This window comes from Girardinichthys multiradiatus, chromosome 1, assembly GCF_021462225.1.
Source record: "Girardinichthys multiradiatus isolate DD_20200921_A chromosome 1, DD_fGirMul_XY1, whole genome shotgun sequence".
In the NCBI taxonomy this organism is placed as follows: Eukaryota; Metazoa; Chordata; class Actinopteri; order Cyprinodontiformes; family Goodeidae; genus Girardinichthys; species Girardinichthys multiradiatus.
Window position 1 is genome coordinate 9,511,834 of NC_061794.1, and position 144,179 is coordinate 9,656,012.

General features: G+C 39.3%; 2 protein-coding genes and 1 long non-coding RNA gene across 6 annotated transcripts; 2 read left to right on the top strand and 1 right to left on the bottom strand.

Moving 5' to 3' along the window:
• The first annotated feature begins 33,682 nt into the window (after nt 1-33,682).
• On the top strand, nt 33,683-38,691 carry LOC124874601. Its single transcript, XR_007039853.1, has 2 exons — nt 33,683-33,963; nt 38,452-38,691. It is a non-coding gene; the product is annotated as an uncharacterized LOC124874601 (long non-coding RNA).
• An 8,452-nt stretch (nt 38,692-47,143) lies between these two features.
• On the top strand, nt 47,144-96,074 carry LOC124856977 (solute carrier family 41 member 3-like). 3 transcript variants are annotated; one of them, XM_047348111.1, is made up of 12 exons: nt 54,082-54,430; nt 54,545-54,584; nt 56,392-56,744; nt 71,422-71,529; nt 73,021-73,092; nt 73,248-73,392; nt 75,906-76,052; nt 76,785-76,929; nt 77,834-77,913; nt 80,914-81,048; nt 83,110-83,258; nt 89,593-96,074. In XM_047348111.1, the coding sequence occupies exons 3-12, from the start codon at nt 56,436-56,438 to the stop codon at nt 89,764-89,766; spliced, it is 1,464 nt and encodes a 487-aa protein (XP_047204067.1). In that variant the 5' UTR covers nt 54,082-54,430; nt 54,545-54,584; nt 56,392-56,435; the 3' UTR covers nt 89,767-96,074. The 3 variants fall into 3 exon arrangements, with proteins under 3 accessions (XP_047203984.1, XP_047204067.1, XP_047204147.1); XM_047348028.1 differs by lacking the exons at nt 54,082-54,430; nt 54,545-54,584 and adding an exon at nt 47,144-47,332; XM_047348191.1 differs by lacking the exons at nt 54,082-54,430; nt 54,545-54,584; nt 56,392-56,744 and adding an exon at nt 64,059-64,344.
• A 2,064-nt stretch (nt 96,075-98,138) lies between these two features.
• Nucleotides 98,139-118,499, bottom strand: LOC124857134 (carbohydrate sulfotransferase 11-like). 2 transcript variants are annotated; one of them, XM_047348297.1, is made up of 5 exons: nt 118,029-118,161; nt 103,777-103,853; nt 103,343-103,387; nt 102,639-102,800; nt 98,139-101,335 (listed from the first exon to the last, which is right to left on the bottom strand). In XM_047348297.1, exons 1-5 carry the CDS (start codon nt 118,123-118,125, stop codon nt 100,652-100,654), a joined length of 1,065 nt encoding a protein of 354 aa, XP_047204253.1. In that variant the 5' UTR covers nt 118,126-118,161; the 3' UTR covers nt 98,139-100,651. The 2 variants fall into 2 exon arrangements, with proteins under 2 accessions (XP_047204253.1, XP_047204326.1); XM_047348370.1 differs by lacking the exon at nt 103,343-103,387 and having other exon boundaries at nt 118,029-118,499.
• Nucleotides 118,500-144,179: the final 25,680 nt, after the last annotated feature.

Sequence of the window (144,179 nt, forward strand, 5' to 3'; positions counted from 1 at the left end):
TTGCTCTGTCCCGTCCCCGTCATATCTGTCCAATGGGAACAATGATTGTCACCCACGTGGCTTTGTTTACAAGTAATAGTTCACTTGCAAAAAGTACAATGTGAAAGCAAACCGCACCAAATGAAAAAAAAAAAGTTTGCTTTTGGTCCAGACCAAACAAGCGGACCAAAGGACTTTCCTGGTGTGAATACACCCTAAGACAAGTTAATGAAATGACCCATATAAAAAACAAAAAGTCTTTATCTTTAATTTAAACACCAGTTGAGTGCCCCTTAAGAGGTTAGGTGGAATCACAAATTCTGTTATGTTACAATAATTTTTTTTTATATTTTGTAAGATTGTAAGTGATGCTTAGCATGATTATTTATTAAATTTGTCTTGCACTGAGAAAACAACATCTAATAACAACCTGAATTATACAATAGAAATATGTGTTTTAGGAGTTTAACATAGGGCTTTGTGATCTTAATCCACCCTCCTGAAGAATATTCCCTTGTATTTCAGAGAAACTGATGACCCTCTGATCCTTTCACAGTACACCCCACATAAAAAGCAACTACAATAATAAGATTAACGGAGCTAGTTTTTAAGAAATGTTTATATTACATTAAAATGAAAATCTGCTCAATTGAATGAATTTTGACCTGGACACTTGCAAGTGATGTTAATTGTTTTTTATTGATGACCAGAAATTGTATTAATAAAGCAATTATGTGTATTTGAGATGATGAAGACATGATAATCTGTGTAACATTATACTGTTACATTTGTTTCCAGGGAACTATAGATTGCCTATGTCACTTGCAGGCTTACTGAAAACTAATTTACCATTCATTATTTTGTCAAGTTCCCAAAATCCCCTGAACTAGTTTTTAAAAGCAATTTTTCAATTAAATTTAAAATGAGTTAAAAACAGTTACTCTGTGACCATCTATTATACCATATAGATGATTCCCTGTAGAAAACACATATCAGCAGATGTCTACCATTAAAACATGCATGCTTTTTTAAAATCAACTTTAATATACTTATTGTTTCAATCTATATTTATCAGAATCAATTTTTTGTTGATTTGCATAACAGCAAAATATGACCACACTTGGTTTACATGACATGACAGGGGTCCACTGATGGCTGGTACATAATAGCACAAGTTCCCACTGAGTTAGCATAAAATGAAATACAAACTCAAGAATGGCTGAATAAAAAAGAAAACAAAAGAAAATAATTATCTAAACATAACCTAATTTGTAGCGTTATTTGTAACAAAGTGGCAATTTTGTCACTGCTTCCTGAAATGTCTGATATATTTGGAAAAAAAACAAGAAATATTTATTGTAAAACTGATTGAAACCATGTGCTAAACAAATTCAAGTAAGAATGGCATATGTTTGATTTGTTTAATAAAGTGTTGCCTCATGTAGTCTCAAATGGAGTTATAAGACACATTTACCAACAACATCAAAAAACTATCTTTCCTGTTGGCATTACCCACCACAAGAGGTACAGAAAAAAAAAATATTTATGAGGTGACCAGGACATTTTTTATTGATCATCAGTTATGTAAATATGGATGTGATGATGAAGAACTATATATTAGTTTTATATGATAAACAACACTTTACCAAATCAACAAATCAATTTAAAATGTTCATTGCAGTCAGTGTCTTTTACACAAAATAATTCAATTTATTCTTTTTAAATGAGATTGTGTTATTGAAGTAATTGTGTGTATATCAAAACCATGAAGACTCAGGGTTTTCTCTAAGATTTCTTTTAAACGGTGGTGGTGGGCTGTCCGGGGGGACACATTTATTTACACTCTACTCAAGTAATCTAATGGCTCATTGTCAACCTAGATGAGAGCATTTTATTTTTTTTGTGTTTCTTGAAAAAGAGCTCTAACTCGTGTTGTATGGGATCGTGCTCACCTGCACAGGAAGATGCATCCTCCTGCTGTGCCTCTCCACTTTTCTCTTCTTCACTCATCTCCTCCTCGACTTCAGCCTGTGTAATTGTCTAATATAATTGGGAAGTGTTACATTTGTTTCAGTCACCAATATCACACAAGGAACGTTAGGAATATTTAGATATTACACATGTCACGGTACATATCACTATCATATCAATCCTGTAGAGACTCACAATAAGAAACACAAAATGTGATTAGAGAAGTTACACAATGGATTTTTATTTTTTTTGGCGCTCAGGCCCCAGTGGAAGACATGAATGGTGACAATGCATGAACGTCTTAGGATTAGAATTAGAATTGTCTTCCCCCGGATCTGGTACTGGTGATGGAGAGGAGGCCTGATGGTAATGGAACTGAGAATCTGATGGAGTCGATGGGGTGGAGGAGGGTCGAAGCTCGACTGACAGCTGAGAGATCCATGGATGGGAGACTTTAAATGTGGAGCCTTGAAGGATCATTGGCTGAGGATTATTGCAGACTTGAAGCTGATTGGTTGGCGCGGAGACGCACAGAGAAGCCATTGGGTGAAGCTGGAGGAGGGGTGAGTTTCCCAGATTGAATTTTCATCTTTACTCCATTTCTGTATTCCTCAGAACTTGAGGGAACTGCGTCATAATAAAGAACATTGAGCATCTCAATCTAATGTTGCCTCACCATCTTCCTCGGGTCTCTTCCTCTTCTTCTGAAAATATTTTAATAAACTCATCTGAAAATGCAACCAGAAATGAGTCTCAACAGAAAAATTACTGTTCAAAATGTAACGCATGAAGGCCAAACTATATTAATATACTACGTTACTGTTGTTCAAATGCATCATACGTTAACATTAGGGTCGTTTTCACAGGCTTGAACTAAAAATGGATTCAACCTTTGAAATTGTTTATTTAATTTGAAGTACCTTCCTTGGGTACCTTCCTTGCACATTTCTCCCTCTCTACTTTGCACTGCTGTCTCTAGTAACAAAAGAAATGGCTCCTTCTTCCTTTCGCCAGTTACTTCTGCCTTTCTTCAGTCTTGGATTTGCTGGCTTAGCGATGTATTTATATAGTATTTATTTTCTCTTTTTTCATCTATTTACATATTTTCATCTTGGCTTTTGTACATGATGTATTTTAAAAATTTTATATTTTAAATTGTGTAATTGTTTCTGCCTTGTTTTGTTATTTTATTAAACAGTGTGAAAAGCAAGCTGATTTATTTTAATTTTAGTTACAGGTACTTCCAATTCCTCAGATAAAAAAAAACAGCATTTCTGAATGCAAGGCAAGTTTATTCCTATTACACATTTCAGTATGAAGTCAATTCAAAATGGTTTACATGATGAAAATGCAACTCTAAAATGTTTTTTTTTTAACATTAATTTAATTTAGGGTTCTGGCCATTTCTTCCAGATTAGTGTAGCATAAAAACAGATTTTTTTTACTGTCTTTACAACAGATTTTTGAAGACGTGTTAGAATTGCTGAGCGCATTGCTAAATTTGGGAGGACAAAACACTAACTTAGATTTCTTTCCTCTTTATGCAACCGATGTTGGCATGTTGTCTTGGCAACATTTTGGGGGACAAAAATCCATCTTAAAATATTGCCTTTTTACCATTGCTTATTTGAGTAAATGTTTTAAGGGTTGACCACTTTGCAACATTTTGGAGGACAGGAAAATTTGAACAACAAGTAAGTTCCACACTTTAACAAATTAATGCTGTGTGTTATACTTAGTCTGTTTGTAAAGCTATGTTGCAAAATACTGATAGATTTGTATCATTTAATGAAGTCACTTGTGTTAACATACTTTTAATTGCCTTTTTGTATAAACAGTCATTTAGAATCAAGATATGTTTCAAGACAGTGTACCATGTCTAATAAAGGACTCTTCTACAACTGCCTTGTGGCAGTGAAATGAATTGTAACATATTTCCGAAAACAAATTCCGAAAACAAAAAAAAAAAAACAAAAAAAAACGTGCAGACCTGTTGTATGACAAGTTCAACATTTCTTCATCTCTTTCTTCTTTGCCATAATGTTGGCTGATAAAGCAAAAATGCCACACGAAATGTCTCAGGTAATGGCGTGATCATCAATACCTTCAACTTCTAACCCTGTTTGTTTGTCAACGGTTTGCTCTACCTGACATCTGTGTGGGAATCAATCTTGCCCTGTTGTCATGTCACTTTGACACATGATTTAATTGAAGCACACAGCCTTCTACTTAGTGCAGATGATGAGTACCACCATTTAAAAACAAATACAATCAATCACTCTTTTGTAGTTTGTAATGTAAGTTCTAATGTTTCCCTAATGTTACAATAGGATAAGAATGCTCATAGACATACAGTACAAGGATAAATGGCCCAAGTATTTTAATAAATGACCTGAAGCTGGAGCACTGGGTTTGATAGTGGACCAGCTGGTATAACTGGGTTGATTAGAAAACTACAGCACACTTAGATTAAGGATGGACACCCGCTACTACACCGTCTAACAGATAGACACCACAATGGTGACACATAGTCTACTGATAATCACTGAGGGAGTGCAAATCCATTGCATTAGAGTGCCAGATATAAAAACTGTATGTGACCTTCTATCGAGGCTCTTCGCCATGCTCTAACAGACTGCGACGGTCCGAGACGGGAGCCTCAGCGCTGATCTCTGTAATCATTCCTCTGCCTTAATTTAGATTTAAAAGAGCTAAAAGTTAGAAACTGGTTGAGAGTCGTTCCTTTAAGAGTCTTTAGATAGTGTGTGATCGCTTCATGGGGACCAAGTACCGGAGGAGCTGCGAGGCATCTGACCGCCAGCAGGGTGCGGTAGCTCGGACAAATTGGTGTTTCCGCCCGTGCCCCGGATGCAAAAACCACTTTTGGATAGGATAGGGTTGCCACGGAAGGAAAACACATCACAGCAGCGGCCGCAACAAGTAAGGAGATTCGTATTGTTGTTGGTCCCGAGTGAGATGTTTTTGTAATTCTTGGAGGCAGAGAAATGGTTCAGAATAATTGTTGCGTTAATAAGTGATAAGATTTGCCAGGATCCTGTTTGTGGATTTCAGCTCTGCCTTCAACACCATCGTCCCAGTTCTGCTACAGGAGAAGCTCTCCCAGCTGAGTGTGCCCGACTCCACCTGCAGGTGGATCACTGACTTCCTGTCTGACAGGAAGCAGCGCGTGAGGCTGGGGAAGCACGTCTCTGACTCCCTGACCATCAGCACCGGTTCCCCCCAAGGCTGTGTTCTCTCTCCTCTGCTCTTCTCCCTGTACACCAACAGCTGCACCTCCAGTCACCAGTCTGTCAAGCTTCTGAAGTTTGCGGACGACACCACCCTGATCGGACTCATCTCTGATGGTGACGAGTCCGCGTACAGATGGGAGGTGGACCATCTGTTGGACTGGTGCAGCCAGAACAACCTTGAGCTCAACGCTCTAAAGACAGTGGAGATGGTTGTGGACTTCAGGCAGAACCCAGCCCCACCTGCCCCCATCACCCTCTGTGACTCCACAATTGACACTGTGGAATCTTTCCGCTTCCTGGGAACCATCATCTCCCAGGATCTCAAGTGGGAGCCAAACATCAGCTCCCTCATCAAGAAAGCCCAGCAGAGGATGTTCTTCCTGCGGCAGCTGAAGAAATTCAACCTGCCAAAGACTATGATGGTGCACTTCTACACAGCCATCATTGAGTCCATCCTCACCTCCTCCATCACCATCTGGTACGCCGCTGCTACAGCCAAGGATAAGGGCAGGCTGCAGCGTGTCATTCGGTCTGCTGAGAAGGTGATTGGCTGCAGTCTACTGTCGCTCCAGGAACTGTACACCTCCAGGACCCTGAAGCGGGCAGGGAAGATTCTGGCTGATCCCTCCCACCCCGGTCACAGACTCTTTGAGACTCTCCCCTCTGGCAGGAGGCTGCGGTCCATCCGGACCAAAACCTCACGCCACAAGAACAGTTTTTTTCCCATCTGCCACCAGCCTGGTTAACAAAGCCCGGAAACCACCCTGACACTCTCCCTTTCCCCCACACCCCCCCCTGTTTTTGCTGACAGGACACCTGTAATCTGCAACTCTATGTGTTACATTAACGCTCAGCATGGACTCCTGCTTTACTTGCACAATGATCACCTGCACTGTTGTATTGCTCTTGCATCTTATACTGCTCTATATTTACTCTCACTCACTTAAAACTGAGCACATATATTTATATTATACTATAGATATGTTTATACTGTTTAATTTGTATTGTATTGCACCGACTATGCCAAAACAAATTCCTTGTATGTCCAAAAACGTACTTGGCAATAAAGCTTTTCTGATTCTGATTCTGATTCTGATTTGTCAATAAGCAGTGCAATTTTAACGGTGACAACCCGGGAAGAACTGTACAATCTTCTAAAAGACAGCTAAAATCTAAGGGTGTAGGCTTTGAGTTCCTTTATAGTACGCAAGGGAAGATCGGTTTCCCTCACACACAATATAAAAGCTACCTCCCTGAATGAGGCACGCTAATACTTGACTAAGGTTTGAACGGGTCCTGAGTTCCGCTTAACGGAATTCGAAAGCGCGGGAAGTATTAGGTTTCGATAGCTTCTTGAACTTCTCAAAAGATTCAAAAAGCCGCTTACGTCCTTGTGAGTAAAACACGCGGAGATAAATGTGCAACCTCGGTTTAGGTTTTGATGGTTCCTGTTAGCTCTCGTAAAGAGCACAAAAGCCACCACCGAGAGGGAGTCTTGAGTTTCGATAGCTCTCTAATTTTTCCATGAGAAAAATTTAAAAGCCGCTGGCTCCTTTTTGAATAAATAGCTGTATAAATATAGAAATGTAACATCAACTGGCCAGTGGGAGTGTGAATGTGTGTGAGTCGGAAGTGAGCAGACGGATTTGAAAAACGGGTTAATAGCAATGTTGAATAATGTTATACTGTAAAAAATTACATTTGAAATGTTTACACTGTAAAAGGTCGTTTGCTGTTTTGTTACTTAAATGACTCTGTAGTTTATTTTTTTTAAATAAAATGCAATAGAGTTTGAAAACAAAATACGTGTGTCTGGTTGGTGGGTCGATGTGTGCTGGGCAGGGGGGCAGCAACATTTCCCTATAAATCAAAGGGGGGCCCAGGAGAAAAAAGTTTGGGAACCACTGGTTTACAAGAAGATGAAAACGAACAAGGAGCTTATCGACAGCAGTTAAAAAATGCACTACATGCTGGTTCCAGGGATGCAATTAATACCTGGGTAAGGAGACATTTTATAGGGTTCCCTACAGCAAATCTAGAAGACTATGTTAATCATGCCCTACATGCAGAAAAAGTAATGAAGGATAAGAAACAGAAAAAGATAGCCGGTACCTTTTTTCAGCAAGAAGAAGAACAGAATTATTATCAGAACAGAGGAAGAGGAGGATTTAGAGGCAGAGGAAAAAATCGCAGGGGTCAGAGAGGAGGAGTAGGCAGAGGAAACTACAGACAATACACCTCAGGATGCTGGCTTTGTTGAAAAGAAGGACATCTGGCCAGAGACTGTCCTGAAAGGAGAAATAATAATTCAGCATGACTAGGACAGAAAACAAGTGAAATTGTTCCTAGTACCTGAGACACCGAATAAAACAAAAAACCAAAAACACAGGGGCAGGATGTCCTCCTAAATTTCCAGGACCTTCTCTCTCTAGATAGCATTAAACCTGAAGTAACCTTACTGTTGAATGGAAAATCAATTACTTTTCTTTGTGATACCGGAGCATACAGGACCACCTGTAGAGAAACAATCCCAAATTCCAGACTTAGTGATCAGCAAATAACAGTAAGGTCAGCTAGTGGGAAATTGACACAAGTCTGTGAGTCTGAACCAGTTTGGATAAGAGATCCCAATGGACCGTCATGTTCCCTGAGTGTCCGGTGAATTTGTTGGGACGAGATGGATTATTACATCTGGGGTTAGCATTAATTCCGACCTCAGAAGGACATATTGTAGTAAAGAGAAAAGCAGAATTCAGCCAAGGAGATTATTTCATGTTAAAAGGAGTGGGACCACCTTATTACCACTACTCACTGGATGTTCTTAACAAGCCACCCCTAGACATAGCGACAGCTTTATTAACAGAAGGAAAAAATGTCATTACTCGACTACAAGATCAGATGACACCAGATGATCTACATATTACCATGTGGTATAAAAATACTCCTGGACCAGATAAAACGTATGGACAAGGATTAACTAAAGTAACCCCTACAAAAGTTATGGTAACTTATGTTTATGCAGATGGGAACAGTACGTCAGTTGCTGAAGTAGTGTTAGCGGAAGACACTAGGAAGCTCTGCAAAATGTGGACACCTCCACACATATCTTTATTCAAGGATAAAGAACTGAAGTGGCAGGACATGGGAAGAATATTGTAGAGGGGAAAAGATGCCACAGACTGGTTTGCTTTCAACAATGAATACAGAAATCAGTGCATCCACAGGTTTTACTAGGAAGCCATTACTCTGGACAGTGACAGTGCAGGAAGGGATACATTTGCATATAAAGCAACAATGAGAAATATACCTTACTGAACAGGAGGAACAGTTCTTGAGTGAAGTCCCTGATAAGTTATGGTCAAAAGACCCTACTGACGTAGACTTAGTAAAAGGAGCGTTACCTGTCCAAATCAGGGCAAAAACAGAATACAGGCCCAGTGTAAAACAATACCCTTTGAAACATGATGCACGTGAAGGAATAAAACCAGTAATAAAGGATTTAATAACTGCAAGGGATACAAAATCAGTAAAAAGAAACTACAGTTGTGCAAAAATGAGGTTAAATACCTAGGCCACAATCTTAGAGCAGGGGGACACACAATTGTAGTAGAAAGAAAGACTGCAATATTACAATTCCAAAACCAGTAACAAAAAAGCAAATGATGTCCTTCCTTGGACTAACTAATTATTGTAGAAACTGGGTGCCAAATTATGCAGAAATAGTAGCTCCATTAAACAAACTAATGTATGAGGAAGAGCTGATAATGACGTCTGAACTGAAATGGAGTGTAGAAGCTGAAGAAGCATTTACCAACATAAAACAAGTTCTAGTTTCCAGTACTGCTTTAGCATTACCAGATTATAGTAAACCGTTTGTTCAGATGGTAGATTGCAAGGGACATTTTATGACTTCAGTTGTGGTTCAACAACATGGAGATGAAATGAAACCAGTAGCCTATTTCTCTTCAAAACTAGACAGTGTTGCGTGTGCGCAACCACATTGTGTGAGAGCTGTAATTGCAGCCTTAATAGCAGTTGAAGTCAGTGCCACAATAGTGTTGTTTCACCCTTTAACTTTAAGAGTTCCCCATGCAGTTTCAGCATTATTACTGCAAACAAATATGACCTTTCTATCACCTGCTAGACATTTGTCTTGCATGTCAACCTTACTTTGACAACCACACTTAATTATAGAAAGGTGCACCGCCTTAAACTCAGCAACATTGTTACCCACGCCTGAAGATGGAATTCAACATGATTGTCAAGAATTAGCAGAAAAAGAAGCAAAAACTAGAAGTGATTCAACCTCTGGTACAGGGAAAAATAGTTTATGTGAATGGTTCCTCTAGAAACATCTGTTCAATCAGCAGGCCTTACTATAATTATGTAACCTATGACCCAGAGTGAGAGACCATTTAAAGGCTCAGGAAACCTTTGGCAGGATGTTTGAGTTATTTAGTTGATGAGGGTGTCCAATATGACCTTTTTCACATTATTAAACTTTTCAGATACACTGAATTTTGTGTTTTCTGTACCTGTAAGCCATAATCATCAAAATTACAAGACGCAAATGCTTGAAATATTTCACTCTATGTTTAACGATTTTATATAATACATGAGTTACACTTTCTGAAATGAGTGGCAAAAAATATTGCATTTTTTGCAATATTAAAATTTTCTAAATATTTTCTGGGATGTACCTGTATTTTGAAATTTTAGGTCTAAGCCATTTCAAACGTGTAGTAAAACTTCATGAAAAATCTTTTTTTCTGCAATTAAAAACACATTAAAACAAAGAATTTTGCTGCTGACCATTTTATTCAAAAATGTTTTTTGAAGTACTTATGAATCCCTGCCTAATGGGCAGCCCTTCATTTTAATGCAGTTTCAATATGACCTACCATAGAACAAGTTCGCTAGAGCATATTTTTACATTTGTACATCCTGTAGAGCCATTTTTGTAGCATTTTAATTTGCTACACATGAATACAACCGTTACATCCTAAATTTTTATATTTTGTATATAATAACTCCATATTAAGTAAGTAAATTGCAAAAAAAAGGGCAATTAACCACCAGAAAAATTTAAATCTTTTTTTTTTTTTTTCTTCACATATATTCCTAAATACACAAATATCACAGCTGTATCCCTCAAATATTTCAATATAAAAAAGTTGCACAAAACCCTTTCAAACCACAGGAAATTTATTTGGAGTGTTTTCATAACTTTATTTCTGAAATACACTAATTTGTATGAACAGAGACAAAAATGAACATAAATGTACATTGTGAACAGTTTGAGAAACGATAATATGTACATCAAAATAAACTATTTACAGAGGTGTAATTAAATCTCTAAGTGTGCCAGATACCTATGAGCACACATATATGTTCATAAGACCATCTTCAAGCAATAAAAAGTGCAAAAAACAACGAAAGTGAAAGTGTGAGCGAAGTTTGCCGCAAAAAAACTACAACTACTGGGAAAAAAAAGACCACTCCCGGGAAAAATCGCCTGGGAAATGACATCACTTCCGGTTGTTACGGGCATTGGTGTGAAAGAAAACCATATGATAGTTCATCTACCAATGTCATCACGCATGTTCCGATGTAGTAAGTACACTTTGGTCTGGATTTTAATATTTGTTTTTTGTGATTTGTTTTTACTGGATTTCTGCATCAGTTTCTGGAAAATAAAAACTGTGCTCTGGGACACGTGGTGAGTAGAATATTTAAGTTGAACTCTTCGGTTTCATTTGCAAAAAAAAAGTATTGTTCTAGCTTATTTGGTCGCAATTCTACAGGCGTTTAAAAATAGACATGTAAATGGAAGCGCCAGCGCTCCCGCCGGTCATAAAGAGTTAATATTTCATTACAAAAAACTAAAACAAATAATCCTGTCCAGAGTGTACCCCGCCTCTTGCCCATAGACTGCTGGAGATAGGCACCAGCTTCCCCGCGACCCACTATGGAATAAGCGGTAGAAAATGACTGACTGACTGACTAAAACAAATAATGCTTGAGGAATAATTGTTAATGTTGGAGTGTTGCTCCATGCTATCTAAGAGGGGTCGTGTTCTGTACCAGCCAACAGTGGACATTTATGTAATGCAAATCAATAAATAAAATGCATACCTATAAATATAAATATAGATTAAAGAAACAAGTACATTGTACAATTGATTAAAATCCTGTGATTGTCATAACTGGTCAATGATGTATTTTGAAAATTTGGGGCTTGGCTATTTCAAAGATCTAGTAAAACTTGATGAAAAACGTTTTTTTTTTCTATAACTAATAACACATTAATAATAACAAAAACAAAAACATTACAAATGTGCTACATGAACAATTCATTATGTTGGAGTGGGACTATTGCTCCATACTTTCTAAGACCTGTTGTTCACTGCCATACAAGTGGTGACCTTCTTTTCTGTATGTCTAATGCAAACCAGGGGGTTAGGGTTGAGCCTAAACAAAGAGTGTTTAAGGTAAACAAAAACTTGTTAGGTGACAATGAGCATAGACAGTTCCACTGCATTACAATGGAGGTCCCCTCTTGGATAGATAGATGTTGTTGTCCCTCTTGGTAATTTCTTTAAAAAAAATGTAAAAAGCACATTTGCAGTAATATTATGGTGCAAGACCTTAAAAGTAAATTTTGTATTATATTTATTTTTACTTAAAAATGACTCGAAACACAAGTCCACACTTGGCAGTTTACACTGACAGTCCACTGTTGGTTAGTTAGACATATGTGTGTGTGTGTGTGTGTGTGTGTGTGTGTGTGTTTTCCAATAATTTCCTTGGCTGTTTTTAAAGTCAGACCAGTCCTGTGCATTTTCAAGAGAAACCATTCAGTCAGTAAAACAATTCCAGATCACCCTAAACAACCACAATGGGTTGAGAAAATCACATCCAGCACATCTCGCAGAGCAGCTTTGTCTGGGAGGAATCGGAGACTCGGTGAATGAAGCATTTACATGCAAGGGAATGTGTGTATCTGCATGTGCCTTTAGGAAAGTTCCCGCCTCATTAAACTGTTAACCCATCAATTTAAAAGTCTTAAGTAACACAGGCTGTTACCTAGACGAAAGTACATTGTTGTGAAAGAGTTTTTGCCCCAATCACAGATTTCTTCTGTTTTTGATTTTTTGTTACACTTAAACGTTTTACATCATCATAAAAATTTCAGTTTACAATGATAATATACCTTATGAGCAGTCTGAGCAAACCCTATGTGAAAAGTGATTTCCCCATAAACCTAAGAAGTGATTGTGCCATCCTTGGCACCAATGATTACCATCAAGTGTTTATTACAACAATCAGTGAGTCTTTTACATCACTGTGTCAGAATTTTGTCCCACTCTTCGTTGCAGAATTATTTTTAATTTAGCCATACAGGAGGGGTTTTAAGCATGGATGATCTGTTGAAGGTGATGCAACAAGTGGAGGCTTCCACAAGGTCACAACTAATGGTTTAACTGATGACCTCATATTTACCTTCAGGATTTTCTGACAGAGAGCAGCATTTATAGTTACAAATTATGACAAGTTGTCCATGTCCTGCAGCAGCCAATTTTGCCCAGTCTATCACCACTATGTTTAATTGTTGATATGATTTTTTTCTTCCTAAAATGTAATCCAGCGAGTTGTGCAGTGCTTTAGATAATGTTCTGGGTTCTTTATGACCTCCTGGATGAGGTTGCATCCAGTTGCAAGAGTAGCAACTCTTGCAACAACTCTTGCAACAAGCCAACCTCTCACAAGAAAGTTTCCCTCTGGCATATTTGTTTCTCCATTTGCGAAGAATAGTTCTCGCTGTGGTTCACTGGAATCTCAAAGCCTTAGAAATGGCATTGTAACATTTTTAAGAATGAAAGTGTCAATTACTTTTTAGTTTTTTCATCTGTTGTAGAATTTCTTTAGATTGAAGCGTGATGTGCTGCTTTTTGAGATCTTTTAGCCTACTTCCTGTTTTCAGACATACTCTATTTAAATTATTTTTGGATTCTACAGATCTGGCTATAATCAGCCCTAGAGTTGGACAGTCAAATTGAACTAAACATTTGGTTAATCAGAGTTCATTTGTAATTTAATAAGGGGGCAAATACTTTTTTTCTAGATTGGTTTGGGAAGCTTTTTTCCTTAATAAATGAAATAATTCGAAAACTACCATTTCTATTTACTCAAGTTATCTTTTTCTAATTAAAATCTTTTTGATGATGTTAAACCCCAGTTTCCTCCCACAGTCTGCGATGGACTGGCGGCTTGTCCTGAGTGTACCCCGCCTCTCGCCTGTAGACTGCTGGAATAGGCACCTGCTCCCCCAGAAATCGTATGGAAGAAGTGGGTATGGAGGACTGATAGATGGATGGCTGGGTGGATGGATTTGTTTTATTATGTGAAACACTTAAATTAGACAAAAAAAAAGGCTAAATCAAGAAAACTGTCTGGAGCAAATACATTTTACACAGCACTGTATGGGCATGACCCATAAAGCAAGGTATCACTTGAACTTTTTGGCATTTTTGAATCAAACCTTTTTCATGCAAATAACCTTTCCAAAAAGATTGTTATTATGGATGTAATTTTCACTCAGAAGAAACTGGAACACATTGTGTTTGACAGTTTAATCGCTAAATAGTGACCCTCCCTACTGAAAACAACTCCAACTTTCTGGGTTTGCATGTGTTTTTTGCAACCCACTCCAAATGCAATCTTACTCTTCGTGTTAAGTCCTGACACAATAAATATATAAGCCATGATTTGCCTCCACTTGGAGTCCTACCTTACCTAAAGACAATAATCTTTTCATTACAAAATGGTTGTCAAAAATAATACTTGTCAATTTTCAAAACTATAACTTTTTTACTTAAATAAAAAAAAAACGTTGTGTGAGTAAGGAAGTACAAAAAAAACCTTCAGTACATTGCTAGATATTCGGACCATGCATGAACTACAAGAATGATGTAGTTGTCCAGCTGCAAAAGTGACAGCAATGATTGGAACTTTGCAAGACCCATTTAAAACTTGTCAGGGTGTGGTTTTGGATCGGACCAAATTGCAGACAAGAGCTCAGCTGGATCATCTTTATGATTCATCGGTTTATTTACAAGATCCAAAAACGTAGCAAAAAACACTGCAGGACTGAACCAGAGTCCAATAACAAAAACTCACAAAATCACTGCAGGTAACAAGGCAAGACGCAGCATAGGTTTTCCAAGGCGAGGCAAGACGTAGCATGAACATGGGCGAGAACGAAGTATGACAAACACAAGGAACCAGCAAAGACACAAAACCAACTTATATACTGTGAGATAACAAAGGCAGATAATCAACGGAACAGGGAACAGGTGCGACAAGGAGGCAGGGAAGCAGAAGGAGCAGGTGAAACAAATACAAAGGCTGAGGAAGAGTGAAAAGACTAATAACAATAAACAGAAAACACAAACTAAGCAAGATAATAAATCAGAGGAGGAAAAAGAACTAGAATAACTATGAACTAAAGTACACAGAGAAACTAGAGGGAAACCATAAAAACAAAAACAATAACCTAAGAATAAACAAAGAGCCCACAAGAAGATAAAATAAAAATAAAAACAAACCAAATGTAAACAATAACTAAAGCTGGGATAAGAACAAATACCTAACCATAAATAAAACACAGAGATACTAACTAAGAATCCAAGGATGAATAATCATAATAATAATAATAATACCACTAAAAGTAATAAGAAAGCAACCACAAAAGAAACTAAGAGCTAGAGGAAGACAAAACATGCACGGAGATGGTAGAGGGAGAAAAAGGAACTAATAAACATGAAGCCAAAACCAAACTAGAAACAACAACAAAAAAGTAAAAACACAAAACAACAAACTAAGTCCAAAATGTCATGTCCTGACAAAACTGATTTAACAACATTATTCTTTTGGAAGTAGTTTTAAAGTCACTTTATACAATGATCTATTGGAACTTTTTTTATGGCCTATACCTGATACATTGCACATATAAGATGAAAATCAGCACTGTGACATAAAAATGTGACAACACCTATAAGGGCGTTTTTACTCTTGTAGTTTGTCTACTTTGGTCTGAATCAGTTGATGAGTTTGTAACTAGTAACAGTTTCAGATGGTATCGGTTCCTTTACACAAAGAGAAAACTCAAAGCGATCCAAAACATTTCATTAGTTTGTTTCTCTGTACTATTTCATGCAAAATTATCCGAGAAGTACACCAAATAATTTCGTGAAGACATCTTGAAAGGTGCATAGTGGTTTATACTTAAAAAAAATAATGCGCCGCTATTGTTTATTTGTTTGTTAACTCTACCACATCTCACGAAGCAACGCAAACCTGGCTATGGAGAGATATTTGGCTCAAGCCTGCATCGTTTACCTGATAGATGTGTGGAATCGAGGTCTGATCACATTCACATCATAAACAAACCTCTAGCGTTCATTGAAACCTGACAGATATAATTTCCTTCAGTCTTGGTACGGTTGTTTTGGTTTGCAACCTTTGTTCCACACCTCACGTGTGGAAAAAGCACCCTAAATCATTAAGCTGGTGCCTTGCTAAACTAAATTTAGCAAAATTTTGTCATGTAATTCCCAGAAACCCCACTGTATTTTATTGGGATTTTACATGATAGACCAACACAAAGTGGCACATGCAAATGCAAGGTGGCACATAATTGTTAAGTGGGCTGAAAACATAGAGATCCACAGGTCATGAAGGAGAATATGCGCACTCCACATATCCGGCCATTAATGAAGAGAGAAGTAAGCCATAGCTGAAAGAAATCATGCATGGTCCTGTTTCCACTTTACCTGGAGCAATGCAGGAACAGCAAACATTTGGAAGAAGGTGCTGTGGTCAAATGACACTAGAATTTAACTGTTTTGTCTATATACCAATGTCTGTGTGGCTGATTGCTAACATTGCACATCACCCTAACCACAACATCTGAATGGTGAAACATTGTGGCAGCATCATGCAGGGGGGTTATATGGGGAGAGGGAAGCTGGTCAGAGTTGATGAAGAAAATTGAGGGCAATTCTAGAAAAAAACCTGTTAGAGGCTGCACAAAACTTGGGACTGGGATGGAGGTTCAACCTTCAAAATAGCCCCCATTGGCTTTGAATACTGCTTTGCTCTCTTAGCATTCTCTCCATGAGCTTCATGAGGTGGTCACCTGAAATGGTTTTTCAAAGAGCCTTGAAAGAACTTCTCAGAAGTTCATTGAGGTTAATATTACAGCCATTACAGCAAACGGCGGCTACTTTAAGGATTCTAAAATATAACATATTTAAAATTATTTTACAAATTTTTGTTTGCTACTTAATTCCATATGTGTTCATTCACAGTTTTGATGCCTTCATTGTAACTCTATGTACAATGGAAATTGTCATAAACATAAAGAAAACCATTAAATGAGAAAGGGGTTCTAAAACTTTTGACCGGTAGTGTATTTGTAAAATTTAACAAATAAAACTGCATATATCTTGCCTTTAACTGGCCTGTTTTATATTATGATAAAGGGGCTTGATATATTTTTGGTATATTTGTGATTGATTACCTCAAGGAAAAGCCTGAGGACTTGGCAGGAGCTCTGAAAGCCACTTGGCAAGAAAGGATTTTGGAACCAAAGCAGTTACATGTCCCATCAAACTTATGGGAAGCATAATTTACTTCTCTTACTCCATAAATCAAATACCTGACTTTCTCAGATTTATTTGTGTTAAATTTAAAAATAATGATTTAGACATGTTTCTGGCAGGTTTGTGTCATTCCTGATTGCTGACCCCTTTTCTTGACATTTTATACTACCTGAAAAATGTAACAAATTATAACTTTCTGCTTACCTGGAAAGTGTGCTTTGTTCTGTCACTTTGTTTCTTAGTAGGAAAGAAAATGTTCTGTTAACATTTTAATAAAAATGTTCCATTAAGTTGTCATAGAGGGAATGTAACACAAAGAACAATGGGACTGAAAAAACAAGGATTGCTACAGAAAGAGGCAGATATTCTTAGCTTGAGTTGTTTTTGTTTGCTTTTTGTTTCCTTTTTTGTTTTTTGGGTGGTGTTAGAGAATATTTTGTCATCTTTATGAAATATGTAGTCCCCTGTTTGTTTTTCTTTTGATTTTTCCAATTTTGTCACAAAAGATAGCACTGTGTTTGAGATGTTGCCATAAATACAGGTCCTTCTCAAAATATTAGCATATTGTGATAAAGTTCATTATTTTCCATAATGTCATGATGAAAATGTAACATTCATATATTTTAGATTCATTGCACACTAACTGAAATATTTCAGGTCTTTTATTGTCTTAATACGGATGATTTTGGCATACAGCTCATGAAAACCCAAAATTCCTATCTCACAAAATTAGCATATTTCATCCGACCAATAAAAGAAAAGTGTTTTTAATACAAAAAACGTCAACCTTCAAATAATCATGTACAGTTATGCACTTGGTCGGGAATCCTTTGGCAGAAATGACTGCTTCAATGCGGCGTGGCATGGAGGCAATCAGCCTGTGGCACTGCTGAGGTCTTATGGAGGCCCAGGATGCTTCGATAGCGGCCTTTAACTCATCCAGAGTGTTGGGTCTTGAGTCTCTCAACGTTCTCTTCACAATATCCCACAGATTCTCTATGGGGTTCAGGTCAGGAGAGTTGGCAGGCCAATTGAGCACAGTGATACCATGGTCAGTAAACCATTTACCAGTGGTTTTGGCACTGTGAGCAGGTGCCAGGTCGTGCTGAAAAATGAAATCTTCATCTCCATAAAGCTTTTCAGCAGATGGAAGCATGAAGTGCTCCAAAATCTCCTGATAGCTAGCTGCATTGACCCTGCCCTTGATAAAACACAGTGGACCAACACCAGCAGCTGACACGGCACCCCAGACCATCACTGACTGTGGGTACTTGACACTGGACTTCTGGCATTTTGGCATTTCCTTCTCCCCAGTCTTCCTCCAGACTCTGGCACCTTGATTTCCAAATGACATGCAGAATTTGCTTTCATCCGAAAAAAGTACTTTGGACCACTGAGCAACAGTCCAGTGATGCTTCTCTGTAGCCCAGGTCAGGCGCTTCTGCCGCTGTTTCTGGTTCAAACGTGGCTTGACCTGGGGAATGCGACACCTGTAGCCCATTTCCTGCACACGCCTGTGCACGGTGGCTCTGGATGTTTCTACTCCAGACTCAGTCCACTGCTTCCGCAGGTCCCCCAAGGTCTGGAATCGGCCCTTCTCCACAATCTTCCTCAGGGTCCGGTCACCTCTTCTCGTTGTGCAGCGTTTTCTGCCACACTTTTTCCTTCCCACAGACTTCCCACTGAGGAGCCTTGATACAGCACTCTGGGAACAGCCTATTCGTTCAGAAATTTCTTTCTGTGTCTTACCCTCTTGCTTGAGGGTGTCAATAGTGGCCTTCTGGACAGCAGTCAGGTCGGCCGTCTTACCCATGATTGGGGTTTTGAGTGATGAACCAGGCTGAGAGTTTTAAAGGCCCCAGGAATCTTTTGCAGGTGTTTAGAGTTAACTCGTTGATTCAGATGATTAGGTTCATAGCTCGTTTAGAGACCCTTTTAATGATATGCTAATTTTGTGAGATAGGAATTTTGGGTTTTCATGAGCTGTATACCAAAATCATCCGTATTAAGACAATAAAAGACCTGAAATATTTCAGTTAGTGTGCAATGAATCTAAAATATATGAATGTTACATTTTCATCATGACATTATGGAAAATAATGAACTTTATCACAATATGCTAATATTTTGAGAAGGACCAGTATATAACAAGACATGTCTCCAGTTAACTCAACTGCTCTGCATTACCCTGTCAGAAAATTGCATCTAGCGTTTCCCAAATTTTTTAAAGGGATAGTAATCCTTTTGTCTGTAATAAACAGAATCTATCCCATTCTTATGGCATTTAGCAAACTGAAATAAATGTTGTAACTGTCGTTTCAATCTGAAAAGACTCGCAAAGAGAGGGATGGCAATTAGAAAAGTTTTAATGATGAGAAATTACATGGTTATTTCTTTAGCGCTCGGACCTGGGAGGAAGACATGAATGCTGAGAATGACATGAGCTAAGATGATCATTTGTAAGGCTTAGATTTAAATATGTCTTCCCCCGATTCGACACAGGTGGTGGATTGGCGGCCAGGGAGCAAGGAAGCCAGGAGTAGTTGTGAAGGAAGATGGTGGAGGTGGGGTGGAGGAGGGATGAGCTCAGCTGACAAGCGAAGATGAACACGGTAGAAGCTCCTTTAAAAGCAAGGCATTGGAAGGTGATTGGATGGAGAATCAGATGGACAGGATGTTGATTGGAAGCCCGGGAAACGCACCGAAGAGTCATTGGAAGGTGGAGGCAGTGAAGGTGAGTCTTTCATTCTGAATTTTTGTCAAAATTCCATAAAACAGGAAATGTTAAGTTGTATTTAATGACAGAAAGTGAAAAAGTCCGTAAAAAATAAAAACAAAATCTGAGGTATTTGATAAAATACTAAGAACCCATGCAATATTTATTTGCTCTGTAGTATGCTATTTGAAATCTGTAAAAATATGCAAACATTTTTAAGTAACAAAATATTTTTTTTACTTTAAAAACTTAGCCATGGCTCTTGAACTCCTAAATAACGCAGCAAGGTTCAGGAGGATATTGATTGATGATAACAGCATCAACAGCCTCTGCGTCAAATTGAATCTGAAAATATTCCTGTCAAACGCTCAATAAATTTCTTTATACCTTCATTCACTTATTAACTGCTGCTCGTTCTCTCCCTTTTCTCACCAGGCGTGTTTACTTTGAAGGTTTTCCAAAGGGTGAGTCACAGCAGAAATTAAAAAGCAGTTCATTGACATTCATTTACGTCACTGGGTGTACTCAGACCCGGAGTCAAACAAGCAGATTACCAAATATACAAAGAACATGTGAGCAGCGAGGCTCTTTTCAAGGTTGCATTTTATTTCTTAATCTAAAGACCTACAAAAGGAAAATGCATGACAATCTTAGTGTTAAGGATTAATTTGTCAATACAAAAATCAACATTCATAGTCATAAAAAACTGAAACTTTTCATACTGTGAAGTGAAACAAAACTAACTAAAACTAGCTCGAAAGAGGATGTTTCTGCCAAAAACAATATGAACAATTGTCTTTCTCTGAACATATTTATTATTTAATTGCAAGGTTATATTTTATCTGTATATATATATATATATATATATATATATATATATATATATATATATATATATATATATATATATATATATATATTATATATATATATTATATATATATATATATATATACAGGGGTTGGACAATGAAACTGAAACACCTGTCATTTTAGTGTGGGAGGTTTCATGGCTAAAGTGGACCAGCCTGGTAGCCAGTGTTTATTGATTGCACATTGCACCAGTAAGAGCAGAGTGTGAAGGTTCAATTAGCAGGGTAAGAGCACAGTTTTGCTCAAAATACTGAAATGCACACAACATTATGGGTGACATACCAGAGTTCAAAAGAGGACAAATTGTTGGTGCACATCTTGCTGGCGCATCTGTGACCAAGACAGCAAGTCTTTGTGATGTATCAAGAGCCACGGTATCCAGGGTAATGTCAGCATACCACCAAGAAGGATGAACCACATCCAACAGGATTAACTGTGGATGCAAGAGGAAGCTGTCTGAAAGGGATGTTCGGGTGCTAACCCAGATTGTATCCAAAAAACATAAAACCACGGCTGCCCAAATCACGGCAGAATTAAATGCGCACCTCAACTCTCTTGTTTCCACCAGAACTGTCCGTTGGGAGCTCCACAGGGTCAAAATACACGGCCGGGCTGCTATAGCCAAACATTTGGTCACTCATGCCAGTGCCAAACGTCGGTTTCAATGGTGCAAGGAGCACAAATCTTGGGCTGTGGACAATGTGAAACATGTATTGTTCTCTGATGAGTCCACCTTTACTGTTTTCCCCACATCCGGGAGAGTTACGGTGTGGAGAAGCCCCAAAGAAGCGTACCACCCAGACTGTTGCATGCCCAGAGTGAAGCATGGGGTGGATCAGTGGTGGTTTGGGCTGTCATATCATGACATTCCCTTGGCTCAATACTTGTGCTAGATGGGCGTGTCACTGCCAAGGACTACCAAACCATTCTTGACGACCATGTGCATCCAATGGTTCAAACATTGTATCCTGAAGGCGGTGCCGTGTATCAGGATGACAATGCAGCAATACACACAGCAAGACTGGTGAAAGATTGGTTTGATGAACATGAAAGTGAAGTTGAACATCTCCCATGGCCTGCACAGTCACCAGATCTAAATATTATTGAGCCACTTTAGGGTGTTTTGGAGGAGCGAGTCAGGAAACATTTTCCTCCACCAGTATCACGTAGTGACCTGGCCACTATCCTGCAAGAAGAATGGCTTAAAATCCCTCTGACCACTGTGCAGGACTTGTATGTCATTCCCAAGACGAATTGACGCTGTATTGGCCGCAAAAGGAGGTTCTACACCATACTAATAAATTATTTTGGTCTAAAACCAGGTGTTTCAGTTTCATTTTCCAACCCCTGTATATATATATATATATATATATATATATATATATATATATATATATATATATATATATATATAGTACAGACCAAAAGTTTGGACACACCTTGTCATTCAAAGAGTTGTCTTTATTTTCATGACTATGAATATTGTAGCTTCACACTGAAGGCATCAAAACTATGAATTAACACGTGGACTTATATACTTAACAAAAAAGTGTGAAACAACTGAAAATATGTCTTGTATTCTAGGTTCTTCAAAGTAGCCACCTTTTGCTTTGATTACTGCTACGCACATTCTGTTGATGAGCTTCAAGAGGTAGTCACCTGAAATGGTAATCCAACAGTCTTGAAGGAGTTCCCAGAGATGCTTAGCACTTGTTGGCCCTTTTGCCTTTACTCTGCGGTCCAGCTCACCCCAAACCATCTCGATTGGGTTCAGGTCCAATGACTGTGGAGGCCAGGTCATCTGGCGCAGCACCCCATCACTCTCCTTCTTGGTCAAATAGCCCTTACACAGTCTGGAGGTGGGTTTGGGGTCATTGTCCTGTTGAAAAATAAATGATGGTCCAACTAAACGCAAACCGGATGGAATAGCATGCTGCTGCAAGATGCTGTGGTAGCCATGCTGGTTCAGTATGCCTTCAATTTTGAATAAATCCCCAACAGTGTCACCAGCAAAGCACCCCCACATCATCACACCTCCTCCTCCATGCTTCACGGTGAGAACCAGGCATGTAGAGTCCATCCGTTCACCTCTTCTGCGCCACACAAAGACACGGTGGTTGGAACCAAAGATCTCAAACTCGGACTCATCAGACCAAAGCACAGATTTCCACTGGTCTAATGTCCATTCCTTGTGTTCTTTAGCCCAAACAAGTCTCTTCTGCTTGTTGCCTGTCCTCAGCAGTGGTTTCCTAGCAGCTATTTTACTATGAAGGCCTGATTCACACATTCTCCTCTTAACAGTTGTTCTAGAGATGTGTCTGCTGCTAGAACTCTGTGTGGCATTGACCTGTTCTCTAAACTGAGCTCCTGTTAACCTGTGATTTCTGAGGCTGGTGACTCGGATTAACTTATTGTCCGCAGCAGAAGTGACTCTTGGTCTTCCTTTCCTGGGGAGGTCCTCATGTGAGCCAGTTTCTTTGTAGCGCTTGATGGTTTTGGCGACTGCACTTGGGGACACTTTCAAAGTTTTCCCAATTGTTCGGACTGACTGACCTTCATTTCTTAAAGTAATGATGGCCACTCGTTTTCCTTTACTTAGCTGCTTTTTTCTTGCCATTATACAAATTCTAACAGTCTATTCAATAGGACTATCAGCTGTGTACTGTATACACCTCCTGCACAACACAACTGATGGTCCCAACCCCATTTATAAGGCTTGAAATCCCACTTATTAAACCTGACAGGGCACACCTGTGAAGTGAAAACCATTTCAGGTGATTACCTCTTGAAGCTCATCAACTGCATGCCAAGAGTGTGCGTAGCAGTAATCAAAGCAGTTGATGGCTTCTTTGAAGAACCTAGAATATAAGACATATTTTCAGTTGTTTCACACTTTTTTGTTCAGTATATAATTGCACATGTGTTAATTCATAGTTTTGATGCCTTCAGTGTGAAGCTACAATATTCATAGTCATGAAAATAAAGACAACTCTTTGAATGAAAAGGTGTGTCCAAACTTTTGGTCTGTAATGTATATATGTATATAAATGTATATATATCCTTGAACCGCCACCTTAACATGGTGGAGGGGTTTGAGTGCCTGAATGATCCCAGAGGCTATGTCGTCTGGGGCTTAAATGCCCCTGGTAGGGTCCCCCATGGCAAACAGGCTCTAGGTGAGAGGTCAGACAAAGAGTCGTTCAAGACACCCTCATGACGACTAAACAAACGAGGCACGTAACATTGCCCAGTACGGCGGAGCCGGGGTCCCACCGTGGAGCCAGGCCTGGGGTCGGGACCCGACAGAGAGCGCCTGGTGGCTGGGTTGCTCCTCGCGGGATCCGGCCGGGCCAAGCCCGAAGGAGAGACGCTAGGCCATCCCCCAGTGGGCCCACCACCTGCAGGGGGAACCGTGAGGGACCAGTGCAAAGAGGATTGGGCAGCAGACGAAGGTGGAGACCTCGGCACCCCGATCCCTGGATGCTTAGCAATCAAAAATATTTCTTCATAAACTTGTTAAAACTTTTCCTGTTTTCCTGAGTGTATTTCTGCATGTGGGTCAAAGAAGCTAGAAAAATGATGACATAAACAGCATCTGAAACTCCAAGAACTTAGATAAGGGAGTAGAATAAAAGTAGCACCTCAGTGAAATTACTCAGTTTTTGGAAAATCATCATTGAAACTGATTGAGCAGCATGAAGCAACAGCCATCTTGTGTTTATGTCCAGTGAAAATAATCCTGTCCCATTAGGTTCTGGGCTCACAACTATTTTCTCACAGATCATGCAAAATAGGTTACGGTCATAATTACAAGGCAAACAAAGTGATGAGCTGATTTCAAATCAGAAGGAAAAGTCTTCACCTTCCCAGAACTCATTAAAACCAAACAGCATGGCATCCTAAAAATGCAGCTAATCCACCAAAGCTGATCCAGTTATCCCCAGTACAGGTAGAAGAGTTAAAAGTATCTTCTTTTCTCTGCCCCAAATTCTCTTCTGTGCTGGGTCGTCTTTAGCCTTATGATCCAACTTTCTCAACTAGGATGACTGGTTGTCCACTTGTCATAAATGCTATAATTACAAAGCCAACATAATTAGAGAAATTATATTATTGGTTGGTTTTACTGTCATTTGTGATAATAGTAATTATTGTAATTATTTTATGTGAAAATATAAAAAGGGAATATTTTTAATGCTATAGCAAGATGACCTGGAAATAGATAAGACTAAAGAATGCAATATATCTATTGAATTTTCTTTTTTTCTTTAAAAGAACTAATGTCTGTCATTTCACTAATTTAAATGTAAAAAGAATACATTTCTTGATGAATTTAATTTGTTTTATCAGTTTTAAGAAACTTTCTGACTTTGTGTTAATTTTTCCATCTTCTGCCTCAATTTTAGGTTGACCCACTGATACAACCTAATACAGTATTTTCAGACATCTAGGTAATCAGCTGCTGCAGAGCTCTGAACATTTAGCCTTCCAGATCAGTGCTCAGTATGTCTATTTAAGTGATACAGCCATGCCACCAGTAAATCCTTCTCACGTATCTAGCCTGACCACACTGACACTTTAAGCCTCACTGTCGAAACCTTGTGACCTCTATGCTCTACATGAACTCGCAAAATGCTGAGCAGCAAACCTTCACTCTGGTGCTTGAACCTCAGTGACCTCAGTTGTGCAGTCATATCATTAAAACCGCATTGCAGCTTGTGGATGGCTAAACTATTTATACTTATAATTTTAATTGATAGTTTTTCAAAGACAAACTCAAACAAACAAAGTAAATGGAGAGGATCTTGAATATCTATACAGAAAAAACAGATGTCATTACATACATATGTATAGAATGAACATAAAGCTCACACATTGGAAGCTGTGGTACTGCCAAAATTGAGAAGCTGGGTCCTGGGTTATTTCTTCAACCCAAATACTGCCTTAGCAGTAGAGGGTAGGTAGTTTTAACCAAACATTTGGCCCTTTCCAGTAGTGGTGGTTTGGCACGGTTGCGTTGATCCGTTACTATTTTTACTAGCTTGTTGGATACGTTGGGTGTCGTGTGAACTTGGTCGGTCACTGATTGGGTATGTGCCGTGTCACTACTCAGCATACATATATAACCAATATATTCAGCCATTAAGTGGTTCATTGGACTCATTGTGTATGTGATGACTATAGCAAGCTAGCATTAGGTAGCATTAGCTTACCCCCACATGTTGTCTAGCTTGCACACTTTGGTTTGATACCGCTCCATGGCTTCCCTCTCTCTCCTGTTCTTATCCAGAGTGCTTCATCCTACCGCCCGCAGTTCTCCCTGGCTCTCTTATTTCACTCTGAGTCTGAGAACAGCCATAGACTGAGCACACACACACGCACAAATCTGCACACAAACCTGCACATTTTGAGGGTTGCCAACATTTTTGCTCTAATCTTTAGGTGAAGGATGTTTTATGGAAAAAAAAAACTAAAGGAGAAGAAAACCTTGAGCTGCTGAAAAGATAATCCATCTAGTTGTGAAATACACAAATAAACAGAGAAAGAGAGAGTTTAGATATTACCCGGGATAATATCCCATTCCCATACAAAAACAGCCCAGTTTCAGGATTTTGAATCTGGGACCTTGTTTCAAGGCTACAGTCCACACCATCCTCCAGCGTTTTCATAGAAACAAGAAATCTAAAATGGGAAAAGTAATTAATCATGCACAGATGTTAAATGAACTTGTTTTAATGAGGTGCAATTGCACTGTAAGGCTCCTTAGGATTATGCAACAAGTTAGTTTACCAACACTAAACCTCGACAGCAACACGTCAACAGATGTCCCATCTGAAGCAATTTTGTGAAAGCTGACACTTGTGCCCACTGTGCTCACACATGCGCATACAGTACATACTGGATGCTCCTGCAGGCATGCAGGCTGGGACTACATCCTGGTAGCCATGTGACTGCTGTATCTTTGACACAGCCTCAGCACAACTTGAGTTATCACTAATCAGATAGTTAATCAGATAGGTAAGAAAATTAAATATATTTGCTTTGGTAATTTTGATATATACAGGGGTTGGACAATGAAACTGAAACACCTGGTTTTAGACCACAATAATTTATTAGTATGGTGTAGGGCCTCCTTTTGCGGCCAATAAAGCGTCAATTCGTCTTGGTAATGACATTTACAAGTCCTGCACAGTGGTCAGAGGGATTTTAAGCCATTCTTCTTGCAGGATATTGGCCAGGTCACTACGTGATACTGATGGAGGAAAGCGTTTCCTGACTCGCTCCTCCAAAACACCCCAAAGTGGCTCAATAATATTTAGATCTGGTGACTGTGCAGGCCATGGGGGTCACTTTCATGTTCATCAAACCAATCTTTCACCAGTCTTGCTGTGTGTATTGGTGCATTGTCATCCTGATACACGGCACCGCCTTCAGGATACAATGTTTGAACCATTGGATGCACATGGCCCAAACCATCACTGATCCACACCCATGCTTCACTCTGGGCATGCAACAGTTTGGGTGGTACGCTTCTTTAGGGCTTCTCCACACCGTAACTCTCCCGGATGTGGGGAAAACAGTAAAGGTGGACTCATCAGAGAACAATACATGTTTCACATTGTCCACAGCCCAAGATTTGTGCTCCTTGCACCATTGAAACCGACGTTTGGCACTGGCATGAGTGACCAAAGGTTTGGCTATAGCAGCCCGGCCGTGTATTTTGACCCTGTGGAGCTTCCAACGGACAGTTCTGGTGGAAACAGGAGAGCTGAGGTGTACATTTAATTCTGCCGTGATTTGGGCAGCTGTGGTTTTATGTTTTTTGGATACAATCTGGGTTAGCACCCAAACATCCCTTTCAGACAGCTTCCTCTTGCATCCACAGTTAATCCTGTTGGATGTGGTTCGTCCTTCTTGGTGGTATGCTGACATTACCCTGGATACCGTGGCTCTTGATACATCACAAAGACTTGCTGTCTTGGTCACAGATGCGCCAGCAAGACGTGCACCAACAATTTGTCTTCTTTTGAACTCTGGTATGTCACCCATAATGTTGTGTGCATTTCAATATTTTGAGCAAAACTGCTCTTACCCTGCTAATTGAACCTTCACACTCTGGTCTTACTGGTGCAATGTGCAATCAATGAAGACTGGCTACCAGGCTGGTCCAATTTATCCATGAAACCTCCCACACTAAAATGACAGGTGTTTCAGTTTCATTGTCCAACTCCTGTAGGTTATGATGAAGCTTTCAGTTTACAGTTCCATCTATAGTATGTTTCAACCCTCATCTTTGGTTCACAAAATATGGATCATGACAAAATCTCTCAGAGTTTCCTCTGCAATGTCGCAATGCTCTAAGAGATCAGGTAAGGATGGTAATAAACGTAGTAAGAGGTGGCTTCAACGTACTCCCAGAATTTCATGTTGGAGGGATTATGTATGTGTTTTAGTCTGAGATTGTCTCTCCTACGGGGACCTAAGGAGTCTCACTGGGGAAAGGGAATGTATGAGTTTACAATCCAGTTTCAAATGGATAGATGGATGGATGGATTGCAGAAAGACATACCACAGGACATTAAGTACAATAATCTCTTATTTAACCATAATCAAACAAATAAAAAGCTAAAGTAGTTTTTGCCCTCGTTTAAAGGAAAAGGGCACCAGCACGCCATCCTGGTCAACACGCAGGAAAAGAACACCCAGTAGGAAGTACCCCCAAACCATAGGACCTTTACCACTGTGTGTTTGAGATTGGATACATCTTTATAGGGCTTTCTACAGAAACATTATAGCACTCCCAAGTACAACATATTACTGGTAGACTCACGAACCATGCATTTAAAATAAATAGAAGGTAAACTTGTTTTCTGACATTTCCTTTTGGAGTGAATGTTGTTGCTGGGGAGGGCAATAAAAGAGTCTTCCAATTAAAATATTTTGTATTTAATCTTTCTGACTAATATGTGAATTGCTCTTTTTAGCCATCCTAATTTTGTACTTTGAGAGTGTTTGTATTGGGTCAGTGGGAGGCTGATAGAGTGGATAAAATGTTAGAGGCACAAGGCCATCAATGTGAGCTGCAACAGGTGCCCCAAAGTAAACCTCACATTGTGTCAACCACATGATCTCTGGTGATTGCTTCATCTGCACTGTATCTCCCCACATGAACTTCCATGTGTCTCACCTGTAAAAGGAATCTAGATGTAAACTGTACAGCCATTTAGCAGTAGAGCCGTGTATTTTCTTGAAAGGCTCACAAACATGCAGACAGACAAGTGGATAGTTAAAATAGGAACTAGAGGGATTAACACTCCACTACACGACTGCCTGAGTAACTGACAGGTTGGCTGGCAACAGAGCGCAGGAATATTTATTTATAGCCACATTACAAATTTCCATCATGATTTCCTGCATGCCACACACACAACCACTGCACTTATCATCACATAAGTACTAACTCACCTCTGTCACCAGGACTCTATAAAGCTATATACAAAGATCCAAGAAACTTTCTTTCTGGAATAAGGGGACATTTTTTTTCCTTCTGATGGACAGATTTTAAAATACATTTGAGCACATATTGAAACCAGATATTTACATAAACTGTGTTAAATACATTTTTCTCACTGTCTCACTTTTTTCTCGATAAGCCAGTTACGATTGCCAAAATTATTTCTACTATTTTTACTTTTTTCAAACTAAAAAGGTAAACTTCCAAAAACTTTCAAATAGGTTTTGGTAGAATTGTCTTTTGAACTGTATGACTCTGGTCAAATGTTTTGGGTTTCCCTACATAAGCTTCTCAAAATAGTTTGCTTTAATTTTAGCTTATTCGGTTTGACAGCACAAGTATACGTTACCTGGCTGCCTTTAGATTTTGGCAATAGTGTCAAATGAGAAAACAGCACGATTGACATGTTGCCTTAAAATAAATCCACAGTTGGGCCTCCAAATAACTCAGATGTTGCAAACTAATCTAACACAAGCTTACAAAGGTATTACATCATCATGTGGGCTTTCCTAAATAGTATTGAAGCATATCTTAGTGTATATAAACTTATAATATTAAGGAAAGTAATAAAAATAATTTTTCTTATTATTTTGGCATTTAGCAAATGGAAATAATTTTGGTTATTCTAACTGAAAGAAACAGTTTAGTATAATTCATACAGAGTATACAGGCCCATTCAATAAATGTATTATTTTCCAAAGACAAACAAGCCTTCTCACAACACATAATATGATTTATTATGATATGGAGGTAACAGTGGCAACATGTTAGGGGTTTGCCTGTAACCAGCAGGTTGCCGTTCGAGCAACCTTCCATCTCAACCGTTGTGTCCTTGGGCAAGACATTAAACCCACCTTGCCTGCTGATGGTGGTCAGATGGCCTGGTGGCAACAATTGTATGGCAGCCTCACTTCTGTCAGTCTGCCCCATGGCAGCTGTGGTTGCAAGGTAGCCTACCACTGTGAATGCGTGTTGAAAAGGGTGGATGACTGATTTTAGTGTACTACGCTTTGGGGTTCCTGGACTTGATAAAGTGCTATACAAGTGCAGGACAATTTATTGAGTATGGCTGTATACAGGGGAGAGTTGAGCCATTTTTTTATTTATGCTGTCCTCTAGGCAAGGGAAAGTGATACACAAGTAAAACCAAAATGTCTGCATTTATTTCAGGATGTTTCCCATTAACCCCTAACCATAACCCTAACCCTAATGCTAAGAATACATCTATAACATAAGGAAAATAAAAAGAAATAAACCAAAATATAATTTTAGTATTTACAAAAACGTATTCATGCCTGAAGGCTGAAAGAAAAGAAAAAGGACACATCAGCTTTCTGAAGTACACGCAAGCAGGTAGCTGTATCTGCTGATCATTTCCCCCAAAACACACAAAACAATACCACCATGAAACTGCGTGTTTGGTTTGGAAATTTATTGATGGTTCTTAAACAAACCAGCATCTGCAGGAGGAGGGGGCAGACAGAGAGCAGATGTCCATAATCAGACTCCCTGCGTCGGATTAAAAGGGAGGAAGACCTAGCTGAATCCACGGAATGCGATTATCCAATATCCAACCTAAAACTATCACCGCGATCAACAGTCCACAGTTTTGTGCTTTAAAGTCCTTGTTCTTTTTATTGCCATGGCTGAGACAAAACCTTCCTCTCAATGCCCAAAATTGTAACTTCTTCAGGCATAATTTGGAGCTTCACCAGTCCAGTCAGCAGCGTCTCTCCTCTCTGCTTCTCCTGCCACACTCCTTCATATTAGAACCCCAAAGCCTTATTTTAAGTTCTGGCTGGACTCTGGTCCATATGATTATCCCAGTGGAACATTTTATACATGAAAAACCATTTATAAGACATTCTTTCATATGCAATAATAAAAACATTTGTATTTCGTTTATGTTTTCATTATTTATTTATTATTTTTATTGTTTCAAGCAGATTACATTATTGTGACAATGTCACACAGTAATGTGTGACATTGCACACTACACTGACCACTGGAGGCGGGGCTTCAAGCCACATCTCCGGCTTGTCAGTGAGTCAGTGGAAACACAACTGGTGCCGTACAGAGTAGAGCGAGACCAAGTGGAGTAGGACCGCGTGACATAAATAGAGCCAGTGGAAAAGGTGCATAACACCCAACCAGCACAACGATTCTCTTAGTTTTTAGGGCCAGGGACCTTGTCTTTGTCTGATAATTCAAATGCCGATTCACAGCATTTCTTTGGACTCAGGCCATGGAATTGGTCAGTAAGTTGTTTGATGTGGTCTGCAAGGTCCTTCTCCTGTGTTGCCTGTGTTGTCCCCCTCTAACCCAGTCTTTTCATCTGTGCAGTGTTGACCTGTCAATCTTTCTGTCATTCTCTCCTGCTGCTCTTCTGGATTTTCCTGCCTTTACCTCAGCGGCTGCTTTCTCCATCTTCTCAAGGTCTGTCAGTCTTTTAGACATAATGTTAGTGGTTTTTTTTTTTGTTGCTGAGGGGGGCATGGTGGGGGACACTGGCCCTGGGTGCCTGCCGCTGGCCGGGGACCTCTTGGTGGATGAGTTTGTCCCGTCATGGTGCGGGGTCGGGGGTCCGGTTGTGGGTGCGGTGCTGGGTGGGGTCTGCCCTGTTGCGCCAGTGGGCGGGGGTGGCGTTGTGTGGGGCCTTTGCAGAAGGCCCTTGCCTTGCCGTTGTGGCACGTTGTGTGGTGGGGGAGCGGGGTGCAGCAGGGGTGCTTAGAGGGGGGTTGAGTGTGGAGCTTACGCTGGGTGGGTGTGGCTTCATCGACTTCTGCCCCACGGAGTTCCACTGTGGGGGTGTGCCCCTGTGGGGGTGGGGATTCGTGGCGTTTGGGTTCGGGGGAATGTGTTCGATATCGGTGTCCTTGTTGGGGGTGGCCCTGTGGGGAGGTTCTTGTTGGGGTTCACTGGGGGTGGGAGACTCATGGGGTTGGGATTGGAGCTCGTTGGGGGGTCGGGACTGCTCCGTCCTGGGGCGGCTCCGGTTGGCGGGTTGCTTTGGGCCATGTGGACCCCTCTTTTGTACATAGCCCCCTCTCCGGAGGTGGATGGGTGTTGTTGCGGACTGGGTTCGGGGCGGGGTGGTGGGAGGTGGGCCGGGGTCACCCGGGTCTGGGCAGTACCGGCGCTGTCTGCCTGCCTCTGCCCCAGGAGGGAAGGGGACCACCTCCTGGGTCCGGGGGCTGGTTGCCCCTAGGGGGGTACCGGCGCCTGGACCTGGGAGTATAGAGTATGCATGAAGAGTGTGAGTGAGTGTATGACGTCCATTGTTGTTTATCCTTACGTTGGGTGTGAGTGATTTTATGTGTATGCATGAGGGTGGGAGTGGGTGATTGTGACTGTGTGTACCTGTTTTTTTGCAACAGGTTGGGTCTTGGACTTGTATTCTCTTCATCCTTCTTTCTCTCCTCCACTCTTTCCTCCTTTTCTCCCCTTTTTTCCCCCATCTCTCTCTTTTTTGAGCTTCTTTTTTCCTTTTCATTTCAGTCTCCGTGTCCGTAACAATTGAAATATTCCCAAAGAAGTTTATAATAAAGTTTCTTTTATAAATATCAAGCTGAGCTTTAAAGCATTAGCTGTGATGCTCTGCTTGTGAAAGTAAATCTGTTGGGCAATTTCTTGGCACTCAGACAACAATTCTGAGCGATACTCTGCCGTATAGGACACAGTAGGAAAAAAAAAAAGAAATGAGAGAATTAATCTGTATACAGTGACCTTCTCTGCTCCACTGCACACAATCAACTCTCAGGAAGATAAAAGGATGTCTAACTTAACATTACAGAGTATCTTATACTATCTAGATCTAGGTGGGGCAGAGACAGGTTTTAGAAGCATTCTGGCCCTTTGCCGTAATCTTTTCCTGGGAATGTGTGTATAGAGCCCACCCCAACCCAAGAGGTACTCGCTAGTACTTCGAAGGAGTGGGGTTTCGATCTTATCCATGTAGGAAGTTCCTCCTGCGCAATGACTGGAAAAAAAAAAAAAAAAGACATAATGTTACTCATGCTTCATGGTGAGGTAAATTGAAGCACTGGCTCAACATACCCCAAGGCATCTGGTTCACTTTACCCCACAGCCACTACTTTAGAAAAAAAACGACCTTGCTTAGCAGTTTAAGCTAATCTTTAGCTAAATGATTTACGTGGTTTAATATGCTAGTAAATCATCAACATGTATAATATACATTTTTCGATCTAGATAAATTAGCTTTCATGTAACAGCCAATATACACTCACCGGCCACTTTATTAGGTACACCTTGCTAGTACCGGGTTGGACCCCCTTTTGCCTTCAGAACTCTGACCTCTGGCATCAACAAGGTATTTATTACCACAGAACTGCCGCTTACTGAATATTTTCTCTTTTTCGGACCATTCTATGTAAAACCTAGATATGGTAGTGCGTGAAAATTCCAGTAGGTCAGCAGTTTCTGAAATACTCAGACCAGCCCGTCTGGCACCAACAACCATGCCACATTCAAAGTCACTTAAATCACGTTTCTTCCCCATTCTGATGCTCGGTTTGAACTGCAGCAGATCGTCTTGATTATGTCTACATGCCTAAATGCATTGAGTTGCTGCCATGTGATTGGCTGACTAGAAATTTGCATTAACGAGTGATTGGACAGGTGTACCTTATAAAGTGGCCGGTGAGTGTAGCTAAAATGTAAAAAAAAAATATTTTGACAAGCAAAAAACAATTTTTAGTAGAGAAAACATACCACATTGCCACATGCTTATATCAATCACAGGAACAGCAAAATTAAGGGTGCTTGTGTGACACACACAAATATGTGGTCACAGTTTTGTTTTATTAGTATTTTGATAGGAGTATAGGGAGAAAGCATGTGAAGTTAGGGTGTAGTATTGGTGTACTCCACCGGGTGGTAGTAGTGAGACGGAGTGTCCTGTTTGCTAGTCTGAAGTGTAGCGTGAAGAAGGACACAAGCAGTAACCATCTCCGTCTCGTTCTTATCTGTTTTACAGGTGAGTAATGTCTATGAAATGCCACAAATACGGTTATAGGGCTTTATCAAATCACATTTGTGTTGTAGTAATCAATATCCCCCGTAAGTTCTGTTGGAACAGAAGAGACAACGATTTATAATGGTAACCAATGAAAGTTGGTATGCTAGCTTAGCCGCTAACTAACGTGCCCGGGCTTGTTTCTATTGTATTTCATATTCGAGATTACTTACCTGTACATTGATAATTAAAGTTAGTGTATTTAGACTCTTAAAGTCGAGTTAGAATGTTCCAGACTGTATTTAGAATGTCCTTGTGTATCATAATGCTGTGGAATGATGACTGAAATGTGCAACATTAGCTATTTGCTAAAGAGAAGTGCAACATTGGCTTTTCGCTAAAGGGATGTGCCACCTTAGTTTTCTATTAAAGGGAGAGAAGCAATGTCTAAATATATTAAAACGGTGATATTGAAGAGGTTATTGGGAAAGTATGTGTTACTGTAGAATTTGGAATGTGTAAATGCACCATAATACCAGACAACTGTAATGTTGAACTGAATTGTTATCTGAATGATAAATAAAGCCAGTCCGAAGTGTAGCATGAAGACGGACACAAGCAGTAACCATCTCCGTCTCGTTCTTATCTGTTTTACAGAGACCCTGATCTTCCCCTGTAAAGAAATTATAAACTGTAATGGTGATTGTACTGGTCCAATACCTGTAACGCTTGCAACATTTATGGTCAAATGACAACAAATGTGTACAATTGCCTAGATACAGGTCAACTTACCCACTGGCTCATCTTACCCCACTCTCACCTATAGTGATGATCATGCTTCATCATAATTTCTGTTAGTCTCTGGCATGCTGGATATCAGTGTGGAGAATACTGTGGTTCACAGTTTGTGAGGTTCTTTCTAATCACCTGGTTTTTAAGAACTGACCACAGGTTCTCAGTGCAATTTAGCTCATGAGAGAACTTTGGTCCAAAGTTTTAATAATCTGATCTTCAGGTCATTTTTTTTATCACCCTTGCCTTGTGACATGTAGATCATTACCAGATTATACCTGGATTGTTGGAGGAAGTTCCTGTTGGAGGACATTTTGATCCAACTTTATTTGTGGCAGTGTTCTTGGGCAGATTTGTGTTAAGTCCAATTTTCTTGAATGAGAGGCATCCTAACACATGGATTTCATTAGGATGCTTAACTCTTGGTACCTTGCTACATTTTTTGTCTTTACTAATCATTTTCCAGGTGGCCCATAAAGTGTAATGAGGATGCACCAATCTTCTACCACCTACATGTTGAATTTAAGTCTGTCCTTGATGTTTTTCTTTTTATACAGAAGTGTCATTGTATCTATGGCTACGTTCACACTGCAGGTCTTAGTGCTCAATTCCGATTTTTTGGTGAAATCTGATTTTTTTTTTTGCGTGGTCGTTCACATTTCCAAATGAATGTGACTTGTAGTGATCTCCTGTGTGAACGCATTCATACAACTCAAGTGTCCCACGTGCGCAGTAGACGACGCAATGATGTCACATGTGGCGAGCCTGCTTAGTGTTTGCGGAAGTAAAAATGGATGGAAAGGTTGGCCTGCATTTAAGTTGTTTTCCAACCAGAGCCTGCATATTAACAACGCAGTATTTTTAAGAAAATCGAAAAGAAAGAGAGCCAGATTTTTGGCCATGGCATTTTGTGGGACAGTGGTAGCAACGTTGGTACAGAGAAACGTGTGGGTTCGGAGTCGAAGGCAGCAGTGGTGGGATAGTGATGTGAGTGACTTTAATGATACAGACTTCATTCATAATTTTTGAAGGACAAAGGAAACCTTTATGTGCTTATGTGCATATTTTTCTTCCCACTTCCGCGTAGCAGAACCCAAGATAGTGACGTTTGTCGAGTATCAATGACGTACAGGTCGGATGAATGCAACCTGGCCATACAGACATAGGTCACATTTGAAGTTTGGATACAGGTCGCATACGGGCAAAAAAATCGGATTTGGGTCACTTCAAGCTGCAGTGTGAACATAGCCTATTATTCATTTCAAAAGACACTTGTTTTAACATTTTCACTTTCTGCATGTACAGTTGTGCCTATACCCACCTGCTATCAATGCTGAACATGTACTGCACACTTTTCTTTGGAGCTAACCCTTGTTAAGAATCTTTTTGAGCTAATCGTTATATTTGGAATCAGATGACTAATTAGATCCACAGAGTGATGTCAGATGGAGAATATCAATGCTGTGCTTATGATGACTCTACAGAAAAAAGAACAGGGCTGAATAGAGGTGCAGACTTTGGTTTTAAGTTAACTGCCAACTGTAAATTGTCCTTAATTGTGAGTGTGTTTGTGAATGTTTTTTTGTCCATTGTGTGTATGTGTTGGCTCTAAGATGGACTGGGGACATGTCCAGGGGGTACTCTGCCTCTTCCACTGACTGGTGAAGATGAGCACCAGCTCGACTGTAATTCTGGAAGGATTAAGCAGAAAATGGATAGATAGAAAAAAGCTAAATGACCATTATTTTATTCCAAGGGTAAAAGTATTGCTATACTTCTTATGTAAAGTTTAAAATTTTAAACCTAATTTCAATTAGTTTGGCACACTGCCACTTTATAAGTTATTTTACAAATTTATGTTTGTGCTTCAATTGAAAAAAACATTCATCATTACTTTTATTTCTGTTGCAATGTTTCTGCTATGATTCTTAGGTGTTTGAGTTTCTTTGATGCCTTTGTTTTCTTCATTTACCTGTGGTTAATGTTCTCTGTGTTGCCATTTTAGTTCATTCCTTTGTGCACTATTCATTCTTGTTTTCCTTGTACATTTAGAATTCCTCAATTAGATTTCCTCAGGGTTTTATTTATCTTCATTTAGCTCCTCTGTGTCAATTAGTATCCTCAACTAAGTTCTTCAGCTTTCTTCTGCCTCAGCTGTTTGGCATCATCGCCTGATTGCTCACACCTGTTTGCCATGCCTCTTCCCACATTTCCCTCTGTATAGAAGTTCTCTGGTTGTTATACTCATTCCTGGTTTCTTCCGTTATACTCTGTTCCACTGTTGTCCACCTATGCTAGATATTAAGTTCTTCTTGTGGCACTACATTTATAAGCTTTTTTATTTTATTATTAAAGTTCTCAGTCGCCACTCATATCTGAACTTGGGTCCTTTCCTTAGCCGACAACCATGACACTTTCACATGGTTATCAGTCTGTGTGGGAAATGACTAAAAAGTGAAATGTTTAAAAGGTGGAAGTACAGCGGATGTAAAAAAAAAATAGATGAGCTGAATATTTCAATCCAAATAAAGAATGATAATCTGTAGACTTGAGTGCTTTTGCATTATTAACAGACCATTGGTAGTAGACTGGTTGGTCTGATTTGAGTTTAACAAATAAATTGGGCACTTATGTAACCTCATTGCATGATTGTAATGAGGTTGTCCTCCATTAACCCTGTAATTTCAACATTGATCTGGGAATGACATCACCTTTTAAAGTAACCGTTCCAATTTCAAACCTGAAATTGAATGTTTTCTTTTTGTTGTGTCAGTTATGAGGCTGGAAACACAACATAAAAAAACATTTCTGTGAATTATATCAAACTGTATTGAAGCTAGTTAACAGGTAGATGGATATTTTAAAACAGGATAGATGTTTTACAAAACACACAAGGTATTATTGTAGCTATCACTGGGTTCTAGAAATAAAGCAGCCATATTGGATTTTGAGGTTAAAGAAGCCACTGCCAAGACAGAATATCAATGGTTAAGCCCAAAATTATTCATACCATAAGGATATTTAGGTGTAAAGTAAATTTTTACTTTACCAATATTTTTATTTTGACTGTTATTTTAAATTTGATGTAATGTAAACATATTGATTAAAAAAACATTTTAAATCAAATTCTGCCAGGGGTATGAGTTTAACTTTCTGCATTTGAACACAGTGTGATATAAATGGGCAAATATGGAGAATATGAATTATACCATTTTAATCCTATTTTTTGCTTCTCATCTGCCTTCTGCCTGTGCTGGCCTTATATATTAGAAGGGTCAGTCTGTTACACTATTTACTGTACTGATAATTAGATGTGATATCCTTGGCTTAGTTAAAGGTTTGTGATTATTCCATAAAGTGAAATTCTCCATCCATGATTTATTTCCTCTACACTCTGGGTTAAAAAATAATTAGATATAGGTCATTTTGCTAAATCAGTACTCAGTCAAAAATGAACTGATCTTGGCCTGAGTTGATTTAACCCAACATAGTTGAGGTTTGGATTTGATCCAACATAATGGGTTAGTTTTTCGATTCAAAAACACATTAAAGTGACTGATGTGTAACGCTAAGTCTAACAGAAAATGCGTTACAAATAACATTTCTTTAACCTGGATTATTAAAACAGTGATGGCGGGTTTCAATGTTTAGTATTATTTTTTTAAGATTTGTTTTTGCAGCACTAAAGGTCTTCTTTTTGTCATTTTTCTTTGAAAGTAGGCAGACAGGAAATGGGGTAAAGAGAGGGGGAAGACATGCGGCACAGGGCGCCATGGCCAGGATTCCAACTAAGGGACAACCGCATCGAAGGCCGAAGCCTCTCTATACATGGACCGTGTGCTCTACTACTGCGCCAGCATCATGCTCAATGATTATTATTTTTAGCTTAAATTAAGAAAACAACCTCATAATGTCTAATAACACTTTCATTAAAGAACAACTGAATAACAAAATGTATACTCATCATAAAATCATTTATTTCTTTTCATTCTTCTCAGTTAATCTTTGCCTAAAACCCCAAATTCAAACTGATTAATAAAATAGCACAGCTAAAAAAAATAATGATGAAACACAATTAGTAGCAAACTACAAATTAAAAGACAATATATAATCAAATACAGTCACCTTTCCCAGTCATTGAATTCAAGTACAAGTCACTTCCAAGTCCACAGGTATATGAAATCCAGCACCTGGGCCAGGCAGAGTGATTCTACAACTATGTGTAAAATGAGTATCTCTCAGGAGTTTCCAGAGTGGTACCATGATAGGATGTTGCCTGTGCATAAGATCCAGTCCTGAAATTTCCTCGATACTAATCATTCAACTCAGCCACAAAGTCTTAGGCCTAACTAAAATGACAGAACGGTATCAACAGATGTCAAAGCGCAGGGTGCACAGAGGTCACCAACTTCTTGCAGAGTTGATAGCCGCAGACCTCCAGATTTCATGTGGTGTTTGAATTAGCTATAGAGCAATATGTAGAGAGCTTCATGAAATGGGTTGTACCAGCCAAACGGTTGCTTTCAAGCCCCACATCACCAAGCACAACACCACTGGAAACTAGAGCATTGGAGAGATGTTCTTGGGATTTATGGACCATTGTCTCTGTCTTGGGCTGGACTGTGGCGCAGTTGGTAGCACTGTTGCCATGCAGCAAGAAAGTCCTGAGTTTGACTCCCGGCCGAGGGTCTTTCTATGTAGTTTGCATGTTCTCCCCGTGCATGCATGGGTTCTCACCGGCTACTTTGGCTTCCTCCTAGGGTCCAAAGATATGCCTGTTAGGTTAATTGGTCTCTCTAAATTGCCCTTGGGTGTGTGAATGAGTGTGTGCGTGGCTGTTTGTGTGTTGTCCTGCGATGGATTGGCGACCTATCCAGGGTGTTCCCCGCCTCCCGCCCATAACCTCATGACCTCAACCTGACAAGGTACAGGGGTTGGACAATGAAACTGAAACACCTGTCATTTTAGTGTGGGAGGTTTCATGGCTAAATTGGACCCGCCTGGTAGCCAGTCTTCATTGATTGCACATTGCACCAGTAAGAGCAGAGTGTGAAGGTTCAATTAGCAGGGTAAGAGCACAATTTTGCTCAAAATATTGAAATGCACACAACATTATGGGTGACATACCAGAGTTCAAAAGAGGACAAATTGTTGGTGCACGTCTTGCTGGCGCATCTGTGATCAAGACAGCAAGTCTTTGTGATGTACCAAGAGCCACGGTATCCAGGGTAATGTCAGCATACCACCAAGAAGGACGAACCACATCCAACAGGATTAACTGTGGACGCAAGAGGAAGCTGTCTGAAAGGGATGTTCGGGTTCTAACCCGGATTGTATCCAAAAAACATAAAACCACGGCTGCCCAAATCATGGCAGAATTAAATGTGCACCTCAACTCTCCTGTTTCCACCAGAACTGTCTGTCGGGAGCTCCACAGGAGAGTTATGGTGTGGAGAAACCCCAAAGAAGCGTACCACCCAGACTGTTGCATGCCCAGAGTGAAGCATGGGGGTGGATCAGTGATGGTTTGGGCTGCCATATCATGGCATTTCCTTGGCCCAATACTTGTGCTAGATGGGTGCGTCACTGAGAAGGACTACCGAACCATTCTTGAGGACCATGTGCATCCAATGGTTCAAACATTGTATCCTGAAGGCGGTGCCGTGTATCAGGATGACAATGCACCAATACACACAGAAAGACTGGTGAAAGATTGGTTTGATGAACATGAAAGTGAAGTTGAACATCTCCCATGGCCTGCACAGTCACCAGATCTAGGCGAGTTAGGCATTATTAAATTATTGTGGTCTAAAACCAGGAGTTTCAGTTTCATTGTCCAACCCTTGTACATTTGCGATGCATTAGAGCAAAGACTGAAAAAGGGCTTGTCATTCAACATCAGTGTCGGACCTCACAAATGCTCCTCTGCAAGAATGTTCCATACTAATAAACCTTGTGAAAAGTGAAGGCTGTTGAGGCTTCTTCTAGTCTCTTCTCTAACCCAACAGTCACAGTTTTTGACCCAATATTTGGTTAAAACTACTCAACCTCTATCTTAAGAGCATAAACCCTGTATTTGGGATAAAGAAAAAAGTCCATCAGTTTCAGAGTGTAAAGAAGCATCTTAAAAGTTCCCCAACAGCCAAAGTGCTATCAAAGTGTTGAAGTGATTCTATGTTAAGACTGATAAGCGTGTTTTGATACAAAACCCTGTAACCATATGGTGATTTTTTTTTTCTAAACACTACTATTTAACTGGCTAGACCTGTCTGTTCATCTACATCTCAGTCTTCCACTGTGTGCCTCTGCAGGTGGCAAGCTGCCATTGAGTGTTTTTGTGCTTTTCAGTTTAACAGTGATACTGTTCTCCAAATGCTGTTTTTCCTTTGTTTTTTTGTGGAAATCTTTTCCTAAGATCAGAGGCTTCCTTGTAATCTCTTTTTAGGTGAAACTTAACACAATTTTCTTGAAACAAGAGATATAAAGGTATTTCCAGCGTGCTTGTCTAAGCATGCCTCTGCATTATGTTTGGAAGAAAAGATGATTTAAAGCTCTGAAAATGTCAAGTCTAACCCTGCCATTATAATCTGAGGCCAAGGAAACCCACAAATTTTATGCTGCGCACATAAAGAAAACCACTTACACTCACACACAATACAGAATCTATAGGCAAAAGGATTCAGTCCTGGTTTTGATTATAGTCGATAGGAGCTGAAAAGTCAACTTTACGGGACTTTATAGCTGATCTTTATAAGCTCCAGGAGCTTTCCAACTTCACAATGACAGATGAAGGATTCACTAACTACAGCATGGCTCATGTTACTGTAAACCTAAAATAAATAGGACCCAGACTTAAAGCCTGTAACAGACAAACCAAACTAGCAGAATGGCACATAGAAGGTATGTTTCAAAGTCTCATAGCACTTGCTTTTTTTTTTATCCCAAATGTCTTGTAAAACTACTTGTCTCATAGACCGTGTCTAACAGCTGTGTATTTCTAAAAGCTTCTTTGTTTTGACTGTGGGAGTGAGCAGCAAGCCTATAAAAGCAAAGATTTTATTTTAGCTCTGGCGTCTTTTGCAGTTACAATTTAATGTTTGTTACTATTTGATCTGTGCTGACATCTAGTGGAGGAGTTGCGCACTGCTAGTAAGTAAAACTAAGACATGCCATCCTAGAATTCTATGGGAAGAAACTTGTGCCATTAGAAACTGAATCTGTATTTGTGTAATTTGAAATTAAATGCATTGATTTGAAACTGAATATAATGGTTTGAAACTGAATTTATTGGTTTGAAACCTGAATTAAATTATTTGAAACTGAATTAATTTGCATTGAAAATGTATTTCGTTGTTTTGAAAATTCAGTTTGCCTACTTTCACTTTCAGTTCTAAAATTCAGTTTTTTGTGTCACACAAAAATGAGGATAGCCATAGATTAATCAAACACAAATTCATCGATTTACGTTTCACATCAGGTTAAACTTCCTTTACAGCATTTTGAGCTGGGGCAGTGCAGCATACATGAGCTTAGCGGATGTCCATCACCTTGTCAAATGACCATCTATAAGAGATCATGTAAACAAATGATGGTCAAACAGCAACACTTATGCTACCTGTAGCTATTAGCTAAACATGCCAGATCAGCATGGTGCCACCAGTGTTACGTTGGTCTGCGTTTCCCCTGCCTTTACCTCAGCGTTATTTCTGTTAACTAGCAACAGTGATAGCGTGAAGCACAGAGCTGTGAAGCCGAACAAATGGAGCCCTAATGGCTTATTTTCTTGTTTTATAATCTTGTTCATTATTCAGTCATTTAAATTGTTAAAGTTTTGTGTTCATAGATTAAAAAATATGTATAAAAATCTATTTGTAAAAATTTAACAATTTAAACACTAACATATTAACTTTAGGAACAACGTTTAAATCAGTTTATTTGTAGAGCATAAAAATGAAAGAACCAAACATCAATATTAGAATTCATCTGACTGAATTATATCTGTTTAACTTCCACCCATTGGGGAAACCCAGCAGGAGCTTGAAAACAACGTGCCGGGAGTCAGCTGTTCTCTCGGGGTTCTTCACACCTCAACCCCCCAGTCAGCTGTGCGCTGGCGAGGCGAGCTGGCTGTGAGCCCGGTGTCAGGGCAGCAGAAGCGGACGTCTCCGAACACGTCGGAGCACGTGTGGAATTAAGCGAAATCTTGATAAACCAAGCAGATATTTCAGGTTTACACAGCTACATTCTAGTCTAAAAACAAGTTCATTTTGTTCCACAGAAAGCGCAAAATATCCAACTTTGTTCACAGCTTTTACCTCTCCTCCAGGCTTTGCTACTTCCGTTAGCACAATCTACTTTGACCCGCAATGAATCATCGGATAGGGTGGCCCACGAAGGATACACCGGACCGATCCTTCATATCTGGGGAAAAGAAGGATGCATTTCTATTTGGAGGACCCTGCGAAGCTGTAGACTTCTTTGCCTGACAAAGACGTAATCGGCCAACAAATGCGTCATTCAAAGAATGCAGCCCCTCAATTTGGACACAGCAATAGAGAATGACATCCATAAACCAGTGAATCTCTGTTTGATTAATCTGTGGCTTCAAGGACCCAGATGTGTGACACAAAAAACTGAATTTTAGAACTGAAATTGATTTTTAGAACTGAAAGTAAAAGTAAAATTTCAGAGCAAATAAATTCACTTTCAAACCAATAAATTCAGTTTCAATTAAGTGAAATTCATTTTCAAACCAATGCATTTAATTTCAAATTACACAAATACAGATTCAGTCTGAGAAATTCAGTTTCTGATGGCACAAGTTTCTTCCCATAGAATTCACTACAAGTATAAGCCTCAGACTAGAAAAGTCTTCATACCCCTTGAATTTTCTTCTCCCTATTTTTGTCACATTACACCAAAATCTTCAGTGTATTTCATTGGGAGTTTTTAAGATCCCAAAACAACATAGTGTTCGTTGTGCAGTGCAAGGAAAAGGATACATAGGTTTCAAAATGTCTTACAAATAAAATTTTGGAATATCTGGCTGGTATTTTTACCCAAAACCTCACCCCTCTACCCTCACACCTCTAAATAAAGTTCAGTAAAACTAATTACCTTCAGAAATCACCAAATTATCTAATAAAGTGTGTAATTTAATCTGGGGACAAATGCTGCTGTTCTGTGAGAGCCTCACAGCTTTGTTAGAAAACATTAGTGAACAAACAGCATCATAAAGACCAAGGAACACAGCAGACAAGTCAGGGAGAAAGTGTAAAGCAAAGTTAGGTTATTAAACAATATCCCAAGCTTTGAGTATTCCTTTGCCTAACTCATTCTCTTCTCTCCAGACACCAGCCAGCCAGAATGCTGCGACCGACCTCGTGTGTGTTTATATGTAAAGTCACATCACCGACTGAAAGACGTTTTAAATAAATCCTTTAAACTTCCTCCTGTGTCTCTTGAATCTGCATGTGAGTCAGGAAACTGAATCAAACCATGACAATAATATTGTTGTGATCTGAAAAATACCGTTTAGTATTAAAAACAAGCCAGTGGCATATTCATAACAACAGTACAATGTTTTGTTTTGTCTTGTGTTCTCTCTGGACATTTTTGAGTGCTTTAAGTTGTATGGCTTGGTTCATTCTCATGTCAAGTAAAATATTGACCTGCCAATGAGGCCGATGTTTCTGACGTTTGGCAGTGTGTCATTATGCCTTGCACAGATTTAAGGTTCCCAGTGTTGAACGCAGCCAAGAAGCCCCGAAACAAAACCATGTTACTTCCATGTTTCATAGGATGTGATGAACCTATCTTTGAGAACATACTTTTCCTCATCTGAACATAGAGGTGATGTGATGAGCCAAAAATCTCCAGTTCTGTCTCATCAGTCTAAAGGTTTTCTCTCAGAAATTTTGTGACTTCTCAACATACAATTTGTTATTTGTGTGTGTTTTTGTCAGTAGTGGAGCCTTCCAATGTCTTCTTCTATGGAGTCCATTATGGTTCAAAAAGCAACAGATGGTCCAATCAGAAAGTGACATGTCTTAACTTTGGAGTTTAGGTTCAAGGATTTTGGTTCTTCTTCTACAATCTGTAATCTTTCTGATCGAACTAAAGTTGTATTTCCTCGTGGGTCCATATGCTGGCAGGCTGACTACAGTCCCATGAATCTGAATACTTTTAACATCAACATCTGTTGTCACATAAATATCGCCTTTAGGATTGATATCTCTAATATTCTTTCCAACAGATTGCACCTTTTCTTTCCATGACCCATGTTAAAACATCACTAGTGGAAGGATGTCTCTTAATTAATTGATCACATATTGAAGTCTTGCAGGTATACATTAGATAATTGCTTTTATCCCAATTCTGCAAAGTGGTACTAAAATGCACATTCAGAATGCATTTCCTTATGAAATGAGTGGGTTTGTGGCTATACAGGTCCTTCTCAAAATATTAGCATATTGTGATAAAGTTCATTATTTTCCATAATGTCATGATGAAAATGTAACATTCATATATTTTAGATTCATTGCACACTAACTGAAATATTTCAGGTCTTTTATTGTCTTAATACGGATGATTTTGGCATACAGCTCATTAAAACCCAAAATTCCTATCTCACAAAATTAGCATATTTCATCCGACCGATAAAAGAAAAGTGTTTTTAATACAAAAAACGTCAACCTTCAAATAATCATGTACAGTTATGCACTCAATACTTGGTCGGGAATCCTTTTGCAGAAATGACTGCTTCAATGCGGCGTGGCATGGAGGCAATCAGCCTGTGGCACTGCTGAGGTCTTATGGAGGCCCAGGATGCTTCGATAGCAGCCTTTAGCTCATCCAGAGTGTTGGGTCTTGAGTCTCTCAACGTTCTCTTCACAATATCCCACAGATTCTCTATGGGGTTCAGGTCAGGAGAGTTGGCAGGCCAATTGAGCACAGTGATACCATGGTCAGTAAACCATTTACCAGTGGTTTTGGCACTGTGAGCAGGTGCCAGGTCGTGCTGAAAAATGAAATCTTCATCTCCATAAAGCTTTTCAGCAGATGGAAGCATGAAGTGCTCCAAAATCTCCTGATAGCTAGCTGCATTGACCCTGCCCTTGATAAAACACAGTGGACCAACACCAGCAGCTGACACGGCACCCCAGACCATCACTGACTGTGGGTACTTGACACTGGACTTCTGGCATTTTGGCATTTCCTTCTCCCCAGTCTTCCTCCAGACTCTGGCACCTTGATTTCTGAATGACATGCAGAATTTGCTTTCATCCAAAAAAAGTACTTTGGACCACTGAGCAACAGTCCAGTGCAGCTTCTCTGTAGCACAGATCTGGGGAATGTGGCACCTGTAGCCCATTTCCTGCACACGCCTGTGCACGGTGGTTCTGGATGTTTCTACTCCAGACTCAGTCCACTGCTTCCGCAGGTCCCCCAGGGTCTGGAATCGGCCCTTCTCCACAATCTTCCTCGGGGTCCGGTCACCTCTTCTCGTTGTGCAGCGTTTTCTGCCACACTTTTTCCTTCCCACAGACTTCCCACTGAGGTGCCTTGATACAGCACTCTGGGAACAGCCTATTCGTTCAGAAATTTCTTTCTGTGTCTTACCCTCTTGCTTGAGGGTGTCAATAGTGGCCTTCTGGACAGCAGTCAGGTCGGCAGTCTTACCCATGATTGGGGTTTTGAGTGATGAACCAGGCTGGGAGTTTTAAAGGCCTCAGGAATCTTTTGCAGGTGTTTAGAGTTAACTCGTTGATTCAGATGATTAGGTTCATAGCTCGTTTAGAGACCCTTTTAATGATATGCTAATTCTGTAATTTTGGGTTTTCATGAGCTGTATGCCAAAATCATCCGTATTAAGACAATAAAAGACCTGAAATATTTCAGTTAGTGTGCAATGAATCTAAAATATATGAATGTTACATTTTCATCATGACATTATGGAAAATAATGAACTTTATCACAATATGCTAATATTTTGAGAAGGACCTGTACTTGCATACAAGCCACAATGCTAGTGCATTACTTTGACACAAACAACTTCTTGAAACAAGCAGATAATCACTTGCCAGTTAGCGGTGTGACAGCCTTATAGGTGCTTGTGTCCTCTAGAAAAGAAACATAATATATGCATGAAAGGGTTAGTTGAATCATACTTTAGGAGAAATAAATATTGTTCCTTTGAGCTTTTAGAGTTTTAACTAACTCCAAATCATACATTTATAATAACGTTTTAATGAATGAAACAGTGAAATGTTCCAGCTGTCTGCTGCCATCAGCCTGCCTACAAGAGATGGAAGGAGACAGCAGGGCAGGGGGATAACCTTATCTGCTAATGCCATGTAATTTAAGAAGGTGCCTCATGATGCATGCACACTAGCTTATACACTGCACATGCACACACAAAGGGCCTACTATACAAACATACATCAGAAAATGGAAATCAGACCATACAGACAACCTTAATTTAGATAAAGAGATATACACACAGAGCATAGCAGGCATACAGAGTTATTTCTGGGAGCTTGGACCCAACCCGACTTAGCACAGACTCAGTTTGACGAGCAAAATCTGAAGACAAAAGGTAGGACTGATCAATGAAACCAGAACTGTTTCAACTAAAGCAAAGCTGTATTAGGAATTTGTGTGTAGACAGTTTTAGCCATGTTTCCTTTTAAGCAGAGACAGAACTAGTGGAAGCTTTAGCAATACGTTGTTGAACGCATGTTGACTGAGCGTTGTGTTACAGTCTAAGAGCAGTGACACTGCAGCAAGCATGGTTAGGTAATATGTAGAATACTACATGCATACATGTCATTGGAGAATTTAGTCATTGCTGTTTCTTCTTATACATTTAATGGTTTTCATGTATTGGATCCACTGATCGACATGGAGCCCAAGGTTGTTAGGTTGTATACAGTCACTATGATTCTTGACATGAATATACGTTGACACATGGGGGCCAAAAGAGTCTATGTGCTTATCATTAGATTACACTATACAATGTCTTAAAATTGTTCCTGATATTTTTCATTGAATATTTAGGTAATATTCCCCACAGCATAATGCTGACAAAACCCTGTTTGACCTTGAGGTTGTGTTTTTTTAGTATGATGTGCAGTGTTAGATTTCCACCACACATAGCATTTTACATGTTGACCAAAGTTACATTTTGACCAGAGCCCCTTCTTCCACGTTTGCTGTGTCCTCTATATGGCGTGTGGAAAACTGCAATGGCACATCCTTTAGCTTTCTTTCAACAATAACTTCCAACTGATTCTCCCACCTGTGCTGTGGAACTCTGCAGCTCCTCTAGAGAATGCTCTCCTTGCCTAGCTTGTCAGTTTAGGTTGATGTCTTAGCCGGTTTGCAGTTTCGCCATATTTTTTCCATTTTTAGACGATGGAGTGAACCTTGCTTTAAACTTTCTTCCTGATCTGTCTGCAGTGTTCCTTGGTCTTCATGATGCTCCTTGTTCTAGAATGTTCTCTAGCAAATGTTGTAAGCCTTCACAGAACAGTTTGATTAATCCTGAAAGTAAATTACACATATCATGTACACTTTTGATCTACTCAACAATGTTGTGCTATATAGTGACTAGCGAAAGCATTACATAAAGGTGCTTTCATTCAAAACAATGTTTTTGTTGGCATTTTAAAAGTTCTGCTGTGTTTGTATCACTCATTGTGGTCAAGGTGCACGTACGTTCTTGGATTTGAGCAAACTAGTCAAAGCCCTCCCTTTGGCAAGCCATTATAGCATATAATAAAAACATTTTTATTGCCTAATGCCTTTTTTGTATATTAGTAGTAGAATTCATCTTGACAAAATAAAAATAAAAAATGACAGACTGTGTCATATTTTATATTCAATCGATCCAATTGATATTTCTTTGATTAACCATTATAGGGCATAGTCAGTTTATGGAGAAACTAAGATACCCTAAAAGTGTCCAACTATTTTAGCATGTAATAGGTAGAGATTAATGATTTTGCAGATATCAATAGTTTAGTTTGTCCTAAATTCCCCCCCCCCCCCCCCCCAAAAAAAAACAAACAAAACTAAATAAGATTAGACACATATGCCACATATCTCTGTCATATGTGTCAAAATGTTTATTTTTTTATTTCATTTACAGCAACCTACACTAGCAGCAAGTCCGACTGCCATCTGCCATCTCAAGGAACGCTGCACAGTAAAATCAGTTTTGTCACTGTTCAATTTCCAAAATCCAGCAAGATGTCTTCTATGTGTTGTAAAGGCCTCATTTGATTTACCACAAACATTAACAATATATACAATATTCTAGAATTGCGCCGCTCAAGGTGGCAGCAGGTTGGAGTAGCTCTGTTACTTTGATTATCATTTATTCTTTTTTGGGAACTATTCCTGTTGTGGTGGATACAGTTGATTTTTTTTGGACGATTGTCCACTCCGTGTCGGATGCTGTGCAGCTTGGAGGATTTTTCTTAATACTTTCTATTTTTGTACATTTGTTATGATGCATTGCCATGGCAACAGGGTTGTTTCTTACAACCGGGAGCAGCTGATTAATATCTCAAAAGCTCAAATAATACTTCAACTACAACCCCAAATCCCTGATGAGTTGAACAGGAGATGCCGTGGATGAAGAGCAGCAGCTAAGAGAAGAGAGAGAAGGAGGAAGTTCAAACCATCTCTTCCGTCAATTATGATGGGCAATGTGAGATCATTGGCAAACAAGTTGGATGAAGTCCAAGCCCTACAAAGGACCCAGCCATAGTACTGGGCATGCAGTATTATGTGTTTTACTGAGACATGGCTGCAGGATGATATCCCAGACTCCAGCGTCTCTCTGCCGGGCTTTTTAATCATACGAGCAGACAGAGATTTAAAGAGGAGCGACAAATGTAAAGGAGGTGGACTGGCAGTACTTGTGAACAACAGATGGTGTAATCCAGGACATGTAACTGTGAAGTGTCATCTCTGCAGTCCAGATATTGAACTGTTGGCAGTAAGTTTTCGTCCATATTATTTACCCAGAGAGTTCACCAGTGTTATTTTGGTAACAGTTTACGTTCCACCTTCCGCTGTTGCCGACACTGCATGTGATGCCATCAGCTCAGTTGTTGCTAAGCTACAGACACAAATCCTAATGCTTTTGTGGCAATTTCTGGTGATTTTAACTACAGGTCCTTCTCAAAATATTAGCATATTGTGATAAAGTTCATTATTTTCCATAATGTCATGATGAAAATTTAACATTCATATATTTTAGATTCATTGCACACTAACTGAAATATTTCAGGTCTTTTATTGTCTTAATACGGATGATTTTGACATACAGCTCATGAAAACCCAAAATTCCTATCTCACAAAATTAGCATATTTCATCCGACCAAAAAAAGAAAAGTGTTTTTAATACAAAAAACGTCAACCTTCAAATAATCATGTACAGTTATGCACTCAATACTTGTTCGGGAATCCTTTTGCAGAAATGACTGCTTCAATGCGGCGTGGCATGGAGGCAATCAGCCTGTGGCACTGCTGAGGTCTTATGGAGGCCCAGGATGCTTCGATAGCGGCCTTTAGCTCATCCAGAGTGTTGGGTCTTGAGTCTCTCAACGTTCTCTTCACAATATCCCACAGATTCTCTATGGGGTTCAGGTCAGGAGAGTTGGCAGGCCAAATGAGCACAGTGATACCATGGTCAGTAAACCATTTACCAGTGGTTTTGACACTGTGAGCAGGTGCCAGATTGTGCTGAAAAATGAAACCTTCATCTCCATAAAGCTTTTCAGCAGGTGGAAGCATGAAGTGCTCCAAAATCTCCTGATAGCTAGCTGCATTGACCCTGCCCTTGATAAAACACAGTGGACCAACACCAGCAGCTGACACGGCACCCCAGACCATCACTGACTGTGGGTACTTGACACTGGACTTCTGGCATTTTGGCATTTCCTTCTCCCCAGTCTTCCTCCAGACTCTGGCACCTTGATTTCCGAATGACATGCAGAATTTGCTTTCATCCGAAAAAAGTACTTTGGATCACTGAGCAACAGTCCAGTGCTGCTTCCCTGTAGCCCGGGTCTGGGGAATGCAGCACCTGTAGCCCATTTCCTGCACACGCCTGTGCACGGTGGCTCTGGATGTTTCTACTCCAGACTCAGTCCACTGCTTCCGCAGGTCCTCCAAGGTCTGGAATCGGCCCTTCTCCACAATCTTCCTCAGGGTCCGGTCACCTCTTCTCGTTGTGCAGCGTTTTCTGCCACATTTTTTCCTTCCCACAGACTTCCAACTGAGATGCCTTGATACAGCACTCTGGGAACAGCCTATTCGTTCAGAAAATTATTTCTGTGTCTTACCCTCTTGCTTGAGGGTGTCAATAGTGGCCTTCTGGACAGCAGTCAGGTCGGCAGTCTTACCCATGATTGGGGTTTTGAGTGATGAACCAGGCTGGGAGTTTTAAAGGCCTCAGGAATCTTTTGCAGGTGTTTAGAGTTAACTCGTTGATTCAGATGATTAGGTTCATAGCTCATTTAGAGACCCTTTTAATGATATGCTAATTTTGTGAGATAGGAATTTTGGGTTTTCATGAGCTGTATGCCAAAATCATCCGTATTAAGACAATAAAAGACCTGAAATATTTCAGTTAGTGTGCAATGAATCTAAAATATATGAATGTTAAATTTTCATCATGACATTATGGAAAATAATGAACTTTATCACAATATGCTAATATTTTGAGAAGGACCTGTATGCTTCACTCTCTGCTACACTTCCAACGTTTCAACAGTTTGTCAGCTGCTCTACCAGAGAAAACAAAACATTGGATTTGTTTTATGCAAATGTCAAGGACTCATACATCTCGACAGCAAGACCTCCTCTAGGCAAATCAGATCACAATCTTGTTTTTCTCTGCTCAAAATATAAGCCCCTTGTTCAGAGGCAACCTGTAATAAAGAGGACTGTGAGAAAATGGTCACAGGCAGCTGAAGAAGCTCTGCAAGGTTGCTTTGAGGCTACAGACTGGGACGCACTGTGCCAGCCACATGGAGAGGACATCAATGCCATGACTGAGTGTGTAACCGACTATATAAACTTCTGTGTGGATAACATCATCCCCACCAGAACTGTGAGATGCTTCCCCAATAACAAACCTTGGATCACCAGTGACCTGAAGAACCTGCTTAACAAGAAAAAAAGAGCCTTCAGAGAGGGAGACAGAGAATTATTGAGGAGTTTACAGAAGCAACTTAAAGTCAAGATAAGAGACAGCAATGAGGTGTACAAGAAGAAACTGGAGAGCAAGCTCCAGCAAAACAATATCAGAGATGTGTGGACAGGGATGAAGATCACGGGCTTCAGGCAGAGGGATGATCGGACTGATGAAGGTCTGGACAGAGCCAATGAACTGAACACATTCTTCAATAGGTTCAGTTCAGAAACAAGCTTTGCATCCTCCTCTCCTGCTCACAGCCAAACAGACATTCCACCTTCCTTTGACCCACAGGACCCACAGCTGTCCAGTAACACCTCAGATTTTTTATCTTCCACCTCAGCCCTAGACCCTTCTGCTTCTACATGTTTGCCTTCAACCATATCAGAAGATGCTGATGCTTCATTTGCTTCCCCCTTCCACCTGTGTTTCTCAAGAAGTCAAGTGAAGATGCAACTGGAGAGACTGAATCGGAATAAGGCTGCAGGTCCAGATCATGTCAGCCCTAGAGTCCTGAAGGCCTGTGCAGAGCAGCTCTGTGGGATTCTGCAGCACCTCTTCAACCTTAGCCTGGCCCAGAAGAAGGTTCCGGTGTTGTGGAAGACCTCCTGTCTTGTTCCGGTACCAAAGAAAACTCACCCATCAGTCCTCAATGACTATAGACCCACTGTCATCTGGACAAAGCCAGCAGCACTGTGAGGATCATGTTCTTTGATTTCTCCAGTGCATTTAATACAATCCAACCTGATTTGCTTTGTCAGAAACTCCAGAAGACTCAGGTGGAAGCCTCAACAATCTCCTGGATCAAAGACTACCTGACAAACAGACCACAGTTTGTGAGACTGAAGGGTTATGAGTCCAACCAGGTAGTCAGCAGCACAGGAGCACCACAGAGGACGGTACTCTCACCATTCCTTTTCACTGTACACCTCAGACTTCCAGTACAAGACAGACTCCTGTCATCTGCAGAAATATTCGGATGATTCTGCAGTTGTGGGGTGGATCAGAGATGGACAAGAAGCTGAGTACAGGAAGGTGGTGGACCGCTTTGTGGCATGGTGTGGAAACAATCATCTAATTTTGAACGTGACTAAAACAAAGGAGATGATTGTAGATTTTAAGAGAAACAGGAATAAGTCAAAAACTATTTCTATCGTGGGAGAAGAAATGGAGGTGGTGGAAGAGTATAAATACCTCGGTGTTCACCTGGACAACAGACTAGAGTGGAGATGCAACTGTGAAGCCATCTACAAGAAGGGACAGAGCAGACTGTACTTCTTGAGGAAGCTTAGGTCCTTTGGTGTTTGCAGCAAGATGCTGCATATCTTCTATAAGTCTGTTGTGGAGAGTGTGATCTCTTCTGCCATCATCTGCTGGGGAAGCAGCATCAAAACCAGGGACTTAAAAAAGCTCATCAAGCTGATAAAAAAGGCTGGTTCTGTTCTGGGGACTCCTCTGGAGATCATTGTGGAAAGACAGATTCTTCATAAAATGAAGAACATTATGGAGAACCCTGAGCATCATCTTCATGTGACTGTCCTACAACAACAGAGTGTCTTCAGTCAGAGGCTTCTTCAGATCTGCTGTAAGACGGAGCGCTACAGGAGATCCTTCCTGCCATCAGCATCTACAACGGTTCTTTGAGGAAACCCTCATAATGAGCTACAACAACATTTAATTTCCCTTTGGGATTAATAAAGTATTTTTGAATTGAATTGAATATAGTTTTTGTTGGCTATAATTTTCATTTCACCTGTTTTGCATTAAAATATATGACACAAGATACTGTATAGAAAACGTTTTTTTAAAATACATATACATATTATTCATTTTGCAGGCATGCCTATGTTTACTAATTACTAATTTTTATAACATTTAAAATCATATTCTAGGTTTTATGAATCTACAATGGACCAAACCTGATTGTAGATTTCTGAAATTGCATTACCAAATAAAAACTAATCTTAACGTTTACAATTGTATTTTATTGTGCAGTTTGTTTGGATGTTGTGCTCACATTTGTGCAAAAGAGGCTTTGTAAAAGAATGTAGACAGAATTTTGTTTGTGAAAAATACAGAAACATACATGCGATGATATGATAAATCAGCTCGCCATACCATAGCTGACACGCTAACTGCACAAGTTGAGGAGCAATTTTTCACTCCAAATCTGCTCCAATCAGAGGGCGCCAGGCTGTGTAACTGTTGTTACCGTGACAGCTGTATTATGGGATGTACATATGGCTGCTTCCAGGGAAGAAATGGACAGGACCAGAAAACATTTACGCTGGGATTTTTGTAAAGATTTGCGGTCTTGTACATGAATTAGGACACCGTGTGAGAATGCTGGGACTCCGTGTGGACATCTCTGTGTACTGCTGTTTTAATTCCGCTGTTTAAACCCATTCTGGCCGTTTTAACGAATCAACGATAAATAAATCTAGCACTGCTAACAGGATCTCGCTTGAACAAATTAATTCAAAGGTTAGGTTCTAAAACAGGCATTTAAAACATTCATATGTAATTAAATTGCGAAGGTCCTGAAACTGTGCCTGATCTCGCCTGATAAACGTCCCTCTTTCTTTGTTAAACCGACAGGGAATAAATTGGGAACTTTTTTTCCCATATGCAAAAACAGGTAACTATATGGATTTTTGATTAAAAACACGAAATGTTTCAATATAAAATGCAATTCAGTATATTATAATCGAATTATCTTCACAAAACCCAAAATAGTGTAGAGAAACGGGGAAAAAACTCAACATTCTCGTCTATGCATTAATGGGAAAAACAAATATCTTATTGAAGCACCTTTAACTGCGACAACTTGAAGTAGGTTTAGTTGTTTCTGCAGACATTGGTTCATGCACAGCCATCATAATGGTCTGCCACAGCATCTCAATCAGGCTGAGACTTTTACTGGGCCGTTACAAAACTTTTCTTATGCAGGTAATCTGATAGAGACGCAACGATCAGCCGTTTTGTTCTGGCCGATTTTTGTTTGATCTAACTTACCCGATTCTGATCAATTATGGTTTTTTTTCAATGGTTTATACTTCATTAAAAAATCAACAGTTATCTTTAATGGAGGTAGTAGTTTTTGAATACAACCAAAACTGAAGGAATTGCAAGAGAAAACCAATTCATGCATCAAAGCATATCTCCCTAAACTTTATCTGAGCCGTTATTAATCTAAAAAAAAGTGTCTGGTATTGGCAGTGTTACCAGGTGAGAAATGTAGGATTATCGTACTAGAGGCATAAAATTATCGTATTTTGAGGGAAATGATCGTACACTCGTCATAACCAAAATAACAAGTCTGTTGATGTGTTGAATAGCGTCTAACAGGCACTTGTAGCGTCGGTATGGAACAGCTGCAGCCCCATAGTGCCGGGCTCTGCTTCTTCTTCTTTTCTTTTTTTCATTCCTCTATCATGGGCGGGCGCAGTGGACTATTCAGCCAATCATGGCCGTTGTTCTGAGGCCAACGCATTCACGTCACTCGTAGGTCTCATTTAGAAATGCACGATTGGCTGTAATTTCCAGCATCTGTTTCCGAATCCGGACACAGATGCCTTCGAGGTTCACAAAAATCTCCGACAGACTTTGGCGATAGGCTGATGACGACTGATTACAACCACGCATTCACGGAATGGTCAAATCATCGTACACCTGGCAACACTGGGTATTGGTTGATGCATTTATAGACCAAAAATGTTGGGAGCTTTTAGGTTTGATGTATTTCAAAAATAAATAAAAAATAAACATCAGTGTTTTTCAGTATTTTACCTGCCAGTCATCAATCAGAGCCACTCAAGGCAAAATTGGCCAATTTCAATCGCTTTTTTTTTTAAATCTAATGTAGAATTTATGCTGTGCTCCTCCTACAGAGGAGTTCATGGGTGACTCATTGACTCCAAAGTCAGAGAGTCGATAGTCATGTCCTGTGACTCCAAAACAAGCTCAAATCATCAACCCTCTACCACCGTGCCTGAAAGTTGGTATATTTGTGCCAATATGCTGTATTTCCATCTTGGCATTATGTTAGTGCAGAACTTTTTACTCAGCAAAACGGCTGCTTTTATAGAGGTGGTCATACTTGCTGAAGAATAATTAATAAGGAGCTTTGAATAGAAACATCAGGCTGCTACCTTTCCCCTCTGGAGGAATGGGGACATGTTGCTGCCACTGGGAAGCTTAAAGAGTAAACCAATGCCGACGGCTTAAAATACAGATATTTGTGTTTAGAACGCAGTAGGAAGTATTGAACTCCAGCATTTGTTAAATACAATTAGAAGACTGATGAACCTTAGTCGTGGTACACTTCGTTAGTTTGTTTTTCCATATTTTCATCACATAGTCATGTAGCATTTGTTGGCATAAAGGAGCTTTTTAAAGTCTTGTATCTTACGCACTGACATCTCATTGTATCTTGTGTCGTTTAGATTAAATCAAACCAACCTGCCTTGTGAAAACCAATACAGCCGCCATGCCCGGTGATGATAAACCACAACAGGCCCGGCACAGGAAGAAGAACAAAAAGTCCCGCTCCAAGGGGAAGGGTCCTGGTGGGAGTCCCAGCGCTCATCTTCAAGACATCTTAGATGCAGATGATGATCTCATATCATCCTGTCTTCAACCGCCTTCTCCTAAAAAGCTGCTTGAGGAGAGGCCTAAAGTGTCCATCGCCGAAGTGGAGGAGGAATCGGCCATAGCGATCGGTCTTCAGGTACTTTTCCCCTATCTGCTGGCCGGGATGGGGATGGTGATGGCTGGCATGGTGCTGGACAACGTACAGGTTAGTTTATCAACCTTAATATTGCCTGTTAATTTTTCCCCTTTTTATTTCCTTTTTTGTTTCTGTCTGTGGTCTGTGCAGGCCATAGTTCGGGTAGTGGCAGGGTCATCATAATGATGGAAAAACAGGAGGGAAATGGAAAATGCGGTTAATCACAATTGATATCATCATCGCAATATTAACCAATATTATTACAGTTTTATGTTCTTCTTGCGGCCCTAGTTTGATATCAGACCACTTTACAAATTCTACTATAATACTCGTTTTCTGTAAAATTAGCCCAAATATCATGGTTTTTACTAGACATGAACTAAAAAACTCTGCTGATAGCTGGAATCTGACAACTTTTAGGCTTGTCCATTATTAGGTCCCACCACTCATACTCTTTTTTTTGGTCCATAAATTCTTTGGTTTTATCACTTGGTGGTCAGATACTCAAAGATCAAACCTTTTCTGATTAGTGAATGCACCATATCGCTACTATATTGCTCTGAGAAAGTTAAGAAAAGTGAAAGCTGTTAGTGAGGTGTTTGAAGGTTTGGACCGAGATCAGGACATGATTTCCTGCTTTTTCAGATCTTGTGGCCTTCTTTATGTCGTGAAACAGGTTCTGTTTAAGTGACGTCTTGATCCCACAGGTTTGGCAGTTATCAAGCCTGGCTGTTACTAGTGAAACTGGTAAAACATGTGCTTCATCACTGTTAATTCATGATTTTGCAAGGGGACCAATCACTTTTTCACATAGGAACAGGTTGGTCTGGATAACTGTTTTCCCTTCATAAATTAAATGATAATTTTCAGCATAACTCAGGTTATCTGATATTAAAACTAAAAGCAAAAGCAGAGGGAGGGGATATTTTGTCTCAGCGCTGTAGCGTTTAGTTTTGCTCTCATCTGCTCATCTGACAGGGTAAACAGTGTACCACTAACAATGGGAAACAAATTAATTGCCATTTTCTGCTTGTTTGTTGGGGGAAAACATGTTTATATTGGTGTGTGAACAGAGTATGAGATGTGGTAGTTGTTCTGATGATCCACGTAAGTCTTTTATTTTACATACAGTAAGCATGAAACTTTTTATCAACTTTTCTATAGCTCATAAATAACTGTAACCATTTATTTCTGTTTATGTATTGTAAAAGCAGTTTTTTCTAAATCAAAATGGAATTATATTTAGTGGTCGTTGGTACATTTCGACTCAGCTAAACAAAGCTAGAGAATTATGGCTACAATGTTTTGTTACAGACTATATGTAGGCAAGCAGGACAGTGGGGTTGGATACAGTAGCGAAGTGCAACCCTTCCCTTTCCAGGCATCACTTTAACTTTGTTATGAACTCACTGCTATAGATGCCAAGTCCTTGTTATTTTGTGTTCAGACTTTCTGGACCGCATGAGGCATCAGAATACAGGCACAGCAGTGCTACCTTGAACAGTCTTTGTCACTGTGTTCTTTGTAAGGTGCTGTTTGTGTCATGAACACCTACAGCACATTTCTAATGTATTCATCTCCATCCATCAACTCTGACCAGCTTCCTTGTCCCTGCTCAGGAAAACCATGAGAATAATATTGTCATTGCAATCCACACAACAGTACAGTTCAACTTGGTAAGGTTTGCAGCTTGATAAACCCCTACCTAACAAATACAATAACACAAAGAGTCATAAGTTGAGGAACAACAAGTAGAATGAAAATGTCAATAATATTGAGGATCTCATATGAAGCTGGAAATGTGGGTGTGGACAGTCTGCATTCAAACAGCACAAAATGGAAGGCAGGGAATTTGTGTTTAGTGGATCTATTTGTTGTGACAATGCTTTTTATCAGTAAATCTTATACCTTTGGAAAGCCTGTTTATTTCCCTTTAAATGGTGCCACAATTGTCAAGAAAATGCATTTATGGGTTGAGCAGCAGACTTGAAGGTGTGGGTTTGTGCCTGTGAAAAATTACCAAAATCCTACGAACATGAACGTTTTGATCGTGAACATTTTGATCTCGCTGGCCAAGCAAAAGAGTGCATCACCAAAGAAACCTTGGATCCAAAGTAAAGTACGGTCAAATGTTTGTGTATGAGTGACCGTACACTGGCCGAGAGCGCATGCAGAAAAAGATCTGAAAAAAATAATAGATTAGCCAAGAGGAGACAGTCTCCCTAATTACATGGACAAAGCAGTTTTCCCCACTGCCTAATGAAGATCACTGCTGTGAAACCGCAGTTCCAGTCCAAGCCGACTTTCACCCCAGCCTCTGGACCGAGAGCGGCAGCCGCACAACTCAGTGACCCTAACGGATGCCCTCCTGTTCATCAGAATGGTTCAAGTAAGAGATTGTCTCTGGTCAGAGGAAATTGGTATAGGATAAAACAATTTAAATATTGTTTATTTTATTGTGTTTTGCTTTGTTTGTAGGGCTTAACTGCATGAGTGCTAACAGGCCACTGAACCTAATGCTACAACTAGTTTAACGACTTATAAAGACTCACTTTACTCATACAATGAGCTTATTTCGTTTTATGTGTTTTCAATTCATATCCTCTCACTGACCTGCATAAAATAAGTCTCCATAGTCCCTATAAACTTGCTAAATTGTATCTCCATTATCTTAGCTGCTAATGCTTAAGCTAAAGCTCTGCTAATGCAACGACTGAAGCCACCATTAGTTCTGCTGTGTTTACAGCACAGCTCATTCTGTTCACGCTGTAATCGGCCGTAGCATGCCGCCAGCGGTCATACACACATTCTTATTTGTATTAATCATACCTAAAGGTACATGCAGGACCTAGAGTGCTTGCTAAATAGGGCCTCATCTGCAATATTCTTTGTTGTTAGCTGAGTCGTCAATTTCCAGATGTGACATCTTCACGCCTGCCGTCCGTTGACCAAATTGTGTCTATATTCGTTTTATATCACCATCTTGGTAGTCATAAGTCCATTAAGCCATTGTGATGACTAGCTAACTTAACATTAAGAATTAATTGTCCAAAATTTTAATGATTTCTAATTAAGCCAATTCCTTTTTGAAACATTGTTTTATTAAAATAATGTTTTCTTTTCCATGCTGTGAACTGGTTGTTTGAACACTTAGCAACTGTTGTTCTTTGTTAGCTTTCGGACCTAATTTGGCCTGATTTCCCAGGTCCTCAAAACAAACCTTGGTTCTTAAGCATACATATTCAGACTGAACGGTGATAACACTACATCATTCTATTGGTTAGTGCCTTCAATGTATTCCTATTTGTTCTTTTAACTGTTATTTTCCTGTAGTTTATCAGATTTCCTTATTCTTTTAATTTTTACTTAGTTTAGTTAATGTTACTATCCTAGTTAAATAGTTTGTTGACTAAAGTATTTTAACTTGAAGCTAAAGTATTTTGTTAATAAATTCCTATATTTTAGAGAGAAGTTATTTGTTTTTACTCTGTATATGTGTGTAGTGCTTGCTGTTCGAGAACGGCAGTGCCTGAATTCACTTTTTTATATATTGTTCTATAATACCACACCTCACCAGGCAGGTATTCATAAAACAATATCTGACAGCTGTTTGGCTATTAATTCTTGATAAACAGGTGGTGCCCTGACTTGGTAATTTCGATTCAAATTACTAACTTTGTTAATAATTGTCCTTGGCACTTATTATTCATAGCCAAACCAAACCTATTGTTGTACTTCAGGTGTAACCCATATATTAAACTCAGCTGCTCAACCCACACATGCATTTCTCTTACAAATTAGGCACCATTTGAGGGGAAATAAACAGGGTTTCCAAGATTTATTGCCAAAAAACATTGTTATAGGAAACAAAAATATCAGACACAAATTTCAATACTTTTTGTGTTAAGTATATATGGACAACTGGATGGATTTAACCAAATAATCAATAGAGATTAAAGTGGTGGTGTGGACAAAGCTCGTTAAAATGATAATGAAATTGTGATGATGAGAAAAGACAGAAGAATGAGGATAAATCACCACCAATATCCTTATTGCAGTATCTATCTGCTATCTACTGTCTGCTATCTTAATGTCTTCCAACCTCAACCTCTAATGAACCCCTTTACAGTATACTAGAAATAAATGTCTGTCTATTTTCATTAGTAGTCTGTGTAGATTGTGTTTAAGCATGTGTGTGTGTGTGTGGGCTTGTCATGTCTTTATCTTTCGCCTCGTGATGTTTGGTCTGCAGCCAGCTGGGCTGTAAGAAATCCGACACACTGCTGTCTGCTCTACGATGTGCTGCATCCTCTGTTTTTCTCTGTCTATCCTACACCGATAAATCCTAGTTTGTCTTCACGTAGCTTATTCCACCCTCTGCATCTGTTGCTCATCAATAAGCCTTCTAGCCTGCAGTGTACGGTATATATTATCTTCCTGCATAGATGGAAGCTGATTAGTCACGACTTTGGCTGTTGGCTCTCTGCCAGAGCGTTGCGGACATTAAAGGACCTGTGCCAATTGGACTTAAAGTAAAAAAAATGACACACACTACTCTAACCAGTTAGGATTCTGAGTCAGATTTTGCTAATCTCAGTTCTGTGGTCATACATGCACCCTCCGATGGCATCCTACATTCATTTTTAACTCTGGGGGTTTACTTTGGCGATTTGATGTTTTTTGCTGTTTTTCTCCCATTTTTTTCAAACTGAGGCAGCATGACATAGCTGACATAGACGGTAATTGTTGTTGCTATAAAGACATCATAAAAACGTCCGTTGGATTTAATAGACCACTTGACATCACATCATCTTTACGTCTAGTTAATAAGAGCGTAAAGTCTTGTGTAAACCGTTGTGCTGAAATGAACTTTAAAATTGTTGTTAGCTGGAAAGCCTCCCAGATGCCAGTAAGCAATAAATGCTTTGCTTCAACAAACCAAACCAATTAAGTGTTGTCAAGAGGTCCTTGCAGTCCGAGAGTGTTGGATGGCCAAATACTTTGTCCATTAGTGTGGTTTAATTGCATATGTATAAGAAAAGTGACCAGTAGCTCTTTTTTCCCACAACCCAACAGTATATTTAGGGTGATAGCATGGTGCTCTTTAAAATTCTGTTTGCACGGTATTTCCCTTTGTGAGCTAGAAAACTAAAACTTAAAAATGATTCGTTTTCATTTGAACTTGCTGGGTTTGATGCCTGTGAGGCCATCCATGTTTCGATAATCCAGGAACCGAGTCCTTATGGATTCTGTTAAATCAAACTTTGGGTCATTATTTTTATGAACTAGACAATGTTCTCATAAATCCCTATTGCTACTAATACAGATCCACTGACTTTGGATTTCTAGTTTTTGTAAAGCTTTGACCTTTCAGTGGCGATCACTGTGCGATTGAGTCTGATTCTGATTTCTCTTTAAGAAAAATATGTTTTTCCAACCTTTAGATATGGATTCTTAGTTTCCCAGAAAATGTTGCGTAAAGTAATATCGTGTATTGTCTCATGACCTGGTAGTATCTTATACCTCTACTAATTACCACACAATATTTATGTGCCCATGTTCTAAATCGTTGAATTAAAAACTGTTCAATCTTCCTGCTTCTCTTGTTGACTGGTTCAGCTTCTTTCTTGGTCTACTCATATCCAGTCGTTGTCCAAACTTTGAGCAACCGAAAATGTTCTCCCTCTAGAAACTACTCAAAACCATGGTTCAGTTTGAACTAATGCAGACTCTAATGCAGAATGGAGTTAAAAATAGAATTTCACTTGGTGTCGATCCCATGCTTTTTATGCTTTTAAATCCATGAAAGAACATTAGGTGTGTATTCTATTTTTAAGTGGTAATTTCTTGTACTGGAAAGGAATAGAAAGACTAGAAGGTCCTGCACTGATTAATTATTAGTGATCATAAGAAAAAAAAACTTAGCTACTCAATCATTTTGATACAGTTTATTATCAAAGTCTATTACAAATAAATAAGCATAGACAATGTGCCAGAGTGATTATTTCAGTGCTGCTTTGACTTGAAAATTGCTTCAGGAATCAGTTTTAGTTCTGCTGAGTTGTTGAAATTAGGTCAGGGGTTTGCTGTACGGTGAGCGTGTTTGCTCAGTCCTGAGGTGTCACATGGACCGAGACACAGTGCGTTCCAAGATCACTGTGTAAGCAGGTGGACACGAGGTAGAGATGGAAGAATCGGATAAGGAGAAAGAATGAGTCACAATACAGAGCAAGGTGAATGAGAGAGGGAATAATGCAAGGAGGCCTTCTGACGTAGAGAGGGGGATGTCACATGGCGAGAAGGAGGGAGGATGGGAGGCAGACACGCAGTAAGAAGGAGAAGGAGAGCGAAAGGAAAGCCAGTCATTTCCCTCCTGAATTTTCGCCGCGCAGACTGCCCTGCCTCTTTCCCTGCTACGTCATGACTGAGCAGGACTACGCAGATGCTGACAGGAGGAAGGAGACACTTCTGTCTGCCTGAAGCCGGCTTCTCAATCCTCTCACCGGATCTTTCATTGACTTTACAGAGCTCCTTTTGACCCTCATTTTGAGCCTGCCAAATAATACAACAGACTGGAAAGAAAAAAGCATAAGAGCTTTCTGCTTATTTTAACTCTTAAGACCTTTTGGAATATTCCTCATCTTCCTCCAATAGAGTAACTGAGCTGATAATTACAGATTGCCGTCACTTGCGGGATGCAGTTGTGCCTTAAAGATGAAGGTCAAATGTGTTTCAGACTGGATCAGAAGGATTTAGGACTGCACTCAAACTCCCCTGTGAAGTTAATCAAACTGATCTTGGAGCAACAGGAGCTCAATCAGACCTGGTCGACAGCTGGACAGATCATCTCAGCAGTCTCTATCTGAAATGTTGGAGTAAATTTACCTTTTAATCAAAGATTGAAACATTAACATTCAGTACTGTGGCTTGTTGGACATCGTGACCTATAAATCAGAAATGGTGTTAATGAATGTGTTCCCGAGTGGGGCTGACAGATAGATACGTCATTACTGCTGACTCACTGCGTGGACAAGAATTCCTCGCTTCATGCCCTAAATCTAGGTTTAAAGCCTCTGACTTTGATTTTACCTGACGAAAAAGTGGCACTGATTGGAAAAAATAGAAACATAAGTGTCTGAAAACGCAGTTGAAGCTAATTGCTCTCATCAGAGCGGTTTTTAAAGGCAAATTAAAAGAGGTTATTAATTTCTTCTTGGCAAGGAACAATCCTTTTTCTTTTAATCAAGTTCAACAACAATATTGGCTACTCAAAACAAGTTGCCCTTGACCTACTTTAGATGAAGGACAACATGATTGATTGGCTTCCACTTCAGTATTCACTCTATTGACTTCTTTGGGGCCACTGACCCTATCCAAGATTATTTGGACATACAGAAAGTGAATACTACTTATGTTTTGGCTGAAATATCTCTCAATATGAGATATCTTAATTTAAAGTGACCCCCCTGTCATCATGGTGGTAACTCGTCTAGAGCTGGAGCTACGCTACCAGGACAAGAAGCTGCGTGGCGTGACATGGAAGCTAACGCGGTCTGAACATGGTTTCCTGCCAGAGAGCTCATGGCTCATCGCGGCTCAGGTTATGGTCCCATACCTGATATCAGGACTTGGAATGGTCTCTGCTGGGATCCTAATGGACCTTATGCAAGTATGAAAAAACTTAAGATGTATTTTCTTCTTGTAGGAAACATATTATTAAATGCACAGAATACCATCAAAATATTCCAATAATAACTGTATTTGCTACACTACAACATACAAGCTAAGGTGCTTAAAGGCAGCTGGATGTAATTTTTTGTTGGGCTAACATTAATAGTAAAACAAACTTAAACAAGAAAGGTTCCGTTGCTTTCTATAGCTGATAAGCCTACAATAAAAGTTATTGAGCTGGCATATATAAATGGGGTTGGCATTTCCACCTCTGCAGTAAACAGTAATCCATTTATATCATAGAATAAGACAAACAAAGGCTAAATGTATTATATCTGATTATTTTGGTTTATTACTTACCAAAATATAGTTACCCAGAAGGCATAATGCTCCAAAGATTGTCAAACAACTTTAACTATGAGGTATCATGTAAAGCAGAAGTAATAAAAGAAAAAGTGTTGTGAGATTGGCCAATTCATTGGCTGGTCAAAAAGTTTTGCCGATATTTGCCATTTTTTGCTGCTAGATTAACAGGGAGTGTGTTTTCAGCTGAAGCTGTGTGAACGTTGAGTTTCAAGAAGTAGGTCTAAAAGCAGGTAACTCTGATGTTATCATCAGTACTTTGGAATTTCTGTCCTTTGGAGGCTGTATGAGTTGGAGCAGATCAGTAATGCATGTAAGTTACCTGAAAGGGCCTCTATTTCCAGATCTATTGGGGCACAGAAGGAGAAAGAAGCTTTAGTCAGCTTATTTCAGTTCTCTACTACATTGCTGTCAGTTAGATAATACTTGGAAATCCTATATCCCCACCACTCTATCCATCTTCTGTTTCAGTGGGGTTGGAAGACATAATTCCATTTCACACTCTTCCAGACATATTTGATCATCAGCTAGAAATTGAAAAAGCCAGAGCTCTCACACTCAGTATAATCTGTACATGAGCACAACTGCAGCCCTGTTGACACCCTTATGACTCAAATATTGCAGCAATGAGCAAATCGTAACATCACTTACTCTCATGCACCAAACACTGTGGAAACACTTTACTCATCCCAGTTTGGTGGATTCTTACTTTTCGATAAATTTGGCTAACAATTATTTGACCACCTGGGGGCGCTCATTAAGCTTTATAATGAAATAGCTACATGGTCAGATGATCTTTTAATATAAAAAAAATACAAAAATGAACAAGAAAAAGAAAAGTAATTACCCAGTCATGACGCAGCAGTGCACTGTGAAACGCATGCCATTGTTCTCTGTATATCAGTGGCAATAGTGCATATATCACACACTGTTAATAACAGGAACAGCTCAAAAGTGATACACACACTTTAAAGAAGGTTAAGGACTTGATGCTCTGTAAAATGTCCTTTGTTTCTTTAGGTTTAAAACCACATAACTTGTTTTTTAATACGCCAGCATACACGCCTACACAGAAAACAGTGTAACAGCATCTTTAGCACTAAAATACTAAAAAAGTTGGAGAACCACTGCAGTAGGTGAAATGGTTGATTAGTTGTTTTTTTAGCAGAGGTGTAAGGAAGTTTCTTTAAAGCAGACAGGCCACATGGAGGATCAGCTGTTGTAATCAGCTTTGATCCAGAGATGAAATGTTGAATAACATCCACCTCCCTAAATCAGATCTTAGATGTGTGTGAGAGAATATGGAGCCTCAGAGAGTGATGGTTAGTTAAATGTTTTGTTTAAATATAATGTTTGAAGATAAGCTAAGAAGAAGCGTAGGGCACAGTGGACAGATGAACTGGGATGCTGTATGACGGTCTTCTGATGCTTCTACTACACATTGGAACTACACTAAAATGAAAGCTTAGCCTTACTTATTTATATAGTGCCTTGCAAAAGTATTCACTCCCCTTGACCTTTGTCATGTTTTGTTGCCTCACAACCTGCAATTAAAACAGATTATATGACAGTTTCCACCATTTCATTTATAGAACATGCCTACAACAAACAGCAAATAGGACTAAGTAACAGAAAAATTCAGCGTGCATAACTGTTCACCCCCCGTAAAGTCAGTAGAGCCACTTTTGTGGCAATTACAGCTACAAGTCTCTTTGGATAAGTCTCTATGAGCTTTCCACATCTTGCCACTGGAATTTTCATACATTTTTTAACTGCTTCAGCTCCTTCATGTTGTAACCACAGATTCTCAATTAGATGGAGGCCTGAACTTTGACTAGGTCATTCCAACACATTTAAATGTTTCACCTTAAACCACTCGAGTGTTGGTTTAGCAGTATGCTTCGGGTCATTGTCCTGCTGAAAGGTGAATCTCCCTCCCAGTCTCAAATCACAGGAAGACCGACAGGTTTTGCTCAAGAATATCCCTGAATTAAGCACCATCCATCTTTGCCTCGACTCAGGGAAGTCTAGTGGCATTTGGGGATGGTGGGGGGTATATATTGACGTTCGTCTGAAACCACCAGTGTGTGTTGCAAACCAGTGCTTCTTTTGACATGAATTTTTCCATCAAAGATATTTTGATTGAAACTCACCCTGCCTCTTGTGCATTGTCGTTGAATATCAGCAGAAGTGGACCACGTCCCAAGATGTGTCTGTGTGTGACAGCCGACAGACTCAGCATTCTAGAAACTGACCAGAATGTGTATAAACACGCACAGCTGCATATAGAATACTAAAAGTACGGCTCCACACCATATTAGGGTTTATCCCTTTTTTTTCAACGTCACAGGATTATTTGGTGTTCCTAAACTGACAACTATTTGTTGTCATACTAGAAATCCAAAAAGTAGAATTGATCAAGCTAGACTAATTTCTTTTTGGCAGATTAAGACTTAGGGGGTATACTGAAGGAGAAATAAAATATTGTTTAATTTTCTTATTAACAATACAGGGGTTAGACAATGAAACTGAAACACCTGGTTTAAACCACAATAATGTATTAGTATGGTGTAGGGCCTCCTTTGGTGGCCAATACAGCATCAATTCGTCTTGGGAATGACATATACAAGTCCTACACAGTGGTCAGAGGGATTTTAAGCCATTCTTGTTGCAGGATAGTGACCAGGTCACTACGTGATACTGGTGGAGGAAAACGTTTCCTGACTCGCTCCTCCAAAACACCCCAAAGTGGCTCAATAATATTTAGATCTGGTGACTGTGCAGGCCATGGGAGATGTTCAACTTCACTTTCATGTTCATCAAACCAATCTTTCACCAGTCTTGCTGTGTGTATTGGTGCATTGTCATCCTGATACACGGCACCGCCTTCAGGATACTATATTTGAACCATTGGATGCACATGGTCCTCAAGAATGGTTCGGTAGTCCTTGGCAGTGACGCGCCCATCTAGCACAAGTATTGGGCCAAGAGAATGCCATGATATGGCAGCCCAAACCATCACTGATCCACCCCCATGCTTCACTCTGGGCATGCAACAGTGTGGGTGGTACGCTTCTTTGGGGCTTCTCCACACCGTAACTCTCCCGGATGTGGGGAAAACAGTAAAGGTGGACTCATCAGAGAACAATACATGTTTCACATTGTCCACAGCCCAAGATTTGCGCTCCTTGCAACATTGAAACCGACGTTTGGCATTGGCATGAGTGACCAAAGGTTTGGCTATAGCAGCCCGGTCGTGTCTACTGACCCTGTGGAGCTCCAGACGGACAGTTCTGGTGGAAACAGGAGAGTTGAGGTGCACATTTAATTCTGCCGTGATTTGGGCAGCCGTGGTTTTATGTTTTTTGGATACAATAAAGGTTAGCACCCAAACATCCCTTTCAGACAGCTTCCTCTTGCGTCCACAGTTAATCCTGTTGGATGTGGTTCGTCCTTCTTGGTGGTATGCTGACATTACCCTGGATACCGTGGCTCTTGATACATCACAAATACTTGCTGTCTTGGTCACAGATGCGCCAGCAAGACGTGCACCAACAATTTGTCCTCTTTTGAACTCTGGTATGTCAACCATAATGTTGTGTGCATTTCAATATTTTGAGCAAAACTGTTCTTACCCTGCTAATTGAACTTTCACACTCTGCTCTTACTGGTGCAATGTGCAATCAAAGACTGGCTACCAGGCTGGTCCAATTTAGCCATGAAACCTCCCACACTAAAATGACAGGTGTTTCAGTTTCATTGTCCAACCCCTGTATGTCACATTAGTGAGTCATTATTTACTCTATAGTACCTTCTTCAAGGTTTCTTAAAATCATTCTGACATGGTGGATAATCACCGTTAGGCCAAATCCTAACTTTTAGTGACAAATTGCTGTCTTATTAGAGCTTTCTGTTGCTCCCAACGTAATTTTTGAGAAATGACCACAGGTTCTAAATGAATTTGAGGGGGATCCGGAGAGTTTCTTGTCCAAGGTTCAACATTGTAGTGATCTGATCTCTTAGTCAGGTCTTTATCACTTTTGCCTCTGTGGAAAATGTACAGATCATCACCAAACTGTAGGAAGAAATTGTTCTTGAAGGACATTTTGATCCAACTAATAACTCATGGTCAAGTTTTGTGGACACTCACTTGTTTGGAAGAGAATGAACCCAAACATGTATTATATGAGGAAGATTCTTCTTAGCTCTCGTCTTTTCTCCTCCATACTAATGGCTCTGTGTCAACCAGAAGAGGATTCATGACACATAACTTTGCAACAGTCTTCTGTTTATCCTTGTGGTTTGATGCCCTGAAGCCGTGTTTACTGCTGCTGAACGTCTCCCATTGTTTCTGACTATGTTGTTTCTGCTGCAGTATTTTAGGCAACAGATCCCTTAAATGTGAGAACCTTTAGATACAAAGTGATTATTGATGCATGTTCACACAAGACCCAAGCTTGTCATAACGTTCAATTCAATTCAGTTTATATATACCCATGTTGTCAGGTTATAGCTAAACTTTAACATATTTTGGGAGAGATTTTACATGATAGACCAACACAAAGTAGGGCTTAATTGTGAAGTGGAATTAAAATGAATCATATTTTCCAAATGTTTTGCAAATAAAAATATAAATATATGTATTCAGCTCCTTTAGGTAATTACTTTGTGGAACCAGCTGTTGTTACATTCAAACCTGGATCCTCTTTTTACCAGCTTTGCGTGTCCAAAATTTCTTTTTTCATTTCAGTCAGATTGGGTGAAGATCATCTATGAAGAGCGATTTTCCACTCTTGAAACAGATTCCTTATTGGATTTAGCTCTGGACTTTGAATAGGGCATTTTAAGACATGGATATGCAATGATCCAAACCATTCCTTTGTAGCTCCGACTGTATGTTTATGGCAGAGTTGTGTACAGTAGCCAACAGTTGTACTCAACTAAGAGTAGTGTTACTTCGACATATAATCATCAAAAACAATTCGCAAGTAAGAATAAATAACCATTTGGTGAAAAGTAAAAAGCCTACTCAAGCACTGAGTATTTGAGTAGTACTGTTAAGGAGATAAGATATAAAATATAAAATGATTTACAGGTTCTGGTACTTTAAATAATAACATAAAACGTTTGTAAAAAATAAATTGCATCGTCACAAAATAACACATTTGGGCAGAAGAGACAGACATTTCCAGATCATTTTTAACAACATAAAGGTTCTGAAACCAGTAGGTAATTTATATATTTTAGAACAATGCAAAGTTCTTCCAGGGACAATTCAGTAAATTTACTGTCATTCAGTAAAATGAAAAGTCGTGGGCGGAGTAGCCAGAAAATTTACTCAAGTAAGAGTCGCAATACCTCCGAATAATATTACTCACGCAGAACCAAAAAGTGTAGTGCAGTAAAACCACTCCTAGAAGTACATTAAAAAAAGAGTAAATGTAAACTAGTTCCTATCCACCTCTGGGTTAAGGTCGTTGTCCTGCTGGAAGGTGAACCTCCTCCGCATGTCTGAAGTCTTTTCCAGCGGCAGGTTTTCTTCCAGAATTGCCCTCCATCCATCTTCCTATCAACTCTGACCCACATCCCTGGCCCTGCTGTGGAAAGGCATACCCACAGCATCATTCTGCCACTACCATGTTTCACTGTTGGGATGGGTTGCTCACGGTGATGCCAAACAAATGTTTTGGGTCATATTTGATTTTTTCTTCAACTTGTAAAAGGGAATATTTAATGGAAATTGCAGCTTTTACCTAATGACCACTATTTTAAACTATTTCAAACTATGTTGCATTTCTTCTCTCAGTGCTAATAGGAGCATATAGGGTTAATTTAAACCATCTGTAGCTTAAAGGGGTTTATTATAATATAATTAGGGAAATACTGTATTCATTGCATCCCTAGTCAAAATCCATGTCCTATGTAAAATCGTTTCATACTTGCTATTAAATCCCATTAAAGTCTTATGTATTTCAGTGTATTTTTTGCAGCTCTTGTAAAAGCTTTTATCATCTCAGTAGAGAAGTTTCAATTTTAGTTGAGCTTGGTTTCCTTCTGTATTGGACCATTTAGTATATTCAAACAGCCGCACACTGTTCTCCTTTTAGTTTCAGGTCATCCACAATCTCTGCAGAAATATGATTGTTTAAGGCCTTGCTTTACAAAAGACCATTAGCAGCATTTGCAAGTTTTCTGGACAAATTATATCATTTTTTATCATATCCAAACAAAATAATCCTCCAGATGGCCTATAATGCATTTTATATTCAATGTGGTTCCTGTGTTGGTCTTGCTCTGCCATCATTGTTTTCATACATCATTATTTCCGGGGTGTTTTCCTTATTCCTGTGTCTGACTTTCTCCCTTGCCTCATTTATTCATGCTATCCTGCTCTTATGCATTATTTAAAGACCTTGAATCTGCCCGCATGAGCGTCACTCATGCTAAATCTGCATTATAATACTCAAAAACCCACTGAACCTTAGTGGTGTGGGTTTGTGAAAAGTTGGCTGCTGGGTTAGTTTAGAATATGTTATAGACTGTCTTATGTAACTGGATCAGTAAGAGGGAGGGGGTCAGAGGCTACATGTGAGTAGGTTTAGATGTCTCTGATGAGCATAAATATGTTTTTTTTTTTTTTTCTGTGTGTGTTGCTGTCTGCTCTGTAACTTTGTGCGTGATATCTAATTTCCTATGTGAATGTGTGTTTCAGCACTGGGAGGTGTTTAAGGTGATAACTGAGGTTTTCATCTTGATTCCTGCTCTCGTTGGGCTCAAAGGAAACCTGGAGATGACCCTGGCTGCTCGGCTTTCCACCGCTGTAAGAACCAATCAATTTTCTTCAAATTGCAAGGAGGCAACACTCCCTCCCTCCTAATAAACCCTAATGATTAGATTCAACACAATACAGTTTCTTGAATTTTTCTGCATTTTGTCCTTTTCCAACCTCAAATTTGAATGTAGTGTAGAAAGACTTTATGTGATTGGTCAACACAAATTAGTTCGTAATTGTGAAGTGAAAGGAAAATGATGGATTTCAAGATAAAAGTATAAACAATTAAAACCTGTGGTATGTATCAGCCTCCCCCCTATGAGTCAATATTTTCTAGAAACACCTTTCTCAGCAGGTCCAGCTGCAAGTCTTTTGGGAATGTCAGCTTTACAGATCTACAACCTGAAATTTCAAATGATCTCTTCTTTGCAAAATAGTTTAAGCTCAGTGAGATTGAATTGAGAGGATATGTGAAAAACAGATTGTCAGTTGGATTTATGTCTGGACTTTAACTGGGCCATTTTAACACATGAATATGCTGTGACCATTCTGGTTGCATGCTCAGGGTCGTTGTGCTGCTGGAAGGTGAACCTCTGCTCAGTCTCAAGTCTTTGACAGCCTCTAACAGATTTTCTTCTATGATCACCCCATATTTAGCTTCATACATCTTCCCATCAACTCTAGCCTCCTTGTCCCTCTTAAAGGAAAACATCCCCACATCATAATATTGCCACTGCCAAGTTTCATTGTTGAGATGGTGTGTTCAGGGAAACATGCAGTGTTAGTTTTTGTCACACACAGTGTTGTGCCTGTAGTCCAAGAAGTTCAGCTCAAGCCAGATTGGTGCAATGCCCGACTAATAGTTGTCCAAAGATTCTTCCACCTGAGCTGTTCATCTCTACAGCTCATCCTGAGTTACCATGGGCCTCTTGGCAACTTCACTGAATGATTCACTCCTTGTCCTGCCTGTCAGTTTATGTGGATGATCATGTGTTCATAAGTTTGCAGATGCATTGTGGTCTTTAGATTTTCAGATAATAAAGTGAATAGAGCTCTGTGAGATGTTGAAAGCTTGGGATTGTTTTATACCCTAACCCTGCTTTAAACCACGACTTTCTCCCTGACCTGTCTGCTGTGTTCCTTGGTCTTTGCGATGCTTTCTGTTTAATAATGTTCTCTAACAAACCTCTAAGGCCAGGAACAGATCAGCTGCATTTATACTGAGATCAAGGTGAAACTGGTGGACTCGGTTTACTCGGCAGGTGACTTCTGAAATCAGTTGATTGCCCTGGAAGTATTAGGCTGATCTGGGTGTGGGCGGAAATCCCCAACTGAGTACCTCGGTGCTGCTGTTGTCCCTCCAGTGAGACCAAGGCACAGTTCTTTGCTGCTTTAAGTAGTAAACAGGAAGGTTCTGACTATGTCTGTGTTTACACTCCCACCAGAACGACAGACGATCCTTTTAAATGTGACACGAGGTTAAAAAAGAATAATTTGATTCACAATAAAATATATTTTGATGCTGCTTCTCTGTTGTAGGCCAACACGGGCCAAATGGATGACCCGGACAAACAATGGACCATGGTGTGCAGCAACCTGGCTCTTATTCAGGTAACAACGTCTGCATTCACACTGCAGGTAGAGGTGGAGGTTTGTCGATGTGGTGCTACATAAGCTCTGAACACTTCGATCAGACGACAAGTACACGCATGTTTTTTAGCTATGTGAAAAATGTTGTGTTCTGTATTCATGGTGTCATTCTGCAGGTTCAGGCCACAGTGGTGGGATTCCTGGCGGCAGTGGCAGCCATCTGTTTAGGTGCAATCTCCAGGGGAGGTGTAGAACTGGATCAGGCAGCCGTCCTGTGCGCCAGCAGCATTACCACTGCCTTCGTTGCTGCTCTGTCCTTGGGTATGTATTGGAAGGGGGCATGGTGGGCTCACTTCAGCTTTGGCTGAAATTCCATGTTTGTAAGAAATCTCACCCTTGGGTGTCTGAATGTTAGAGCAGCTGAAAACCTCAGAAGAAGCCAAGTTCCGTCATTGTGCTTTAGGGTTTGATGACATTTAAATTAGTGATCTGTTCAGGTAAATTCTGCTGCATTCACTGCTCCTCAAAGGTGGGAGTTGTTCACAATGTTGCTCTTGCATTCTATTCTGAGATTACAGGCAATTATTTTCACTAATAAACACTAGAACTGCCATGGTGGACAGATTTACCCTGGGAATTTTCAACCCTTTGTAACTCTCTTAAACTAAACCTCCTGTGTCTCATACATTTTCATACATTTGGTTTATTTAACATCTCTTTGATTTTGTAAAAGTTTGTTGACAATAAATGAAAGAGGTATAGCCATGTAAAGCTTTATCTATAACTATAAGAGCCACAGGGGTCATTGTGACCTTCCTGTAGTAACCAGGTTTTAGAGTAAGGTGTTGACAATAACGGCAAACAAACTAAATCTTTACAGATTCTGTTTATTAATTGATTGATAATTGCAATACGTATATCGAAATCATAGTTCTCACTGTATTGACAGGGTTAATTATAACTATTGTAGCACAGATCAACTGGCCAATGATTGAAATCTACAATTATTTTTTTTTGGAGGTGTTTTTATGTTCAAAGTTTACGTCTAATTGTAAAATTCATAAAACTTTAATTCGCATTATTATTATGTGGTATAAATGTTAGAAATAAAAGTGGAATTAGCAGGTAAGAGCTTAATAAAATGTATGGCAGGGTATACAGTAGAAGGACAAGAGTACAAGAATTAGTGCAGAATGTTTTTGATGTTTTTTGTGGGGAGGTCATCTGTTACAAGGGCTCCCTCTGCTGGTTCTATGCAGTAACCAAGCTTTTCTAGTCTTAACTGACAGAAAGAGATGGGATGCATCATAAAATAATAGCTGGAACATCTGGTTATATGTAGCCCTATCTTCATTTGTACCAGTCAGTCAGTCATTTTCTAGCGCTTCTTCCATAGTGGGTCGTGAAGAAGCTGGTGCCTATCTTCAGCAGTCTATGGGCAGGAGGCGGGGTCCACCCTGGACAGGTCACCAATCCATTGCAGGGCAACACACAAACAACCATACACACACCTAAGGTCCCCTAAGGGCAATTTAGAGAGACCAATCAACCTAACAGGCATGTCGTTGGACTGTGGGAGGAATCCAGAGTACCTGGTGAGAACCCACGCATGCACGGAGAGAACATGCAAACTCCAGAAAGACCCCAAGCTGGGAGTCGAACCCAGGACCTTTTTTTTTGGATCTTCTTGCTGCAAGGCAACAGTGCTGCCAACTGCGCTACCGTGCAGCCTTCATTTGTACCATTTAAAGTAAAAAAACGTTTTAAATTTTCCTTTTTTTGCTGAATGCACCTGAATGCTCATCCCACAGGTTTTCCCACCCATTTTCAGTTTACTGGTAGCACCAGATTCCTTTTTAGAATCTCCTGCTTCTTCAAACATGATGCCATGCACTCTAACAAGCCTCTTTGCAAGAGAAACAGGCCCACAGCATCACAGGTCATCTGCCATACCTAACAGCGGACATTGGATGCTTATTCATATCAAAGTCACCTGGAGTTTTTGATACCAAAAACTCAATCATAGTCTTATCTGACTAAAGGACAGAGTTAAAGTCCTGGTAGAGTTTCATGTGGACAGTACCTAATGGTTGTTCTTCAGATCTGGTGACCGAGATGCTGCTCTTTGCTGCAGTTTTTTAACAGTGAGCTTTAGACATCTTTTGACCAGATACAGTGAGCAGAACTGCTCACTGTATCTAGCAGAAGAACACATTGGGTCTCTGTGTCACATCATATTTAGACCCGATGGCAACAGAGAGGTATTACTAATCAGAGCTTCCTAGATTTAAAAAAAAACAATGTTTCTCTTTTTTTTTTCTAGTATGATTGTTGGAGGAGCCAACAATTGGGCCGCCACTGATTTAGTAAAAAATAATAATACCTAAGATGTTTTTTTTTTTTCTCCTATTGAATAAATGTCACTCAAATTAAAGGTTGAATGTGAGATTATGCTACATAAAAGATTTCATTAAGAGCATCACCCAGACTTTGTTTCCTGCATCTATGCATGTTGTTCCAACATGTAATTTCTACATTATCTATTACTGCGTGTTATTTTCAAGCTTTAACTTAGAGCAGAAAAGCCTCTTTCTTTATGTTCTATGGTAGCCTGCCTCTAAATGTCATTTATGATTTTAAAAAGTTTCTTTTACTACCCACCCAGCAAGCAGTCCCTCCTTGTGGCTCATTGATGCAAAACATTCTTTGTAGATACTAGCTGACATGTACCTTTTTACCATTTTGTTGTGCTATTAACCTGTAAAAAGGTTTCCCCACTTTTCTGTGCTTTATGTAAATCTTATTTACCCCCCTAACCCCCCCCCCCCTTGTAGGCCTGGTGATGATCGGAGTGATCATAGGCTCCAGGAAGGTGGGAATCAACCCAGACAATGTGGCCACGCCCATTGCTGCCAGCCTGGGGGATCTAATCACACTGTCCCTGCTGGCTGGGGTCAGCAGCACACTCTACGAGTACATAGGTGAGAAACACGGCAGAACTGATTCAGAGGTCAACATGCTTCAATGTTGGATTGGGCTTTTTTCAGATCAGACCACAAGATGGCAGCAAAAATGAGGTCCAATTTCATACAGAAACATGATGGTACTGTTCAACTGCTTTTTTCCAGGTTGCTCTTAACTGCTCTGAGCTTCAGTTATAGATTGAGTTGTGTGTTACAACTGCATCTCAATGAATTAAAACATCATCAAAAATTCAGTTCAAATAGTTAAACCTGTATGTTATACAGATTTAATATGCAGAGTCTGGCATATTTTAAGCATTTAGATCAGTGAATTTTGTTGATTATGGTGCACAGCTGATAAAAAACATCAATTTAATTTCAGTAAAAGTACTAAAATAGTTATAACTAAATTATCTATTATGACCATGTTATTGCCTACAAATTAGGAGGGAATACTGCTGAGTTGATAGTTGGCCAGCAAACAGTGACTGACACCATAAGCATGAAGGAAAAACCACAATCACTCATGCCGAGGAATCTGGCTGTTCGCAGAGTGCTGCATCCAAGCATGTTAGAAAGTTCAGTGGAAGGAAAAAGTATAATTGACTGTATTTGGCCATAACACATTGGAACTGCACTGATCCACATGCTGATAACAGTAGCCTGAAAACCTTCTCATGACCTGATGCTACCATAGATATTAGCTCTGCACATGTTTTATTTTTCTTATGTTTGAATTACCTCTCACAGAAATCTGGTACCTATCTCCTTTGGTGTGCCTGGTTTTCCTGGCTCTGATCCCACTGTGGGTGGTGTTGGCCCGAAAAAGTCCACAGATCAGAGAGGTTCTCCGCTCAGGCTGGCAGCCTGTTATAGTAGCCATGTCCATTAGCAGGTATGGACTAAAATGTTGCTTTCTCAGCAGATTTATTTCATACTTGTAAATGGCAATGTACAGTACTGTGCAAAAGTATTAACATCCTTCCTTCACTTTACACATGATTTGCTTCCAAGAAACCAGGCTTTCTTGTAAATCCTGATCAGCAGTTTCTCTAAATAGTTGCTTTTAACATTTATTGTGCTGAGTGCTCCTAAAAATGAGAAAAGTAGACAACTGTAGGACAAAGGATGACATCAGTCCTAAAAAGAAACTATTAGAAATCAAAACAACAATCTGACAGATGCATCATTCTTCATTTGATCTTTATCTGTATGCTAGGGTTTCAGTTAAAAGCTTTTCGGGAATCACTTTGTTGATGCAAATATCATGTTCTATTAAATTGGGTTATGTTGAGTATTTTACATAGATTCAATTAAAACGAAGGGAACAGATTGTGTTTTTGTGACAGGCTGCTGGTAAAAATGTCTAAACATAAGCTCTTTGCTATGTTTTCTGTTATTTGTCCGCCCAAAACTGGCTCTCAGAACCCTTTATTTGTCTGAATCAGTCCTAGAGCAGACCTACTGTAAGTAACCTTAAGCACCAAAAACCTTTAAAAAAACGTTAAAATACTGTTTAAGCCTTGATTTGGGGGACATGGCTTTTGACCCAGGACGGTGGACAGTAGGAGGCGCCATGATGCATAAAAAATGTCATTGGAAAACATGAGACAAATGAGAAAGATGCAATACTTTATATAGACTGGATTTTATTTCTTATTTTATTATTTGAATGGTAAAAAAAATCGAATTTCTGAAAAATGAAGTTTTGCAGAGTGATTTAATATAAAGACTATCCACCAGTTACAGAATATATTGAAATATTTCTGATTTCTCAGTCATTCTCTGTTATTTTTCAGTTTTGGAGGCCTTATACTGGACAAGACAGTGAGTGACCCCAACTTTAAGGGGATGGCAGTCTTCACACCTGTTATTAATGGTAAACTGATCAGTCCTTTCTTGTGATTCCACTCTTCCATATTCTTTACCTTGTTTTATTTCTGCCCTAACAGGACTAATGCATTTAAAATCAATCCTGTCTTAAAACGTGTTGAGTTAAACTTAGAGAAACAAGCAGTACCATCTGGGCTGCATGTCGGAATCTGAACAGCACAATAAACTCCAGAGTCCTAGTCTTTGCTGAATAGTAAATAACGGCATAGTAATAGAACTGAGTTCTTTTATCACATTACATGCCAGTATAAATGCTACCTGCTGATTTCAGTCATGGATGTTCAAAACCGTTTTAGTTTGCTCAAAGATGCCAAATTGAATGTTGGTAGAAAAGTCCCACCCAGAAAGCAAAGTGTAGACAAACTTGAATGTTATTAAAAAGATGAAAGAGGAAACCGAACACTTATACGAACACGTATACCCTTTCTTCTTTACAATTATGGAAAAATTGGTGATAGTCCATCGCATAAAATGTGTAAATACTTTTACAAGGCATTGTACGCTTTGTCCTCTCAAGGTCTTTTTGAATTTAAAGTGTTAATCCAGATCTGTTTAAATCATTATTCCTCTCAATACTCAAGCAGCTTTAGACGACTGTCACTAAAATAAAACAGCCTTAAACCTGCAATTAGCATTTAAACTGGATAAAAAGACATTTGAGTTGCAAATACTCCTGTCCAACAAACATAACCACAAGAGGAGAGCTCAAAGGAGTGACTGCTTTGAACTGATGTACCCTGCAATGATGACCCAACTCAAGCATTTCCTTTTTTTTGCCCCAACTTGATTTAAATTGCAATCGCGGAATGAACTGAAACCGTCTGTTGTCTGGAAGGCAAAAGAGAGGTCTAAAATTATCGCTAATGCTTTGGAAAACACTTGGCTCCAATTCTAAGGAATATTGATGTTGAAGTTGATGGTGCTGAAACATGTAGAACTTCCAGTTTCTCCTGAGAAACAAAATTTAAAAAACTGCAACATTTAGAAGAGCACCAGCACTATGATGCAGAGAAACAAGGTACCTTGATAAAAGCTCAGTTTTTATTGTACCTTTGCAACCGGACAAGTTGCACAAAGCTCTTCAGAAACATAGATTTTGACATTCATGCACAAACAGCCTCAGGCAGTCATCAACTCCTGCAGGGAACTAATGACACCAAAATTCAGTGACTTCTGAAGGCAGTTGTTTGCCCTGGATTTTGTTTAGGTGTATCGGAGTAAACAGCTGCATAATTTTTCTTCCATTCTGCAATTAAGTGCATTGAGGTTTGGGTGTAAATAAGGTACTGTATCTGTGGAGGTTCAGTTTGGAAAATTGCTCTAAAGCACAAGTGGAGGCAAGCTTGAAAAAAAAAAGGGTCCTGAGATGGAGCGGTTTGGCTGTGAGGTGATGCATGCAGAGATCCTCTGAGTATAGAAGTCAATGCAACCACTAATGTTGCACAGCCAGTCCCAGCACAGCTGACAGGGCCTTTAATAACCATCCACTCAGGTTGTCACTGTGTCTCATTTAGTTTCCACTGTGGTTCCCTATCCTTCCTCTCTGCTGTGCCCCTCCACTGAATTCCAAATTTTCCAATCTGGTTTGAATTTCCTATTGCTCCACTCTGATGTGCCTATAAAACCAGTGAGTTTTTTTTTTTTCCCATTTGACTAAAAACCAATCTGTCATTAAAAGGTGGTGATCCGTGTTAAGCTAGGAGACCCTTGTCTGGAGCAAAATCAATATGGCTATTAAAAATATGGCAGCTTCATAAATAATCGTATGCCCAGGTCAGATTGAAAGACTAAAAACTGCCTGAGTCCATCTGTGTCACAATAAAACAAGTGAAAATGACTTTTTAAATGCAGCTCAGAAAGTTTTATGCAGATGCCAGAGTTTGATACATAATGATTTTTGCAGAACTGCAGCCACATTTATGGCTGCAGGTGAGGTCTGAGATAACGGTCCACAGACCAGGACTGAAGTGTTCCTTAGGCTGAACCTGCCTATAAGATGTGTCTGGGTCAGTGTTTGGATAAAATGCTCTGCAGGCGTGAAGATTTCATGTTTCTGACTCAAATGTTAAAATCACATTATTGGATTTCTCAGAAGTCTTTTTAAATTATTTATTTGGCATAAATTGAGCTTCAAATGAATTATTTTGAGATGCACTGATCAAAGATTTTGTGACCAATTTCTGATCACCGATCCTGTGAGTCTTCTTTCTCAAAAACAGCCCAAGTTTACAGGTTACAATATTTCAGATTTACTGTCATTTGTTTTTTTTAGATCATTCCTTCTAACTGTACAGAGGCTTTAAGAAACAGTTCTATTGTGATCGATATATAATTACTTACATTAGCTCCAGTGTTTTTGTTAAATAGCGAGCAGTCAGTGTTACACAGCTCTGCAGTTAACTTCACTCTTATTTCAAAACAAACACAAAATGATTACATTGTTGACATGTTAAACTGTTTTAGCATCTTCTGTTAACAGCTAACCGGATTCTGTGTGTATTCACTGTAAAGTTAGTACACCCTTACTTTAACTGTGAGCTTTCCAAAAACCTGCTAACATTTCTGCAAACAGACCAACTTTACTGTAAAACATTCAGCTTCCTGGTTTCTGCTAATATCCACTGTTATCCCTGTTTAAGTAGAGAGTTGAAGCCAACAGGCCTTTATAATAGTACAGCTTCCTTTCCAGTTTACTTAAAACCGCTTACAGTTACTAAAAAAATACCAAACTTTAATTCTTCTTTGGCAGTGACAATTTCCACTGTATGGTGCATTCACTGATAAAATAAAAGATCAGATTTTTAAGCTTCAGCCAGCTGTTCACTGATCAGGGCCAATGAAGCATAAAATTGGCAGATTCAGGTCGAAAACTGACTCCTCTTTGCTTTGAACCTTAGCTTGACGCATCCTATAAATGTCAACCCTAATCTTAAGTAATGCATTACTCACTACATGAGTATCCACTCTTTGCCCATCCCATGTGTAGGAGTGGGTGGAAACTTGGTGGCCATCCAGGCCAGCAGGATTTCAACATACCTGCACTTCTGGAGTGACCCAGGTGTGCTGCCCAGCAAAATGAGCCGACACTGGCCCAATCCGTGCATCACCTTCTTCTCTTCAGGTAGACTCACTCGTCTCGGTCGTGTCAGTGAGATCTGAGGTGTTTTACCAAAGTTTTCCTTTTCCACCTGATATAGCTACAGAGAGTTCTAATGGTATTTTGCTATGCTGACGTAAAAATGCTGCTATTCCTAACTGTAACTCACAAAGCTGAAGAAATATTTTTGGTGTTATAAACATTCACTTGTGGTGACAAACCACCACAATAGGACTGAAGGCATCAACATTTTTGTTACAATTAGTGAATCATAGATCAGAATTTTGTTTGTTTGGATCTGCGAATACCAATTTTAGCTGTTTCTGACTTCTCTTGAAAAACTATATTACACACAAGTAGGCAACTCATTTCTATGGTCTGACTGAAACTGAACTGAAAAAGAAAAGAACTGTAATATGTGTAAAAACCATATTCAGAATATTGTTTCTAGCTTTCCTGCCAACGGCCAACATGAATTGTTTCTGTTGAGGTTGAGGAATGTCATGTGGCTGTTAAACAGGGTTTTAATATTTTAAACAAAGATAAAATGAACAGAGTTATAATTTTATACTGGCTTTAACACCTTATATTAGCTATTAGTTTGGTTAGAATATTACAGAAACAGCATTGATTCTGAAAGCTGGGGTCATAACTCATCAAGTGTGGGATATTGAGATCCTCTTTTGAACTTGAACTAAATAACATTTATGATGGTAAAACTTTCTTGTGCTATGAATGTTACAAGAGATAAAAATCAGGTCTTGTAGGCAGATAAAACTAATACATGAACAGTTGATACTCTTTGTTTTGTCATTTTACTCTTGGTTAACCAACTTCGCTCTAATGCTTTTATACTCGATTGATGGTCAGGGTTACGAGCGTATTCTACTGCTGCTTTGTGGTTTGGCAGCTGAAACATTTGGGAACCATCATAGATCTTGAGAACGTAGATCCTGACATTGAAACTCAGATTTCCTAAAGGCTGACAACATTTCTAAATCCGGCATGTTAAAGAACAGACAGCTCAAAAGGAAAGCTCAAAGGAATTAACAGAGTAACTCAGCTGTAATACATTCAGCCTTCCTGTTATCTGCAGGAGTCTTGCTCTCACTCACTCCCACACAGACTGGATGAATCACACATGTTTCAACATATCGCAGAAAACGTTTCTATTTATATTGCTTCTTACACGTCTTGTGCTTCCTTTGACTTTAATTCTAACACCTCACTGAAAGTTTAAAAAATGGATGACATTGAGTCCCTGACCTAAGTAGCAGCCTCCACACTGAAGATTGGTGTTGCCAGAGCAACCTGGTAGTGCTTAGACATAGGACATCAGCTTCTTATCAGTCAGCGCTGATCAAGGAAAACATCATTCAGTCCCTTTCAGCTGGTCTCTGTGCATTTCTAGTTTTCAGTGCTAAAAAAAGAACAAGGATCAAGGATATTATTGTCATACCCGCTCACATCTACATGTTTAGTTACTAAATTTAGACTCAGGTCCTGGTTAAGATGCCTAATAAGAATAAAAACAAAAAACATTAAAAGTATAACATTAAAAGCTAAATCTAATAATAATAGCAATTAGTAAAACTGATTAATAGCTGAGTAGAAATGCACTTTCTTTACAATCTCATTATTTATGGTAAATATAAAGACCACAACAAAACTAAAGAGGCAACAATTACTGAAATTGCATTCATTTTTCTGTTAAAACGGTAATAAATCAAAAAGGAAAAAAAAATGCCACCAGCAAATCAGAGCCAGCTTTTTTTGTAAAACAGAAATAAATACAAAGGATAATATATAACATTATGTTGGAAAGTGAAACAGCCTAAAAAGTAAACCAAGTTACATGTTATGCAGCAAATATTATGTTTTTATTATAGTTGTTAGTCAAGAACAGACATGAACCTCTGCTTTCATGTCCCATGTTGGAATCTAAACACATGCAGATTTTAGGCAGTTGTCCAGATTTATTTCCTCAACAACAGAAACAATGTTCTTGGTAGCATCCAGGAAAATTAATGGGAATGGAGCAAGATAAAACAGTGAATGACAGTCCATCTTCTCTTTGTGTCCCAGGGGTGAACTCTAAGTCAGCGCGGGTGCTGCTGATGCTGGTCATACCCGGGCACCTCGTCTTCCTCTATGCCATCTCTCTGCTGCAGGGAGACGAGGCTCCTGTCACTGTAGCCTTCACCATCTGCTACTTGTGTGCCGCTCTGCTCCAGGTAAACTGACTCAGCTGCTTGCACACAGTGGGCCTCATTTATCAAAACCTGGCAGAGACTTAGGCTCAGCTATGATCATAGGACAAGCTTTATGTGTGAATGAAACCTTGTGTTTACTAGCCAATCCCATCGTATGAACACACAGGTGTCAAAATGTCTGACGGCAGGAAACGGACATTATTTACATACTACATCCTAATTTTTTTTTAAAAAAGGTTTTAGCGCCCTTGCCTTCAGAATGCAACATGAATGAACCAAAGACAGAAAACAAGATTTATTTCTCCCAGATAAAAGACAAATAGAAAGCCTGAAGCCTTAGCAGATGCTGCGTAAAGTCTCATTTTCATAGTATATTTGCTAAACAATCACATTTTAGAAGTTCTGGATTGGTTCCTGTCTCTGTCTGGCAGCCTGCAGACTCAAATCAGCTCATCATGCTGCACAGCATCAAATAAAACCCAACTGGCTAGCGCAATATTGTGCAGAAGTGCACAGGCCAAAGTACTGTCCTACATTTTCTTCTGACTTGAATAGCAAATTTCCTCCAGCTGATCCATGCTGACGGGTCTCCCTTAGCAGGGCCCCTGAGGTACCATTTCACAGCAGGCTGTTTCCTAGTGAACCCTTCCCTGATCTCCTTCAGAACGGGTCCTACTGTCCTAAAACCAAATGCCTTTGGAGCGCTGGCTTTGCCTTCTTTAAACCTAGGTTCTAGATTTTAGCCTGACTCTATAAAATCATTTCTTAATGCAGGTCTTGAGATAAAATGACAGCACAGATGTTGTCTTTAATTTACAAGATTCAATGTTTTTTTCAGTTGTTTGGCTTGAACAGAGTCGAGATTTTATTATGGGAAAATACCAACCTTGTAGTGCCTTAAAAGATGGGATGGGTACCTTGCACATACGGTACCGATGCCCGGTACCTGGGAATCAGTACTTAACGGTACCAATTTTCTGTACTTTTGTGTGTTTATGAGGTAAGAAATGTTTATTCTTTTAATCATTAATTCTCAAAATTTTTCAATTGAATATATTTATTTGGAAAATATATAAACTTTAACGAATATATCAAAACAACATCTAGCTGTTTGTATTGTAACACTGCAGATGTTTCACAAATTTCTTCAATATGAAAACCCTTAACTAACTATGCAGTGCTTTTTCTAAATAATGCACAAATTAAAACCTATTTCTGTCCTCTCCCTTCAGGAAAGATTTTGTGATAGGTGTCCATGGAGGACAAATAAGTTTAAAACAAATGAGCAAAAGAGGATGGGGTAAAAATAAAGGTATACTATTATGCAAATTGAAGTATCACAAACTATAAATGAAAGTGAAGCAAACTTCTTGAATGTGAACAACATTTACTGTTTATCTGTGTTCCTTCTTTTTCAAGAACACTAAAATGTCAACTTTCATGGGCCCGCTCCACACTGGCCTTGCACTTCACGTCACAAATATTGCACCGAGCATAAAACGTGGAGCCATACTTTCAATCACCTGCTAGCAGCAATGCTTACTTTACTGACGGTACCAGCGGTTACTGACGTCATTACGCTCTTGTGCGTGCAATGCTGTGTTCATGTGCGGCATGGAAAATGGCCCACTCTTCCACTTCCTCACTGTCAGGATACCGAAACATGGTACCCTAAAAGCATGGTTTGATTTTACATGAATAGGTACTCGATAGTACCAACAGAATCCGTCCGGTACCTATAAAAGTACAGAATTCAGTACCCATCCCTACTTAAAAGGTTCTAAATGTAGTCCCAATGGACCACCGTTTAGATGAAATTTCAGTCATTTTGTTTTCTTATGTGATTGACTGCAGCTCGTTTGGGACTTTAGTCAGAATCAAATGCAGTTTATATGAGCAAAGACAAATGAAGAATAGAATAACAAGGCAAAGGCTAGGTGGCAAACAAGTGAAGACAGTCAGTATACTAACTGGTGAAAAACTAAATGTGATAAATGGTGGCTGCACGGTGGTGCAGTTGATAGCACTGTTGCCTTGCAGCAAGAAGGTCCTGGCTTCGACTCCCTGCCGGGGGACTTTCTGCATGGAGTATGCATGTTCTCCCAGTGCATGAATGGGTTCTCTCTGGGTACTCCGGCTTCCTCCCACAGTCCAAAAAACATGACTGTTAGGTTAATTGGTTTCTCTAAATTGCCCTTAGGTGTGAATGAGTGTGTGTGTGGTTGTATGTCTCTGTGTTGCCCTGCGATGGACTGGCGACCTGTCCAGGTGTCCCCTGCCGCTCACCAGTAGACCGCACCAGCTCCCCCGTGCCTCACTATGGAATAAGCGGTATAGAAGGTGAATGAATGAATGAATGAATGTGATTAATGGACAAAAATGGCTGTGAATTTAGTTCAGAATAAGCTATGCATAATTTGTTTTTTTCCATTTTCAGTTGACAAAAATGGATAAAAAAGCAAAAATGTGACTGCTTATCTTATTAGTAGATTTTGAATTTGATAGAAAAGAGCCCTTATTTGTTTATATCAATTTGATCAAAAATACAAAATGGAAGAAGGTGTCCCAGGTCAGAATTTAATTCTAACATTTAATCCATCAGGCTTATGTGATCCAGAAATTGTTCTGCATGCATGTGAACATCATAATATAGTGACACCATGGCTGCTGCAGAACCACACCCCACTCTGATAAGTAACCGTCGACGTGTCCAGTTGACGTCCACTATGGACATGTTTCCTCCTTAGTTCTGCATTGCTTTCAGGGTTCTAAACAGTTCTTGACGGCGACCATGGTTAACATCAAAGGGCATTCAAGTACACCTCGTACACAGGATGTTGAAATATTTTTTAAAAGATTTAATCAGTTCCTGTTGTCATTGGATGTCACCAAAATATTATTCAACATAACACCCGTAACCGTTTTCAAGTTTTACTGTTGCATACGATATAGCATGAAGGGTTCCCCTTTCTGCTCATCCACACTGTCACCACTATTATACTGTGTCTTTGCAACAGAATTAGATTTTTCTGCAATGTTTGAAAGTGCTTTTATTTTGAAGGGTCTAACCTTCAGAAGAATGTTTCCCGTATCCTGTGTCAAAACCACATTTCCCTTTTGATAAGGAGCTCCAACCCTCCTCTATGACACATATCTAGCATGTGTCAGCCACAGGTTGCTCCTGATGTCATATGGACCTGGTGTGGGATTTGAGATTATTCTGGGTTCACATCCAAATTATGGATCCTGAAATGAGCATCAAAATTCCCACTCATCTGTACGCCAAAAAGATTTCTCATGAACTCGCTGAACTGGAGCTTGCCCTGATGTTGCTCGCACACAAACAGTGAGGAGCAGCCATGTGAGGGTACATCACAGAGTTTTCGCAGCTTGATAAAAATGGCCACCACCACCTCTTACCCAAATGTGAGGTGACTGGTGCCCAGTGTTGGTGTTTGTTCAAGATCAGAACCAGAACGTCTTCTCGTGACAACCACATTCTGAACCTAAAACAGCCTCAGTTAGTTTCAACACATAGTGACTGGTAGGCCATTTCAATTATCTGTTGTGTGGGTAATAAATCTCAGGGAACAGTGAATGATTTCTTTAATTTCACTGGCTGGCAGACAAACAGCAGCTCTCTCTAACTATATAATTCTTCAGCTCCAATGTCAGGAAATATAAGCTTTATTTTTCAGTGACATTTATTGTTGGTTGTATTTTAGCTTTTTGCCTTTAAGCCCAATGATTTATTAGTAACTTTGAAGTAATGTTAAGCTTTCCAAGCATTTCTATATTTTATTCCGAAATCCAAATACTTTAATAATTTGAACTTTAGCACCTTGCAAACACATTCACACAGATTCAACTTTTTCACATACTGTCACATTTATACCTACACATTTCAATGTATTTTGTATAGATTGATTATGATAGACCAACACAAAGAGGGAAAATTTTAAACATGCTTTTTAAAATGCTTTGGAGATAAAAAACAAACCTTTTCTCTGATACCCCTTAATAAAATCCACTGCAACTAACTGCTTCCAGGCATCGGTTAATTAGTAAATAGAGTCCACTTGAGTAAAATTTAATCTCAGTATAAATCCAGCTGTTCTGTGAAGGCCTCAGAGGTTTGTAAGAGAACATTAGTGAACAAACAGCATCATGAAGACCAAGGAACACAGCAGACAGGTCAGGGTGAAAGTTTTGGAGAAGTTCAAACAGGATTCAAATAAGCAACTCCAGAGCAACCAAGACATGGCTGTCTACCTAAACTCTAAGTACTTATTAGAGAAACAGTCAAAAGACCAAATGTAAATCTGGAGGAGCTGCAGAGATCCATATCTCAGGTGGGAGAATCTGCTAACAACTATCAGCACAGAGCAATTATGGCCTTTATGAAAGAGAAGTAGAAAGAAAGCCATAAGAAGCCCCATTTAAAGTAAATCACAAGTCACGTAGGACACTGTGACCATGGAGGAATGTACTCTGATCGGATAAGAGCAAGTTTTGATATTTTGGTCTACTTGCAAAACCCTTTGTGGCTCAGAACTGATCATACTCATCACCCTGAACACACTATCCCATGATGCTGCCCTGTAGTGGTAGCATCATGCTGTGGGGATGTTTTTCTTCAGCAAGGACAAAGAAGCTGGACAGAGCTGATGGGAAAATGAAGGGAGCTAAAAACAAGGTAAAGCTGAAAGAAAACCTGTTAGAGACTGCAAACGACATGGGATGGTTGTGCTTTATTAGCAGAGAGGATACTGGGAACGCTTTTAATTAGCTCCATGCTATTAAGATCAGACTGCCATCTGCCTGCTTAAAGCTTTTATTGTGAAGGTTTACCACTCGACGCTATAAATGCGTGGACCATCATCAGACCCTCAGCTACAATGCTGGTTCTTCATCTGACAAGCTTGTAACCAGTTAAACAGATAAACCAGACATCCAGTTTATTGTTTACTTACTTACAATTGGCTTATATGATACTAGTAGCAGCTCTGGTAGTTTCCCTCTGTTGTAGTGAAACAAAACATCTTTAAAAAGTCTTCATTGTGCAGCTGTAAAGTCCAAAACTTGTGCTCTGTGGTGATTTTAATAACCCTGGCTTACAGTCACTGCCTCCTGCTCTCACATCTGCTGTGAAACATCTGAGTCGATGCATTTGATGATCAAAAACTTGAATGTGCTGTAAGAGTGTGGTTGTTAAAGTTTTGAAGGTAACTTGATTTTTAACTAGGTTTAGATTCAGACAACTTTATTAATTCCAACGGGCAATTCATTTGTAGCCTACCAGTTCATCCATTCACCTCTACCATGCATCTAGTAACCAAATGTATTAGTTAATTTGAACAAAAACACAACCAGCTATACTAATACTGTACTACTACTAATATTAAAACTACTAAATGTTTCATTCCAGCTCTATAATTTGTTTTCAAGTTGAAGGAAAAGGTGGAAAACGAATCTTAGGCGTCTTATAATACGCATAGAACTGAAATGCATAGAATGTGCCTTAGAGACCATCTTACGATCTCTCTGCTTTTGCAGCTTAACAATTTCCAATCCTTTAGATTAGAAAATCCAAATCTAAGATTGTCATATCGCCCACCCCAAGTTTGAGATAATTTGTGAAGAGTAAATACTTCAGTCCGTGGATATGAAAGCTGGCAGAAACCTGTAGCCGTAACTAGATCAATACATTGGCGAGGCATGTATTTCCATCCCATATTTGCAGTGCATCTTCCACCTCAGCCATGGACCCTTCTGCTTCCACCTGTTTGTCTTCAACCATATCAGAAGATGCTGATGCTCCCTTTGCCTCCCCCTTCCACCTGTGTGTCTCAAGACGTCAGGTGAAGATGCAACTAGAGAGACTGAACCAGAACAAGGCTGCAGGTCCAGATCATGTCAGCCCTAGAGTCCTGAAGGCCTGTGCAGAGCAGCTCTGTGGGATTCTGCAGCACCTCTTCAACCTTAGCCTGGCCCAGAAGAAGGTTCCGGTGTTGTGGAAGACCTCCTGTCTTGTTCCGGTACCAAAGAAAACTCACCCATCAGTCCTCAATGACTATAGACCTGTTGCCCTGGCATCCCACATCATGAAGGTCCTAGAGAGACTCCTGTTGGCTCACCTACCGCTACAGGAGATCCTTCCTGCCCACGGCCATCAGCATCTACAAGAGCTCTTTGAAGAAACCTGCATAATATGAGCTACAACAACATTTAATTTCCCTTTGGGATAAATAAAGTATTTTTGAATTGAATTGAATCACTGTTATTATTAACTTTAATCCTCACTTATTAATTTCTTAAACACAGCCAGCTCAGCTCTTTCTTGTATTCTTCTCAGGTGGCCATCCTTCTCTATGTTGCTGATCTCATTGTCCGTTTGATGTGGAGAAGAAGTCTGGACCCCGATAACTTCTCCATCCCCTACCTGACAGCTCTGGGGGACCTGCTGGGCACCGGGTTCCTGGCCCTCTGTTTCCGCTGCGCCTCACTGATTCAGAGTTTGAGCATGTGACGATTTTCCCGCTAATCTCTGAACCTTGAGACAACACCTGTCTTATTGCATCACTTTTTATGTCTTCTAAAACAAGTTTTAGAGTTTATCACAGAGCTGGTTCAAACCAAACCTTTACTTTCACACTCTAGCACCTCCATGATCTGCCTTGTTTCAGTCCTTTATTTGAGATAGCATGTGTCATAGCTCGTTTACATGCTGATAGATTTCCTGCACTTACTGCATTGTAGTTTGGTTCCTTCTGTTTGCCAGAGGTGCATCAGCTGGGTCACTTGGTCTGTTTCTGGACTTCAGTTGGAGGTTAGATATTCTTAAAAAGAAACTTTCAGTGTTCATTTTTAGGTGGGCATTACCTAAACCATATGTGCTTGAGAACATAGAGGCTGATATACAGAAAACTAGCTGGAATTTAATGAAGAGTTCAGAGTTTGCATCATGATGGTGCCCATTAGGTGAAGTAGATGGGGGATGTTTTGTTATCTTTTTTTAAAGGTTCTTATCTCCATTACTCTTCACAGAATGTACTTTTACCACTAAGAATGATCAAAATCAAATCAAAACAATTTGTTGTCATTCTATAACTGAAAGAGCTGCACAGAGAAATCAGCTGATGACCTCCATTACCCTATTTTCATCCTGACCAGCAGTGACCAAAGGCTAGCCAGTCGGAAACTCAAAAATAAGTTTGTTTGTTTTTTTCGATCAGTGAACACACCATCTTCTTTGTGGAGGTTGTTACCATGGTAAAGATACACAGCTTAACCTATTTTAGTCTCAGTAAAATAGCAAGAATAATAAGCTTTAGGCCAATTTTACATAGGAAGTGCTTTAAAACCCATTAGTGTATATGTGTTGCGACCTGCAACTTGCGCTCCAGTTAAATGTGTTTGAACTTGAACGCAGCAGTTCCAGTCAGAAAGAATCATGTGTCTATGCTCTGATTGGAAACCTAACATTTTGTTTTGGACTTTACTTTGACAGCCATGTGAAAGGCCGCCACACTGCTCTCCAGTCAGTATCAAGTGAGATCAGACTTTCGCAACTCAACCACAGTATCGCTTTCTTCTTCCTCATATTTAGTGAATATACATGATCTTTGGCACATAACATGCTGTGTTCAATCAGCGGTATGAAAACATTTAGGACCCAGCACAGCCAAACCTGGAACCAATTTCTCTGTGCGCTCTTCTCCCTTGGCTTGATTCCAACAGTAGTTGCATTGCTTGCAACTCTCTACGTGAACACATCCTTAAAGGGGTATTTTGGATTGTTTGAATCGAGGCTCTTTAAAGTTATTTTTAGTAATAGTTTTCTTACCTCCGATAGAAAGATGTCATATTACCATGAAAGTCCTAGGAGTGGTAGATGGTGAACAGCTGATCTGACATACACTGCCTGTTTTAGCTGACTTTAGCAATTTAAACCAATCAAAAATGAAATTCTTTGTTGTTTTGGAGCAACTGATAGCCAAAACTTATTTCAACAAAGTTGTTGCTTATTGATTCTTTTAAGTTTTCAATCTCTGTTGGTTTTGGAGACGCTGGCAGTCTTTTGGGAACCTCAGAGTTAAAAGGTCAATATTTTCTAGGAAATACTCACTGAGACTGCTGTTGCCAATCAGTAGTTCTAATCATGCTAACTGCTAATAGAAGATATAAAAGTAAATTGGTAATTAGGTCTTAAATTAGTAAGGCGCTGTTTTACAGTGAATGCTCTCTTGCGCACAGACAGCGATGTTGCCTCTTTTCCAAAAATAAATAATTACCGATCTCTGATGACAGGAGATCAGATAGGATTGGAAGCAAAATAACTAAGCCAGGGGATTTTAGTTAATTTTACTGTTGTTCCCCAGGTCATCCATACATCTTTGGTCTGCCAACCGAACTGTGTCAAGCTATGAACCATTCTTCTACGCATTGATGAGCACAAATGATCATGGTGAAAAGAAAGTACACATTGGGTGAGAGGCAGGTACACCCCTGGAGAGGTCGCCAGTCCATGACAGGGCAACACAGAGGCTTACATAATTGACAAACTTGCATGCAAACACACACACACACCTAAGGGCAATTTAGAGAGACCAAGAGTTTTGGACTGAGAGTCCAAGGGAGGAAGCCAGAGTATCCAGAGAGAACTCCCTCATGCGCAGAGAGAACATACAAACTCCGTGCAGAAAGAGCCCAGGCCAGGATTCAAACCCAGAACCTTGCTGCAAGGCAACAGTGCTAAACACTTCGCCACCTTGCAGTCCAATGGCAGATTCCAACATTTGTCTAGATTTATTTATTTACAAAAGAAAATGACGCCAAAATGGAAAAGCCGAGCTTGAAAAACTAAGCACACCCTAAGATTCAATAGCTTGTAGAAGCACTGTTGGGAGTGATGACTTTATCAGATTCGAGCCTTGCTGTGGAGGACTGGGTTCTCTTCTGTATACACAACATTAATTGATTATTGCATGTCTCAGCTTTAGCCATCACCATCACCCCTCCAACACTGTGCTTCACAGTTGTATAATATGTGCTGTGTTTGGTTATGGTCAAACATTCTTACTTTAGACTTAACACTGTCTATGGAACATTGTTCCAGAGGTTTGGTGTTTTAATCAGACGGAACTTCATGCTGTAATGTTCTCGTTATTTCTTTAAAGCACAAAGGCTTTCTCCTGGCAACCTTTCCAAACAAGCCGTACTTGTTCAGTCGTTCTCTAGCTGCTCTGTCATGAACTTTTCACATCTAAGTCGCTAATTGAAGCTTGAAGATTCAAAGACTGGAACACTTGTTTTTTTTTTTTTTTTTTACAATTTTCAAGAGTAATCCCATCACCACCTAGCTACCGACCAAGCTTTCCCAAGCTACTCAAAAATGCATATAACTGTAGTTTTTTGGTCTGTCATTATTCTCTGTTTCATTTGAATTTAACATTTTCCATCTCTTTCCAAAACACTGTGAAGCCTGAAAACGAGTCTACATGTCACTACCTTTACAGCAACTTATTAGACGTTTCAGTATTTTATACGTTAGTTCTTCTGTTGCCATTTAAGGTAAAATAAACACTAAATTGAGGAGTTTTCAGTTTTTGTTTGAGTGTTGACATGGACTGCCTGGCTGCAGAGTTTTGAGTATTCCTTCAGTACTTAACGATTAACGATCCCTTTATCCCCTTTAGACATCACACAGCCAACACGTGTATGGAGTACACATGTTCCAAAATGCATGTGTGTGCTCTAACCTTAACACAGGAGCTTTAATGAGATCCATAAAGGTAGACATGCACCACACATCTGGCATAGCCGAGGTACGAAAACAACCTGTCTTACCTGGTGACTAAAGGTTTACAATGAGGTAAACTGGTGTTAGTCGTGCTTTGCTACAAGCTTTTAGTGTGACACCGATATACACTACTGCAGTATATTTCACTTAACCTTGCAGTGTGGGGTCTGTCTGTTAACTGTGATACTGTGAGAATTAGACCACAGCTAAGGTTGTGTTGTACCAGCACAAATGTGTCTTTATAAGCAGGGTTGGATGATAGAACCTGGAAATGTATAAACATATCACCAAATATTAGTCAGTCTTAGTCATACAAATGAGTTCTGAATCTTTCTGTTAGTCATGTGTTGAATCCAATGAGTTTTTACAGTGAAATGACTCAAAATGATCCCGTTCTGTATTTTATCAGATACATCAACAAAACAGAGAGCTTATGGGAAAATATGTTGAGAGTCCACACACTAGTTCAAACTGGGGTGGAAGTTTACGTGTACAAAACTGTGCGTAGACATGTCACCGCACACGCAGCCTTCATACATCCCAATATGCGGTGGATTTGACGTAGCTGCACGTGGCACCTGAACCGCCCGGTCCCCGCCTCTAAATACATATGCAAAGTGGAATAAATAGCAGGAAGTCACTCATCACGAGCCCAAATAACCATGGCAACGGTGCTGTGACAGTCAAAGAACCGGCTCCTGTCGGCGGGAAAAAGAGACTGTATCTACTCACCATGAGGGATTGTTTATAGCGAATTACAGCAAACCAACAACTTCTTGAATGACTCAAACCTGACTTAAAATGAAAATGAGGCTAATTGTGAATTAGTTTCATCACTCTGGTTTAAACCATAAAAGCTCAAACTCATGAAAAAAACATCAGGTTTGATGCTCCATGAATTAAATAAAACTGAACATAGTCATGTTTCAGTGTATTTAGGTGAGTTCTAGTTCTGTGTAGTTTATTTTCGTCCATTGAGAAGGTTTGCGTGGCTTTCGCACATTTTCACGGCAGGTCAAAAGTTTGGGTGGATTTACGCACACTTTTACGCAGCGTTCATTTATGTACATGCCAAGTTGTGCGTAAAACATTGTGCCGCAAGATTTGTATGTATACTTGCGTACAAAAATCAGTCCATAAGGCCCCTGGACTAGATCGCATTGAAGCTCAAGCTCAGGAAGAATGGTGGTCACATCACAATGAAGGAAAATATAAAGTAGGGAGCAGAGCCTGGATTAAATGCAATTGTCCTTGCAGTACTGAACAGTAACATCGCAATGTCATGTTTTCCAAACGTGCAGTTTTAGGTTAAACCAAAGCAGATTGTGTTTTAATGGCCCAGTCAAAGTTCAGACCTATTTCTATGCATATTTTTTTTTTCCAAGACTTGAAAATTGCTTCATAGAAGTTCTTGAAATATGAAAAGCTTTGGAAGGTGCTGTCATAAAACAACAGATGAAATGCATACAGATTTATGCCATGTGTTCATGGTCTGCACACTTTCAACTTTAGATGATAGTGACCAGTATGCTATCACTCAGACAATGATGGCAGAAGAGAAAGATAAACGTGAGGAAAATATAATGTTACAATAACATTACAATCACATTTTCCTAACACTGTGTAGCCCTAATTAGCTTAATCTTTCACCCCTGTTTACATCAGGGTTTACAGACTGTTACCATCTAGCGGCTTGTATTTGGCTGTATGGTAACCCAAGATTTCAGGCACCGAATATCTCTGTTTGTGCACAGAATAAAAATATTTTCTTCTAAAGTTTGAACAAAGCAAGGCACATTCTTGAGCTAACTGCTAAATTAAGCTAAAAAGTGGCCACTTGCCGGTATAATCGGGGTAACAAATTTCCAATTGGGACCCCACATTGCTGACGGTACTTTCAAAGTTAACAGACCAATTAGCAATTTAGGGATGGCTGAATAAATCTACACGTAAATATTTAACAACATGTACTAGGCCTACATGTGTTGTTTAGCTGTTTCACTTTTCTTATTAAACTGAGAAACAAAACACGTTTTTTTTTAAATAACATTTTTGGGATTTTTACCTTTTTAGATGTGGTTTATCATCCAGCTCTGTTTCTTAGAAGTGTGTGATTGTCTGATATTTAACTTGCACATTTGTATTAAAAGTAGCGATGCACCAGTCAGTAACAGCCAGTAATTGAAATTGGCCAATATTTCTCTGATCATCTCTGATCAGTAACTGGCAGGTGAAGCACAGCAAACTAGGAAACATGAATTGAAATGTAAAAATAAAAAAAAAACATTTAATTTTTAGAAAAATAGAATATTCTCTGATGGACTTTTTTGTTTTCTCTTTAGTACAAACTAGACTAAGGTAATGGAGATGTTTCATGCATGAATGGGCATAATTTTGTAATCCCTTCATTTTCTGTTGGATTCAAAGTTACTACCTCTATTAAGGAATCGCCAGAATATTTTTACTGTTATAATCAGCATTTGATTAAATCGTTTATTAAATCATTTATTTAAAAAAAGTTTACACAAATAACTATGTGCTATTGTCCTAAAACAGAAAACTGGAAGTGACTGAAGTCATAATTGGCAGGTCAGACCTAAAAGGAAACTGAAAATCGCTATGGGTCGGTAAAAGCCTGATCGGTGCATCTCTACTTACCAGTAGTTTAAAGCTGCCTTAAAATCAAAGTGAATGTTAACTGTGTCATTACTTAAATCTCATTTTGTCCATGTAAAAATGTTTAGAATGTTGCATCAGTGTTTGCTTTCCATAGGCAAAACTTGAATGAATTTCAGTGTTGACACTGCCATATGTTGAGATAAGGCCTTTTAAAATGGTTTCACCTCTGCATCTGTACCAATGCTGTGTCATGTCTAACCTGTAAACAGTTTTGTTTTAATAAAAACCGACTGTTGGGTGTGCTACTTTGCCACCGTCACCTATATGAGATTAAACAAGTAGGTAAAATCCAGAACTGTAGAAAGTGTGTATTTTCACTGTTTAACTTAATAAAACACACCTTATGATGAGGGTTAGGTTTGTTTAAAAAGTCTCTTTTTTTGTTTATTTCTCAGCACAACCTCTATCCTTAAATGTGAGTTTCCTCTTGCCTGTTAAAACTGAGATCCAGGTCAGATAAAGAAAAATGTATGTGGTTTAAAATATCACCCCATTGTATCTGTCATATGGTTGAAGAGCATACAAAGCTAAATAGCACTGAATACTTGACACTTTATCAAAACCTTTTTGCATCTCTGATTCTGTACCCTACATATTTAATGTCCTGCTAAGCCACACCCCCTTAAACATCTAAAAAATGTGAAGGTTTTGTGGTCTAGTGTCACAACAAAGCCTCATAACAAGTGAAAATCAAATTTGCCAGTAATGACCTGATAACAACATACTCCCATGTGACACTGCGCAGAAGCTCTGTCTGCACTGATGAATATTCACTCTCTTAGGCGTGCCATATGTTTGAAGTGACTCCAACAGCAGGGGAGGACAACTTATTTTCTGATTAATTCAGCTAAAAATCACTTGTCTACTTGGAAACCTTCAGACTGTGTAAAAAAAACGACACGCTGAACTTTCCTATAAGATGAATTTTTTCTTTCTGTGTAGACCTAGGTAAAAATCATTTTTACTCAATTACATATGCAGAAAGATACAAAATCAGGATTTAGAAAAATATGCTGTGAAGTTGATCAAAAGCATTAAAATTAAATAAATAAAAAAACAACATTCTAGGCGATTAAAAACTTTTTCCTTTGAACCTTCAGTTATTGTGGACAGTTCTTCTGTGGGCATGTAGCTCTTCCCATTGCAACAGTATTGACTGAAACCTGGTTCGGTCACTGGGGAAGAGGAACAGAGGTTCCTGTCAAGAAAATAAAAGCTGTAATTCTCAGCAATAAGACAGATGAGTCTGCCATCACAGACCCACTGTCTAAGTTATACTGAGTCATTGCAAAGTCCATGGAACAGTGTACCTGTAACAAATATGCAAGGACATCACCGACACAGACTTCCTTGTTCATTCGCTTTTGAGGTGGTAGGAGAAAAAGGCGGCTCCGGTTGGGTTTAAACTGGATGTTCTAGCTGCAAACTTTGGGTAATTTCACTGTTAACAATGTGAAACTAAATTATTACTAAAGGATCATAGACCACACATAAAACTAAAGTATTACTTTAACTGTAATAGATTTTAATCTAATGACACCTGTTTACAGCTATCTGTGGAGAAAGAGTAAGTAAATCATCCAGTCAAAGTTACCATAAAATAGCCGCTGAGGACGTGTTTAAAATATGACGGCATTAAATTGTTGAAACAAATTCAACACATATCAAATGTTTGGCACTCTGCCTCTACAAAGTCCTGGCAATGGTGAAATAGCTACCTCCCTATCAGGGCCTTTCTCTGGGCTAAATTTCAGCTAGCAAGTTCAGGAGGGAAACCCAGACATCCTTCTCTCCACAAGTGATGTTCCAATGTTAAAACAACCATACGGTGGTGCTATCTGAACCAACCTGGCCCTCTGGGTAAAAGTCCCTTGTTAAATCATGAATTAACTGTAATTAAAGTACATTTCTTTAGAAAGCTGATCTCAACTTCACAAGCCAAACCCAGGCCTGATTTTCACCTGACCTGCAGATCTAAGAAATAATTCAAAATGAACCTCTCTGAAGGCTGAAAGATCTGATCATCTAAATACATTTTTTTTAAAAGAGTTAAAAAAACATGGTTAGAGGGTTTAACCCTAACCCTAAGTCATTGACATCCATCAGTCTAGAAAGACTTAACAAAATCATTTCTAAGACTGTGGGACTCCACAAAAACTGGTTTGATGATCTAAAACATTAAAGAGCCACAAAAAGCATAAAGAGTAGAAATCCATTAGGGAGCAAACACTTTTTCAAATCCTTTAAAGCTAAGTTTATAATGGAACTGTTGTGGCAACTACAGTTGCATTTGCATTTAAATTTACATGACCATAAAAATCATTTAAAATAAATAACTGCGGAAAAAAATACACAGCGCAGTAAGAGTGGCGCAAATGTGGGATTTTTCAGGTCTATAATCACAACCAAAACCCACAATATACAACACAGAACATTTTAATAAAATAAAAAACAAAACAAACAAACAAACTAGAACAGCTCCAAATGAGTCTGTTAAATCTAGACAGTTTCATTTGTTTCCATAATGGAGGCTGGGTGCTGATTATTCAGCTATAGTTACTGATGCTTTTCATAAAACGGTCATTTAGTATTTTATTCTCTATTCTATGGTTTTGGCAGCATTTCTGATGCGCTAGCATACAGTACAACAGCTTCCTAATAAACTTTGGTGAAAGCGTCAATCTAAAATTCAATAATATATCTTTAAAGCTGTCTTTGTCTTTTGTTAGCCGTTGGCAGAACTGTGCTGAAATTGTATCCATTAGGAAAAGCAATTTTTAACCACAGGGGTACATTAATAGACTGGTGCCGAGTAAGCAATAGCACCAGTTATCTCTGAAAAACTGGATTTACCTCAGCATCATTGCTGGGCCAAGGAAAAGAACCGCTTTTACCAGGAGCTCATAGAGACCCACGCCCCGTTACAATATTGGTCCATTGTTTAACTATTAATCTGCCTAATTTAAAACCTGACAATGAAAACATCTAATTAATAAAACATGAGCTTACTGTTGATCTTGCTGATTGTTTTAATGCAGGGCTAATGAATGTGGGGTACTGCCACCTTCAGCTGACTTTCACAAACAAGGTTATGTCTTTTTTAAAAGGTCAGCTGGTTTTTATAACTCATATTTGAAACAGAAAGTGACCCGTGTCTGCTGCATTGCTCAGAAACCCTGATCAGAGGATCTGAAACACCAGTCAGCAATGTATGAACCATTCACACACACTGACTGTTGTTTCAAACAGCATTTAGAAACCAGACTCCTGATGCAGGACATTTGTTTGAAGGGATAAGGAGACACATAGCAGTTGGTACAGAAAGTGTCTTCCTGTACTCTGATTCTCTTCTAGAAAACTGTTCTGTGCTGTCTGTAGCACTAGCTGAGAGCTGGATCTAGAACCGCTTTAGTGGCAAAACAAAAGTCCTCACTTCCTGTTATGGCAACCTCCATATTGCTACAATAGGCCACAAAAACAGCAATGTTTTTGCTTTAGTATTTTCTGCATTCTAGACACCTTTCAGCATATAAACGGCTTTTTAATCTGATCATACAAAAATAACAGTACTTTTCCAGTTAATTAAAGTAACTGTGAAGAGAAATTGGTTTTCAATCATTTTCCTACTTTAAATAAATTCCTAAAGCTTTCTGATTTTTCCCTCTGGGGATTTATTTTTAGATGTCTGTAGTTCAGCAGCTGAAGTAAAGTAAGAAAGAACAAAAATCTCAGTTGAAGAACCATCTTTATGGTACAGTGTTTTGAGCCTACAATACCCACAATGCAACTTAATGACAAACTAAAAAGTACTGAATGCTGTGCTTCCTGGTATAATGATAACTGTACTTTTTTCTTTTTTTAATGTGCAGTAAAACCCAACCTGCAGACCGAGAACAAGCCATGGATGTGTAAAATGTTCCTCTTTTGGACAGAAGACAGTAAACTCCATTAATAAGCCTTTTCCCATAGTAGGTTCCAAATTATCCCTCTAGAAATTCCAACACATTTGCTGAACAAGGTGCCGCAGTGCAGATGGCTGTAGGTGGATTTAACTCTTCATCTGCCGACGTTTCCATTAACAACGGCAGCTCTGACTGGGGTACTGCCGGGCCGGGCCCAGCTACAACCACAGCTATGTGGTTGTTTGTTCAGCCTACTGGCCCAGAGCTAAATACAGGCATCGAAAGACGCTGGATAGTTAGCTTTAACTGAAATTAAGAGGACTACCAGATGCTGATATTAGACGGAAATTAAGATCATTTCTTAATCCAGTTTCTAACATTTTGATAAAGCCATGCAGCAAAAACGTCTCTGTGGGCTTAAATATCACTTCTTAAAAAGAAACCCTCTTGTCCGTTCATTTAAATTATTTTCACTTAGGTTCCACACCTCGCTTCATACAACAATAAATACTCTGTGCTGACATACGTACATAAATAAAGGCTTTCCATAGGTGCTCGGAAACAATCCTGTGAGGAAAACTTCACAGTCAGCACAATGGCCAGCGAGAGGAGAACCCGCTCCTCTGAGCACAGACCTTCAGTTATGGCTCATTCATTTTCAACAAAACAAAAAGCAATAACAGGATATAATTGTAGTGGGCACAGCAGGAATGATGGTGAGGCACTTCTTACCAGCTCAACATCAACTGGAGTCTAAGCAAACCTTTATCATGTTTGATCACATAAAATCCAGGTCAGAAAATGGAAAAAAAGATATTGTTTGTAAAAGTTTGTGATTCACCTACATGAGTCTGTTGGTACTGATGGAACGGGGAACATTTCAAAAACAACCATCTCTCTGAGAAGAAGATCAGAGTTAGTTTCTCCCAACTGGTAGGAATTTTCATGTCATTTCAACAGAATCCAAAAAGTGCAAACTAATAACCACTTAAAAGTCTGGATGGAAAGTGTGATCCTCTGGTCTCCGCTGGTCATCGCGTCCTCAGATACTCCGGTGTGGAGTAATTAAATAGTAAGAAGTCCATGCGATACAGGTTGAAGAGTTTTTTCTGATAGAAAGGGCTGATGTACTGAAAGAAGCGTGCTGCCATGTTGCCGTCGGTCCTGGTGCTCTTGCTAGATGTTGGGAATTGAACTTTTCCCTCCACGGCTGCTAACCTTAGCACGGCCTGAGCATCGGGCTCCAGAGTTTCATACTTCCCCACCACGTCGTAGTGGATCAGACAGGGGTGGCACAGGGAGTGCACCCGCTCCCAGTGCTCATTAAATGGCTCCTCCCGCTGCGTTCGCGGGTCTACGAGATACTGGACGAACTCTCGGAAGGACACGTTGTTTCCTTTCTCCATGGCTTCGGCCTCGGGGTTCAGCCGGTGCCGGCGGATGATCTTGGTTCCATAGCGCTTGTGGAAGGCAGTGTTGTAGCTACGTGTGAACTTGTTGCGGTAGGCTGACACAAGGCGTTCAAAGGGCTCCCGCACAAAAATAAATTTGAGGTAGCTGCGAAGGCGCTGGTTTATCTCCGTCACCGAGAACTCAGAGAGTGTGTGGAGGTTACCTGCCACATGGGCCTCGTTGGCAGGGATGGCAAGAGGGTCGGTGTAGCGGCCGTTACCGGTAAGGACCATTAGCACACGCTTCCAGTTGGTGCAGGCTACCTGGACGTAATCAGGTAGAGAAAAACATGCATAAGCTAAAGGAGACATAATCCATCATATTTACAAGTGTTCTCAGGGCAACCATCACACCAAATTGGTCAGAGCTTTTTTAAACACACAGGCCCTAATCTTGAAATATCCCAAATAAGGAGTGCTAAATTGCTTTTGCGAAAAAAAAAAAAAAGAATGTGCAATAAGTGGCCGTGTTGGGACCAACTTTCAAACATTGTGCGTGCAATGGATAACAGGTGAAAAAGAGGTGCAGACCACAATGTTTAAATGAGTGTGCTTCTGGCTGGCTGCTACTGCCTCCAGTGGAACTAGAGGAAAAGCAAACAGATCCTCTCTGCTGTTGCTTGAAACATGCAGGGATTGATGCGCTGCATCATTATGATTGATCTAGTTGCTGATTTTTTTCCCTTCTGGTTCGTTCTGCTCCTGCTTTTCTGGACTGTTACAGTTTTTGTTAACTTTTGGCGTCGCTATTCAAAGCAGCAGGTCTGTCAACGCAGCCTCTTCCCTGACTAGATTATTTCACCTCTCTGTTCATTTGCGCAGGGCGCCTCTGAGTGCATAATTAAGCAATTTCAAAAAATATCATTTTCTAAAAGTCAGCTTTTATTTAAAAAAGTCATTATAATGTATTTTGATATTCATGAAGACAAACCCGCTAAAACGTTTGCGCCTGCTGTTTCGGTGATTACCAACTGGTTTGTAGGTGAAACCAACATCTATTTTTTGATTTGTTGTGTGAGGCTGAAATGTAATACTGACTGCACCTCGCCCTGAACACCCCATCTCCACCATAAAGCAAAGTAGCAGATGGAAGAAAGAAAACCTGCAACAGCCATAGCTACAATGGAACGGTTTAGATAAAAATACTGACATTTGACAGTGGCCCAGTCAAAGTACAGACTAGACCGAATTGAGAATTTGTGGCAAGACCTGAAAATAAATTTTCGTAGAAACTCCTCATCTAGTATGACTGAAAGGGGACATATCATGCAAAATCCACTGGAGTCTGTAGAAGTGCAACAAAATTTAATTTAGTGCCTCCAGGTGCTGTGTAGATATCTTTATATTCCGTTTGGGACATATTTTTCAATCCGTTCATTTTTCTCTATTCCCTATTACGTCTATTACAGGGGGTGAGTTGAATAACAGCCCCCAATTATAAGAACTACAGACCACACAGCTTATGTCTCTCAGCTCATAATCCTCCGCCCTGTCGGTCAACTCTTATTCATACCCACAAACCTGATGTCTACAGCTGCAGCCAGGGATTTACCATATAGAAACCAACCTTAGGTACGTAGCAGTAAATAAGGCCGTGTTTATCGTCCACAATGAGGTGTTTGAGGTCCTCTGGCGAGAGCACGCGGCGCTTCTTCGTGTGGCTCAGACATGCCTGCTCCAACACCTCCCGGCGGCCTTGGAGGGACTTCTGAGCTCCAGACAGCCCCAGCTGATTTAGATGAAAATGAAGCAAGATGAATGAGAGAAGGACCAAAAACATAAACAGCTTTTAAACAGACGGCTTTTTTACAAACAATGGCAGGAAAACTATCTTTGCAAAGTCTTGTAATTAACAAATTTAACTGATAAAAATATTTTTTTTTACATTTTGTTTTTAGAGAAAGACAGAATTGTTTATTCTTGTCAGTTAATGATTTTTTTAAGAGTCATCTGATCTGTTTACTTCCTGCCCTGTTAGAGTTACTCAGGTTAAGAGGTCAAAAGGGAAATTACATAAGGCACTGCAGACATAAAATCTGAAATGTGCACATTTATTAGTTACAAACCCCAATTCCTTGCAAACACATTCGTACTTCTTGAACGTTTTAACATTTTGTCAAGTTAGAACCACTATCTTCAATATATTCTGCTGTGATTTAATTTGACAGACCGAACATAAAGTCATATATAATCGTAAAGTAAAAGAACAATAATGCATGGCTTTCAGTTTTTCTCTAGGGTTGCATCAAGTTGAATTAATAAAATATTAACCTGTGTTTGTTTAACCTTCAACCTCTTGGATTTCTTGTATGTCACCTGCAATTGCGAAGATGCTGCATTGGTGAAAAGAGAAAAAACCTCGCAGCATTCAGCACCAAAGAGCAACAAGAGGCAGGGACCATCGGCAGCCCCAGGCAGACAGACACCAGTCTGGGATACAATTGTTTACGTAACAGTAATATAATTCCATATATATCTTGTGTCAATATATGAAACTGATATTGTCATCTTTTCAAATGTATTTTTAATATATTTTTTCAATATATATTATAATATATTGAATAATACAGAAGCAAATGCCGCTTTTTATATTTTATAAATATATGGCAATATGGTTATATCTTGTCATTTTAGATTTGTGGTCGTCACATTTGGTAAAAATGTCCAACACAGCATAAAAACAGGTGGTGTACATTTGTCGTCACCTGGTCTCCTTTATAAAGGGTCTGCAGAGGACTTCTTCTACTCTTCCCTGGTCTGTTGCCAGTCTTCAGAGATGGTTCTGTAAATCAACAAGAAAATGATTAATAAACATCTTATATAACAAAAGCCTTCGAATAGAACAAACATTTTGAAAATCTGCGTTAAAATGTAAGCTCATGCTCTAATGCATCCATCAGCATTCCATGGGATGATTTTAACACCCCAGGAGCTTTTCTCATGTGAACAAGACGTCATTTTCCTGTGTATTTTAACGAAGAGGTTTATTGGCAGGGTATCAATAAAGATTACATTACTGTAGGTCCTGGTTAAAAACTGAAATCTGTTTGGCATATATTTACAGGATTTGGAAATACACTGTGAAAGTAGCCGTACAGTTTTAATCCGGTTCATTCTAAGCCAACTTTCCAACTAACCCACTGCTCTGATTTATTCATAAGGAAAATTCTCCCTCCTTTGCTTTGAAGAATCCATAGAAAGAGATTGTTCCTTCCTAACTTTGCCTTTAAAAACTTTTAAAGATTGATGATCAGCCAGAAAACTGCACCCCAAGTGCAAATGGGCCTCCACATACTTCTTGTTAATTAGGTACAGATTTATAGTGGCAATGAACTACATCTGTGCAAAGGTGTAACTGTAGAAAGTCAAAGATGAATTTAACAACAGCAGAAGTCTACCTTCACTCGCATTTGGCAGTAGAGAGATGAACAGTTCCTCCAAACCCCAAGAAAATGTGTAAAATTAAAAGATTCTTTAAAAATTAAGTTGACGCAAGATGTCACTAAAACAACAGGCCTCCTTTTCTTCACGCTTCGGATCTAATAATGATGCAGATTCTGATGTTTTTATACGGGCCTGGGGAAATAAATGCAGTAAAATATTCTGACAATTTACAGACGACTAACAGCAGGACCCTATGATTTAAGATCTGATACAGTTATCTTCCACAGAAAACATGAACTATTTGGGCGTTTAAACTGGGTTGACTGAGATATAAAGATCAACCAGTTCCAGAAAATGGTTCCTGGTCAAAACCCACCTTAAGCATGAGAATGGATTTGTTTAACAGATGTGGGTTAACAATGCAGAGTGTTGATTGTGTCTAACACAAACAAGGAGGGAGGCAATGGTAAAGAGAAGTGGGTGTAGCTTTGAATCACAGCAGCATGAAGGAAACATTTTCATGACGAAAACTCCTCATATTCATAATGAAACAAAATAAGCAATAAAATGCAGTAAGTTACACAAATCCAGAATCCAGCTGAGGCTCACATGCTGTGTTCCCTGTTGACTTTACAGGCCCTCTGAAGGAGGGCATGTTTCATTGCTTTCAAATGGCATACAGTTGTAATATATTATTAGTTTAAATCTGTGATAACAGGACCTGTAATGCACACCATGAATTGCAGCTTAAAATCGAGCTCTAAATCATTACTGTTTCCTGTCAGTTAGAGGAAGTAGAAATCAGAAAAAGCAGAACAACAGTATTAATGGTGACACAGCAAATGTGTAGCCGGCCTGCTGTGGAGCACAGAATGAGACCAAAATCCTCAATTTCCTCAAGACCAATGTTTACCACAGCATTGGAAAACACAAATATAGTCATCACGGTCTTGCTGGACAATTTTGAGACTTCGCTGTAACCATTTAAACATGTTTTTTTAATTAAATCGTTTGAAAGTCTGGGAACAACATTTTGAACCCACAGTCGCATCTTTATGGTATTCTTGTGGAAAAGTCCACGTTCCAAGGGACAGGTCTCACATGATCAGACAGACAGATCCAGGTTACAACACAACGAATCAGGCATCAAAGGTTTCTGCAAACAGAGCTGCAGCTCACAGCCTTTACAAATAATCCAGCAAACTCAAGACCCTTCCTCAGGAAGCCAGAAAGTAGGTCAGGAGACTCCTGCAGAGGCTCTGCTCACATACCTGAATAATAAATACCCATATATATGATCACAGAATATGAAGTAAGAACTGCATATATGGGAAAATGTTCTTTGTTCAAGTGGTGTCAAAATGTATTGATTGGAATATTAAACGTTTAAAGGCACATTGCAGGAAATCAAATCAACAAGTAAAATCAACTGAAAACCACTGGTATGAGTAAAAGCAAGGAAGGCTGCAGCAAGAAACCACTGCATGGGCAGAACACCTGAAAGCAGTCAAGTATCACCGAATGACATTAGTGTATGTATTAAAACTTTGTCCTTGGAGTTCAGATCTGTGAGCACAGATTGGGTTCAAAAAAGTAGATCAATATTGAACTCGTTTACTACTATTATTTAAAATAATTATTCATTGAGTTTGGAAAAAACACACACACAGAAACCCTTCAACAGTCTGGAAAAAAACCTAAACTTGAAATAATAAGTATTTTATGGTTATATTAAGACACAATTCCTAAATAAATACATTTTAAATAAGAAACAAAATAAACAACAGTCCCAACTACCTGCTAATAAATATGAAAAAATGATTTTGACCAAACCCATTTTCTCACGTTTACTACTAAAAGAAAGTAATTCAGTCATAATATGTTCATACATTCCAGTCACTTCTTGTATAAGTTGCTCATAGATCACTCCAAGTTCAAATTTCAGATGGTCGAACAGATTAGCTGTGTGGCAGAGCGGTGCAGAAGCAAGTATTGCTCCTGGTGTGTTACTGATCTGCATCTGCGTCGTTTCCACACAATGAAGCGTTGACGCAAGACGTTTCAGACCCACCATGAGTCAGTTCCTACCCTGCTGCTGCTCCTCTCCTCTCTCTGCCGTCTCGCGCTGACTTTTCAAAGCAAGACCGCACAACGCATGTGGGTCCAGCCTCAGAATGAGGTGGAAGTGCTCATTAGATGGGAGACGTTACAAAATAAAAGCACATTTTAAAGCGGAACATTGCAGCATAAAGTAAAACACTACAGTACTTTTGAGCATTGCCTTATTTGTGAGATTGTTTAAAGTAAAAAACGACGCGATAAAAAATAAAGGTTATGAAATGCCCGGCTCTACAGGTACAGTACATGTACAGTAAGGAAGAAAAGCACGATAAAGTTCTTTACAATAGATTGCAGATTTATCTGTGGAGGTGAAGTTGAACAGAAGAATGAAGTTGTTACAGCGAGGGAATCTGTGTATGGATCTCCATCAATGATATGGGAGAACCGTGAGGCTGCACAGAAGGTCAGGGGGAGATTTCTGGAACTTACTTTATCATAACTAGCAAACATTATTGGATGCTGATGTAAAAGAAAGTGTACTGCTGTGTACTATGATTATGTCAGCCTTCTAGTTGAAGCCCCAGTGTGCCAAAGCAGTTCTTAACCCAACTTGTTCACTCTGACTGGGACTCAACCATTATCTGGACACAATCTCAAAATGTCTCCACATTCATTTGAACGTTTAAACCTCAAAGGAAATCGTCTTTCTTCCATGCTCACATGCTTTTACACAACTTATGTTTTCATGCCAATAATGTGAGTATCTACAGGTTCAGTTCTGTTGTGGTTCAAATGTTTTCAAAGAAAAATTGTCTCATATAGGGCTGCACCAAGGAATCGATCAAATCGATACAAATCGATTATAACAAGTGTTAGCAACAAATTTCATTATTGATTTGTTGTGTTGCACGATTTCTGTGTCACTCAGCATGTCACAGAGTATATATATATATATATATATATATATATATATAGTTTTTGAAAATAAAACAAGGCATTTATTGAGTTGTTGCAAATTATGCTCATACTATACTGTCTTTCTCACTCCAGAAAAAAACAGCAAACAGTGACAGGCTTCATAATACGAAAGACATCATGCACACACCTTTTTTTGTTTTACTGTAGCTGTCTGACATACATTTATTTATTTATTTTTTTTTATGATTTATTATTACTGTAACAGAATACTCAGGTGCCAACCTGTTTTTGTGTGCTTATTTGCTCTGTCAGTCCAATCATTCTGTTTTTGGAATAAAGAGGTGAAAATTATCCGATTCATTGATTAATCAACAAAATAATTGGCCTACTAATCGATTATTAAAATAATCATTAGTTGCAGCTCTAGTCTCATATTTATTAAAAATCTTTTAAATAATAACAAATGCACTTTTTTGTTTTTGCATGAACAGTGTCTTAATGACAACTTACAGGCAGAGACTACCACATTGTGATTATTGCAACCCGCATCTCTTTCTGTCTGATGTGTTCTATTACATGTACCAAATAACCACCACTTCCTTTCACAGCAAGGAAGTGAGATAATACTGCCTGCAAAAGCAGCCCCCATCCTATTACACACCCTTCTAATGGGTCTATTTGGACACTGGATACCTGGTTCAACAGTCTGACAGTCATGTGATGTCATGATGTTTCATTCAGAGACAAGAAAGGCTGCATAAAGCCTTCTATCTATCGGGAACTATAAACACACAGCCCTTAGCTGATCCATTGACCGGTGCTGGAAAGGTAAATATGTCTTCTTTGTTAGGGCAAAAATGGATTCAAATAAATCTTATCTAATCTTTCTTCCTTTTGAAAAGACAAATCTCTGCCTTTTTTCTTTTCAGAAATAAAAATCCCTTTTTCTTCAAATAAAAGAAAATACATTTATTCCCTCTCTAATAGATACAGATCGCAAACAATGATGGGTCAGTAGTAAAGCAAAGCTGACGAAGCAGGCATAAACATTTTTCTTAACTGCACTTGAAAAGGGCAGATAATGAAAGATTCCATGAGCCTTTAAAACTTCAGTTTGAAAGCACAACTGAAAGTGACTGAAGGCCAAAATGAGTGACGACTAAACAAGACAAGTTTCAGCAGGTAGTTACGACAGTAGCAGCAGCTGTTTACAGTCAGCGTTACTGCTTGTTTTGAGCAGGACTTGGTTTTAAAAGGGTCACAACCTCCATATGCCTTGGAATATGCTACTTGGAACAACGCGACCTCACCGAAAGAGGGGTCGTGTGCTTTTAGGGCATTGCTGGTTACATTGTGTCCTACTTTTTGTGCAACTGAACAGTTCTTACAGATGAGTCAGATAGGCATGACATACATGGGAACAACATCATGAGTCATAACATAAACCAGTTCATTTATCACTAGGAAAATCTTAAAAGACACTATGTAAGAGTTTACATTGACGTTAAAGACATCAGCAGCTTCAAATCTAATTTCCCTGGAACATTCAAAAACTTTGGTCAGATAGATCACAGCTTTACTGAGGGAACACAGGCTACCAGCAGTGTGTGAGACCTATCCGGTGAGCAGCAATATAAACAGGTGTGTAAACACAGCTTAAATGAGAAGCAAATAAGGTGTTAAAATGTGGATGGCAATTCCCTGTTTGGAGAGAGCACCGTTCTCCGAGTGTTGACACAAAGCTCTCCATCTTTCAGTGTAAACAACATTCTAAAATAAGGGTTTTCAGGAAAGATGTGTTCAGTAACGTGTGAACTGTTGAAGTTAAATAAGAATGTGACAACTGCTTTATGGATCAAAGTGCAGATAATATGGGTTAAAGGCTCACAACAAATACTAAAGCTTTGCAATGTGTAACCCTCTTGCTCTACAACCACACTTCCTGTATTTTTTCACAAGGCAAAAGGCAGAAAAAGGTTCTGCATCTTCCCCTTAAGCTTTTTTGATTTTTATTACTATTCTTTCATGAGCCGAGGTCTTGTCTTCAGCAACTCATTCAAACACTGAAAGGATATTGTGCTGCAGCAGTGCTGAGTCGGGGTAACCACATAAAAGAGCGCATATGTGGGGAAAAAGAAACTGTGGGTTTCATCTATTTTTGTTGGGGCTAAACAATATTAAGAAAAGATCCGACAAGCAACAATATTGGGGTATGTTGTGATGACAATATGACTTGCAATAAGTAAACACGTAGCTAACAAAGTCTTAATGTGTTTCTGCCTTGGGTTTTTGAAAACAGTCTCCAGATAATGACTAGTCTATCTAGCTAAGCAAAACAGAAGAATAATAATATTTCCATCTCAACTACAGGTTTTTATTGAAAAAGTTGCCTTTGGCCTTTTGTCGGCTATTTTGACTTGATTACAGCTTAGATGCAGTTTCTTAAAAACGTAACCGTCTTACCACCTCTTTACCTTCGAAAACTGTCTTTGCTTTATTTAAGGGGAAGTGTCACAAATATATTAGAGGTATAGGGAGTAGGGGTGCACCGATTGCAGTTTTCTGGCTGATCACCGATTAATTATCTTTAAAAAGCCGGACCAGCCGATTCTGACTGTTACCAATTTATTTTTAAACTGACACTGTCAGGTGTTATAAGATCACAATACACTTTTAATGTTCCAATCTTATTTTATTCAAAAACAATGAAAAATACCCGTGAAACAATACAAACTTGTTTTAACTGCACGAGGCAGTGCTCTCAAATATAAATAAAAAGTTTAGAGCATTGCACTTCCTTTAGTCTTTCATTTTTTACATTTTAAAAAAGAAAAAAAACTTAAACAATATATTAGACAAGTAGATAAGATCGATGGATAAGATCAGTTTCACATAAGTAAGTATTGGCTGATCATCGATCTCCCAAAATTAAGGAAATCGGTACAACCCTAAAAGGGAGCCTCTAAATAATTTGCTAACACTTATGGAAGTCTTGGTACTTCTTTGCAATATGCATATTGTGTACAGTGATACTGCGACACTGATAAATTTGCGATGTATTGCGCAGCCCTAATTTTGTGCCACCTGTGATGTTTGTAAAGACAGAGTCTGAAGGCCGATATGACAGAACCAACAAAAAATGTCACAGTTTAACACTATCCTGGTATTAGCAGAAAATATATAAGATGATGTTTTTGCTTTTATTCTAAACTGTTCTTACTACTATTAACAGTGGGACAGAATATTGATTACAGCAGTTGAAATAAATTGTTCTATAACATTTATTCATTATTTTTTTATATTGATACAAGGGCAAAAATATACAAATCCCCTAAATGTAGTAGCAGTTTAAAGTAGTAGTGCTTAATGCACATTATATAATAAATATTTGCAGTTCTAATTGTTTGAGTAACACTGCGAGCATAGCAAGCTCATATGACATGGTGAAGAGGGAGTGCTTACTTTCTCCATGCACTACAAGGCAGGGAAACCTCAGGTCACTCTGGCACATCCTCTAGCTTCTTAATAAAATGGCTCTAAACAGTATAAACAATATGATGGAACATTGTAGTGGTTTCGAAATGTTAACTTTTTGTTATATTTACATTTTGGTGTCCCAGAGTTCTTTAGTCACAGTAATCAGAAAAGAACTGGGCAGACAGAGTAGGGAGGAAGACATCCAGCAAAGGTCCCAGGGTCAGTAATTAAACCCCTTCTGCTTTGAGGACTACCCTCCATATAGGGGACCACTCTAGTGCTATGCCATTTGCTGCCCCAGAAATAGTTACATTTTAAAACTTTGGTATATCTGAACACTGGTAACTGGACATACCTATAATGGCACATGTGAAGCAGATTCCAACAGTTTCTCCACCATGTATTTAGCCAGGCGATAAGAAGCTGTTTTTGGGGAAAACTCAAACTATCAGATGGACTCAATATGACTTCCCTCAAAAGATTTAACAAAGTGCAATCACACAAATGGTTTAGCAGTTTGTGTAACTGCACAGTCACCAGCAGTTTAGTTGCACTGGTATTACCAAACTTGCAAGGCTGGTGGTTAATAACAGGCTATGAGAGAGGACCTTTCTTAATTTTCAAATCATAGCCACGTTTTTTGGTAAAGAAAATACATGAATGACAGAAACAAGAGTTTTTATATTCTGATTTATGATAAGAAAAAATACTTTCACAGAAACAAAAAAAGTGGAAACTTTGAAAAAAAAAAAAAAAAAAATTTTATTGTCCAGACGAAGATTGCAATTTCAAGAATTTGGCAACAGTCTTATTAGGTTAAACATAAATATTTAAGGAAGTGAGCTAGTCCAGCAATGTTGGACTTCGTTTATGAGTTACGGAACAAAATCATTGGAAAATGTAGCTCATTCTAAATGCACATTTTTCTTCACTTATCATGTAAGTGTATGATTGTGGATGCCTTCACGTACCCATTGGTTCCAAAGTTCGGCCACAGTGATTTCCGTCCATTCCACATGTCTGGGCTGGTGACAAGATTCTAACACGTTTCATTACAGAATTCCATACTTTTCCACACTCTTGCTACTGTTTTAATTTAAATCCTTGACCTCTACGTACAAAGTGTTCATTCTGAACCTGCTTGAAGAGGCGAGTCTTACTATCTATAGGTTCCACAAGTAATGAAAAAACACAATGGTGGATTTGCTTGGTATGTGTTATAGGTTCAGCTCACTGCTGTCGTGGTACCTGGGCTAATGCAGATCAGCTCTATTCCATAATCAATAATCTTGTATTGTCAAATAAGAAGTGGAGTATCAGATTTTTGCTGATTCTTTTAAAGCACAGTCTCTGTACTTTGGAACATTTATTAAATTACCTGCCAAAAATACCAAGTTAATGCTTTATTTGTTTAAACACCATAGGTCCAGTTCGACCAGAATTTAAAGTTGTCTAGAGATAGTAAAAAGGCCCTTTTTGATTTTTGAATGTCTGTGCATTCAGGTAGTAAGTGAAAAGACCAAATACCTAACATGTAATGTGTAATATTAATCAGAAACCTATGCTGTTATTAAGCATTAGAATATTTGTGTCCTTTAGAACCTGCATGGAGAAAAAAAAAGTCTTGAAATTTTTTCAATATTCAATTGAAAATCTTAAAAGAAAATCCAGACATTTTTCAAGACAGCATGCGAACCTTTTGGTGATGCCACATAATACATGTTAAATGCATTATCAATGTCTGGTGACCATCACTGTTCCAACTGACTGTCAGATGCTTCTGCAGCTGTCTGGTAACAACATTGCTCGTGTGTCGTTTCAGATTTTCCAGCTACAAAGCGAATCTATTACAGACCCCTAAACCACATTACGTCTAAATCAGAGCTTTCCTTCTGAGCGCTTAACTGCTTTTGCCAGTGAAAGTATAGAAGGAGGAACCAAGCTAATGCTCGCATTTCTTCTTTGTCTGAGACAATGATTGCTTAAAAATGGTCAAGTCTAATTAAAAGTGGCATTAGGCTTCCTTTTGCAATCTCTGAACATTAAAGGCATTCAAACGAATTAAACAACTAAGACAAAAAGAAACCAACCATACAAAATGGACTTAATCAGATACCATCTTTACCATAATGTTGGCAGACATACAAATGTCTGAGCATGTACTTTAATTGCTCAGAGCATTGTTACCCAATGGTTTAACAACTTGGCACATTGGCCCTACAGCTCTTCAGTAACTGCATGTCATAGCATTCTTATAGGTTCAACAGAAAATGTGTTTGTGCCGTTCGGTAACAAATACACAAATGCTAGAGAAAACTCCCATTGGAGAAAAGATTATATCCTAAGTTCATACAAAAATTTTAAACTATATTAGATGTTGCTAGAGCAATGCATGTGACATGAATAAAATTACGTAATTAGATGCTGAACAGGAGTTGTATTTCTTTCCTGTGAGCCAACTCTGGGGTGTTGCAGCAGGATGCCAGACAATGAAAGCAGAACAATAATTAGCAATGTGCTTCCTGTCCAGTAATAAACAGTTACCTTAATTGGCAGATATGGCACTGAAGTAAGTAACTGCATCTTATTTTTTACAACAAAATTTCTAAAGTCAAGAAGTCCAAAGGCTCTGGAAGCCATTAACTGTTAGAGCTCCACCACACAGTGTACTTTGGTTCTGTCTCTGGAGGCAGAGCCCAACACAACTTGAAGGTAAACCAGGCCATCATGAGAACAGGCAAGAAGAGCAGACCGACAGTGAGAAAGTTGAGTATCTATTTCTACATGAAATTCTCCACAACAGCAGAGTGATGCAACACAAACGACGGGATTCAGCTAACAACTGCTCCTTGTCCTGTTTCTCTCTTAACAGTTGGGCAACATTATTGGAAGCCATTTCTCATCTGCCACAGACGAATGTCGGTTGTCAGAAAAACTATTTTTCATTGTAGTGTTTTCCCTCAGCTAAGCCTCCTTCAGTCAGTGTAGGTTAAAATCAAAATGTGCAATCAATTTTACAGAGGTCTGTAAAAATGACTAATAGAGAGTATGTCAACTAATGCTAGTTTCCATCTGTTACCATCCACCAGTGTCCTCCAAATGTGTCTGGTGCGGTGAACAGGTGCTGTGTCTGGTTTCCCAGCTAAGCATCACTAAACATTTAAATCTATTACTGCAGGTCAGGACGATGCATACTAAATGATGAAAATAAAGAACCCTGTTTTTATTTAAATTTCTTATGTTGAGTATTAAAGTATAACACTGATTCATGCTAGTGTGCTTGTTGATGAAATGTCAATAGAACAGCTAAAGCACTGGCTTTCTGTGGTTAAGATGCCAGAGTTCATATTTCAGGCTCCAAAATTAAGTTGATGTTTGACAGCAACTTAAACACGATTGTAAAGCTCCTGTAACGGCAACAGTGAAGTAGTAAACCTCGCAGATGACATAAGCTAACGCTATATGTATAAATATTAGCTTCGAGGACACGTGAAGCTTCAGATATTGTTGTACAACCTGACTCCGCTTTAAACTTTTCCACAACCTTATCTCTGACATGTCTCCAGTGTGTTCTTCCTGATGCTATTTGTTCACTGACCTCAGAGGTCTGTTTTTAAACATATTTTTACACAGAATAAGGCCCTGTTCACACTATGTTTTCTGGCGAAAACTTAAAAGTTTTGCTGTGTGTTTACTGTTTGTCAACAAAACAACGGCGCACGTTTTCTCTGAAAATGGCAAAATTTGAGAATGGGTTCCAGAGTGTAATGGTTTAAAAATGTTCCAGTGTCCGTTGTCGTGGAAAAAAAAAAATGTATCTTTCTTATGGGTCAGCCCTGGCTCGTGACAGTATGACTGAAATCAGTAGAAATGAATGTGCATGCACGCAACATAACGCCTGGCAACCATTTTAAAACTTACAGAAGAAAAAGATAACAATAACATTGGGTGATTGCAGAGTACTTACTTGTGCTGCTGACACTTTTAAATCTAACGAGGGTTCCCAAACAAAGTGCTCATTTTCTCCCCTGTTTTGTAAGCTGGAAGTGTTTGCGCATGTTGTTGTTTCAGAGAACATACCACCAACTAGTGGCGTGGCGGGGACATTACACCATTTTCACAACTCTACTGTTGCTCTGTGAACGGAGATTCTAATTAAAACGTTGTCATGTAGCTGTGTTAACAGAAATAAAATCCAGTTTTCAATAAATGGACGTATTGTAAATATGGTCTAAATCACACAGTGGACTCTATTTACTAATTAAGGGACTTCTAAAGCAGCTGATCACACAGGATTTTATTTAGGAGTCTCAGAATAAAGGGGGTGAATACATCAGCATACCTCCTTTTTCAGGTGTCTACATATAAAAAACTTTGCACAACAGTATTTTTTTTCCCATTTCACTATTATGCACTTTTATGTGTTTGTGATTACAAAGCCTCAATAGAATGCATCAGTCTTTGGTTGTTACCCGAAAAAATCTGAAAAGGTTCAAGAGGGTATGAATATTGTCAGGATGTGACATTTTGGACTTTGTGGTTTTGTGTTTTTGTTTACCTTTTAGCTAGATGTTTCTTACTTGTGTTTTGTATTCATGTTAGTTGTGGTTTTCTGTTTTGGGTTATCTTCTGCCCCCCAGTGTGCTCTCCTAGTTCCCTTGGCGTTGCTTTCCTGTTTATTTTCTTAGAATGGTTTCCTTATGATTATTATTATTATTTCTCTTAGTTCTCTGGTTCATTGGCACTCTCATTTATTAGTTTATTTTCTGTTACTCCTCTCGTCATTTGTTTTCCCCTTTTAGTTATTACTCAGTTTAAGTTCCCTTTATTCTCCAGTTCTTCTTAGCTTTGTTCCTCTAGTTCATCTTTGTTTTCCACCCTCTCCTTTATAGGTTAGTTTTAGTTATTGTTTACTTAGGTTTCTTTACTTTTGTAGTCAGGGTTTCCTTATGGTTTCTGTTTTGCTAAGTGCTTAGGTTGTTGGGTTCCCTCCAGTTTCTCAGTTTCCTTCAGTTCATGTTTATCCTTGATTCTTATGCTTTATTTTTTACCTTGGCTTATAGTTTCATTTAGGTCTGCTTACTGTCTTGTCTTTAGTCCCTTTCCTCATGCTTTGGTTTTAATAGGTTCACCTGCTCCCTCTGCTTCCCAGCCTCATTGTCTCACCTGTTCTTAGTTCCTTTAATTACCTGCCTTTGTTCTCCCTCTGTATATTAGTTGGCTTTGTTTCATTGTTCCCTGCTGGTTCCTCTGTTTGTTTACACTCTGTTCTGCCTGTGCATTCATGCTCACTACCCTCGTCCTTGCCTTGTTCCTGCAGTGTCTGTAAGTTTGTTTAGGATTCCGGCTCTGTAATGTACCTGTAGTGATTTACTATGTTCTGGCTCTTCAAATAAAGTTGAGCATTTATTTAAGATGCTGCATCCAAGCCCTTGTCCGCACTTTGGTCCACACCAAAACCTCATCGTGACAAATACTGTTGCAAGACAGCGCAGGTATTAAAAGGTAGGAATCGCCAGAGTAACACAGAACTGAACAAGACATGACTTAGTTTTGACTTCACTTTGAGTACATGAACAGTAATTACAGAAAGCCTGTGTTTCATCAACATCCTGTGAATTACTCCTGTCTAATGTGGCTCCAACCAGCTTAACATGTGGCTTTCGTTGCAAAAGGCAAGCCTAAACAGGTCAGCCAGTTGTGTCGCACAACTCATGTGTGGAGGCAGGTCATTGAGAGTGCTGCAAGTGTGCCTTTTAGAGAGTCAGCAACATGTAGTTTGTGTGTTGGTCTCTAATGGTAATAAAAGGTGGTTTACAAGTGTTCCAAAGTGATGTGTGTTCTGGCCAGGTGTGGAGCATCGTTTTTTGCAAACTGGTAAATGGTCTCCACTTGTGACCCCTAAAAACCTGCAGAAATGAGGGTATCAATGTGTCATTTATTGCACTGAAAGGGTTCAGCCTGAGACAGAAATAGAAGAACATGAAGAGGAAAAGGGGATACAGCCGTGGAATGCAGGGGGTCTCTAGGAGGGTCGGGAGAGGGGGTTTTGAAAACATTCCAGCCTTCACAGTGGGCCTATTCATATATCATGTCATTCACTTTTAATCAAACCATCTGTTTTACACCTATACAAATGTTGCGGTCTATTTGGTTGTTTACTAAAAAGACAAGCAAAACTAACACACTAAAAAACACAAAACAATACCTCATATAGCTTACTTTGAGCTACCTGTATGCCATGCTGCTGAGAGTAGCAATCAGAAGACAGATACACTGTAGTCATAAAAGGATGGTCAGCAGCAATACATGGTCAGGTTTGCAGTGATGACTGGTGGATAGTAAGGGAAACAAAATGGGCCAAGAAACTAGCCCGACACATTACACATTAAACTACCTGAACCACCGATACAAAGCAGGATAAATCCATGCATCTATGCCTAATTTTAACCATCTCAATGTCACAGCTGAAATCGACTTGCTGGAGCAGGCAACCCTTTTTTAATCTGTTAATCTCTAATTTTGGCAACCAGTCTGAATTGTAGCCTCAGTTTCCCCTTTTCAGCTGAAAGCAGTGCCACCGGGTGTGGTTTCTGCTGCTGTACCCAATCTGCTTCCAGGTTCAACATGCTGTATGTGCAGAGATAGTTTTCAGCATAACTTGGTTGTAACAAGTGTTTATTTCACCTAAAACCAATCCGCCTGCATCTGCTGACCTCTGACATTAAAGAGACATTTAGATACAAACAAGTGCTGCAGTTTGACAGATGTACCAAATAAAGTGGCCTATAAATACAAACACCTTTTTCCCGTTTGTCATCGTGTTAATGGCACTGTTTTTAGGTTCTCTAGTTCCATCCTCCTATTATGGCAAGCAAATCTATGCTAGACCCACAGTACAATTTGCCTCAGCTGCCAGGACTGAACATACAATAAAATAAAAACAACACTGGGGAAACAGGTTATGTACCTTTTTCAATTTATTTGAAGTAGCTTCACGCTCTCTAGTGCAGTTTTGTGACGTGGTTAAAAAAAAAATAGAACATCCGTTCTAAATAAAATATCTGCAGATAACGATGTCTGAAGGCTTGAAAATACTGTAGGTATGATGTCTTACCTGGTTTGGTGATGCTCTGGAAGTAAAGAACAAGGACAAAGAACGAGCAGAGGCACGTCGCCAGGAACAGACGTCCACCCTTGGGCATCCCCATCATAAAGTCTGGCTCCGCTGGCGGAGCCTCCAACCCTACGTCGCTGTCTCCCAACGGCTCATACGAAGCCGACCGATGGAGGATGCGAGCATGCGAGGCAGCCGACAGAACAGAGGGTCTCTGTGTATTATCTACCGGAAACAACGCTGAATTAACACATAGTGGCGAACAGTGGCCTGCTGCTGAACAAAGATGTCATTGAAGATCGGTGATCAGCTCCAGCCGCGACTTTGGTCGGGATTTTAAACAACGTTATTATTTCTAACAATAAAATCAACTTATACTAAAGGTAATATAATGTACATATTAATACGAGCGGACATTAGAAAAAAGAGTTAACGGTCTAGCTTTCGTCATAACTGCCGTGTTCCCCTCATCTACAGTATGCTGTCTGAAGTTTGTCGAAGCAACACAAAGTTCTCCGCCAAACATGGACGGGGCACTGTGCCATGACGTCACACAAACCCCCAACCCCTCCCGCGCCCCCAGTTTCAACTGAGCTGCCTTCAGGGACCGCTGGTTCACCGAGACTCCATTCGACGCTGATCTTCACGCTGATACGTTTTGTTGTAGAGCGAATGAATAATAAAAGTTGGATATATTTTCACAACTGGACCTCAGAGTAGGAACCTATGAAAATAAATTCAGACGATACCACGTTTTAAAATTATACAATTGTAATTTGTTTGAGTTAACTTTCTGTTCAAGGAGTACCTGAAGGTGACACCTGTTATATTTATTATATTAGCTCTTCTAACTACTAAACTTCTGTTTAGTAGTTAGAAGAGCTTTTGAGGGAAACGTATTTTACACGATAATCAAAAGATTGTCAAGTCATAATTATGACTTGAAATAATATGAAATTTAAAATATTTTTCTATCAAAGTGGTAGAATGGTCGTTAGCAGGCTTTAAATAAACTAAAAGAAAAATATATTTACATAAATCTTTCAAGAGGATTAAAAATTAACTGAAAAACAGAAAGGCTTGGCAACAAAATACGTACTATTTGAATACTTTTCCTGCTGTGGATTCCAGCACCAAAGAAGGCAACACCTTTTATTTTCAGCCCCATTTAAATTAGAATGACTCCAAATTGCTGAAAGCAGTAATGTTGTTTCATTGTGAATCACTTATGTATTGACTCGATGTCCTCTTGCAAATCCTGTGCTAAATATAAAACCAAATTACTGCACTCAAAAGTTTCCAGTTTTAGCTTAAACAGCCTGTGGAATGCAGGCATGTGGCTCTAAAGCTATATTTAGGGACATTTTCTCAGGAAAGACAACTTAAGATGTTTAAAATGACAAAAATACATCAAATAAGCAAATAAAAATAAATCACAAACACAGACAGAATTCATGTTGAGTAAAACAGAATTGACAAAAGAGAATTGCCTACTGAGACACTAAACAAACTAGAGAATACTCCCAAAGCAAGAAGGTACATGATGAATATGATTAGAATGATTAGGACAGCAAATCAATCGCAAAAAAGACCCAAGGCAGTCATAAAAAGACAAGTGTTGACTGTATTTGCTTAAGTCTGTGCCCAGGGTCAATGCCATGTCCCATCCCTTGTCCCTGGCCTGTGTGCTGTGTTCCTCCATTTCGGTAATGTCAGGCTTTGCACCTTCACTCGCCGTGTTGCCTTAGGCTTCACTTTATTAGTAGGAATATTAACCGAGGGCTCAAGCAACAAACCTCAAATCTAACAGATCAAACTGATTTTGTTTCTTGTGATGCAACTTTTTGTTTGTTAATGGGCAGGAGATACAGACAAAGCAGGGAAGCTGTTTTTCCCTTGGACCCACATAAAGACAAGTAGTTCAAATAATACTTAAGTATAGGATTTAGGATTTTGTAATGTGTTTAAATAGAATCACAGTTTTATTAGAGAAAAAAATCATGGCACTGAATAGGGATGTACTGATATAAAAATTCAGGCCTATATCGATATCCGATATCAATATAGTTATGGCCTATAACCGATATTTAACAATTATTATCTGCATCACTGCACATGCCCAAACAAATACCACATGGTCAACCCCCCCCCCCAGAAACACATACACATAGAGCAACAAGATGGTAATAAATATCAGTTATTAATATCGGCCCAGTTGAAGTTTTTTAGGGACATTTTATTGTAAAGCAGTTTCAAAAAATGCATCCTCTTGCTTCCACTTCGCAATTAGGCACTACTATATGATGGTCTGTTACATAAGACACCAACAAAATAAACTGAGGTTTGTGGTTCTAACATTATGAAAGTTAAAGGAGTATAAACACTAAGAATACTACTGTTTGCACATCTGCCATATACTGTACATTTCTACCTGTACAGTCATATTCAATAAATTAAAGTATTATATTATTTCAGTTACTCAGTCGTCTAAGTAAAACATATCATATGGAATAATTGCACACAAACTGATGTTTTCAAGCCTTAATTTCTGTTAATTATGATGATTTTCCCCTTACAGCGAATGAAAAGATGACATTTATGACTAAAATATTACAACAGACCAAAGACAAAACAGTTCTTATACAAAAATGTGGGCTTAATTAAACGTATGCGTCATACCTGCTTAAAGGTTGTTGTTTTCAAAAGGTACTTTTAACCTGACAAATGAGCCTTATCGAAGGTGTATTCTAATTTATTAAATAAATATGAATATGTATATCTGACCTTTTAATACCTGACCAAGAAGAAGAAACAGCATATTGTATGATGGAACTCTAATGTCAGTACCTATCCTGTGTTTCTTCTCAAAATTGAACCCACACTGCGTAGTTACAGGGCAGGACTGAACCTGATTATAGTCTAACAACGTGGCAGATAATGAGGCACTGAGCAAGTGCCATGTCAGCTTGTAAGCAATGCAAGCACACACGCTACAATGTCTGAGAATGCGGTAATTACACACACCATTAGACCTACAACACCATCATTAGACCTCCAACATCCATCTACTCCTGCACTTCTTGGATGCACTTGACAGAAAATTCACACTTGCAAATGAAAGTGATAGGTGGGGATGCACAGGAAAGCTATGTGGTTGTTGGGAGAATGTTGGCATTTATCTCACCAGTGGATAGTTTGCCGACCACCCAGAAGAGTAATATAAGTACAAACTCATGGCAATGTCATCTTGCCTAAAGGACTTGATGCATCATCACCAGCTCATCCACTAGTGCTGTGGGAAACTGCTGCTTTTAAAAGAGGAAACATTTTGATCTTTCTAGTTTACATCATCAATCTTCAATGCCTTCAAGCTGGTTGAAGAACAATTGGATCTTACTCAGAGTTTTTTTTTTTTTTTCAAGTTATGATTCAAGATAGAATGAGTCATATATGAATAAATTGCTTTAATCAGTGTTGATTTTTTTTTAACGTGTGGTGGTAAATGGGATTTTGATGGTATTTAGGATAAGTACATGTTGCTAAATGGTGCATAAAATCTCTTTTTTGTGCACTTCATTCTTTTTCTGGCTTTAAACGACATGTTTAATGTGCTGCCAAATCATTTGCATTGGAAATTATTTACCCAAATTCAAAAGTTTATTTGTGATGCTAATAAAACCTATGTTCTTTGCTGCTTGCCTTAGCATTTTCATTGTTTTAATATGGTACTTTAAACGGCTCTGTGGACATATTTAGCTATTTATGCTGACATGATTTTGCATACTGACATGAAAGTAGTTTGGTTGAAAATCCAGGTACAAACGTAAGAACAGTGTAATAAAAATATATTCATATTGCATTATATCTGTTTTAAAGTGCCTAGATTTGCTAAAATGAGAGCGTTAGCACTTTTAACTGCTCTGAGGATTTTTTAACTTTTCTACAAACTTGGCTCGGTATGACATCTGTCCACTACAGGCAGAGATGTTCACAAGTCATTTTTTCCAGGTCCAAGGCAAGCCTCAAGTCTTTCACCCCAATTCAGAGTCATATCTCAAGTCTCCAACGACCAAAACAATCCACAGCATCTAGGTCACCTCCAACCGCTGTAAGTTAGGATTCCAAACCTGCACCTTTTGTCCTTAGGCCTAAATGAACATTTGATAATTATCTTTCAGTCTTTTAAGATTTATTAAGACTTATTATCAGTTATCTGTTAATCACTGAATGTTTAATTTACCATCAAAAAATCCGCCGAAGGCTGATTTATTTTGTTTTGAAAACTGATCAAAGGTATTATTTAATGCATTAGAAATAAAGATAGACATATATGCTCTAAAAATAATTTCTGTAAGAGATTAAAATCAGATAATGTTGAATTTGTGAATAAATCTAAATTCTTTTTTGTTTTTGTAATGACTATCCCTGTCTTCATATTATCTACTCCTTCAATAAATATTGCACTGAATCTGGTTTGGAAGGTTTTTCTCACTCTGAGCTGGTACATTTTTAATAATATTGAGAAACCTTTTTCTGAATCCACATTTAAAACCTTTATTCTCAATTCTAAATAGTAACAATGTTCAAATAAGAGGCATACATTATAACATGGTGAACAAGAAGTGTAGTAAGGAAATAAATGACTGTTACATTTCCTTGCAATATTGAAGCTAGCTTAGCAGTAGGACAATTTCAGAGGTAATATGACTTGACAGATACTAAAATAGGATGCATAAAAAGGATAAAACCTGTTTATCAATTAGCAATGCTTGATTGGTATAGGTGTAATTATGAGTTCCAGTTTTACTGAGAAGTTAATTAACGGTTACAGTTAACAGTTTAAGTTTATCACTGACTATAACCTCCAATATGGCTACCTCGCATGTAGAACTTAATAGCTGCAGCTAATAAAAGCTAATAAAAAATAAAACTATAATGATTTGTATTACATTAAATATCTAGAACACACAGTGTTATACAGCCTCCTTTAGTAAAATAAATATTATTTTGTAAAAGAAACTACATTGTTTTTAGCTTGTATTGCCCACAACGGTTAGCCTGATCAATCGGCACATAAGTTAACAGATTTTACTAGTTTGGAGTTGGAACAATGTTTAATTGGGTTTGTTGTCAGTCTCAGCACCACGTTTCAACTTCTGAGATATATGAAACACAGCATTTGTGGCCCCTATGACTTGTTCCTGGGAAACATTGTCTACTTCATCACAGTCAATTTGTTTGTATTTACCTTTCAAAATAGTTTATAAATTTTTTTTCTGAGGACCAATAAAGGCAGCCTAAATACCAGTTTAATCATAAATTAATAAAAAATATTTATTTATTTGTTATTTATTTGTTTTTATCCTTAACTTTTCTAAAATTACTTTCATAGTTTACTCCAGACTAACGCACTATTCCAGCTTTTCATCCCCATTTAGCACTTTTCAGAATCAGAATCAGAATCAGAAAAGCTTTATTGCCAAGTACGTTTTTGGACATACAAGGAATTTGTTTTGGCGTAGTCGGTGCAATACAATACAAATTAAACAGTATAAACATATCTACAATATAATATAAATATATGTGCACAGTTTTAAGTGAGTGAGAGTAAGTATAGAGCAGTATAAGATGCAAGAGCAATACAACAGTGCAGGTGATCATTGTGCAAGTATGGCAGTGCAAGTAAAGCAGGAGTCCAAGCTGAGTGTTAATGTAACGCATAGAGTTACAGGTTACAAGTGTCCTGTCAGCAAAAAAAAAGGTGGGGGGGGGAATGTCAGGGTGGACCGCAGCCTCCTGCCAGAGGGGAGAGTCTCAAAGAGTCTGTGACCGGGGTGGGAGGGATCAGCCAGAATCTTCCCTGCCCGCTTCAGGGTCCTGGAGGTGTACAGTTCCTGGAGCAACAGTAGACTGCAGCCAATCACCTTCTCAGCAGACCGAATGACACGCTGCAGCCTGCCCTTATCCTTGGCTGTAGCAGCGGCGTACCAGATGGTGATGGAGGAGGTGAGGATGGACTCAATGATGGCTGTGTAGAAGTGCACCATCATAGTCTTTGGCAGGTTGAATTTCTTCAGCTGCCGCAGGAAGAACATCCTCTGCTGGGCTTTCTTGATGAGGGAGCTGATGTTTGGCTCCCACTTGAGATCCTGGGAGATGATGGTTCCCAGGAAGCGGAAAGATTCCACAGTGTCAATTGTGGAGTCACAGAGGGTGATGGGGGCAGGTGGGGTTGGGTTCTGCCTGAAGTCCACAACCATCTCCACTGTCTTTAGAGCGTTGAGCTCAAGGTTGTTCTGGCTGCACCAGTCCAACAGATGGTCCACCTCCCATCTGTACGCAGACCCGTCACCATCAGAGATGAGTCCGATCAGGGTGGTGTCGTCCGCAAACTTCAGAAGCTTGACAGACTGGTGACTGGAGGTGCAGCTGTTGGTGTACAGGGAGAAGAGCAGAGGAGAGAGAACACAGCCTTGGGGGGAACCGGTGCTGATGGTCAGGGAGTCAGAGACGTGCTTCCCCAGCCTCACGCGCTGCTTCCTGTCAGACAGGAAGTCAGTGATCCACCTGCAGGTGGAGTTGGGCACACTCAGTTGGGAGAGCTTCTCCTGTAGCAGAACTGGGACGACGGTGTTGAAGGCAGAGCTGAAATCCACAAACAGGATCCTGGCATAGGTTCCTGTGGAGTCCAGGTGCCGGAGGATGAAGTGAAGGGCTAGGTTGACTGCATCGTCTACAGACCTGTTGGCTCTGTAGGCAAACTGCAGGGGGTCCAGGAGGGGGTCCCTTACCTTTTCTTAGGAAACACGTTTGTCTGCCGCCACTTTGCTCAGTTAGAGGCTGTGAGAAATTGTGGGAGCAACAGTTATTACATCATACATGCATAACATTGTCTCTATGTTTTTTTTTTCTTGCTAAATAATTGTTTGCAGTGCTAGACAAAGAGTAAGAAATTGATCTTTAAATTGATTGATTGATATTTAATTTCCCATGTGAAATCAGTTTTACTTGTATAAACTGACTTCATCATCACAGCTGTAGTGTTTGACAACAGTACCAGTCAAAAATGTTGGATTTCTGGAAATTTCCTCAGTGACTGTGGTTTAACCAGTGTTGTGCACATTAATCCTTCAGCAGCACTGGTTCTAAGTTTAGTTTAGGCCTACATATATTACAACTGAATTAATTCATGTTCACTTGTAATAATTTGAAAATTCTGAGCGAAATTGTCAGCCCCAATAGGAACATGTTCATATTCACTTATCAGCTCCTGATTATGAAAGTCTTTAACAAAAACTCCTGAATTGTTGGTAGTTATTTTATGCCCCAATATCATGGTCAAAAGAAAGCACAGTCTCTTTCAACTGTGAGGTTTCTACATGTCTGGACATAGGAAGAAATTATCTGTTCCTTCCCAGGCTCTGACAGAAGTCAAGTTCAACCCAGTGTTATTAAAACCGCACGGAAAAGGCAAAACTGAAATTAAGAAAACACTGTCACTAATTTAAATAAATAAAAACTGTGATTAAAATGGAAAATCTATAACTAACTGTATTGTGCGTTTATAAAACTAACTAAAACGTACTGAAGTTACAGCTTCCTCTTGCGTCCACAGTTAATCCTGTTGGATGTAGTTCGTCCTTCTTGGTGGTATGCTGACATTACCCTGGATACCGTGGCTCTTGATACATCACAAAGACTTGCTGTCTTGGTCAAAGATGCGCCAGCAAGACATGCACCAACAATTTGTCCTCTTTTGAACTCTGGTATGTCACCCATAATGTTGTGTGCATTTCAATATTTTGAGCAAAACTGCTCTTACCCTGCTAATTGAACCTTCACACTCTGCTCTTACTGGTGCAATGTGCAATCAATGAAGACTGGCTACCAGGCTGGTCCAATTTAGCCATGAAACCTCCCACACTAAAATGACAGGTGTTTCAGTTTCATTGCCCAACCCCTATATATAAAGTATCCAAGATGGTGTCACTGGTGGCAGCCTTGGTACTTCACGTTCAGACATTAATCCAAGTCATACTCATCTGCATTGTGTTTTCTTCCATCGTGTCATTATTTGAAATGTTATCTACAGGTGCTTCTCAAAATATTAGCATATTGTGATAAAGTTCATTATTTTCCATAATGTCATGATGAAAATTTAACATTCATATATTTTAGATTCATTGCACACTAACTGAAATATTTCAGGTCTTTTATTGTCTTAATACGGATGATTTTGGCATACAGCTCATGAAAACCCAAAATTCCTATCTCACAAAATTAGCATATCATTAAAAGGGTCTCTAAACGAGCTATGAACCTAATCATCTGAATCAACGAGTTAACTCTAAACACCTGCAAAAGATTCCTGAGGCCTTTAAAACTCCCAGCCTGGTTCATCACTCAAAACCCCAATCATGGGTAAGACTGCCGACCTGACTACTGTCCAGAAGGCCACTATTGACACCCTCAAGCAAGAGGGTAAGACACAGAAAGAAATTTCTGAACGAATAGGCTGTTCCCAGAGTGCTGTATCAAGGCACCTCAGTGGGAAGTCTGTGGGAAGGAAAAAGTGTGGCAGAAAACGCTGCACAACGAGAAGAGGTGACCGGACCCTGAGGAAGATTGTGGAGAAGGGCCGATTCCAGACCTTGGGGGACCTGCGGAAGCAGTGGACTGAGTCTGGAGTAGAAACATCCAGAGCCACCGTGCACAGGCGTGTGCAGGAAATGGGCTACAGGTGCCACATTCCCCAGGTCGAGCCACTTTTGAACCAGAAACAGCGGCAGAAGCGCCTGACCTGGGCTACAGAGAAGCAGCACTGGACTGTTGCTCAGTGGTCCAAAGTACTTTTTTCGGATGAAAGCAAATTCTGCATGTCATTCGGAAATCAAGGTGGCAGAGTCTGGAGGAAGACTGGGGAGAAGGAAATGCCAGAAGTCCAGTGTCAAGTACCCACAGTCAGTGATGGTCTGGGGTGCCGTGTCAGCTGCTGGTGTTGGTCCACTGTGTTTTATCAAGGGCAGGGTCAATGCAGCTAGCTATCAGGAGATTTTGGAGCACTTCATGCTTCCATCTGCTGAAAAGCTTTATGGAGATGAAGATTTCATTTTTCAGCACGACCTGGCACCTGCTCACAGTGCCAAAACCACTGGTAAATGGTTTACTGACCATGGTATCACTGTGCTCAATTGGCCTGCCAACTCTCCTGACCTGAACCCCATAGAGAATCTGTGGGATATTGTGAAGAGAACGTTGAGAGACTCAAGACCCAACACTCTGGATGAGCTAAAGGCCGCTATCGAAGCATCCTGGGCTTCCATAAGACCTCAGCAGTGCCACAGGCTGATTGCCTCCATACCACGCCGCATTGAAGCAGTCATTTCTGCAAAAGGATTCCCGACCAAGTATTGAGTGCATAACTGTACATGATTATTTGAAGGTTGACGTTTTTTGTATTAAAAACACTTTTCTTTTATTGGTCGGATGAAATATGCTAATTTTGTGAGATAGGAATTTGGGGTTTTCATGAGCTGTATGCCAAAATCATCCGTATTAAGACAATAAAAGACCTGAAATATTTCAGTTAGTGTGCAATGAATCTAAAATATATGAATGTTAAATTTTCATCATTATATTATGGAAAATAATGAACTTTATCACAATATGCTAATTTTGTGAGATAGGAATTTGGGGTTTTCATGAGCTGTATGCCAAAATCATCCGTATTAAGACAATAAAAGACCTGAAATATTTCAGTTAGTGTGCAATGAATCTAAAATATATGAATGTTAAATTTTCATCATGACATTATGGAAAATAATGAACTTTATCACAATATGCTAATATTTTGAGAAGCACCTGTATTTCCCCAACCTGATAAAGATACAGTAAAAGGATAGCACATTATTTCCAATAAGTGCTTATGTGTCCAACGCCCGGTAATGACAGCTTTTCTATCAATCCTTGGACATATATCTGGTTAGCAAACTAATTCCAGTTAGAGTTCACTTGTCGAAGGGCTGGTCCAGAACCTGGTGCTCAATGTGGACAACATGAAGGAGATGATCATTAACACACTACCCTCAGTCATAGCACCCATGCAGTAAAGAAAGCGTGCTGATCTTTGATGAGCTCACTTGCTTAAAGAAAATGACTGGGATTGTGAAATGTGCCCAGCAGACATTTCACTTTCTGAGGAAACTGAAACAAACACTTTCTACCAACACCCTCAACATGTCGCAGCAGCCACAAATGGCAGAGAAGGCCCGATGATAGTAAGGTGAGCTGAGATGTTCTCTAAAATTTCTCCACCTTGTGTCCAGGAACCATTTTAATAACCACTACAAGAACAACGTTCTCACACCCTCTCAATGAACTTTTTGAATTGCAGCCATCAGGGAGTTGGTACCACAACATCAAAGACAGAACCACCAGATGTCATGATCCGCACCTGTTTGTGTTACTTTTAATTGCACCCACCTGTTTTCCATATTGTTCCTTATACCTTAGTTGCATTTAAGCTCCTATTTTCTGTCCCTTTCTGGTTAGGTCATCTTTTGTAATCTGTTGCCTCTTTGGTCTTTCATCACCACCAACCTTTCACCAGACTGTTACACACCTCTCTGCTTGAAACTTTTAAAATGTACTACTCAATTCACTTTACATTATAGCAGTATTTACCAGTTTTGCCTTTTTGTCCATGTGTGTTTTCTGATATCTGTTATTATTTTAATTATCTATTGACCATTGACTAGTGGAAATAGGCACTAGCAAGGTAAAGTAGGTCTGGCGTTGGATGGATGGATGGTCTTTTCATAATTTTTTCCACGATTGTAGATCCCAGAAAACGTTTTGTTTATAGACAATAAAATTACATTAGATTGTAAATAAAAGAATAAATAATTAATATACAATATAACATAGTAATCAGTTTCAGATCAGCTGAGGCAATAGTCTTCAGCCAATCAGAGCACTTGCTTACAGAACATGTCGAGGCCACATACAGCCGAGCTTAGTGGCAGTGTGGCTGGTTAGCCACAACAGAAAGCAATAAGAACCATTTAAATGAAGATTTATTAAATGTATGTTGTAACTGAAGTAATAGTCCACTGCAGTTATGTTTCTCTACCAGGTTAATGTAGTTCAGGGACAATGGAACAGATTCAAACTGGTCGTGTCCATCCTGCACCAACACATTCCTACAATGATGTAATACTATAGATGAGAAGAATGGCAAGTAGAGACAGAAGTCCCATGTGTCCTGTTCAACCCAGAGCCTGTTTCCATGTGTTCCCAAACAGTATCATTTGGTTTACAAAGGTTGTTTTTTTTTTTTTATCAATTCATGTATATTTACTTGATTCACTTTAACTTTCTCATTAATGTTAGTTTTGGTATTAAAGTGGCAGATTTTGAAGTCACACCTGGATTGCATTAAGATACTTTAAGGAGCAGCTTCTGAGCATGCAGCTTTAAATAATTAAGAAAAAAACATTTCCGGAAATTTGTGAAAAACTGCAAAACGTTTCTCTGAAAAAGTGTCAGAGAGTAAAACTAATTGGTATAGTATGGAGACCACCAAAATTACAAGTTAATCTTTAATTTCCAGCTGTTTTAGATGTTGGTGTCTGACTCTTGTTTGGAGTCTACTCCCTGTTCTGTTAAATTGATTCCCTCATATGAATAGTTGTCCATCCTGAGATCATGAGAAAAAGCTGCAGTCCAGAGTGCTTCAACTGTTGCTGTGACAAATGTCATTTGTGGGGCCTGGGAAAACGTTTGACATTTAACATCACTCTGAAACCAAGAAAATTGCTTCTGCCAAATATTATCTCAGCAGTTTTATAAGCGTTAATACCAAGACGAGACCCGCTGCAGTGCAGTGGTTAACTATATCCACCGCTTCACAGTAAAATGCTACTCAAATACATAAAGTACCATGAACCCCAAACCCTGCTACACAGTGCTACACACCATAAAGTAAACATAGTTTGGCAGAAGCTTTGTTAACACTAACCCAAGTTGCAGACAAAGATTTAAAGCTGTGATGCAGTGCAAGAGACCTTCTTTTTTTGTTGAAAATTAGGTTAAACAGGTAAAACTAAGGCAAAACTCAACAAACATGCAACTCATTACCAACTATTTAAATTCTGAACCCAGTGAAAAGATAAGCAATTATACACACAATTTTGCGCGCTTGTTTGATTATAAAATATAAACAAAATAGCAAAAATATGTTTTACATTATCCTGGGCCAACACTAGTTTTATGTGTCCAACCTAGCTAAATTATTAGCAAAAAATATAAATTTACCCAGTTGAAAATGTGAACACCTCAGCATGTACACCTTTGCCCTGTGTCGATCACATAATTTATAGCTGAGGCCAAAATTATGCATACCCCTGGCAACTTTAGATTAAAAATTGTTTAATTCAATCTCTCAAAACATATTAAAACACTGTAAAAGAAGTATCAATTTGACAAAAACAAAATAAATATGTGTGAGACCACGAGTTTCCAGTATTCAACGTTAGATTCTCAGTGAGGAATGGAAAAAACTTTATTGGCATTACAGCAGTCAAACCCTTCTTATTCTGACCATGTTTCCACTGGTATTTTGAGGATTTGTCTTTTCTCATTAGTTCAGTCTTTGAGGTGTGAAGGTCTTCATGCCGTCACCCCAATCTTTAGCGCCCTCAACAGATTCCCTGTCAGACTTGGGTCAGAACTCATGTCACTTGTTCCGCTATGAAGACATATGTTGATCAAATTTAAAGATTACTTTAAACTTAAATTTGCCAGGGGTATGAATAATTCTGGGTTTCATACTGTATTTGATGCATGCGTGAAAATAATATGAGCTAAAACCCTGTTTATGATTCCTGGTTGTCAGACCTGCTCTACTCTCTCTCCCCACATCAAGTTAAAGACAAAATGTCCTACAAAGACAATATGCAAAATAGCAGAGCACTGTCAGCTTTGATTTATGTCGTGCTGATTTGTAAATTCACTTAACAAGACTTTTACGAGAGTGCCAAAAGGCAAGGATGCCTCAGTGGCTAAATTTGATGATCTCTTTGGCAGTAATTACTATTCTTCATCATAGTTAGGTGGTCTACAGATGGGAGTAGTCCAACAGAACCCGAGTACTTCCACATGCTGTATCTTAGATAATGGTTTGTTTCGTTTAGCTTAAATGAAAGCCTCAGCTGCAGCAGTGATAGTCCGAGATGCCACATCAATGACAGCACATGGGGCTTGTCATCAAAATGAGCTGATTCAGTTTGCAGATGTTTTAATATACAGAGCAGGCCTGTGAGTTCTTCATAGTCACAGGATCCAGAGCAAAGCAAGAGCAAAGCAAGAGCTCAGGAGGCGGAGCCGGTCTGGCTGGACCATTATCCAGTCTACACTGCAGATTATTGTTGAACCTGTGGGTTTCCAAAATGTTGGACCATGCTATGACAGAGGAATACTCCTGCTTTTCCTCCCAAAATATTCTGTCTTTACTGTTTCAGTCCAGCTGGAGGTAGGACCACACTGGATCCACTGCAAATGGGTTGTCAAACCACGACAAAACCACTTGAAAAGTCCACAAAATATACAACTTCAGCCATGTGGCATTTGGGTCACAACGGCATCCTGACTAAAGCCCTTTAGCACAGTTTATGTGAAACAGATGAGAAACCGATATGCTTTGACATGAGAAACACAGAAAATGGACCGCAAAACATAGAATCTCATCTCATCTCATCTCATCATATGAATAGTTTGAGGAAGTTGAGTCACATTATTATGTGGATAATATTCTTACAACTTCCAAAAGTTAGGAACATTATTAATGCTTTGCAGCATTTGTTTTGAAGTAATTCATATTTTATCAAGTTCACATGTGCACCGTAGCCCTGAATGTTGCCTGTCATCCAGAATAAGAATGCAAATGTCCATAGCATTGGCTCTGGGTTTAGTTTGGTTGGGTGCAGCCAACAGCAAAAGGCTGCTGCTTGTTAGCAGAAATAAGCAGCAAAAATAAAATGAGCGTACCGCTCAGAAGACTGACTCCATATGGCCACCAGATACCTGGTTGGCCCTTCAGGATCTGTCCACACCACCATCTGTCTCACTCTTCCCAAGAAACCGCCTGCTGAGCCCTGCAGAGAAACTCCTGAGCAAAGTTTCTGTTTATTCTCCAGAAAATCTCACATTTTGGTTTCTGGTACTGGTTTTAGTCTTTCTCTGAAAACAAATGCTATCACTACCTAATCCAAGAAAGGGATCCAGCCCATTTGGAAAACGACCTGCTTTGAAAGTGTTGCATTAGATCACAACCGTCAGTTGTTGTTTTGCAACAATTCATTCAAACTAGCTTCCTCCATATTGTTTTAATGTGCAACAGAGACAAGTAAATGAATTGGAATGACAATTTCAGAGCAAGCCCAACCAATGAAACCTTTCTGGAAGAACAACTATTGACAGATTTCTTCCATAGAAATACCTATCTTGTATCACATTAAATAAAACAGGTTTGATTTTCCTGCATTAAGCATTGTTTAAATTGTTAAATGATAGATTGATGGCAGCACAACTTAAGTTTGCAATTTTGCAACTAAATTAACCACAGAGCTTCGGGAACAACATGGTTTGGATTCAGAAGTCCATAACAGATGCTTGGCCATGATGCACTTTGCAATCTTAGTAAAAGTTAAACACAGCAAATCAGCACAAACACCTCAAATGAACTGTCGAGCATGGTGGTGGAGGAGTGATTATTTGGACTGTTTTTTTAGCCACAGGAGCAGGGCATGTTGTCAGGAAGAACATGAATTCTTCTGCATAACAAAGTATCCAAATATGAGTCCATTGATCCAACAACTGAAGCTTGGGCCCATTGGACTATAGGTCAGCCCTCAGCTGTGGATCAGAGTCTCAAAACTTATCATTACTTTGGATTCGAGTTGTTTATCCTCTTAAGCCCAAAGGGGTTTTGTGAAGTATGAGCTCAAAATAACATGCACAAATTGAACTGAATTTGTCCTGAGAATTGACATACTCTAAACAATTATTATGTTAATAATTATGTTTTTCAAATGGGAGTGATAATTCTGGCCTTCCTTTGCTGGTGGTTGAGTAAAACCTGGGTGGATTTTGACAAAATGTATTTTTTGAAATCTGTGAGCTCTCTGCTTACAGCTGATTGTGTGTGTAGAAGCCGTGTGATGAACAGCTGAGACCAAGTTTTGTGGTTACGTCCTTTTGTGGAGTTTGTTTATTTTCTGATTCAACTGCCTTTAGTTTTAACAATTTTGGTGTTTGTAGAAATGGTTTATATCAGCTTTTAGCCAAGATTCTACTATTTCTGTGGATACCACATATGTTTATGTTTAAAAATAAAGTTCTGCCCCCAGTACTGGGGGTTGGGCTTAACAGGTTAAAGATATTTGTTATCTCTTATTGTCATAATCCTGAGATGTTAGGTTCATGTTTTTTAGCATTTTCCTTTTGGTTTATTGTGTTCTATTGGTCTTGCTAGATTGTGTTTTTTTATTTTTGCCAATTAGGTTTTGCAATATCAGTTAATTTCCTTGCACTCATTATTGTTAGGCTTATTCCTTTAGTTCATTTGTCATTTCTCTCCTTTGACCTGCTCTCTTCTTCTGTCTCAGCTGCTATTCATTGCCTCTGATTAGCTCATCTGCTTTGCTTGTCATTTCTCCACTGCCGTAGTACTTAGTCTCTCTCAATCTCTTTGTTCCTCGCTGGTTTGTTCTGTTGACTCCATACTTGGCCCAGTTCAGTTCCTGGGCTTCATGTTTCTGCCCCTTGTGCAAGACCATTCTTTAAGTTCCTCTGTTTTCTCATTAAAGTACTGACCTGCACTGTTGTATTGCTCTTGCATCCTATACTGCTCTACATTTACTCTTACTCACTTAAAACTGTGCACATATATTTATATTATATTGTAGATATGTTTATACTGTTTCATTTGTATTGTATTGCACCGACTACGCCAAAACAAATTCCTGGTATGTCCAAAAACGTACTTTGCAATAAAGCTTTTCTGATTCTGATTCTGATTCTGAATATAACTTCTGTTAGCTTGAGTCCTGTATACAGAAACCATGACACTTATAATCTATTTTCTTTCAAATATTAAAACTTTTAGCAACTTGTCTGTTTATGATTTATTATTTTAGTGCTGTTAGTTTAAGATATTATCAATCTAACCCAAACAAAAAACATATTAATTGTGGCAAACAGAAGTTGGTAGTGTAGCCAAAAACTACTTGAAAAAGAGAAGCATTACTGTGGCTCAGTAGGAAGAGTAGTTGTGGGTTCAATTCCAGCTCCCTCCTGCCATAGGTTGATGTGCCCCTGGGCAAGGCACTTAACCTCAAGTTGCCTACCAATCTGCGTATTGGTGTATGAATGTTTGAGCGTTAATGAATGTGGCTCTAGTGTAAAGCGCTTTGAGCGGTCTGTATGACTGGAAAAGCGCTATATAAGTTCAGTCCATTTACCATTTAAAATAATATTATTCAAGCAGAAGGTAAAAGTACGGAGCAGTAAAACGTTCTAGAAGTACTTTTTTATTTTTAAATTTCTCAAGTAAATGTAACTAGTTACTACCCAACTTTGGAAAGTACTGTCATCTGTTTTTGATATTATGTATTATTTTAGATTTTATTGTTTGTTTTTAATGTGTTTTTAGTTTTCACATAACTTGAGTTTTTTTGAGTTTTACTTTTAATATTTAACATTTCTCTTCATCCAATTGATTAATTTATCTTTCTCTCTTAATTATTCATCATTTCATTAGTAATATTATTTATTTTGTCTGTTTCATTGGTTTCATAATTTTTCATGCCTGTCTTTCTGTTTTTAACCTCTGTAAAGTATATTTTGTTACTCTTGGCTATGTGAATAGTGCCCTATGAATAAAGTTTGACTGAATGATCCCAGACAAAGCAATAAATCTGAAACAGAATGGCTGGAAAAATTAAAGAATCGAAATTATCTTGCTGTGAGCAGGCGGCAAGGTCCTCATTGTAAATAACAATTGGATTTCCATCAATCAATTTTGATTAAATAAAGGGGTAAAAACCTAAATGTTAACAATGTGAGAGAACTATGGATTTCAGAAAACCCAGTGGACCAAAACCAGCAGATGACATGGCACCCTAACTGTGGAAACTTCACTCTGGACTTCTAGCAACTTTGATTCTGTGCCTCTCCACACTCCACACAGAATCTGGGACCTTGATTTGTAAATGAAATGCTAACTTTACTTTCATCTGGAAAGAGGACCTTAGACCACTGGGCAGCAGTCTACTACTTTTTCCTCTTAGCCCTGGTTGGATATATCTGTTGTCTTCTGTGGTTCAGAAATGGTTTGATACAAAGAATGCGCTTGTAATGCGGCTGAAATGAGCTTCCTCCGTAGGGTGGCCGGGCACTCCCTTAGAGATAGGGTGAGGAGCTCGGCCATCCAGGAGGGGCTCGGAGTAGAGCCGCTGCTCCTCCACATCGAGAGGAGCCAGTTGGGGTGGCTCGGGCATCTATACCGGATGCCTCCTGGACGCCTTCCTCGGGAGGTGTTCCAGGCACGTCCCACCGGGAGGAGGCCCAGGGGACGGCCCAGGACACGCTGGAGGGACTATGTCTCTTGGCTGGCCTGAGAACGCCCTGGGCTCCCTTTCCACAATTTTGCCTGGATACTGCACTCTGTGAACAACTACTCTCTTTAGCAATGCCCTTCTGTGGATTCCAGAAACTTCTTTCATAAATTTCTTCTCGTTGGCCAACGGGGTAGAAGGAATGAAAATCCACATGGGATTTCTTCTCCATAGTGCTGTGCCCCAGATGCTGGGGCGCCTCTTTGAGGATGGTGTCGATGTCTTCTTGACATTGGTCCAGTCAGCAGTCTGCCCCATGATTGTGTAGCCTACTGACCCAGACTGAGAGGCCATTTAATGGCGCTGAAAACATTTCCAGGTGTTTTGAATTAATTTGCTGATGAGGGTGTGAGACGATGAGTGTCCAATTCTTTGCATGATATCCTAATTTTTAAGTTGTAAATGTGTATACAAGGCTCAAAAGAAATTAAAGAAACACTAAAAACGCATCAGTTCTCAATTGTAAAAAAAACAAATAATGTTTAATATCCATACTGAAGTGGAATGCGTAATGTTTTAGGAGCAAAAGGTGTCAGATCATTTGATGAAAATTTTCAACCCACAGAGGGCTTAAACCAAAGTCACAGGAAAATTTAAACTGAAAATATATTAGGCATGTCCAATTTGCTAAAATGTCATTGCAGCAACTGTCACTGGTACTCAGTATTTTGTATGCCACCACATGCTTGATGTTAGGCATGCATACAAGCTTACTGGGGTATCTTGACCAGGGCATCACTAAGCTCCTGGACAATCTGACCCACTGCACCAGCGAAGGGTCTAACAATGAGCAGCATAATGTTCACCGCAGCTTCTACAGACCCTTTCACCTCTGTCACATGAGTTCGGAGAAAACCTGCTCTCATCTGTGGTGGGAAAAAAAACTGGGTGCCAGTGCTGAATCTGCCAATCCTGGTGTTCTGTGGCAAGTGCCAGTCGAGCTCCACGATGGTAGTGAGTACAGGATCTACTAGAGGATGCCGGGCCCTCAGGCCACCCTTATAAAGTCTGTCTTTAATGGTTTGGTCAGAGACATTGTGGCCACTTTGTAGGTTTCTGGCACTACTCATCATGTTCCTCCGTGCACAAAGGAGCAGATACTGGTCCTGCTGATGGGTTAAGGACCTCCAACGGCCCTGTCCATCTTTCCTAGTGTAACACCCTTTACTGCAATTACAGCTGCAATTCGCCTGGGGTATGTCTCTATCAGTTTTGCACATTGAGAGACTGAAATTCTTGCCCATTCTTCCTTGCAAAACAGCTCAAGCTCAGTGAGGTTGGATGGAGAGCATTCATGAAACGCAGTCTTCAGCTCTTTCCACAGATTCTCGATTGAATTCAGGTCTGGACTTTATTTCTGAATGTCTGCCTGTTTGTCACTTTTGTAAATGAGTTTCCATTCTTCCCAGTCCCACTCTTCCTTTCTGGCTGTGATGTGTCAACAGTGCCTCCTGGAGGTGCATTTTCAATCTTGCATGATCAATTCCACACATTACAACAAAGCTGTTCTTTTGCATAATGAAATATGTATATATATATCTCTATCTATGTATTTATCTATCTATTTCTATAGATAGATACACACATGGACAAAATTGTTGGTGCCCCTCAGTTAATGAAAGAAAACCCCACAATGGTCACAGAAATAACTTGAATCTGACAAAGGTAATAATCAATAAACATTTTATGAGGTATGAACAAATGAAAGTCAGACATTGCTTTTCAAACATGGTTCAACAGAATTATTTAAAAAAATAAACTCATGAAATAGGCCTGGACAAATATGATGGTACCCTTAATTTAATATTACGCCCACTCCTCATGAGCGAACTGCTCCAGTTCTCTCAGGTTTGAAGGGTGCCTTTTCCAGCATGTGCATTTCCGGCATGTTTCAGCTCCTTCCAAAGATGGTCAATAGGATTTAGGTCAGGGCTCATAGAAGCCCACTTAAGAATAGTCCAGTATTTTCTTCTTAGCCATTCTTGGGTGTTTTATCTATGTGTTTGGGGTCATTATCCTGTTGCAAGACCCATGACCTGTGACTGAGTCCAAGCTTTCTGACACTGGGCAGCACCTTTCTCTCTAGAGTCCCTTGATAGTCTTGATATTTCATTATAACCTGCACAGATTCAAGACACCCTGTGCCAGATGCAGCAAAGCAGCCCCAGAACATAACAGAGCCTCCTCCGTGTTTCACAGCAGGGACAGTGTTCTTTTCTTGATATGCTTTATTTTTCTGTCTGGGAACATAGAGCTGATGTGCCTTGCCAAAAAGTTCAATTTTTGTCTGTTCATAGGAGATTCTCCCAGAAGGTTTGGGGCTTATCAACGTGTAGTTTGGCAAATTCCAGTCTGGCTTTTTTATGATTTGCTTTCAAACAATGGTGTTCTCCTTGGTCGTCTCCCATTAAGTCCACTTTCCCTCAAACAACGTCGGATGGTACGATCTGACACTGATGTTCCTTGAGCTTGAAGTTCACCTTTAATCTCCTCAGATGTTTTTCTGGGCTCTTTTGTTACCGTTCATATTATCCGTCTCTTTGTTTTGTCATCAATTTTCCTCCTGCGGCCACATCGAGGGAGATTGGCTACAGTCCCATGGATCTTAAATTTCTGAATAATATGTACAACTGTAGTCACAAGAACATGAAACTGCTTGGAGATGGTCTTTTAACCTTTACCTTTTAACATGCTTGTCTATAATTTTCTTTCTAATCTCCTGAGACAACTCTTTCCTTCGCTTCCTCTGGTCCATGTTGAGTGTGGTTGAAGCATGCTTGAAAAACAATGTCTGACTTTCATTTGTTCATTCTCATAGAATTTTGTATTGATTATTACCTTTGTCAGATTCAAGTTATTTCTGTGACCATTGTGGGGTTTTCTTTCATTAACTGAGGGGCACCAGCAATTTTGTCCACGTGTGTATCTATTTATAGAAATAGATAGATAAACACATAGATAGATATATATATATACATATTTCATTATGCAAAAGAACAGCCTTGTTGTAATGTGTGGAATTGATCATGCAAGATTGAAAATGCACCTCTAGGAGGCACTGTTGACACATCACAGCCAGAAAGGAAGAGTGGGACTGGGAAGAATGGAAACTCATTTACAAAAGTGACAAACAGGCAGACATTCAGAAATTAGGCATTTCAATTTTCCAAAGTGAATTTTCAGACAACTATGTACTTTATGCCAGCTGAGAATTTAAGCAACCAACTACTTTCTGTATGTGCCATCTTAAAAGAGTTTTTTCTTGCCCTCTCACACAGTCTGTTTAGCAAAGGTTGAGATTCATATTAATTAATCCTGCATTTGTGATTCTTTAGGTAAAAGCAAAATACTTCTGATGGCTATTAAAAAGTTGTTGCCAAGATTAAACAGCAACGTCCAGACCACAGATCTATGTGGCCTCCAGACACCTATGGCCAAATACAAAAAAAACTATGCTGTCACATCAATAAAACTGTGTACAAAGACCGAAATATGCATTTTGATTATTTTCGGCAGATTTATCAAACTATGACTATACACTTCTTTTTTTTTAAGTAATCAGTACAAACAAAATACTTTTTGTACCACTGCCAAACCAGATTTAAGGGGACATAGGCTTTTGGGTTGCAGCTACCTTTTGGATGCAATCTGCACTGTTCTGGTGCCATCTACAATTTTCAACTCTTGCCAAAGATTCTTAATTGGATTTACAGTAGATTTGGAAATTGACTGGGATATTTAAACACATGACCATTATTTGACCTGACCCATTCTGTTGTAGCTCTGGCAGTATATTTAGGGTCGTTGACTTCTTGGAAGGTGAACATGCGCCTAATTCTCAAGTCTTTCTGCAGCATCTAACAGGATTGTCTTCTAGGTCTGCTGGTTATTAATATTCGCTGTCCCTGCTGAGGAAAGGCATCCCCAAAGCATAATGCTGCCACTATCATGTTTCATGATCGCAATTGTGTTTTCAGGGTCATGTGGATTGTTAGTTATCTACCACACATGGGCAAAAATGGCTCCTTAGCAGCACCTTCACCTCTCACAAGGCTTGTGGCAAACTGCACAGGGTACCTCTAATGGTTTTCTTTAAACAATGGCTTTCTTGTTGCCACTTCTCTATAAGGGTCAGATTTGTGGAGTGCATCACTAATAGCTGTCCTGTCAACAGATTATCCCACCTGAGCTTTGGATATTTGCAGCTTCTCTAGGATCACCATAGGCTTGATGGTCCCCCAGGGGAACTGGACAGAGGGACACAGCGCGCTAATGTCTCTTTGCTGGCAAACAGACATAACTCTTCAAACTGGATCCAAGAATGACATACGATCATATGCACTAAGTTAAGTACGAATGAATTGCTGTTTGTGTATCCGGTATTCATTCATGAACGGGGGGTAATTAGGGTACAAGCATGGCTTGACTTTTCTCTCTGAGGTCTACAGAAGCCGAACTGTGTTCTAGAGAGTTCCCAGCAGAGACCCTGTCTCTACAACGCCAAGTGAAGCAGTTTTCCCGGTCTGAAGGAAGGACAACGGGACCGCATCACCGTGGTTACAGCTGCAACGTGCAGTTTGGCCGGCCGACAGAGCAAGCCGCTCCTCCCCACAGCTACGGAGGTTAGCTGCAGCTAACCCTTTGTTCACTGTGGATGTTTTCTTCAAACTTCGTCGCCCTGGACAGCTTTTCCTCAGCACGGTTCACATCAGAGGTTAAGTTTGGGCAGAGAGAAGTAACTTAGAATGAAATAATCTAAACATTATTTTTGTTTTATGAAGTTTGGTTTTGTTTGTGTTGAAACTCAGCTATCTTAGTGCTAGCAGATTAGCTGTAAGCACATGTGCTCATTTGAGTGTTCGGTGTTTGTGTTTTTTTTTAAAGTTAAGACAAACTTTATTTAAAGGGGTTATTTTAAACACAGAAGATCGGCCATAACGTGCCGTCCATGCTTATGCATTTTAACCCATATTATTAGTGGTATTTTAAAGGTATATGTACGAGTCTGATGATAAGCTATAAGCTTCTTTTGTTAGCTTTAACTGCTAACAGCTGAGAACACGTGCTTGCCTGCTAAAGATCATTTACCCAAAAAAGTTGTTAGTTTTCAATCCAGTAAAATAATATTTCCCTAAATATTATTTTACCAAACTTGAAAACTAACTAAACACCATTAAGCCCATTTCTCCAGAAAGATTTGCTTCTTATTCAAAATAATATTTCTTTAAATATTATTTTACTAAATAAAGGCAGCTAATTAAACACTGTTGAGAATTGGTCATCCAGAAGGTTGGTTTTATTCAGCAAATCATTCTTAAAATATTATTTTATTAAAATAATATTTTATCTGATCTTGCATTGTGAATGGTTGTTTAAAGGTGTACCAATTATTGCCTAAGTTAGTTCCAAGACTAACTTCACTTCACTTCCAGATTCTTCAAGATAATCCTTGGTTCTCAAACATAAATAACATTGCATGGTAATGTTGCATCACTCTTTCGGTCAAGGTTTTCAACCATCTTTGATCAACTTGTTTATATTGTAAATAGCCCATTAGTCTTCCTTATTCTTTAATTCTGCTTGGTAGTTTAGTTGGATTGTTTTAGCATAGTAAATAGTTTTTTGATTAAAATATGTTTGATTTTGAGTTGACTTATTTTTTTTTTATAAATTTGTTGGACCACTTGTTTGCTGAATATTGGACCATTTGCACGTTGCTGGTCGCCACCAGGCCTCCTGGCGTTTTCGGCCATTTTGTATCCAGGACTGTCCGTTCCTACAGATCCCGTCGGCCCCCGCGGCTGATAAGACAGGGGCGTCGCAGCCCTGAGGCTACCGTCAACTATATAACAGAGGATGAGACGACCCACCATTTGCCTTCAGCTGGAGACCGTGACACAGTTACCAACATCTGAAGCATCACCTGGATTAGAGTCCCGAGTGGATTTCATTTATTCTTCTTCATTGGCCAACAAAAAATTCATGGTTTCTGGAATAAGAAGGCCAGAAATTTCACTTTGCCGATCGAAGACGTGAGCTTAAAGCGTAACCAAAAAAAAAACCCCACGGAGTTTCAAGGAGACGAATTGCCACCTTATTTTGGTCCTAGTCAACTGCTGATGGTCAGCTCATATTTTTCCTTTTTGCCAAGGAGGACAGAGGACGAAGATTGACCTCTTTTCCTGAAGTTAACTGTGGACGTACATTAACTTCCAACTTTCCCCTTCCTCTCTCAACTCCGCTCAGAAGGAAGGCTTTAACAAAGTAAAACATCCTCCACTCACCACCACACCCCTTTTGTCATATTATCATTTTTGCCATAACTGCTAGTTTGACCCCATACTGCTGTTTTGATTTATTTTGTTTAGTTAGATATTTTACTCCTTCTGTGTAGAACTTTGCATGTTTGAGTAGGTGAAGATTATTAAATCGGAAGAGCGAGTGTATCAGGGCTGTTATTTAATAAACGTTCACATAGATAAACAGAAGGCGTTTGTGTTTATTTTGTGCAAGAGTGATTCGTCAGTCAAGATAAGGTTAAAGTTCCACACGTTTCGGTAGAAACGGTCAATTAAACAGTGACATCTCTGGTAATAGTTATTAATTATTACTGAGTATTTAACGGTTGTAATTATCAAAGGCGTTGAGCCACAATTACAACACCAGAAGACATCTCTGGTCTCGATTCATAAATGAGGATTTTGGTTAAGAAATTAATTTTGTCAAATTATGATTTTTAATTATAATTATTGATATAGATTAATTAATCAATAATCATAATTCTAACAAATTCTTGTATTTTAATAAATTGTGTGAATTCATTCAATGTGTGTGCAGAGTTTTGCTGTTCAATAATATCAGAGCTTGGCTCATCCATTTCGATTTTGTCCAAATGCCACCGCCTTATTGGGCTGGTATTCACAGGACAACCCTTAACAGACCAAAATATTATTTAATAAAATATTAAAATATTAATATTAAATATTAAATAATATATTCATATTCATAATTACAACACTAACAAACCTCTGAGGCCTTCATGGAACAGCTGCATTTATAAATTCAGTTACAAACAGGTGGACACTGTGTCACCAGGTTCTCTTCTAAGAGTCTATTGTAAAACAAATGTTAAAAAACCAAATCTGAAAACAAATCACTATGCCAGCACAGGCCCAGTGATATGTTCTGTTTTTTTTTTTTTTTGTATACTTCTTTCAACTTTTCTTTTTTTGTTTCTTTGTTTCAGTTTCATCAGATCAGGCGTAAGTGGTTTTTAAGTGTGTGTACGCCTGCTGTGAAGTCTGTGTGAGATACACACAGGCTCTTGCTGTGTTCCTTCTATATAAATACCAGTTTATGTGCCAGAGAAGGTGTCCGCATGGCTTTTGTGTGTTCGCATTGTTTATGCATCTGGCCACTGCTCGGCCCTTCAGGATCTGTCCACACTTCCATCTGTCACCTTCTCTTACTGATAAACATCTTTTCAGTTTCTGCTTCTCACAGGCCAGGAGCCACAGGGAATATCCAAACACTTCTTGGGGAAATGGGAAAAGAAAACCATACAGCTGGTGTATGACTTTTGCCAAACAACAACTTGCACCTAATATATTCTCAGTTTGAGTTGGACTTATTGTGCAACACCAGCTATTGTGCCTGAATGGGCAGCGAAGCCTTTGGACACATCTGTCCCACATTAGGCGGACTTAGCAGCCAGTAAAGCTGTCAGTGGTCCGTGACTTCTACAACTCCTGCAATGCGCAATTAAGTAGCCACAGATGAAAGTTTCTGCAGTTTTCATAATAAGGGCAGCTTCACTTAAACTGATGTCAAGCTTTTAGTTGTAGGAAATGATAAACATTTATGCAGCCTGTGTCTTAAACTTTCACATACTTCATCTTTACCTTTTCTTTACCTGAAAATGTTCCGCTTACAAATGTCCTCATCTGTTTCACCCCTGGTAAAGATGTGTGAAAATCCTTTAGATGCATCTTTTAGTGTAGTAGCATTATCTGAGTACCAATAATTTCGATCCATTTATTCAGTGAGAGAGTAAAATCACTGGTGTGGCTCTTATTAGCACACTGACAGTTGATATTTTGTAGAACCCTTTAGCCAGTAGAACAGCACGTACAGGGGTTGGACAATGAAACTGAAACACCTGTCATTTTAATTTGGTTTCATGGCTAAATTGGACCAGCCTGGTAGCCAGTCTTCATTGATTGCACATTGCACCAGTAAGAGCAGAGTGTGAAGGTTCAATTAGCAGGGTAAGAGCACAGTTTTGCTCAAAATACTGAAATGCACACAACATTATGGGTGACATACCAGAGTTCAAAAGAGGACAAATTGTTGGTGCACGTCTTGCTGGCGCATCTGTGACCAAGACAGCAAGTCTTTGTGATGTATCAAGAGCCACGGTATCCAGGGTAATGTCAGCATACCACCAAGAAGGACGAACCACATCCAACAGGATTAA

Bases quoted from the DNA above. Each gene is read 5' to 3' on its own strand.
- LOC124856977 (XM_047348028.1), top strand. From the start codon at position 56,436: ATGCCCGGTGATGATAAACCACAACAGGCCCGGCACAGGAAGAAGAAC. The intron at 71,530-73,020 runs GTAAGAACCAAT...TCTCTGTTGTAG, and splicing joins CTGCTCGGCTTTCCACCGCT to GCCAACACGGGCCAAATGGA. The intron at 83,259-89,592 runs GTAAACTGACTC...TATTCTTCTCAG, and splicing joins TGTGTGCCGCTCTGCTCCAG to GTGGCCATCCTTCTCTATGT.
- LOC124857134 (XM_047348297.1), bottom strand. From the start codon at position 118,125: ATGATGGGGATGCCCAAGGGTGGACGTCTGTTCCTGGCGACGTGCCTC. The intron at 103,388-103,776 runs GTGACGACAAAT...TCGCAATTGCAG, and splicing joins CCCTTTATAAAGGAGACCAG to GTGACATACAAGAAATCCAA. The intron at 101,336-102,638 runs GTTGGTTTCTAT...GATTACGTCCAG, and splicing joins TTTACTGCTACGTACCTAAG to GTAGCCTGCACCAACTGGAA.